At 49.8% G+C, this 140,493-nt stretch overlaps 6 protein-coding genes, 2 long non-coding RNA genes and 2 pseudogenes across 14 annotated transcripts; 5 read left to right on the top strand and 5 right to left on the bottom strand.

Moving 5' to 3' along the window:
• Positions 1 to 3,464: 3,464 nt before the first annotated feature.
• On the bottom strand, positions 3,465 to 4,295 carry LOC106973615 (centrosomal protein of 19 kDa-like; annotated as a pseudogene).
• Positions 4,296 to 7,661: 3,366 nt separating this feature from the next.
• Positions 7,662 to 9,355, bottom strand: LOC106973629 (vomeronasal type-1 receptor 1). The gene has a single exon (XM_015070704.3). The coding sequence runs from the start codon at positions 8,568 to 8,570 to the stop codon at positions 7,662 to 7,664; it is 909 nt and encodes a 302-aa protein (XP_014926190.1). The 5' UTR covers positions 8,571 to 9,355.
• A 22,404-nt stretch (positions 9,356 to 31,759) lies between these two features.
• LOC106973616 (elongation factor 1-alpha 1-like) lies at positions 31,760 to 33,251 on the top strand (annotated as a pseudogene).
• Positions 33,252 to 35,776: 2,525 nt separating this feature from the next.
• On the top strand, positions 35,777 to 45,056 carry LYPD5 (LY6/PLAUR domain containing 5). The gene is made up of 6 exons (XM_053210097.1): positions 35,777 to 35,787; positions 40,722 to 40,963; positions 42,739 to 42,867; positions 43,350 to 43,526; positions 43,731 to 43,877; positions 44,220 to 45,056. Exons 1-6 carry the CDS (start codon positions 35,777 to 35,779, stop codon positions 44,480 to 44,482), a joined length of 969 nt encoding a protein of 322 aa, XP_053066072.1. The 3' UTR covers positions 44,483 to 45,056.
• Positions 45,057 to 56,230: 11,174 nt separating this feature from the next.
• On the top strand, positions 56,231 to 71,132 carry KCNN4 (potassium calcium-activated channel subfamily N member 4). The gene is made up of 9 exons (XM_027037715.2): positions 56,231 to 59,628; positions 62,656 to 62,751; positions 63,971 to 64,398; positions 66,175 to 66,310; positions 68,487 to 68,597; positions 68,773 to 68,891; positions 69,230 to 69,299; positions 70,413 to 70,580; positions 70,992 to 71,132. The coding sequence occupies exons 1-8, from the start codon at positions 59,179 to 59,181 to the stop codon at positions 70,575 to 70,577; spliced, it is 1,575 nt and encodes a 524-aa protein (XP_026893516.2). The 5' UTR covers positions 56,231 to 59,178; the 3' UTR covers positions 70,578 to 70,580; positions 70,992 to 71,132.
• A 556-nt stretch (positions 71,133 to 71,688) lies between these two features.
• LOC113593402 (uncharacterized) lies at positions 71,689 to 79,173 on the bottom strand. The gene is made up of 3 exons (XR_003413557.2): positions 79,033 to 79,173; positions 77,197 to 77,342; positions 71,689 to 73,393 (listed from the first exon to the last, which is right to left on the bottom strand). It is a non-coding gene; the product is annotated as an uncharacterized LOC113593402 (long non-coding RNA).
• On the top strand, positions 79,123 to 99,247 carry SMG9 (SMG9 nonsense mediated mRNA decay factor). 6 transcript variants are annotated; one of them, XM_027037716.2, is made up of 14 exons: positions 79,123 to 79,261; positions 82,092 to 82,247; positions 84,537 to 84,611; positions 84,701 to 84,965; positions 85,070 to 85,167; positions 87,016 to 87,128; positions 90,460 to 90,571; positions 92,503 to 92,598; positions 93,036 to 93,121; positions 95,945 to 96,051; positions 96,800 to 96,907; positions 97,076 to 97,204; positions 97,520 to 97,664; positions 98,728 to 99,247. In XM_027037716.2, exons 2-14 carry the CDS (start codon positions 82,098 to 82,100, stop codon positions 98,804 to 98,806), a joined length of 1,563 nt encoding a protein of 520 aa, XP_026893517.1. In that variant the 5' UTR covers positions 79,123 to 79,261; positions 82,092 to 82,097; the 3' UTR covers positions 98,807 to 99,247. The 6 variants fall into 6 exon arrangements, with proteins under 6 accessions (XP_026893517.1, XP_026893518.1, XP_053067404.1 ...); XM_053211429.1 differs by lacking the exon at positions 79,123 to 79,261 and adding an exon at positions 79,297 to 79,378; XM_053211426.1 differs by lacking the exon at positions 79,123 to 79,261 and adding an exon at positions 79,424 to 79,627.
• Positions 99,239 to 104,572, bottom strand: LOC106973672 (interferon-inducible GTPase 5). The gene is made up of 3 exons (XM_027037720.2): positions 104,536 to 104,572; positions 101,936 to 102,575; positions 99,239 to 101,328 (listed from the first exon to the last, which is right to left on the bottom strand). The coding sequence occupies exons 2-3, from the start codon at positions 102,537 to 102,539 to the stop codon at positions 100,685 to 100,687; spliced, it is 1,248 nt and encodes a 415-aa protein (XP_026893521.2). The 5' UTR covers positions 102,540 to 102,575; positions 104,536 to 104,572; the 3' UTR covers positions 99,239 to 100,684.
• A 505-nt stretch (positions 104,573 to 105,077) lies between these two features.
• Positions 105,078 to 108,267, bottom strand: IRGC (immunity related GTPase cinema). 2 transcript variants are annotated; one of them, XM_027037718.2, is made up of 2 exons: positions 108,124 to 108,267; positions 105,078 to 106,646 (listed from the first exon to the last, which is right to left on the bottom strand). In XM_027037718.2, the coding sequence occupies exon 2, from the start codon at positions 106,539 to 106,541 to the stop codon at positions 105,147 to 105,149; it is 1,395 nt and encodes a 464-aa protein (XP_026893519.1). In that variant the 5' UTR covers positions 106,542 to 106,646; positions 108,124 to 108,267; the 3' UTR covers positions 105,078 to 105,146. The 2 variants fall into 2 exon arrangements, with proteins under 2 accessions (XP_026893519.1, XP_026893520.1); XM_027037719.2 differs by having other exon boundaries at positions 105,078 to 106,608; positions 108,124 to 108,227.
• A 26-nt stretch (positions 108,268 to 108,293) lies between these two features.
• LOC128313337 (uncharacterized) lies at positions 108,294 to 112,663 on the top strand. The gene is made up of 3 exons (XR_008293921.1): positions 108,294 to 109,472; positions 111,196 to 111,322; positions 112,256 to 112,663. It is a non-coding gene; the product is annotated as an uncharacterized LOC128313337 (long non-coding RNA).
• Positions 112,664 to 140,493: the final 27,830 nt, after the last annotated feature.

Here is a 140,493-nt window from a genome sequence, read left to right as displayed (position 1 = left end):
TGAACAGACATTTCTCCAAAGCAGACATACAGATGGTCAAAAGAAACATGAAAAGATGCTCAACATCACTAATCATCAGAGAATGCAAATCAAAACCACAAGGAGATATCACCTCACACCTGTCAGAATAGCTAAAATAAAAAATACAAGAAACAAGTGCTGGTGAGGATGTAGAGAAAAAGGAACTTTTGTGCAATGTTGGTGGGAATGCAAACTGGTGCAACCACTGTGGAAACCAGTATGGAGATTCCTCAAAAAATTAAAAATAGAAATGTCATACAATCCAGTATTCCACTACTGGGTATTTATCCAAAGATATTGCGGCCCCTGGGTGGCTCAGTCAGTGAAGCGTCCAACTTCGGTTCAGGTCGTGTTCTCTCAGTTCGTAAGTTTGAGCCCCGCGTTGGGCTCTGTGCTGACAACGCAAAGCCTGGAGCCTGCTTTGTGTTCTGTGTCTCCCTCACTCCCTGGCCTCCCCTGCTCACTTTCTCTCTCTCTCTCTCTTTCAAATGAATAAACATTTAAAAAGGAATATTAAAACACCATTTCAACAAGACATTTGCACCACTATGTTTATTAATTATTTACAATAGCCAAATTACAGAAGCAGCCCAAGTTTCCATGGATAGATAAATGGATAAAGAAGAGGTGGTATCTATATACATTGAAATATTACTTAGCCATAAAAACCGTGGAACCTTGCCATTTCCAATGACATGGATGGATGTCAAGTGAAATAAGTCAGTCAGAGAAAGACGGATACCATATGATCTCACTCGCCTGGGAAATTTAAGAAACAACACAAAGAAAAAAAGCAAACCAAAAAACAGACTCAGCTATAGAAAACAAACTGATGGTTGCCAGAGGGGAGGGGGGTGGGAGGCTGGGTGAAATAAATGAGAGAGATTAAGAGTACACTTACTATAATGAACACTGAGTTGTATGGATTTATTGAATCACTATATTGTACACATGAGACTAATATACCATTGTACGTTTAACTATACTGGAATTAGACTCTAGAGAGAGTCTAAAAAAAGACTCTAGAGAGAGTAACATCTGAATTTTTACTTTCAGAATTGATACGGTGAATTATATTAACAGACTTTGTAATGTTCATGCTTTGGTTTCTAGATTAATCTTTTCTCGATTATGTTGATGGATGTGGTAAATTGACCCTCAGGATCAATCCACTGTGTTCTCAGTGTGCCTTCCTGAACCGAGGAAGCTGTAATGCTAAAAAATATAAATTCACCAGTTCCTTTTTGGCTAGGTTAGTGGGAGTGGACTAGGTTTTAAAAATTGTCTTAAATTTTTCTTTAAATCCAAATAAAATTTAAGTTCTCTTAACACTTGGCTGATGTTTGGAAGATAGAAGTGAGGCATGCTATTTTCCTGCTGATTGCTCTGTCAGGCAAGGTTGTGGAGATAATGATCTTATTTACAGAAGGTTATATCCCCAATTATTAGCTATTAAAATGTTAAAAGTCCGATGAGGTGTCAGTGGCAAAGGTTTCTAAATGCCCAGATTTAGCTATGGTGTTGGGTCTTGAACATGACAGTTCCGGTGGTACCCTCACGACATCCCCCCCTCCTGTCTGTGACAGAAATCTACTGCAGAAATAAAATTTCCAGTTTGGCCATCTTTTACTTCCTGAAAGTCCTATCTAGATCTCTTTTCTCTAGTACATTCGATGATTTTGTAAGCCTGTGTTTATTTTCTTAAATTTAATTGGTAGGGTAAATACAGATTCCAGTATTTGAATTTTGCATCAGCTTCCAGAAAGCATTGTAGATAATGGATGACAAAAATGGGCACGCAGGATGGGAAATCAGAGATGGCTGAGTTTGACGGAAGTCAGGATCGCGTTATCAGTACAAAATACTCAGTTCCCATAGCCCAGCTGTATAACAGTTAACAGAATGAAGTAACTATTCAAAAAAAGGCTTTCACACAACGAAAGCCAAATGACAAACTCTGAAGCATGGCCTGTATAGCTTATAATCTCCTTCATGATCTGCCCCCGTCACTTTTCTGATCCCATCTTTTACCATTCTCCATATTACCTAGTTTATTTCTTTTTAAAAAAATGTTTAAACATTTTTTTAATGAGTATGAATTTCCTTGCAGAAAACAGAATTTCTGCCAATTACAAAGTATTCTAATATGACAAAAGATGTATTTGTACACATAAACCTTGTTCAACAAAGATGTTCTCTTTGTAGGTCCAAACTCAAGAACAGGCCTAAACTGGCCTTTATTATGTTCATTTATTATGGGTAGATTTCCCATTTTACAAGCAAACCTCTATGTATCGGAAGAGCTTCAGGGTTTCAGAAAGTCTTTAGCATATATGTCCTGATCCCAGGGGCACAGATTTCCCCTGTTGTCCATCAAATGACACCCACTTGCAACTGCAGGGCATTCTTCTACTCCAGAGTTAAATACATAACAAATAGATGAGGAACCTACATAACAAACAGAGCTAAATACATATAAAGACATAATGCATACAGAATAATCCCCTGGTAACCATATATGCCCTCCAACCTTATCAAACCGTAATTTGCTTACTGTTCCTCAAATAAAATATCCTAATCCCTATCTCTTTACCACTACCTTCCTCCCCCAGCCTTTTTTATCCCTCCCAGTTTCCTTCACCTGGAATTCTATATAAACTTCTATCCAAATACTACCATTTCAAGCATCAGGCAAAGTCCGATCTCACCACTAAAGGACAAAGTCTTCCCTGACTGTCCTATCCTATGGTAATCTGACCCTCTTTAATCTTTTTTTTTTTTTAAGGACCACTGGTTTCTTTTATTCTGAATTGCTTAACACATCCTCAACAAACAAATGCAAAATGTAACAACAACACAACTAAAAAACCCAGATCAAACATGAGATAAGAGGAAAAATGCAGTATCTATGGGTAACACACAAGTAGGAGACAGAGAATGCCCCAATTACAACGTTATCTACAACCAGGTAAGGAAACACTAATCTTTGAATGGACTCTGGAGTCCACATCTGATTGGTGAGTCAGGAAGTTTGTGATTTAGATTTAAGTGCTAATGTTATTCCATTGCTACTTCATGACTTCCTTACAATCTAGGTCATTCTCTGACATTATATCTTTGAATATTGTGACCCTCTTTAATCTTTAAAGAGCATGTGGCTGTAATATTTTTTCTGCCTAATACTGTTAATTAGCTTTTCACAAGTTTTTTTTTTACTTATCTTGCAATTAGATTGTAAGCTCCTTTTTTTATTAAATATAATTTATTGTCAAATTGGTTTCCATACAACACCTAGTGCTCATCCCAAGATTGTAAGCTCCTTAAATGCAGATTCCTATATTTTGTTTTCCTTATTTTCCTCATGCATCTAAGGAGTAGATACTCTACATGTCCCAGTTTTGAAAAGTAACATGGTCAATCCAAACATGACCCAACACGTTCATTTAGTGTTCTTTAATGGATTTTGCTAGAACCGCGTTCATACACTTTTTGTATAAACATAGATTTTCTGCCAGCCCAATATATTTTTTTGAGGTTTTTATATAGCAGAATTCATCAGCTTACTCTGTGTCCCAGCCACAAGACTGCAGTTGTTCATCCTGTGGGAACTCAACTTCAATGTCATAAACAAAATTTGAATCATCCTTCTTCTAGTTTTTCTCAGAAAGCTCATATATGATGCTCTTTCTTTCCTTGTTTGTTTTCACATGTTTAGTTATTTTTGAGAGAGAGAGAGAGACAGAACACGAGCAGGGGAGGGGCAGAGAGAGAGGGAGACACAGAATCTGAAGCAGGCTCCAGGCTCTGGGCTGTCAGCACAGATGTGGGGCTCAAACTCATGAACCACGAGATAATGACCTGAGCCGAAGTCGGATATTTAACCAACTGAGCCACCCAGGTGCCCCATGATTCTCTTTCTTTGGCAAGTCTCTTGCCATCTACTTTGTTCAAGTCTTCCTCAGGATCAAGGGTTGTTTCCCATTGAATTTGTTCCACTTTTTTTTTTTTTTTTTTTTTTGCCAGACTTTGCCCCCACAAGTGACCTTGAAAAAACGGAATAACTTCTCTAGCTGCCCCAGGGACACTTGTTCCAGGTAACTCTTGTGTCATGGATTATCCTATAATTGTTCAGCAGTTCTGTTGCAATCTGAACACTTTGAAAAGTTTCAGACTAGCATGACACGTTGGCAACTTTCCCCCTTTATCTCATTCTCATAGAGGAAGATAATAGCTGGAGTCTGGAACCTAATTCCACATCTCTTGGCAATGCACATCCTTCTCACATACACTTCAGGGTAAATCAGAGGAAATCTGATGAAAAGGTGTTAGTCCTTAGTGACTTCCCGCTGGAAGTGGAGAGGGAGACAGGGAGCTCCCCGATCCCGCTCACAGGACTGCCCCTGGGAGTCGGGCATACCCAATATATTTCCATAATATTTGCCAGTGTATCATTTAGAGATTCATTTGACGGAAAAGCAAACAAACCCTCCACACTAGCTTAAATACATCTATTTTGATCAAATAAATCATCAGTGTTTATACATTACGACTATTAACCGCTGAGCCATGTGAGGTTTCATGTTCAATTTGTATTCTCACACCAATCTTAACTTCCCCAAATTAGAATTCATGTGTTTTAATATACTTGGCTTCTCCGTGTACAAACTCTTTATTCATTCCCAAATTTTCAGTAGAACCCATCAGGAATTCTATCAGTTTAATTTTCTTCTTTAGTACATTCCTCTGCCACCAACTGGACTATGTAATCTCTAGACTGGCTATACAGCTGTCAACCTAGGCTTTCCTTTCTCTACCACTGAACAGATCTCATTACCTCATATTGTTGAAGCTCCAGTTTCTAGGGATCCATATTTTCTTCTTTTTCCCTTACTTTCTTTTCTTTTTTTTTTTTTAATTTTTTTGGTTAACGTTTTTATTTATTTTTGGGACAGAGAGAGACAGAGCATGAACTGGGGAGGGGCAGAGAGAGAGGGAGACACAGAATCGGGAGCAGGCTCCAGGCTCTGAGCCATCAGCCCAGAGCCTGACGCGGGGCTCGAACTCACGGACTGCGAGATTGTGACCTGAGCTGAAGTCGGATGCTTAACTGACTGAGCCACCCAGGCGCCCCTCTTTTCTTTTTTTTAATTGTTTAATGTTTATTTCTTTTTGAGAGACAGAGACACAGAGCATGAGTGGGGGAGGGACAGAGAGAGAGAGGGAGACACAGAATCTGAAGCAGGCTCCAGGCTCTGAGTTGTCAGCACAGAGCCCTATGAGAGGCTTGAACCCACACACCACGAGATCATGACCTGAGCCGAGGTCAGACGCTTAACCCACTGAGCCACCCAGGCGCCCCCTTTTTCACTTACTTTCTTTACAGAGTTTGGCCTTCAGTAATTCCTGGGAAAGCATTAATAGAATATTTTGAGACCTTGCCTTCCTGAAAATACCTTTATTTTTTTTGGAAATTAAAAAAAAATTCTAACATTTATTTATTTTTGAGACCAAGAGAGACAGAGCATGAACAGGGAAGGGTCAGAGAGAGAGAGGGAGACACAGAATCTGACCAGGCTCTGAGCTGTCAGTACAGAGCCCAACATGGGGCTCGAACTCACGGACCATGAGATCATGACCTAAGCCAAAGTCGGACGCTTAACCGACTGAGCCACCCAGGCGCCCCTGAAAACACCTTTATTTTAAATCATCCCTGAGTTTAGTTTGACAGGCATCCAGGGCGCTTGGGTGGCTCAGTCGGCTGAGTGTAGGACTTCAACCCAGATCATAATCTCTCGGTTTGTGGGTTGCAGCCCCATGTCAGGCTCTGTGCTGACAGCTCAGAGCCTGGAGCCTGGTTCGAATTCTGTCTCCCTCTCTCTCTGCCCTTCCCTTGCTTGTGCTCTCTCTCTCTAAAAAATAAACATTAAAAAAACTTAGTTTGAGGGGCACCTGGGTGGCTCAGTTGGTTAAGCGTCCTACTTCAGCTCAGGCCATGGTCTGGCGGTTTGTGAGTCCGAGCCCCGTATTTGGTTCTGTGCTGACAGCTCAGAGCCTGGAGCCTGCTTTGGATTCTGTGTCTCCCCCTCTTTCTGCCCCTCCCACACTCATGCTCTGTCTCTCTCTGTCTCTCAATAATAAATAAACGTTAAAAAATTTTTTTTAATTTAGTTTGACAGGTATCCATTTTGAGTTTGTAAATCATTATCTCAGAAGTTTGACAGCAGTGTTCCATCACATCCCAGTTTTCAATGTTGCTCTTTAGAAACCTGAGGCCATTTTGATTTTCCTCCCTTTGGATATGACCAGTTGTTTGCTCTCCAGAATCTTTAGGAAGTTGTTATTTCTCTCCAATACTTTTTTCTCATCCAAGTTTTTATTCAAATTCCAGTGAGTTCACATACAGCGCAATGTTAGTTTGAGGTGTAGAAGCTAGTGATTCATCACTCATATATAATACCCAGTGTTCATCACAAGTGCCCTCCTTAATACCCATCCCCCATTTAACCCATCCCCAGCCCACTGCCCCCCCAAGCAAACCATCAATTTGTTCTCTATAGTTACAAGTCTGTTTCTTGCTTTGCCTCTCTTTATTTCCCCCCAATATTCATTTGTTTCTTGAATTCCACATAAGTGAAATACATACAATGGAATATTACTCAGCCATAAAAAAGAATGAAATCTTGCCACTTGCAATGCCATGGATGGAACTATAGAATATTAGTCTCTCCAATATTTTAAAATTTAGATATGGGCTTATTTTGATCCATTTCCCATTAAACAGATAGGCCTCATTAGTCTGTTAATGGATGTGACAAACCATCTTGTAGAATTTCTTTGATGTTATTCTCCTCTCCACATTTACACTTCTTTCTCCAAGCGCTATCTATTATTCATCCAGTAAATTTTTGCCGCTTTCCTAATGTTTCCAGTGTTCTTTCCCCTTCTTCCAATTTCCTAGATGTTGCTTCATATTACCTTCCAACCCCTCTGCCTGAGTACTTTCTTCTGTCATGGTCCTGATTCCCAAAAGTTCATTTTAGTCTTCTGTCATTCATTTTAATAGCATCCTATCCTTGCCTCATGCATGCAGTGGAATTTCACATCTCATCAATGATATTACTTACAAATTGCAGGACTTTATTCTACTTCCTTAATATGCTTTGTTTTTTCCATGTTACTTCCCCCCCACCCCACCCCACCCCCATCCCTGTGTTTTTCTATCAAGGTAGAATGTTTCTTCAAATGGCTGCTGGCCTTTGGCTGATTCATATTAAAAGATGAGGCCTTTAAAAGCGAATTCAGATCATGTGTGGTAGGGCACAAAGAGTATCCAGTGGGTCTCCTATTAAGGTTATTATATAGGTCCTGCCATGTCATTAGGGTAAAGCCAAGTGTCAATATAAGTGAGCCCATTTTTCTTGGGTTATGCAGTTTCTGCAGAGAATAGAACATATTTTGCTACATTGGAGGGCAATATTCAACAAGAAACTAAATGCATTTAGAAAATTAAATCACGAGACAAATCTCACATTGAAACATAACCAGGATATATTTTAAATGAGTCCACAGTTAGACTCACAGTTGCGAATATTTTGTATTCAAAAAAATTGTGGAATGAAGGGTAGCTGTTTGTAAACGGACTATTTGGAGATTTTTGTTTTACAACTGACAAAGACTTTAATTTCATGGCTGATGAGCACATAGGGGCTGGAAGCTGGAAAACAAGCAGAAAGGAACGTACCGATGTTCACCAGCTGCAGGCTTGGGTTGACAAAGCAAGTCATATAGAGTGATAAGATAGAGGACAGAAAGTAAAAGGAAACAAACAAGCTCACTAGAAGCAGGACAGTAAAAGTGGCAGTGGTCTCTCGGGAGGCTCTGGGAGAGAGACTGGTGTGGTGAAGGTATTGGACTCTCTGCTTATGTCTTTGCAGGAAGAGCACTATGGAGACACTGGCCCAACCCATGGGTCCCAAACACAAAATATCAAGGAAGGTAAACAGGAATGCACAGAGTGAGCTTATGAATGAATTGGACCCTTTGACAGAACACAGTCCAAAATCCCTTTTTGTAATGTTTCTAGTACTCCCTGGGTGAGTCACTTTCACTGGCACGACAATATTTATCAGGAGATGAAGAATCCAACAGAGGCAACAGGAGGGTTGAACAAACTTAGGAGCTCTCAGTTTGAGTTCTGCCCACCTGGCATTGTTAAGACTAATAGTAATAGCCTGGAAGCCACTCAAAAGGCAGGTGGTGCAGAGAGAAACCCCTCGGGCCACCCTGTGAGTATAAAAGACAATCTTACACATAGCCTCTCCCAGGAAATTGTCCAAACAAAAAGCAGCCAGTGTCTGAGGGATTCCCCTAGAGAAAAGGATCAGAAAGTTGGCTAAGGCCAAATGGTTGAGAATTAGGTCTGTAGGTCTCTTAGTGTGTTTAGTGAACAAAGTCAACAAATAGAAATAAAGGAGGAAGGAATTCCCTAGGAGCCCAGTTCCAGTCTGGAAGAGAAAGAGAATCCCCACTACAAACTCACAAGAAGCCATAATGTCAATGCCCAGAAGGAGCTTGTTTTATTCAAAGCCAGATGATCTAGAGAGAAATAATATGTGCATTATTTTCTTTAGCATGGCAAATTCATTATTAACAAATTTCACCTTTACTCCTCTTTGCAAAATCCTACTTCATATCATTGGATATACAAATATTGAGTCGAACTACTCTGAAAGAGGAATCTAGTTCTCTTCCAAGAGTATATGATTTGCTAGCATTTCATTTAGGGTATGTGGATGCACATTTATGAATGACAGTTTTCTAAACATAGGCTACACAAGGCTAGGAAATGGTAAGTTTATGGTCCCAATATTTCACTTCCTTTTCCCACTCTGTAGTTTAAATATTTTAGATTCTCTGCCAACTTTTACATGATCTGAAAGTTTTTGTTTCTTTTTAAAAATTAGAAAATGCTGGGGCGCCTGGGTGCTCAGTCGGTTAAGCATCCGACTTTGGCTCAGGTCATGATCTCGCGGTCCATGAGTTCGAGCCCTGCGTCGGCTCTGTGTTGACAGCTCAGAGCCTGGAGCCTGCTTCAGATTCTGTGTCTCCCTCTCTCTGAGCCTCCCCCGTTCATGCTCTGTCTCTCTCTGTCTCAAAAATAAATAAACATGAAAAAAAAATTTTAATTAGAAAATTCTATGGTGTGACCACTGTTCTCCCATAATAAATGGTTGATGGAGCCAGGTAATGTCGACTCCATTGACTAGGGCAGGCACCCCCTAATTCATAACAGCCTTCGTGAAACCAGGTTTATCCGCTCATGTTAATGGCTCAACCCTGTAAGAGTTGAACTGACAGTTGTCTCTTTATACATAAAAAGCTTTGGGAAATATAAGGACACAAGATGGATTTTAACAGATTTCTCTGTGAGAATGCCACTCAGTTCACAAAAATAGGTAAAATATACAGGATATGAATAACGTCGTCAGGCTGCCTGATTTACCAGATTTTATGGAATAATTTTAAACTGAAAAAAAAACATTTTAAAATTAAACTATGCATTCTCCTAATTTTACTGAAGACAGTAGAAGGAAGACAGCACTAAAGATAATATAATAAACAGAAATAAAAATAACTATAATTGACAAAAATATAAAAGATATATAAATGAGTCTAACATTGGTAAATATGGTCAAGACAAAAGGGAAAAAACTAACAACTTTATAATGGTAAAAGAATATTACAGTAGACATAGATAGGCTTTAAGCATCATAAGAGAATATTACATGCACAAGCTTTAGAAACGTTTTTGTTGATGGATGCAGAAGAAGGAAATAATTTTGGAGAGCTTTGATATTCTGCACTTGCTTCTCCCTTATATCATAGTTAGAGGATATTTCTTGATCCCTATCCGTAGCACTAGATAGCCATATCTCAGGTGGCATGACATTGGAGGGGGTTATCCAGGAAGATTAAAAGTCTTGCTGAATTGAGAAAATGATGACATCAGATGTAGGATAATCAGCTCTCCCCAGACGCTCTCTTCTTTCTCCACCAAAACCCAGAAAGGCAGATTATGGAAGAAATCTCCCCCAAAAAGTTCTGCTCCCTTGTTAGTGTTTAAAGTGGAGCCAGAGAAGTTTTCTAGAGGAGTTGTAAACAGCACTCCAGCTGGTCTTAAGGGTTAACTGCCTTCAAGTTAACATACTGCTTATTTGCTGACCTAAGTCCTTTGATCCATAGCAGACAGATAACTGGCCTTGAGGAGAGAAGGACCAGAATTTTCCTGTGCTACAGAGGTCAGCAAATCTGTTTGAAGCCACCTCAATTTATAATTAGCCTAGCAATTTTTTTTTCTTTTAGTAAAATGCTCTTCTTTTTTTTAGGTCACACAAATGATTTTCCTGACTTCCCTTTGTGTATCTGTGGATCTTGCCCTCCTTTGCAGAAAGAACAGAGTCCTGTACATCACAGAACAGAAACTGGAGCCCCTCATACAACCCATGAGCACTGAGGTGATATTTGTCGCTGGCACCATTGACTCCACATGTAATCAAGAAATGTTACAGGGGTGCCTGGCTGGCACAGTCAGTGGAGTATGTGACTCTTAATCTCAGGGTTGTGAGTTTTGAGCCCCATGTTGGATGTAGAGGTTACTTTAAAATAAAATAGAAAGAAAGAAAGAAAGAAAGAAAGAAAGAAAGAAAGAAAGAAAGAAAGAAAAGTTACAGACTATTTCACTGCCTTTACTCATCCCTAAACCTCTTTAAAATACACTGGGCCAGGGGCGCCTGGGTGGCTCAGTTGGTTGAGCATTGACTTCAACTCAGGTCATGATCTCACGTTTGAAGAGTTCGAGCCCTGCATTGGGCTGTGTGCTGACAGCTCAGAGCCTGGAGCCTGCTTTGGATTCTGTGTCTCCCTCTCTCTCTTCCCCTCCCCCACTCATGTTCTGTCTCTCTCTGTCTCAAAAATAAAATAAACATTTAAAAAATTTAAAAAAACAAAACAAAACAAAGCCCTGGGCCAAGCAGAAATCTTAGACTAGTGCTCAGCTTCTCCCCAGATGTATGGCCTCCTGAATAAAGCTGAGATTCCTTTCTGATCTAAACTGTCTCTTGAGTATTGGCCTTTCAAGCGACTGGGCAACCGAACTTAGGGTTCAGTGCAGGGTTTTAAAAAAATTTTTTAATGTTTATTTATTTTTGAGAGAGAGAGAAAGACAGAGTGTGAGCAGGGGGAGGGGGAGAGAGAGCGAGAGAGGAAGACACAGAATCAGAAGCAGGCTCCAGGCTCCAAGCTGTCAGCACAGAGCCCGATTCGGGGCTCTAACCCTTGAACTGCGAGATTGTGACCTGAGCTGAAGTTGGAGGCTCAACTGACTGAGCCACCCAGGCGCCCCTGGGGTTCAGTGCAGGATTAGTGGTTCCGTGGAACCTGGGGCTTTCTGACCTACAGCTCTTCCCCTTTCCTCTCCTTATACTGAGCAAGGGCACCAAGAGCCTTGTGACTTTTCCACAAGAGAGAGATTACCAGGCAAGGATGGAAAATGCATGCTCCCAGACTCAAAAGAGAGTTAAGAGAGGGAAGGACATTTCTCTGATAATAAGATTTTATATATTTTTGAGTTTTCAGACCATGTTAATGTTCTACATTTTCCAAAAATAAAATATGAAACCACCAAGGACAGGTGCCTGGGTGGCTCAGTCAGTTAAACGTCCGACTTCAGCTCAGGTCATGATCTCGCAGTCCATGAGGTCAAGCCCTGCGACCGGCTCTGTGCTGACAGCTCAGAGCCTGGAGCCTGCTTCAGGTTCTATGTCTCCCTCTCTCTCTGCCCCTCACCTGCTTGCTCTCTCTCTCTCTCTCTGTCTCTCTCTCTCTCAATAACAAATAAACATTAAAAAAAACACCCAGAAAAGAAAAAAGAACACGGACATCCAAATATTTAGGATCCAGGCTTCCTTTGTCAAAAAAGAGTACTATATATAAGGGCAACAAAGGACTGCAAGATATTTTCCCTTTAATGAGTCAGTCATTAAAGGGAAAATAGCAGGAAGTCACATACTCAGACAGAAAAGGCAGACCTAAAGCCCTTCTTTAGGCAGTGGCCTCTAGCCAGGTGGGGAGAAGCCAGGTGGTGGCCTTCACATGGCTCCTGCAGGTACCAACAACTAATGTTAAAAATAACCCTATATTCAATGGGCTCTTTGCTGGGCCCCGCCCTTGGATGGCACATTTTCCTGATGTTATGTTTCATTTCCTGTCACACCAAGGGCAGGGTAGGGTCAGACCTAGGCATGATTCCCTGAATTAGAGCCCCAAACTCAGGATTTCCTGTCTTAATGCCATGGCCCATTTATGACACTGGCTCAGCACTGGTGATGTGGTCAATGAGTGGCTTTATGTTCATTATTGATTCTGGGAAATAAATTCAGGAATATCTCTCTCCTTAAGAGAGTTAGAGTCAACAATTACATTTCTCTCCTTTGGTCTAAGAAGAACCTGAGAAGAATATGATTTATGCCTTTTCCTCACACTGCCCAAAGGGATGGCTTTCTTCTGAAGCCAGTTTTGACCACTGAGAAAACAAGAAAAAAAATGTCATGCTTAAAGCCAGACACGTATATTATTTATTCATCATAATATTCCTACAGTGGAGAGTCTGTGGTCCCCAACTTTGAAGAGAGGGTTTAAAAGTTTGGAAGAGAAAGGAGGAGATTTCTGGCAAGTCTGATAGTGAGACAGGATGGACAGGAGGTTTCAGGAAGCCAAGAACAAAAAGGAAATCAAGGGAAAGAGGATAACTCTAAATAAAGTATAAACATGAGATATATTAGTGCCCTCCTGAAGGTAATGTATTTCTCTCTAATCCTCAGATTTAATATCGCACGCATCGCTTCCCAGGTAAGAAGCATATTAGGATTCTAAGATAAAGCTCTAACACTGAAATTGACTTTTTCTGATATTTTCTAAAAGGAGGAAAAAGAAAAAAAAAAACTCACCAAGCAGATCTCTGCTACCTGGATAGTGAGTCTGGCACTGCCGAGGTTTATGCCTGAGAGTGTGAGAAAACACCTGACTCCAAGTTATAGATAAGGGACACCATGATCTCATTTCCCACCAGTGCAGCAATTATAATGTCACCAGTAGCAATGACAGTGTCTACAAGGGGAATTGATAATATCCTGGAGAAACTGTTGGCCCAAGATAAATAAATAACATGAGCAACACTTAGTGGGAAAAACCCAGAGAGACCAACATAACTTGTAGAGAAACTTTTCTGTGATATGTGGAAACAGACATGTCTTGAGAGTGGTACAGAGGGGACTTGTGCGGATGAGTGCAAACTCCCATGTCCCCACGGTGACATTTTCATCTACCAGTGCCTCCTTGTCTGACTCCACAAACTTGACCTTTCAGCAGCCAACGATTCCTTTTGCCTGTTAGCTCTAGGGGGGCCTCTTGTCATCCCACTGCTGAACAAGTGATTGCTTTTATTCATTTTTTTTAAAGCCTGTTTATTTATCTGGGGAGAAAGAGAGAGGGAGCAGGGGAGCAGCAGAGAGAGAGGGAGAAAAAACCCAAGCAGGTTCCATACTGTCAGCGCAGAGCCTGACTCGGGGCTCGATCCCACAAACCATGAGTTCATGACCTGAGCTGAAATCAAGAGTCAGAGGCTTAACCGACTGAGCCAACCAGGTGTCCCCAAATAAATTAATAAACTTTGAAAAAAGCAAAAGTCAGCTCTTGAGGTAAATGCCTGACGTCTAAGTGACACACTGAATTTGGACCAATAGATTCCGTGATCTGCCAAGCATTTGTCTCTCTACTGAGTACAGTGTTGCCACACTTCTCCTGGAAAGGGCCAGATGGTAAGAATTTTAGACGGGGTCTCTGTTGCAACTACTCAACTCTGCCATAGCAGTGGGACAGCAGCCATGGACAATATGTAAGCAATCCAGTGTAGCCGTGTTCCAATAAACCTTTATTTATGGGCGGTAAAATCTGAACCTTATAACTTTCAACTGTCCATAAATATCGTCCATCTTTCTTTTTCCAACCGCTTAAAAATGGAATAACCATGATTCTTAGCTCACTAGCTGTGCAAAACAGGTGGCAGGTCAGATTTGGCCTGGGGTCATAGTTTTTTTGATGCCCGCTATTGATGAATAGTCAAAGAGTCAAAATTCTTGCCCTAATGGACATTTTATTTGACTAGATGACAGAGAAATAGAATAGTTGGAACATCATAAACATAAAATTACCCATGTAACAAGTAGTGACAAGAACAAAAAGAGGAGGGTTTTTTGAGAACCAGTGATCATGACGTGACTTGGGGTAGAAGAAGGCCAGTAAGAGAAATCAGTAATTAAGCTGCAGCTCAAAAGAGGATGCGTGTCTCAGGCAAAGACAGGGAGAAGAGAATTCCTGCTGTTACAAAAGCCTCAAGAGGGGAAAGTGCTCGGAGGCTTTGAAAGGAACTGAAAGGGCAGAGCAGGAGTATCACTGCCTGGTGTTCACCTCCTCCCCCCTTCACTGAAAGCTTAGTTCTGATTTAAATGTTATTTGGCTGAATGCCCTCTCCTTAGAGTTCCCTTAGACAGTGTAGATGGTTGGCATGACTGCTGAGTTCCTCCAGGTCTGAGACGTCTTTCTCTGTTCCTCGGATGTGAAGATTTTTCCCAGTGTGGCTGTCACTGGTGGTGTCCCACCCAACAGCCATCTTCTTTGATGAAAGAATCACAGTTATCTTTTTTTTTAATTTCTATTTAATTCCAGCCAGTTAACATACAGTGTTATATTAGTTTCAGGTATACAATATAATAATTCAAAATTTTCCATACCACACTCGGTACCCATCACAAGTGTGCTCCCTAATCCCTATCACCTATTGAACCCATCCCTCCACCCCTCCTCTCTGGCAACCATCAGTTTGTACTCTGTTGTTAAGACTCTGACGTAGAGGAATCTTCTTCTACTCGTTCCTTCTCTACAGAACTGACCAAAATTAACATTTTTAGATCTTCTATCAGACTTTTCTGTACGCTGAATATATGTATAAAGATCATCTATTTTATATGGAAATGGGATCATGCTGTTCTCTTTGCCCTCTTTGCTTGAACACAACTCCTCTCTTTTAGGTCAGTATTATAGAGATCTAACTCATTCTTTTTATTGCTGAATTATTGTCTAAGCCAGCTCTGCCCAATATAACTCTCTGTGACTTTGGGAATGTTTTATTTATATCTATATTGTCCAATGCGGTCGCCACTGGTTACATTCGCTAAGGAGCTTTTCAGGTGTAACTAGAGTGACGAAGGAACTGAATATTAAATTTCATTTGATTTTAACAACTTTAAATTTAAATAGCCACAAATAACTACCATATTGGTCAGCATAGACTAACAATTCCTCAAGAAGTGAACATTGAGATTGATTTGAGCTCTTCAGTATTACAAACATGGCTTTAGTAAGCATTACTGTGGCCACATCTTTTCCTTTCAAGTCAGAAGTTTTGTGGGGTATGTTCCTATATATAAAAACACTGGCTGTTAGGGGGTTGCCTTCAGACATTGGGATAGCTACTACTCAATTTAATTTTAGAAAGGCTGTAGTCATTCCCAACAGCGACCTGCAAGAGTTCTCATTTCCCCACATTCTGAAAAATATTGTATGCTATCTAGATTTGTTTTTGAAATTTGATAATTGAAAACGTGGTATGACATTTGTTTCTGTTATCATTTTATCGCTTCAGCTCCGAATGCACGCTTCAATATACGCTCTGGAATAAACAAAGGGATTATCCTAAGTATTTCTCCTTCAAAGTGAGCGCAATAGCACGCTCTACCGGAAGAGGGCGCCGGAAGGACACTTAGGAGCAAGAGATCAGACTTTGGAGAGCTCCCCCATCCCCAAACAATCAACAAAAACAATGAATCAAGCCTAATTTGTAGTGACTGTCAATTCCCATAGTGTAAACAGTCCCATCATGGCCAATTTCTAGCCACCAAAGTGGTATACCGAAGGTGGAGCTGGGAAGGGATACGCAGTAGTACATCGTGATAAAGTATTTTCACCATACAGACACTAAAGACATAATCTCAAGAGCACAGATAATAAAATAATTAGAAAGTGATGCGTTTGACTATTTGTTAGCGTAGTTTCTAGTGTATTTATTATACGTTTACATAATCTTAAAATAATGGTAGTGTTTAAAACAAGTGTCAAGTGTTCTGAGAATCTGCCAGTAAGAACTGGCTCCCACACACCGCTGCATCCGTCTACCGCCACTCAATCCTCTGACGCACCAGGCACACATACGTGTACACACACACACGCCACCTGACATGTTCCGAGCGCTGCTCCAAGGGCTGGAACCCTTCACTGGCCACCATACACAACACTCCGCCTTACCGACCGCAGAACTCAGGGGCCCACTAGCCCTGGACGTGCGCCAAACTACCCCACGCTGACAGTTTTCACTGTGCAAGGCTGGCTCGAGCCTACACCTGCGCACTGAGAGACTGACTACAACTACCAGAAACCCCCGAGGCGGGGCGGTCCAATGGCCCTTGGCTTTCCTAGTGTCCTGCTTTTCCTGCACTGGATTACATTTCCCATAGGCCACCGGGCCCGAATGATGGAGGGTCTCCGAGGTCCCCTAGAGCATCCGCGGGCTCTAGGGTTCCGCGTGTGAGCAAGTCTTTGAAAAGGAGAAATCAACACAGGTAGAGAGTACATAACACAGAGTACGTAAAGCCCTCTGACCCCAGCCGACGGTGGGGTTAGGAGGTGGAAGGCGTGAGCAGCTGAGGGAGGTGATGGTGTGACAGACTTGAGGGAGAAGGTGGGCAAAATAGGGTCAGGTGTCTCCCTGGCTCACGTGATGTAGGGACAGGCATGGGACAGAGCCCGAGTGTGTTTTCATGATGGTGAGGCACACACATGATGGAGGGTTTGTATGTGAACATTGGGCGCGTGATAGAGTCAAGAGTGTGTCACACTGTGGGAAAGGTGATGTTGTATTTGCATGACTGGGCACACGAGAGGGCAGGGATGTCCTATGACAGATGGAATGTGGTGTGTGTGTGTGTGTGTGTGTGTGTGTGTGTGTGTGTTCAAATCATTTAGCTTGTTAAAAATAGCCTGCAGGGGGGAAACAGTAATGAAAATAACCCACAGAAAAACAACCACAAGTTATTTGCCTCTATCTATCCATACCTTTGCTTACTGCCCTTCCACACAGATTCTCTGCTAGCCTTGTGACTTGCTCTGGCCAATGAGACAAGTTAGCAAACATAACTTGAGGAGAGGCATAAAAAGTACTTGTTGATTGGAAGTACTTGTTGATTGCCCTTTCTTGCTGCCCTTTAGAACCTTGCCACTCCTATACGAAAAAAGTCCAGTCTAGCCTGTTGGAGGATGAGAGGCCATGTGGAGGAGAAGTGAGGCCTGGATGACAGCCAGCCAACTATCAGTCTTGTGAATGGGATCATCTTAGATCGTGCAGCCACCATCCAATCCACCAGCTGACCATTGACACATGATAGGTCCTAACAGTGATGGGTCAAGTCAATCCTTACCAGAAGATAAAATGCTTGTTATTTTAAGCCAGTAGGTTTTATTTGCAATTTCTTACGCATTAGAAGATAACTCGTGCAGAAATACAGATAGAATAAACAAGTATGACAGCTGTTAATAATTTTGATCTAGATTGTAGGAATTTAAATGATCACTGAACCAATATTTCAACACCTTTGCACCTTTAAATTTTTCCACAATACAATTTAAGAAAATGGCCTTTATTTTCATGATATCATGATTCTCTACCATTCCATATTATCCTTCGTTTCAAAGCTAATCTATGAAGCATTGCTTGTACTATGTTAATTCAAAATATTCACTTCTTGATTTTATTTACAGCTTTGTTAAGCAAAAAGGAGAATATTCAATAAATCTTATTACCATATTTTAGACCAGTGTCAGAACTATACAAATGCTGCCAAAGAAAGGGGTTTGATCATGCCTTCGGGTCTAATAGCCTTTTATGTGTTTGTTGTGACTTTTCCTGTTAAAATACTGGTATCTTTCTTCTTGGACCAGTTTCTAGGTCCACAGTCTTATCCTGTATTTGTCCACTAAGGGTCTGGGAATCTGGGAATTGTATTTAAGATTTCCTCCATGCCACTAAGATTATTCCTAATTAATGAAAAATCCATTATTTGCAATTTCCAAAGCACCCTCGTATTTTTTTCCTCAGATCATCAAATGCAAAAAGGAAAAAGGAGAAACCACCAAACTTTGTTTTAATTACCAGCTATCTTGAAAGTGCTAAAACTCAATAAGACTCCCTATTCAGGTGCCTGGGTGGCTCATTTGGGTGAGGATCTGACTCTTGATGTCAGCTCGGGTCATGATCTCACAGTTTGTGGGATCAAGCCCCCTGTCTGACTCCATTTTGAGCATGGAGCTTGCTTGGGATTCTCTCTCTCGCCCTCTCTCTGCCTCTCCACTGCTCGCTCTCTCTCTCTCTCTCTCTCTCTCTCTCTCAAAATAAATAAATAAAATACAAAAGACTCATTCTACCCCCATGGCTATCCCACTATTTTTTCATGTGTTTATCCAACAAATTGGTTCTTTTCCCTCCTATTGTCTAACATGTTAACACAACCAGAAGAACTCTAAGTAGTCATGTACAACTTTACCCAATATCAAACTTAATGATTTAAAAGATATCATCAAGAACAAGATACTGATGAAGCATTTCTAGAGTAGACTCCCAGACAGATGTGCAAGGAAACTGACTCTGGTCAGAGGATTTGAGAGGTATCTCATGGCTTCTTGACCTCCTTGTCTCTCCCCCATACACCCAGGCCCCCAGGATGTGGAGTTAACCCTGATGAGCAGTTAGGCCCTGAGAAATTCAGTTAGATCCCTGCCTAGATGCTGGCCTTGAATCCTGGAGGCTACATGGTTGGACAGAGGGCCCACTGCCCATGACCTTGATGTTTTGCTGTTGTGAAGGTGATAAATTGAAGGGTTTAGGGGGATGATATAGACTCTGAGAAGTGTGAACAGAGGTGATATTCAAACTATACAGCAACATCAGGAACAGACAAGAATGCGTACGCTATTCAATCTCATGCTGTGCAGTAATACAAGAAAAAGAAAAAGCACAAAGATTGGAAAAGAAATAAAGCTGTATTTACAGATGACACAACTGTACATAGAAAAGCCAAAGGAATCTACAATTAGAACTAATAAGTAAATTTAGAAATGTTGGGAGATATGAGGTCAATGTTTACACATCAATTACATTTCTATAAACTAGAAAACAATTATAAAATGAAATTTTAAAGTAATACCATTTAAAATAGCATTAAAAAGGAATGGGTTTGGAGCACCTGGCTGGCTCAGCGAGTAGAACATGAAACTTTTGATCTAGGGGTTGTGAGTTCAAACCCCCATTAGATGTAGATATTACTTAAAAAAAATTTTTTTTTAATTTAACAAAAAGGTGGGGCGAGGGGGGGAGGTTCAAGATGGTGGCATAGGGAGACCTGAACCCACCTCCTCTCCTGGACACAGCAAATTTACTGATTCATATGGAATAATTTTCCTCTGAAAAGAACCTGAGAAATAGGTAAATAGTGCTTCCACAACAAAAGATAAAGAGACTTTCAAGAAAGGTAAGAGAGGCAGAGACACAGCCTAACCCAGGACTCTACCCAAGACACAGTGACCCCACAAGCAGGAGGGATCCCAAAAATATGGAACATTCCCTCAAGGAGTGAAGGAGGGAATGTTCTACACCAGGAACCTTAACCCTGGGAACGAGTACCAGAAAAACAATCCCAGTACCAGGAAAACATCTGGCTTTGAATACCAGTGGGGATTAAGACCAAGAGAATCATTGAACTATAGGGAATAGAGATCTTGCTCTTAAAGGCCTTGCACGCAAACCTACTCGCCATGAGATCCAGCACAAAAGCAACACATTGAAAAGTGCCTAGATTTGGGTGGGGGGTGGGCTACATAGGTGATAGATATTAAGGAGGGCACTTATTATGATGAGCACTGGGTATTGTGTGTAGTTGATGAATCACTGAATTTTACTTCTGAAGCCACTATTACTACTTCTTAAGTACATTAACTAACTAGAATTTAAATAAAAATTTGGAAGAACAAATAATAAAAAAAAATTTTTTTTAATTTTAAAAAACCTGAAAAGTGCCCAGATCATAAATGAGGGAAACCCATTTACTAACTTCCAAGTGGTGACTGGAGAGGCAGGAACCTGCAGGGACTTTACTGGGGGCAGAAGCACTGGAAGACACTGTTTTTGCAATCTCATCCTAATTTGCTGGTGACAAAACCAACAGGCAAGATTTTTGGTGCCCTCCCTCCAGCCAGCTAGCACTGGAGGAGGGATTGGACCACCCTTTTTACTGATTTCCCTACAGTAAGAAGAGCTAGTTGTCAACTTATTTATTCCTGTCTTTCTCAACTGTGATTTTTGTTTTTTCCACCCCACAGTAACTTGGCTGGATGAGCACCCCATAGTCTACACCTCCTACATAGCATATAAGCCACAGATGGGCCAAGTTCCATGCATCTGTCCTCCCTTTGCAGAGACCAAGCCATAACCAGGACAGGCAAGTGGCTCAAGTCCCACATTCCCTGCCCAGGAGCCAAGCTGCAACCAGGCCAACTAGTTCCCCAAGGCCCACCCTCCCCATGCAGGAGCTGCAACCCTATCATGGCCAGGAAATACACAGCCCACATGAGAGATGGCTAGAGTGCCTGGCTCCAATGACCAGGGGAGACTGTGCTTGGGGGCCACACAAAACAGCCCCTACACAAGACTATTCCTCTAAGAATAAGGGAGGTAACTCCTTCACTCATACATATGGACAAACACAGAGAGACAGGCAAAACGAGAAGGCAGAGTGATATGTCCCAGACCAAATAAAAAGGGAAATCCCCAGAAAAAGAACTTAATGCAATGGAGATTGTTGCAGACTATGATTCTGAGGTTCTGTATTGTCCAACAAGAGAGCAAACACAGAACTGAATATGAGAGAGGCTAGTGTTTGGGAGGAGACAAGAGCCCCAAACAGGGCTTTCGTCTCCGTATTTATTGAGCTCTCAAGATCTTACAAATATGGTGAATGTGAAGAAAACAATCAGATAGTAATCATTAACTCACGTGAGTAAGAAGCAAAGGGTTTGGGGGCAAGTGGTGTTTGTGATCAGGTACATTGGCAACAAATGGAGAGTAATTTCTGGCAGGTGATATAACAAGTTACTTGTGATCCTATTACACTATCTCGCTAGCTAACCTTGGGTGCTGTTGCCCCATGGTGGCAGCTTTCCTCCCTAAGCTTTTTTCTAACCCATTTATGTAGATAGAACCTATTTCCCCACAGGAGATAACCTACCTACCTGATAAAGAGTTCAAAGTAATGGTCATAAATATGCTTACTTATCTTGGGAAAGGAATGGATGAATACAGCAAGAACCTCAACAAAGAGAGTCTCCGTCTCTCTCTCAAAAGTGAATAAACACATTTTTTTAATTTAAAAAAACTATAAGAAAGTGCCAAACAGAAGTTATAACTGAACTGAAAAATACACAGGGGGTTTCAACAGCAGAACAGATGAAATAGAAACGCAAATCAGCAATCTGGAAGACAAAGCAATTGAAAACACCCAACCAGAACAGCAAAGTAAAAAAAAAAAAAAAAAAGAACTAAAAGAAGTGAGAATACCTTAAGGACTTCAGGGATAATATCAAGCAGACGAACATTCACATTATAGGGGTCTCAGAAGCGCAGAAGGAGAAGAGAGAGAGAAAGAACGAGAAAACTTATTTGAAGAAATAATAGCTGAAAACTTCCCTAATTAGGGGGAGGACGTAGACATCCAGATCTAGGAAGTCCAGACAGTTCTGAATAAGATGAACCCAAAGAGAAACACATTGAGACACATTATAGTTAAAATGGTAAAAGTTAAGGATAAAGAATGAATCTTAAAAGCAGTAAAAGAAAAAGCAACATACCATGTATAAACTCCATAAGGCTATCAGCAGATTTTTCAGCCAATGCTTTGTAGGCCAGAAGAGAGTGGCATGACATATTCAAAGTGTTGAAAGAAAAAAATTGCCAACCAATAATTCTTTATTCAGCAAGGCTATATAACATTGAAAAAGAGATTAGAAGTCTTCCAGACAAACAAATCTAAAACAGTTCATTATTACTAAATTTGCCTTATGAAAAATGTTAAAGGGACGTCCCTAAACTAAAAAGAAAAGGCACAATTAATAATAAAACATACTAAAGTAAAAATCTCACTGGAACAGGTAAATAAGTAATAAAGGTAGTGTATAAAATTCTTACAAAGCAAGTATGAAAGGTGAAAGACAAAAGTGGCACAATTAAAGTACAATAATTAGTGAAGGAATACATAAAATAAAAAGATGCAGAATGTGTCATCAAAAACATAAAATGTTGAGAGTGTGAAGTAAAAATATAAAGCTTTGAACTGTATTCAAAATTATGTTACCATCAACTTAAAAGAGACTGCTCCATACATAAGATATTATATGTGGACCTCATGGTAACCACAAAGAAAAAACATAGTAAATACACAAAAGAAAAAGAGAAAGGAATCTAAATATAACACTAATGAAACCAGTCAAACCAAAAGAACATAGAGAGAAAGAAGAAAGGAACAGAGAGAAGCTACAAAAACAGAAAACAATTAACAAAATGGCAATAAGTATATATCTATTAATAATTATTTTAAATGTAAATGGATTAAATTCTCCAATCAAAACACACAGGGTGGCTGAATGGATTAAAAAACACACACACACCAAAAAACCAAGACATTTCTACATGCTACCTACAAGAGACTCACTTCAAACCTAAAGATACTGCAGACTGAAAGTGAAGGGATGGGAAAAACATACCATGAAAATGGAAATGAAAAGAAAGCTCAGGTGGCAGACAAAACAGACTCTACAACAAAGACTAACAAAAGACAAAGAGCATCACATAATGATAAAGGGGTCAATCCAACAAAAGGATATAACATTTATAACAATTATCCACCCAACACAGAAGTACCTAAATACATAAAACAAATGTTAACAGAAATAAATGCAGAAATAGATGGCAATACAATAATAGTAGGACATTTTAATAACCCCACTTACATCAATGGATAGATCATCCAGATAAAAAATCAACAAGGAAACATTAGCCTTAAACAATACATTAAACAGAGAGACTTAGTAAATATATACAGGACATTTCATCCCAAAACAGAAGAATACACATTGTTTTCAAGTCCACATGGAACATTCTCCAGAAAGATCACATGTTAGGCCACAAAAAAAGTCTCAATAAATTTAAGAAGATGGAAATCATACCAAGCACCTTTTCTAACCACAATGCTATGAAACTAGAAGTCAATTTCAAGAAGAAAACTGGAAAAAACTCAAACACATGGAGACTAAACAACGTGCTATTAGACAACCAAGGCATCAAGAAACCCAAGAGGAAATAAAAAAATAGTTTGTGACAAATGAAAATGGAAACAATGTTTCAAAATGTTTGTGATCCAACAAAAGCAGTTCTTAGAGGGAAGTTCATAACCTAAAGGAACTAGGTAAAGAAGAAAAAACAAAACTCAGAGTTAGTAGGAGTAAGAAAATAATAAAGATCAGAGTGGAAATAAGTGAAATAGGAATGAAAAAAGAAGAAAGAAAGAAAGAAAGAAAGAAAGAAAGAAAGAAAGAAAGAAAGAAAGAAAGAAAGAAAGAAAGAAGGAAAGAAAGATCAGTGAAACTAAGAGCTAGTTCTTTGAAAAGATAAACAAAATCAACAAAACTTTAGCAGATTCATCAAGAAAAAAAGAGGGCCCAAATAAATAAAATCAGAAATGAAAGAGGAGAAATTACAACCAATATCAAGGAAACATAAAGCATCACAAGAGAATGCTGTGAACAATTATATGCCAAAAAATTAGACAACCCAGAAAAAGTGTATAAATCCATAGTAACATACAATCTTCAAAGACTGAATCATGAAGAAATAGAAAATATGAATAGACAAATTACCAGTAGTGAAAATAACCAACAAACAAAAGTCCAGGTCCAGATGGCTTCACAGGTGAATTCTACCAAACATTTGAAAGAAAGTTAATACTGGGGCACCTGGGTGGCTCAGTTGGTTAAGCATCTGACTTCAGCTCAGGTCATGATCTTGTGAGTTCAAGCTCTGCGTTGGGCTCTGTGTTGTCAGCTCAGAGCCTGAAGCCTGCTTCAGATTCTATGTCTCCCTCTCTCTGCCCCTCTTCCACTCATGCCTCTGTCTCTCTGTCTCTCAAAAGTAAATAAACATTAAAAAAAGAGAGAGAGCTGCTATAAACATTGGGGTACAAGTGCCCCTTATGCATCAGCACTCCCGTATCCCTTGGATAAATTCCTAGAAGTGCTATTACTGGGTCATAGGGTAGATCTATTTTCAATTTTTTGAGGAACCTCCACACTGTTTTCCAGAGCAGCTGTACCAGTATGCATTCCCACCAACAGTGCAAGAAGGTTCCCGTTTCTCCACATCCTCTCCAGCATCTATAGTCTCCTGATTTGTTCATTTTAGCCACACTGACTGGCGTGAGGTGGTATCTGCGTGTGGTTTTCATTTGTATTTCCCTGATGAGGAGAGACGTTGAGCATCTTTTCATGGGCCTGTTGGCCATCCGGATGTCTTCTTTAGAGAAGTGTCTATTCATGTTTTCTGCCCATTTCTTCACTGGATTATTTGTTTTTCAGGTGTGGAGTTTGGTGAGTTCTTTATAGATTTTGGATACTAGCCCTTTGTCCAATATGTCATTTGCAAATATCTTTTCCCATTCCGTTGGTTGCCTTTTAATTGTCCATCAACTGATGAATGGATAAAGAAGTTGTGGTTTATATACACAATGGAATACTATGTGGCAATGAGAAAGAATGAAATATGGCCTTTTGTAGCAACGTGGATGGAACTGGAGAGTGTTATGCTAAGTGAAATAAGTCATACAGAGAAAGACAGATACCATATGTTTTCACTCTTATGTGGATCCTGAGAAACTTAACAGAAACCCATGGAGGAGGGGAAGGGAAAAAAAAGTTAGAGAGGGAGGGAGCCAAACCATAAGAGACTCTTAAAAACTGAGAACAATCTGAGGGTTGATGGGGGGTGGGAGGGAGGGGAGGCTGGGTGATGGGTACTGAAGAGGGCACCTGTTGGGATGAGCACTGGGTGTTGTATGGAAACCAATTTAACAATAAATTTCCTTTAAGGAAGGAAAAGGAAAGAAGAAAGAAAGAAAGAAAGAAAGAAAGAAAGAAAGAAAGAAAGAAAGAAAGAAAGAAAGAAAGAAAGAAAGAAAAATTAATACCCATTCTTCTCAAATTATTCCAAAAAAAGTTGAATAAGATGAAATACTTCCAAACTCATTTTACAAAGCCAGCATTATCTTGATACCAAAGCCAAAAAAAAAAAAAAAAAAAAAAAAAATTAAAAGCCAATATCCCTGATGAACGTAGATGTAAAAATATTCAGCAAAATATTAGCAACCTGAATTCAACAATACATTAAAAGGATCATACACCATGACCAGGTGGGATTTATTCCAGGGATGCAAGAATGTTTAATATCCACAAATCAATTGATATGATACACCACGTTAACAAAATGAAAGAAAAAAATCATATGAACATCTCCATAGATACAGAAAAACCATGTGACAAAATTCAACATCCATTTATACTAAAAATTCTCAAAAAAAAGTGGGTTTAGAATAAACATACCTCACCATAATAAAGGCCATAGATGACAAACCCACAACTAACATTATACTCAGTGGCGAAGAGCTGAAAGTTTTTTCTCTAAGAAAAACAAGATAAGGATGACCCTCTCACCACTTTAATTCAACGCAGTATTGGAAGTCCTAGCCACAATTAGGCAAGAAAAAGACATAAAAGGCATCCGGATTGGAAAGGAAGTAAAATTATCACTATTTGCAGATGACATGATACTATATATAGAAAACCCAAAAGACTCCACAAAATAAAACCCTATTACAAATAATAAATGAAGGGGTGTCTGAGTGGCTTAACCATCCAACTCTTGATTTCAGCTCAGGTCGTGATCTCATTGTTCATGAGATCAAACCCACTTCAGGCTCTGCACTGTCAGCTTGAGATTCTCTCTCTCTCTCTCTCTCTCTCTCTCTGCCCCTCCTTCTCTCATGCTCTCTCTCCCTCTCTCTCTCAAAATAAATAACTAAACTTTTAAAAAAAGAAAAATCACAAATGAATTCAGTAAAGTTGCAGGATAAAAAAATTAATATACAGAAATATGCTTCATTTCTGTATACTAATAATGAACTATCAAAATGGCATATATACAATGCCATTTACAATTGTATCCAAAAAAAATAAAATGCCTAGGAATAAATTTAACCAAGGAGGTGGAAGACCTGTACCTTGAAAATATAAGACATTGATGAAAGAAATTGAAAACAACACAAATAAATGAGAAGATATACCATGTTCATAGATGAGAAGAATTGATATTGTTAAAATGTCCATACTATTCAAAGCAACCTACAGATTCAATGCAATTTCTATCAAAATACCAATGGCATTTTTCACAGAACTAGAACAAATAATCCTAAAATCTGTATGGAACCACAAAAGACCCTGAACGGCCAAAGCGATCTTGAGAAAGAACAAAGATGGAGATATCCCATGTCCTGATTTCAAACTATACTACAAAGCTATAGTAATTCAAACAGTGTGGTGCTGGCAAAAAACAGACACATAGATCAATGGATCAGAATAGAGAGCCCAACAATAAATCCACACTTATCTGGTCAATTAATCTATGACAAATTGAGCAAGAACATACAGTGTGGGGGGTACAGGGGAATGGTCTCCTCAATAAATGGTGTTGGGGAAACCTGGACCACTACATCCAAAAAGAATGAAACCAGACCGCTGTCTAATACTATATACCAAAATAAATTGAAAATGGATTAAACACTTAAATTTAAGACCTGAAACCATAAAACTCGTAGAAGAAAGCATACACAGTAAGCTCTTTAACATCAGTCTAAGCAATATTTTTTTGGATATGTTTCCTCATGGAAGCACAACAAAAGCAAAAATAAACAAATGGGACTGCATCAAACCAAAACGCTTTTGCATATGAAGGAAACCATCGACAAAATGAAAAAGCAACCTACGAAACGGGAGAAGATACAGGCAAATGATATACCCAATAAGGAGCTGATACTCAAAATATGTAAATAATTTATATAATTCAATAACAAAAACCAAACAACCTGGTTAAAAATGGGTGAAGGACCTGAATAGACATTGTTCCAGAGAAGACATACAGATGGCCAACAGATACATCCAAAGATGCTCAACATCACTCACCATCAGGGAAATGCAAATCAAAACCACAATAAGATACGACCTCACCCCTGTCAGGATGGCTATTATCAAAAAGACAAGAAGTAGCAAGTGGTGGCAAGGATGTGGAAAAAAGGGAACCCTCGTGCACTATTGGTAGGGATAGTAAATTAATGTAAATTGGTGCAGCCACTATGGAAAACAGTATGAAGCTTCCTCAAAAAATTAAAAATAGAATTACCATACATACAATCAAAAAAAAAAAAAAAGAATTGCCACATAATCCAGCGATTCCATTTCTGGGCATTTATCTGAAGAAAACAAAGACACTAAATTGCAACCCTAAGTCAACTGCAGCACTATTTACAGTAGTGAAGATATGGAAGCATTTAAGTGGCCATTTATAGATGAACAGATGAAGAAGATGTGGTGTATATATACAATAGAATATTACTCAACTGTAAAAAAAAAAATGAATGAAATCTTGCCATTTGCGACAACATGGATGGAACTAAAGAGTAGTAGGGTAAGTGAAATAAGTAAGACAGAGAAAGACAAATACCGTATGATTTCACTTACATGTGGAATCTAAAAACGAAACAAACAAAACAGAAACAGACTCATAGATACAGAGAACAAATTGGTGGTTGCCAGAGGGCGGGGGAACAAGGGAAATACATAAAAGAGATGAAGAGGTAAAAACTCCCAGTTATAGGGACACCTGGGTGGCTCAATCAGTGGAGCATCTGACTTTGGCTCAGGTCTGTGAGTTCGAGCCCCGTAGTGGGCTCTGTGCTGGCAGCTCAGAGCCTGGAGCCTGCTTCGGATTCTGTGTCTCCTTCCCTCTCTCTCTCTCTGCCCCTCCCCTGCTCATGCTCTGTCTCTCTCTCTCTCTCTCTCTCAAAAACAAACATTAAAAATTTTTTTTTAAACTTCCAGTTACAAAATAAATAAGGGGAATGTAATATATGGCACAGAAAATACAGTTGATAATAATAAATTTGGTGACAGAGGGTAAGTAGAAATAGTGTGGTAATCATTTCAGAATATATAAAGCTATGGAAACGCTGACTTGGACACCTGAAACTAATATAATATTGTATGTCAATTATAATTCAATTGAAAAACATTAAAACTAAATTATCTAGAAATAAATATAAAGGGAGATAGGCAAGGCCTACAGTAAATGCTATAAAATGCTGGCTTTGAAAAATTGAAGACATATACATAGAGAGATATATCATACTCATGGACTGGAGACTCTGCACTGTTAGCCCGTCAACGCTCTCCAAAGGAATCTATAGATTCAACACAATTCCAATAAAAATCCCAGCTAGCTTTTAAAAATATAAGTTGATAATTCTAAAATATATATGGAAAGTCTCAGAATAACTCTGACAGTCTTTTTTTTTTTTTAGTGTTTATTTATTTTTGAGAGAGAGAGAGAGAGAGAGGCACAGAGTGTGAGCAGGGGAGGGGGAGAGAGAGAGGGAGACACAGACTCCAAAGCAGGCTCCAGGCTCTGAGTTGTCAGCACAGAGACTGACGAGGGGCTCGGACACATGAACCGTGAGATCGTGACCTGGGCTGAAGTGGAACTCTCAACCAACTGTTGAGGCACCCCAGCCCTGACAGTCTTGAAGAAACTTATACTGCTTTATTTCAAGACTTATTCTAAAGCTACGCTAATTAAGTCAGTATGGTAAAGACCTAACGATAAACAAATGTATCAGTGGAATAAACCACATAACAATGAATATGCCCTAGTACAACCAAACAGAACCAATACCGGCCACAGAGCTGTGCAATGTCCCCTGCATTGTCTGGTGATGACCCTTTCGTTGCTGGGTTGTGAGGACGCCCAGAGTGGCTGGTGAGGAGCTAGTAAGCTGGATGGAGTTGGGGGGTTTGGGGAGGAGCACTGGGCTGCCTGCTGAGAGCTGCAGGGTCTTCAAGGAGACCAGTCTGGGTGGCGTGAACATGGCCATGGAAGTTGGGGAGAGAGAGACAAGAGTAGATTTGTGAGATAGAGCAAATAAAAATACAGGACACCTAATAAAATTTGAGTTTCAGATAAATAGTATAAGTATGCACCGTAAAATATTTGGGACATACTTATACTATAAATTATCTGCTGTTGACCAGAAACTCAGATTTAAATTAGCATCCTATATTTCATCTAGCAACCTCAGGTGGGGGCAGTGGAATGGACCCGGGAAAGAAGGGCCAGGAAATGACAGGCAGGGGAAGAGGGGGGCTGGAAGGTCAGCTTGGAGAGAGTGGGAAGCTTGGGAAAAGCAAAAAGAAAGAGGTGGAAAAAAAGGGGTGGGAGTGGAAGCAAGGCTGGGGAAATAGTTCTAGAGCTGAGACAGAGGTAGGGGGAAGAAAGCTGTGGTAGGGGGAAGGGGCACAAGGGGAGTAAGGGAATCTATGATGGGGGAGAGGTGGAAGGGCCAAGAAAGAGTAAGCAGTGGAGATCCTTGGAAAAGGCAGAGAAGTTTGGAATATAGAGGGAGCTTGGCATATCCAGAAGGTTATGGATACAAACGGAGGAATCCAGGGGTAAGGGAGACTCTTCTGAGGGTTCTTCCTAGCATTCACCTGAGATCCTCTGGTCCCTCCACACACCAGTGCAGACTGGGGGTGGGTGTATACACTGGTGTGGCCAGAACATGGCCAAGTCCCCCCTAAAGTTCAGCCATCTCTGCTCCTACAAGGAGAACCTGTGACTCCACCCCTCATCCTGACCCATTCCTGGAGATCCTGGAAGGTCAAAGAGGGCAGGGCTCCTAGAATGCAGCAACTCCTGCCCTCTCCCACATCCAAAGGGAGAGAAAGAACTCAGGGAAGAGGAAGGATTCTCTTAAGGACACAGTAAATGCAGAGTAGAGCCTGCATCTCTTGTCACACACCTGATCACCTTCCAATAATTCCTTCCACTTTGATTGCCTACCCCTAACCCCAAACACACCTTTAGATGGTCCTAAAATTCACTCTTACCTAATTTCCGAGTCCTGCTACTCCTGGCTATGGATCTCTTCCTAGAAGCCTTCTGACTGTCTTCCACTTTGTTATCAGTCGATTCTCCCCCAACACCTGTCCCACTTGTGTGTGGCTTTCCACAGTCACCATGTACAGTTGTTCATGTTGGACACTGTACAAGAGCCTTATACTTCAAGAGGTGCCATTCACATCACAGACATCTTAATTATCTTGAAACCATTTTTTGGTAAATATTTGTGTATTTTGTTATTCTTTTGCTGACTGCAAAGTAAATTATAATTTATTGCAATCATACTCCAGCAGATGGCAGCAAAGTGTCTTGGTCCAACATGGTTGGTAGCTACCACTTAGGACAAATCAACTTGAAAATGGAAGGACCTTGGAGCACCTGGGTGGCTCAGGTCATGATCTCAGGGTCATGAAATCAAGCCCTGTGTCAGGCTCCACGATGGGCATGGAGCCTGCTTAAGATTCTCTCTTCCTCTCTCTCCGCCCCTTTCGCCAATTCCTTCTCTCTCTCTGTCTCTCTCTCAAAAAAAAAAAAAAAAAAAAAAAAGGAAATGCCTTGTATGGTGACACATGTAAACTGGATTTCTGGTGATCATTTTGCAATACATACAAATATTTTTTAAGTTTATTCATTTATTTTGAGAGAGACCGCAGGGGAGGGGCAAAGAAAGAGGGAGAGAGAGAATCCCAAGCAGGCTCCAAGTTGTCAGTGCGGAGCCTGATGTGGGGCTTGAACTCAAGAACCATGAGATCGTGACCTGAGCCGAAGTCAAGAGTCAGATGCTTAACCATACAACCCACCCAGGTGCCCCGCAATATATAAAAATATTGAATCATTATGTTTTACACCTGCAACTAATATAGTGTATGTCAATTACACCTCAACAAAAAGGAATAAAAATAAATTAATGAAAACAAAAGTTTTTAAGTACTCACAAAAAAAGAAAGAAAATGGAAAGACATTGTTGATCTCATATAATCTAAAATTGCCTGTGCTTCTGAACAAGGATTTGCTTTTCACCTGACGTGCAGAGCATTTTTTTTTAATCCCCTTTTTTCCATAATGGTTTTGCCACCAGAACGCAGGTATGAAAACCACCACTAAACCTAAACCGAAACAGGAAAGGAAGAGGCTCATATCATGTCATTGGGCGCGTAGATTTGGGCAAGCCTACCACTACTGGGCATCCGATCTACAGATGCGATGGGACTGACAAAAGAACTATGGAAAATTTTGGGAAGGAGGCTGCTGAGATGGGGAAGGTTCCTTGACGTATGCCTGGGTCTTGGATAAACGGGAAGCTGAACACGAACGTAGTTATCACCACTGATCGTTCCCTGTGGAAATTTGAGACCAGCAAGTATCATGTGATCATCACTGATGCCCCAGGACACAGAGACCTTATCCAAAACGTAATTACAGGCACTTCTAGGGCTGGCTGTGCTGTCCCGATTGCTGCTGCTGGTGGCGAATTTGAAGCAGGCATCTCCAAGAATGGGCAGACCCGTCCGTGAGCATGCCCTTCTTCTGGCTTACACACTGGGCGTGAAACAACTAATTGTTGGTGTTGACAACATGGGTTCCACTGAGCCAGCCTACAGCCAGAAGCGATGCGAGGAAATTGTTGAGGAAGTCAGCACCTATATTAAGAAAATTGGCTACAACCCCAGCACAGTTGCATGTTTGCCAGTTCGGGGTTGGAATGGTGACAACGAGCTGGAGCCCGGTCGCTCACAGGCCTTGGTTCAAGAGATGGAAAGTCACCCGCAAAGATGGCAATGCCAGGGGAACCACACTGCTTGAGGCTCTGGATTGCATTCTGCCACCTACTCGTCCAACTGACAAGCCCTGGCGTCTGCCCCTCCAGGATGTCCACATAACTGATGGTATCGGTACTGTCCCTGTGGGCCGAGCGGAGACCGGTGCTCTTAAACCCAGCATGGTGGTCACCTTTGCTCCAGTCAAGGTTACAACCGAAGTAAAGTCTGTTGAAATGCACCATGAAGCTTTGAGCGAGGCTCTTCCTGAGGACAGCGTGGGCTTCAGGGTCAAGAACAAATCTGTTAAAGATGTTCGTCACGGCAGTGTGGCTGGTGACAGCAGAAGTGACCCACCGACGGCAGCAGCTGGCTTCACAGCTCAGGTGATTATCCTGAACCATCCGGGCCACATCAGTGCCGGATATGCACCTGTGCTGAACGGTCACACGGCCCACGTTGCTCACAAGTTTGCTGAGCTGAAAGAGAAGATTGATCGTCATTCTGGAAAAAAGTTGGAAGATGGCCCCGAGTTCTTGAAATCTGGTGATGCTGCCTTCATTGATACGGCTCCTGGCAAGCCTGTGTGTGTTGAGAGCGTCTCTGACTATCCTCCCGGCGGGCGGTTTTTGCTGTTAGTGACGTGAGACAGATGGTTGCTGTGGATGTCATCAAAGCAGTGGACAAGAAGGCAGCTGGGGCTGGCAAGGTCACCGAGCCTGGCCAGAAGGCTCAGAAGGCTAAATGCATGGAATCCCCAATAACTGCCGCCCCAGTCTTAATCAGTGGTGGAAAAACGGTCTCAAAACTGTGTCAGTTCGTCTTTTAAGCTTGATAGTAAGACGTTGGTTAATGAGGGGCACCTGGGTGGCTCAGGTGGGTAAGCGTCCAACTCTTGGTTTCGGCTCAGGTCATGATCTCAGTTTCTGAGTTCGAGCCCCGAATCAGGCCCTGTGCTGGCAGTGCAGAGCCTGTTTGGGACTCTCTCTCTCTCTCTCTCTCAAAATAAGTAAAGAAACTTAGGGAAAAAAGACTGGTTAATGATAACAATGAATCGTAAAACCTTCAGAAGGAAAGGAGAATGTTTTGTGGGTCATTTATGCGTGCGTGGGTTTGTGTGTGTGTGTGGCAGTTTTAAGTTATTAGGTTTTTTAAATTTTTTTTAACGTTTATTTATTTTTGAGAGACAGAGAGTGAACGGGGGAGGGGCAGAGAGACAGGGAGACACAGAATCCGAAGGAGGCTCCAGGCTCCAAGCTGTCAGCACAGAGCCCGATGCAGATCTCGAACCCATGAACTGTGAGATCATGACCTGAGCTGAAGTCAGATGCTTAACCCAACTGAGCCACCCAGTCTCCCCAAGTTATTTGTTTTTAAAATCAGTACTTTTTAGTGGAAGCAATTGAACCAAAAATCTGTCACAGAATTTTGAGAGCCATTAAAACAAAAGTTTAATGAGAAAAAAAAAAAAATCCCGCTTGGTGGCTGAGCTTTGACCGCATTCAGCATTTCATACTGCAGTTCATGTTTTCTAATTATTTGCCATACCAGACTAGAATTATTGAGTTCCAAACTTAAGTCCACACATCCTTTCACTTGGCATGAATCACTATATAATAATTAATACCCAATTTTCCCTTAGTAATCCACAAAGAATGTTTGTGGGTGGAAATTGAAGAGTATTGCTCAACAGTCTGTTAATTATATTATTATAGCAGTTGTTTATTATTGCTTTAACAATTTCATCAGTATAGAAATTAACTATTATTAAGTTTACTGACTTGTCATCTACATATTATTTTAAGATGTTAAGATTCTATGGTAAAATATCAACCCTATTTGACATCTATCAAGAAGGAAAAAATAATCACGACTTGAAAATGGAAAGCTATCATAAAACTAATTGGATCACAGAATACATTTTTGCAAAAAAAAAATAAGGTGGCAGGGAGAAAAAAATTTTCCACAGCAGCTATTTCAGCAAAATGTAGCTAAATGCAAAGTTATTAATGATTGACATGAATTTATCTCCTACCCTTATACAAACAGTGAAGGAAAAATTTCAAGAAATGAGTGGAAGGGGGAAAATGAAAAATCCTTTCATTAGTATGCTTTTTGCCAATCCAACCATCTAATTCAGATATTAGACTCCTAAGTTTAAGTTCTTAAAATGTCAATTTTAATATTGGTCTTAAAATATTAAATAAAATTTAATAATTTTAATATGTTTGAATATTAAACACTTAAGCTCTTAAAAATTATTCACCTTAAGGGGTGCCTGGGTGGCTCAGTCGGTTCAGCATCTGATTCTTGATCTCGGCTCAAGCTATGATCTCACGGTTTGTGAGTTTGAGCCCCGCATGGAGCTCTGCACTGACAGGGCAGAGCCTGCTTGGGACTTTCTCTTTCCCTCTCTCCACCTCTCCCTCTCTCTCTCTCTTAAAATAAATAAATAAGCATAAAAACATTAAAAAATTTAAATTATTCACTTTAAAAAATTTTAACTTTTGAAGGACATAGTGGTAGACAGAAACATGATTTCTAAGACCTGTTCAGGAATGAAGGCCTTGCCTCTCTCAGTGGCTGTTCCCACGGGGATTACCTCAGCTACTGAGAGCTCCCCTGGGGTGGACCTAGACTTTGTTGAGAATGAATTACAGCTCAACTTCTCCCTCTGTCCAGTCCTGCTCCTTCACCTCCCTTCCACGATTGTTGGTCCCAAGGTCCTGAGCACTGACCTCTGTCTCGGTGTCTTGTCTGCCAAACAGCCATGCAAAGACTGGCAACATTGATCACATATTTGAAACTACGAAAGTGAGGGCACGATAGTGCGCATTACTCAAAGCTATGATCTGATTTATTATATATCCAACGGAGTTCAAAGCAGGGTCCCCAACAGACGTTTGTACGCCCATGTTCGCGGCAGCATTATGCACAATGATAGCCAAGAGGCTGAAACAATCTGTGTGCACACGGACAGATGCATGCATGAACAGAACGTGGTATATACATACAATGGAATGTTATTCGGGGAGCCTGGGTGGCTGAGTCAGTGAAACATCCAACTTCAGCTGAGGTCATGATCTCATGGTTTATGGGTTTGAGCCCCAGGTCGGGCTCTGTGCTGACAGCTCAGAGCCTGGAGCCTGTTTCAGATTCTGGGTCTCCCTCTCTCTCTCTGCCCCTCCCCCACTCACACCTGCATCTCTCTTTCAAAAATAAATCAACATTTAAATAAATAAATAAATAAACATTAAAAAAGCAATGGAATGTTATTCAACCTTAAAAAGGAAGGAAATTCTGATACGTGCTACAACGTGGATGAACCCTGAAAACAGGCTAAATGAAATAAGCCAGTCACAAAAAGACAAATATTAATGATTCCACTTAGATGAGGTATTGAATTTCCATTCAAATTAATTCATAGGAACAAAGTAGAATGGCGGTTGCCAGGGGCTGAGGGGAGGGGGCTGGGGGAGATGCTATTCAACAGGTATAGTTTAATCTCATCCCGATGGAAGACGAGTAAGTTCTAGAAATCTGCTGTAGGACATTGTGACAATACTGTATTGTACACTTAATGTGGCAATCCTCAGGCAACCCCTCCCCCCAATCTAGGGACATACTAATATGGCACATACTCATCAGGACCAAAGTGGCTCCAAAGACAAGGTCTAGAGTTTCAGTTTTGCAAGATACAAAAGCCCAGGAGATCGGTTGCACAACCACATGAATAACTACACTTAACACTGCTGAGCTGTAAAAAACAAAAAAAAATAAATAAGATCGGATATGAAGAAACTATACACGGATGCTGCAGGCAGCATCTCTGTGAAAATAGAAGAAAATATAGGCACACAATGTACATGAGTCCATTTTTGGCGAAGCAGCGACGTGGGCTCCAGGGCAAAGCTCCACAATTCTGACAATTTATGGAAAAAACGTTTATGCGGAACATAAAGATTGGTCACATGTGGTATTGCACATTATCTAGGCGATGACATTTAAAAAAACATTATAATCATAGCATGTTTGACCAATGAAATCATTTTGAATAAGATAAGGAATACTGTTGCTCAATTATTTTGCTGACAAAGCCTGCTTGTAGTTAACAGATCAGTTAGTAATGGTTGCTAGATGAGCAGATTTCCAGACTGCACCAATTCCTAGATGTAGGAAAATTGGGGAATTTTGTCCACTTTGGGGAGATAGTTGATGGCACATTTACTAACCTGCTTAAGGAAACCAACTTTGGTGGAGGTGTGTCAGGGGGATCATTTGAGAGGCCAGATATTTGCATATGTGCACGGAAATGGAAAGGTGCATGCAAGTTTACGGAATACAACAGAAGATCCTGGAAAACATTCTAAGACATTCAACAGGAACTGCGGACACGTAAACACCAGGTAGTTGAGGACATCCAGACAGTGCTCTAGTAGGCATCTAGAGGTGGGGCTGAGACTCGGGAACACCTCCTGACTTGCCTCCTTTCTCTCTCCTTAGAGGAATAAATCCAACTGGACAATAAATAATGCAGCAAAAATTTCTTTTTTAAAAACATTTTTTGAATGTTTATTTTTGAGAGAGAAAGAGAGAGCACAAACAGAGGAGGGGCAGAGAGGGAGGGAGGCACAGAATCTGAAGCAGGCTCCAGGCTCTGAGCTGTCAGCACAGAGCCTGGCGCAGGGCTTGAACTCACCAACCGAGAGATCATGACCTGAGCCGAAGTCAGACGCTCAACCGACTGAGCCACCCAGACACCCCAAAAATGTCTTCTATATTACGGAATTTTTAAAAGATTTCATTTATTTGTTTAAGCTTATTTATTTATCTTTTGAGAGAGAGAGTGTGAGCAGAGGAGGAGTGGGGGGTGGGGGAGAGAGAATCCCAAGCAGGCTTGGCGCTGAGCCCACAGAGCCCAACGCGGGGCTCGATCTCGTGAACCGTGAGATCATAACCTGAGTCGAAATCAAGAGTAGACACTCAACCAACTGAGGCACCTAGGTGCCCCTAAGGTTTCATCTTTTAAGTAATCTCTACACCCAACATGGGGCTCAGAGTTACAACCCCAAGATCAAAATCGTGTGCTCTACCAACGGAGCCAGGCAGATGCCCCACTACTACTGAATTTTTAAATATCATTCAAGCACTCTACGACCACTTTTCAGCTTCTAATAAATGTGGGAATATACTGAAAATATGTGTATTGAAAATAAATTTGAAACTGTTCAGCATGCAAAGAGAAAGTTGATTTGGTGGCGTCATAGCATTAGGAATTCAATTCTCAGTAGCAAGCAACAGCCTTTTAGAAATTGTTCATAACATTCGTGAAGACCTGCAACCTGGAACATAAGCCAAAGGTACACTTTGAAAATCATCTACTCTTGGGGCACCTGGGTGGCTCAGTAGGCTGGGTGGCCGACTTTGGCTCAGGTCATGATCCTGCAGTTCGCGGGTTCAAGCCCCACGTCGGGCTCTATGCTGACAGCTTGGAGCCTGGAGCCTGTTTTGGATTCTGTGTCTTCCTCTCTCTTTGCCCCTCCCCTGCTTGTGCTCTGTCTCTCTCTCTCTCTCTCTCTCTCTCAAAATTAAATAAACATTAAAAAAAAGAAAATCATCTATTCTTAACTGGTGTTTTAAGTGAAATTAATATTTTGAGCAAAATAATGCAGGAATCCAACTCAATGCCTTAACCAGCACCAAAGGAAGAAAGGGTAACACAAGACCAGTGATATGTTAAAAATTGTTGAGGCTTGGGGGTGAGCATGGTATTCTCTGGAGGGTTGTGTGTGTTTAAAAATTTCTAACAGTAAAAAGTTTTTTAAATAACACCTTCATGGCTACCACCAAACATCCTCAGTTTTCCCCCAATCTCTTAAATAATTAATTATTTGGTTACTAAAGTTTAATTACTTGGGGGAAAAAAGGATCTCTGAGTTCACAGGGAGCTCAGAGTTCATGATGGATAGCCCCCTGTGGACATAAGAGCCTTGCCCAAATCCCTAGACGTAGGTCACCAGTCTCCACTTGACTACCTCCCACAACGGAGAGGTATTTCCCACCTAATATCTCACAGCCTCCAAAGGTACCTAAATGTTACCAGAATCAAAATCACATATGCACCATCGCACACTCACAGTCACTTACACACCCTCTCTCTCTCTCTCTCAATCTCTCACTCATACACACACACACACACACACACACACACACACACTCATACACACACACCACATACATATACTCACACACACGACATGGCCTGGTCTGATGATTCTTTAAGCCTCAAATCTCTGAAACTGTGAACCATGGTGAACACTTCCAAAGCCTCTGCCTTCCAAGGGGCTTCAGAAAACCCAGCCTCCGTCCTTGGCCAGCCTCTACACTGCGGGGGCCCTTAGCTCCACCTGTTCCTGTGTGGCCAGCACCCAACAGAGAGCCTGGGGCAGGAACTGGAGCAGCAGGAAGAACAATTTGGATGCAGAACAGGTTTGGGGAAGTGATGCCAATGGGAGAGGCAGTGGTTTGGCAAGAGGAGGGCAAGGATGACCCACCTGTGGGAGTCCAGGATCTGGAGAGTGTCCGAGTGCCTGGGTGTCAGCTGACTGTCACAGAAAAATTGCACCAAAGTTAAACAGGCACAGGAGACTTCACTCAAGACTATGGCCATAGAAGAGAGAGACTGAACTTGACTCCACCAAAACAAAATGTGGGAAGGTTTTTAAGCACTGGGTGGGCTGGTGGGACAGGGCTGGAGGATGATGGGAGAGGGGCCTGTCCATGGGACGTGCCCGGCACACCAAGTGTTTCCGAGTCTACAAGTGTTTTTCTCTGTGTAAGGCCATCTGTATTTGCTAACTGTCGCTTATTCAAGTTTAGCTCCTACCCTCCCTCCCACAGAGTCTGGGAGACGGAGTGGTGTGTGTGTGTGTGTGTGTGTGTGTGTGTGTGTGTATTTGCATGTGTGTGTGCACTATCTTCCTTGATGATGACTTTTAAAAAAATTTTTTTAACGTTTATTTATTTTTGAGACAGAGAGAGACAGAGCATGAACGGAGGAGGGTCAGAGAGAGGGAGACACGGAATCTGAAACAGGCTCCAGGCTCTGAGCTGTCAGCACAGAGCCCGACGCGGGGCTGGAACTCACGAGCTGTGAGATCATGACCTGAGTCGAAGTCGGACACTTAACCGACTGAACCAGGTGCCCCGAAGATGACTTTCAAAAGCGATGGCTCCCCGGTCCCTGAGAAAGACATTCTGGGATCATAAAACTGCTAAGAGGCTGGGGGAAGATTTACCTACATTTCAAGGAGACGGAGGAAGAATTTGCAGTGCCAGCTTTTCTCACGTAAGTATCTTAAGAAAAGGGAAGTCAGGGGCCTGTAGTCAGGAAGAAAGCTGTGTAAAATTTAATCAAGCTCAGGAAACTACTAAGGCCATCCTGGTCACTGCCATTATGTCAACTCTGTCCCATACATCTGTGGGTCTATGACTCTTGGTCTCTCTCTGCACCTGCCTGGTGTCTACCCTACATGGAACAGTGAGGGGTGTGATCTCAGCAGGCAGCTCCATCAAGGGGGAGAAGCAGGCCAGGCCAGGAGATGCTGGCCTGGGGTCACTGCCTCAGCCCCACTGCCTGCAGGGGCATCTGTCTGGATGTCCCCATCTGCCCCATGTCTGACTGTCCACACGGGTCTCTCCGTGTTCTCAAGGGATAATGTGTCCCTCTGATTGTCTGCCTGTGTCTCTATCTCCTGCAATTTTTTTATTTATTCATTTAATAATGTAACACACGTTTATTAAAGTCACGTTCTGTTCATCAGGGCGCCCCTCTTCATGTCTGGGTTTGTCTGGATGTCTACATTTATATCCGTCCGCCCTCGGTATGACTGTCTTCCTGCATCCCATGTGTAACTGCCTGTCTGTCTGCCTCTCTGTTTGTACATTCATTGATTGATTCATTCATTCATACAACAATGCAAACATCCCTGAGGCTTCTGAGGAGTTCTCAGCCAGATAGGGGAGGCGACAGCAGTCCAACCCAGGATGATGATGGCTGGGAGACAAGGAGGTGCCTGAGACTGAGGGTGAGTGGATGAGTGGGGAAGATCAGGGTCAGAAGAGGCTTCTAGGAGGAGGTGATGTTTGTGTCTCTGCATCTGGAGACATGGGCCCCAGCATTGGAGATTGTGTGTGTGTGTGTGTGTGTGTGTGTGTGTGTGTGTGTGAGTTTACAGGTAACGTGTGTTCTGGTAGAGAAAGAGAAGAGAAATCAAGAGACCATCTGTGCCAACCTCAGATTAGAACACAATGTGGGGAACAGGGTAGAAAAAGAGCCTGCAAAACGCAAATCCCCCAAAATAAGGGTTATAGGCCCCTGGCTCCCTCTTCCCTCAGACCCAGGAATCCAGACCCCAATCCCTCTCCTTCCTCAGCACCAAGGACTTATGATGGCCTAGTCATGATTACCTAGGTGGAGACCAGCCCAAGCCAGGAAGGGCGGGGGTGGAGGAATCCCAAGCACGAGCAGGGGTTGAAGAGCCGGGATGCTTGGGGCTAAGCAGGGAGAACCAGCCAGACAGAAATCAGAGCAGGAGGAGCTGTCCTCGGTGTCTCAGCTCAGCTAGACTCTGCAAGCTGGCAATGGGTGTCCCCAGAACCATCGTGCTCTTCCTCTTTGGGGCTGTGTTCTGCCTGACAGGTACCCAGACTTCTGAGCCCAGTGTTAGGAAGGTGTGGGGGCTGGGGGCAGGACACCTGGGTCTGAGGGAGGAGGGTCTAGGGGCCTGGACTTCTGGGTCTGAGGGAGGAGGGTCTAGGGGCCTGGACTCCTGGGTCTGAGGGAGGAGGGGACTGGGGGCCTGGACTCCTGGGTCTGAGGGAGGAGGGGACTGGGGGCCTGAACCCCTGGGTCTGAGGGGGGTTGGGCTGGGGGGACTGGATCCCTGGGTCTGAAAGGGAAGGGGCTGGGGGTTTGGACCCCTGGGTCTGAGGGAGATGCGGCCTGGAGACTGCGTCCTCCTCCTGTGTCTTCCTCTCCTCTGTTCTCCCTCCCATCAGCCATTCTCTCTGGCGGCTCTCTCTCTCTCCACTGCTGCAGCCTCCCATCCTCTCTGCCCATGTCCCCATTCAAGGGTACTTCTGGGGACCCCTGGGGGCTCTTTCTAGACCTGGCAGAGAACTTTGGCCTCATCCTCAGGCAACCCCTTCCCCCAGTTTGAGTAAGGACAGGGACATACTCCCATCAGGAGTGAAGTGGCTCCTAAGACGGGAGCTGAGCCAGGGAAGGAGGCTAAGCCTGCACCCCGGCCACTGTGTGTGTCTGCTCATCCACGGAACAGAGTGCCGTTTCTGTGTGTGCCCATGTGGGCGTGGCCAGTGGGTCTCCGGGCATGTGTGTGTGTGTGTCTGTACCAGATCTCACCTGTGAGCAAGTGCTTGAGCAAATGCTCTATGGATCTGTTTCCTCTGAGTTTCACTTTCTTTGCAAAGGAGGGGCGTGCATAATTTTGCACGTCTCTGCCACCCTGTGTTTGTGCGTCCCTGGGATTGGCAGACCCGCATATGTGTCTGTGCTCATATGTGCTCGGGTATCTTCACTCGCGCCCGTCTCTCTGTGTATCTACGCCTATGTCTCTCCTGTGTCCTGTACCTGTTTATGGCTTTAAACTGTATGTGTTCGTGGCCCTCTTTTTTGGATCTCTAACTTCGCGTAATTGTGGTCTCTCGTTTTATTTGTGTCTATGACGCTTGAGGCCGTTACTTGTCTCTCCCTCTGGGTATGACTTCCTCTGTCCCTGGGTCTCTCTGCGTGTTGTTCTTGGCTCCGCATCGTACATTTTCTGTCACGTGTCTTGGTTGGGGAAGTTTCCATTGGAGGGTCTGGGCCGTACTTGTCTTACGTGGGAACGTAGAACTCTGCACGGACGCTCAGGAGATTCTGGGTCTGTTTGTGAGCCGCGCACGAGCCTGTGCCAATTTCGTTATGTTGTGTTTATGTCAGTGTTTTAGTTTTGTGAGTGTATCCCCCGGGGCTGGCTGTGTGTGTATATTTGGAGTACAAGATGGCACGTCCCATTGCCTATGCTCAAGTCTATTTTCTATCCATGGCCTTTTAGTGCTAGCACATCCTGAGTTTAGCTGGGAGACGGACAGGCAGAGCAGGAGTGAATCATTTCCTCCTTTATTTAAATCTTAGAGGGCTTCCTGGAGGAGGGTGGAGATCCGGAACACCTGGGGGAGGGAACCAGGCCTGGCAGATGCACAGAGGCCAATACTGTGCCCGGAGGTAGACACAGTCGTGACCAACCACAGTGGCAGACCCTGATTCTCTGACCGCAACGAGGCCTGGCTCCCCCCAGAGCAGAGCAGCCTGGCTGGTGAGACTGTCACTCGCAGGGGGGAGTTCCTGGAACAGCCCCAAACCCAGCCTGCTCCTCTCACCAGCAACCCCCCCCTCCCTGCTTCTCTCGGCAGAGTCCCAAGCCCAGCAATGCTACAGCTTTCAACACATCTACTTCGGGCCCTTTGACCTCAGTGCCGTGAAATTCCGCAACATCTCCTGTCCCCACGGGTGCTCTGAGGCAGTCTTGTCCCTGGACACTGGTGAGGGATGGAGAAATGGCAGAAAAAGGAGAAGCACGAGCGGAAGGGAAAGGGGTGGGGCAGAGACCGAGATCAGAGATTGGGGATGGAGGGGGGCAGAGGGCGAGAGCCAAGGGGTTGGAGGGGCTGGGGAGAAGACGAGGGGACGGCTGTGGACAGAGAGCGGAGGTGGAGGCAGGGAGGAGGAGGGAGGGGTGGGAGAAAAACTGGGGATGAGGGGCGTGAGTGGGGTAGGAGGAGACAGCACGAGCGAGGAGGAGGGGGGAGGGGGCAGAAAGGGTTGCGGAAGGGAGGAGGCGTGGGGGAAATAGGAGTTTGAAGGGAGAGGAAGGAAAGGGAGAGGCGAGGTGAGTGCGAGAGAAGAGCGGAGGAGGAGGGAGAGATTGGAGGCTAGAGGGAGAGGTCGAGCCCGGAGAGGTGGGGGAGGAGGAAGCAGGCAGGGACGAGGCCGCGCTCCAGGCCCCGGTCCCCTCCGCCCCCAGGGTACCGCGCCACGGTGACCGTGGTACAGAAGGGCTGCTGGACAGGCCCGCCTACGGGCCAGATGCTGTCCGACGACCGTGCGCTGCCGCCCGACTACTCGGTGGTGCGCGGCTGCAAGACCGACTTGTGCAACGCCGACCTCATGACCCACGACACCATCCCCAATCTGAGCCCGGGTGAGCCGGAGGGCGGGGCTGGGGGCGGCTGGGAGGGGCCCCGGCCCAGGCAGGGAGGGGCGTGGTCCCCACTAGCCCCGCCCCCCCTCTTGCTAGGCTTCAGGCCTTCACTTCGGACTAGGCTGAAGCCACGATGCAGTGCGCAACCCGCACGACCGTATCTCGAAACCATTCCCTGAGTGTGCGTCTACGCTCTCTTGCCAGCGCCCAGCCCGCCGACTCTCAGCGGCATGGAGTGCTACGCCTGCCTAGGGATCCACCCGGAGGACTGCACCCCGGAGAAGTCCCGACGGGTCCAGTGTCACCAGGACCAAAGCGTCTGCTTCCAGGGCAATGGCCAAATGACCGTCGGTGAGGGGCTGGGAGTGGGGGCAGAGCCTGGGCAAAGGGTGTGGAGGCAGGGCAGGCCTGAGGGTAGAGGCACCAGACAGGCCTGACAGGGAGACATGGACCTGGTCTAAGGAAAGAGGCATGGGTCTGGTCTGACGGAGGAGGCAGAGCCCTGGTCTGGAAGGAGAAGGCATGGCCCAGTCTGTAGGAAGAAGCCATGTCCCTGGTCTGAGAGAGGACGCAGGGTCCTAGTCTGAGGAGAGATGGGAAGTCTGAGGACCCGTTTGTGGCCCTGGCCTCTGAGGTGAGTTCAGGTGCAGCTGCCTCCCTCAGTTCTCACCCCTCCTCACTACCCCCGTCCAGGCAATTTCTCAGTCCCAGTATACATCAGGACCTGCCACCGGCCGTCCTGCACCATCAAGGGCACCTCCAGTCCCTGGACAAACATTGACCTTCAGGGCTCCTGCTGTGAGGGGCAACTCTGCAACAGGGACTCCGTGACCCAGTCCTTCACCACCGCCTCGGCTGCTGCCACCCCTTCCCAGGCGCCCCACAGCATGGCCCTGCTCCTCATGGTCCCCCTGCTGGCTGGCACTCTTGGAGGCCCCCTCCTGCCCTCCTCCTAGAAGCCCCTCCAGCCTCTTCATGAGCAGGATGCTGGGGGCAGGCACGGACCCACTACTCCCAACTTCACACAACTTCAGCCTCTGTAACGTGGCTCACTGGGAAATGATGTCAAACAACAGTGGCCCTCTTGTCTGTCTGTCTCTCTCCCTCCCTTCCCTACCCCTACCCTGCAGGCCTGATCTGCTTATCAGGTCTGGAAGAAATTGGGAAAGGTCCCCATCATCCCATGGTGGGGAGAAACAGCCACATCCTGGTCCACATGAAGAGCAATCCTAATAATAGCTATGACTGAGCACCAGTCAGGCCCCGGCGCCCCACCACCTGGTTTCCTGTCCTGTCCCTCCAGAGCCAGCTTGGAGCTACGACAATGTCTTTGTTAGTATCGCCGTGAGAGGTTCAAGAGGCAGCATATCCTAGAAGCTAGGAGCCCAAACTCTGGAGCCAGCCTGCATGGGTTTGAGTCCCAGCTCTACCCTTTAGCCTGTGGGTGACCTTGGGCTAGTTACTTGACCTCTCTGCACCTTTCTCACCTATAAGGCAGAGGTGAAAATAAAACCTCCAATAATGACAAGATCTACTTTGCAGTGGTTGTGGTCAAAATCTAAGGGGATGCCCATGGAATAATCGGGACATGACAGCCGCCCAACGTGAATGGGCCGTTGTCACGATCCCCATGAGCAAATGAGGGGTGAGGGCACCTGCTCAAGCTTGTGTGTCTCGTGAATGGAGAGCCCGGAGAGTGACTCCCAGCCCCATCAACCATGAGGCCATTCTACCTCCCAAACACACAGGTGTTGATGAATTTAACAGAAAAAAACACTCAAGGCAAAGCTGAACCAGGAAGAATTCTCCAAGCTGTGGAGATTGGGGAAGACTTCCTGGAAGAAGTGAATCTTAAGCAAACCCCTAAAGGAATAAAGAGGTCTTGGCCAAGAGAAACAGGAGGAAGGGCATTTTAGGCAGAGAAGACAGGTTGGACACAGATGTAGAGGTAGGAAGGACCACGGGGTGTGCAGGAAACTTATGTCAACACGTGAACTTCACACACACGGAATCCTACAGCATGTCCTCTTGTGCACGTGCTTTACAATGTCTTTTTTTTTTTAAATTTTTTTTTAACGTTTATTTTTGAGACAGAGAGAGACAAAGCATGAACAGGGGAGGGTCAGAGAGAGGGAGACACAGAATCTGAAACAGGCTCCAGGCTCTGAGCTGTCAGCACAGAGCCCGACGCGGGGCTCGAACTCACGGACCGCGAGATCATGACCTGAGCCGAAGTCGGCCGCTTAACCGACTGAGCCACCCAGGTGCCCCTACAATGTCTTTCCACAACCTTTGCACCCAATCCTCCCAATGACCCCGAGAGGCACACAAGAAAGGGAGTTGCATCCCTATTTGGCAGACAAGTTGCCCAAGGCATGGTGAGAGATAGTGATTCTCAGAGTAAGTGTCAGAGCAAGGATGGATCCCCACATCTTCTAACTTCCTTAACAGGCAGCCTTATGAAGAGGAAAGCATCTCAGAGATGCCTCTACCTTCTGAAGAGGTCCAGGGGAGAAGGGTTCTAGATGTCTACACATTGTGACATCAAAGGGGAAGCTGGATGTCAATATCCATTCATTCATCATATTTATTGAGCACCTGCCATGTGCCAGACGCTGTTCAAATTTCTGAGCATACGACAATGAATGAAACAGGCAAGAAAGTCCCTGCCTAAGGCGCCTGGGTGGCTCAGTCAGTTGAGCGTCTGATCTTGGCTCATGTCACGATCTCCCGGTTCGTGAGACTGAGCCCCGCATCGGGCTCTGTGCAGACAACTCGGAGCCTGGAGCCTGCTTCAGATCTTCTGTCCCCCTCTCTCTCTGCTCCTCCCCCGTTCATTCTCTCTCTCTCAAAAATGAAAAAAAAAAATTTTTTTTTAAAGTGTCCCTACCTTCAAGAAACTGACCTTTCTAGTGCAGGAAGTAGACTTCGGGTTTTATTGCAAATGTGGTTCGAAGATGGGATGGTCAGGCTGACGTGTCCACTTGGCTAGGCTGCAGTCTCCATTATTCATTCAAACACTAGTCTCAGTGTCATTGCGAAGGTGTTTTGTAGATGTGATTATAGTCCATGGTCAGTGGACTGTGAGTAAGGGAGATTATGCAAGATCATCTGGGTGGGCTTGATTCAGCCAGCTGAAAACTCCTTGAAAGCAGAGCTGAGGCTTGCCTGAAAAAGAAATCTGCCTGTAGACAGCATCTTCAGCCCATGCCCAAGAGTTCCAGCCTACCTCTCCTGACAGCCTACTTTATGGATTTTGAACTCGCCTGGCCAGCGTGCACAATCACATGAGCCAATTCCTTGCCATAAGTCTCTTAATACATATCTTCGGCTGGTTCTGTTTTTCTGGCTGATTCCATACTGACACAGAATCCTTTTGGAGAATTTACATCAGGGGGCTTCCATGTTTTACATCAATATATATTATGTAATATTACAGGTAGAGTATATTATTATATCTTGCATAACGTGTACATAATGTTATGTATTATAGTATGCATATATAATTTTAAGCATGTACAATTCAATTTCATTGAAACATGAAATACATAAAGTAAAATGCATAAAGCCATTTTTCCAGATGTATACCCCTGAGTGACCCCCACTAGATCAAGATACAGAACACTTCCGGTCCCTGTCCACAAATCCTCCCACATAGCCCTTCACAGACACTTCCTACCCTGGAGGTAGCCATTACTCTGACTTCTAGCATACATCAATTTTGCCTAATATTGAACGCCATATAAATGGAGTCAAAGAGCATGTCCTCTTGTGTACATGCTTTCCATTTAAAAAAGATCCCTGTGGCAAGGATGGAAACCAGGGCCTGTGAGGTGGCTACTGCACCAGTCCAGGCGAGTAATGATTGGGATAGCCACAGAGGTAGTGTAAGGGATTAGATGAGAGATGGGTTTTGTTGGTAGAGCTGACAAGACTTGATACATTGGCTGATGAGTATGAAGGGGGGAAAAAAAGACTCAAGATGATTCCAAGGTTTTGACCTGAAGAATAGGGGAAATGGTGGTGCCATTTACCAAAGACAGGGACAGATGGATGGGAGTGAGAATCAACAGTTGGATGATTGGACATGTTGAGTTAGATTCTGCTTAAACTAAAAACATTTCTGTTTGCACAGAGCCCTTCCTCGGGACACAGAACATGTGAGTATACCTGGGTATATTTCCCCAACGGACATTAGTTTATATATTTCCTCCAAAAGATATGTCCTAGAATGTTCCTAGCTGAAGAGTTCATAATAACCACAAACTAGAAACAACCAAAATAACTATAAACAGCAGATAAATTGTGCCCTCATCACATAGTGGAGTGCTATACAGCAATGAGAATGAACAGTCTGCTCCTACATGCAACACCATGGATGAGTCTCGCAAATGATGTCAAGCAAAAGGATAAGACACACAAGAGACCATTCTGTACGATTCCATTTATAACAAGTTCCAAACTGGGCAACACTAAGGTATACAATTAGAAGTCAAGATTCTCAGTGGCTGAAAGAGGGGACAAGAGGATTTCTGGGGTCTGGCCTTCGTGTTTCTTGATCCAAGAATTCACTCAGCTATTTGCTGATGATTTGTGTTCTTTCTATATGTATATTATTTTCCATAAAATGTTTTAAATTTTTATAATAGTTTTTAATTTTTTTATTTTAGGGAGAGAGAGAGAGCGCGCGAGTGGGGGAGAGGGGCAATGGGAGAGAGAGAGAGAAAGAGAGAGAGACACTTCCAAGCAGGCTCCACACTCAGTGCAGGGCCTGATGCAGGGCTCAATCCCACAGCTCTGAGATCAAGACCTGAGCAGAAACAAAAGTCGACACTCAACAGACTGAGCCACCCAGGTGCCCCTAAAATTTTTTTAAAAGCACTTTCTTGGTGCAGAAATGACAAAATGGGTGGAGTGGAGAAAACTAACACATACCCTTGTCTTAAAGTTATTTATTTGGTTACAACCAAAGAGCAAAGGGATAAAGAAGACTTCAGTTAACCATCTCAAGACATGAACCCCTTGCATGTTAGGTAACGTGTTAAATGTAAAGGAGTGACTGAGTGAATAGATCCAGGAAACATGGTCTCTATTGTGTTGACTGGCTGTGAACTATCCAAATGATGCTTAGTATCATTACTATCTGCGTTCTGACCTAAACGGACTTAAACTTGCGCGTCATTCGTTTTGCCTATCTCTTCACACATGTCTCTTTCTCATCTTGATCTGTGGTCATTAACCCTTTTTTATTACTCACCCAACAACTAACCATTGCTATTTCCTAACTGCAGTGCATGAGAAATATTTGGTCTTGATGACAAGGAAAAGGCAGTGGAGAGGTAGGGTGGGTGCTATCGACAACATGTTCATTTACGAACATCGGGACTACCACCACTATGGATATAAAATAATGAAGGGACATAAGAGGCAAGATTAAAAGCAAGATTGATAGGTAGATGAAAAGATAAAAAGGAAGAAAAAAGAGGAGGGGGAAAACAAGAGAAGAAGAAAATATGCGTACCTATTATAGTTCACATTTCTGCAATTGGTCACAAAGCCATAGTTGATATGAAATGTATGATTTCCTCCTTCCATTACTCATTCCAAGTTTCCCTTGCCCTCAGCTAGAGAGTGTCCTTTAACAAGTGGGGTGACCCAAACACTCATTCCTAAAAGGTCTAAATCCTTAGTGGTCTGGTTTTTTGTTTTGTTTGTTTGTTTGTTTGTTTGTTTTACCATTGGACATGGAGCCTCTGAGAAGTGCTCCAGGGAATGTCTTCGGTTCCAGACATGCCTGTTGGCTCAGTGGCATGAGGAGCCCCAAATGCCCAGGTGGCAGTCTCACCTTCAATTCACTGGAAACACTGCTGTGCCCTCTAGTGGAAGCATTCTTTCCTTGGGAACCAAGACCTCCAAACAAGCAAAGCTCAAGGTCGTGGGAACAGGAAGCAAAAATTCTGCAAGAGGGTTGTAGGTGAGAGGACTCCCTGCCACCCCCTGATACCCAGACCCATGTATTCAGGCTGTGGGGGAGACAGCACTGTATAATGGTCATCACCTCAAAGCTTATGCTGCACCCTGTAAAACAGAGCCCCATCCTTTCAGGGTGTTGACTCTCAGTGGGCAACAGTAACTCAGTCCTCCCATTGTTTTATCGGGTGAGCTTCTTTTAGGTGAAGGGGTATGAGGTAAGACCAGTGAAACCCATGAGCATGAGCCCTCTGCCCCCACTTCATTCACTGTATAGAGAGGTCCCTGGTCAGAAGGAACACTGTGTGGAACACTCAGTGGAGGAGAAGACATTCTGCAGCCCTGAGAGGGGATTTATGTAAGGTGGGAGAAGAAAGGAGAGCCCTTAATCCTCTAAGTGTCCATTTGCACACAGACTACTGCTTCAGACACAGATCTTGGAAATGAAGCTAAAAGATGGTAAGGGAACAGCATTCAATTTACCAAACTTAGATTTATACACACTGGTATCCATCATTCATTGTGATCCTCTGTTCCTGGCCATGCTCTGGGCACTGGGGCTACAGAGGTGACTCCCTGGCCCAGAGGATCTCTTAGTCTGATGCAAGGGAGGCAGACCCACACTCAGACAGCCACAAGTTATGATGGAGGGACATGCACATACAAAAGAAGACACAGTTGGAGAGGGTGCCAGAGGAAGGAGAACCTGGTGACAGGTCTTAAAGCATGCCATATGGACAGAGAAAGGAACAGCACTCCAGGCAGAGGGATTAGCCAATGAAAAGATAGAGGACACAGAAGGAGAAGTAATCTCAGGAAAGGGTCCACAAACATTTGTAATTCGCTCTTCTGTTCTGGGTGATCCTGGTAAATCCTACACTTGAGAAGTTCTTGGTCTGATGGGGAACACAGGCTAGAGCCCAGGTGACCATAATCCCAGACAGATCAGAGCAGTATATATAGGGGAGTGGTTGGGCTGGAAGGGCGAGCAGATAAAGAAGAAACCTCTGATTGAGGGTTGAAGCTATGGAGCATCAGAGCGGCTTTATAAAGGACAGAAGGCGTGCTGGGTCCTGAAGGTGAGTAGAAGGTCATCGTATGGACAGAGTAGGGAACATTCCAGGCAGAGACCAGCCCATGCCAAGCCCTCAGGAAATATTTGTTAAATTGCAAGAAGACAGCAGGACAAACGCAGGAGCAAGTAAGACACAGAGGCAGCTGCAGGGAGGGAGAGTCAGCAAACATTTATAATCTATGCCGTGCTGGGTGATGCCAGGGACCCAGCAATGAGTCAGACCCAACCCTGCCCTCCTGGTCTGGAAGGAGACAGTGAAAAACCTGGAGGCTCACGATTGGTAAAGCATGAGGTGTGAGGGTGTAAGGGAGCTCCAAAGGGGAAGACCAGGGAAGGCTGATAGGAATTAGTCTCCTAGAAGACATCTAAATAACTAGCAGGGATTGGCAAAGCAGCAGGAGGAAAGGCATTCCAGGTAAGGACTGTATTCATAAAGGGTTGGTCCGTGTATACAGTGTGAGGAAGGGAGGTGAGGATGAAGAGGGCGGCAGGGTCCCTAGAGGGCCTAAAATAGCAGGTGAGGATAAAGTTTCTGAACTTTTCCCTACAACCAGTGGGGATCCGTGGAAGGGCACAGATCAGGGGAATGGCATGGTGGAAGCCAGATGATGGGGAGCTCTCCCTGTGACCATGCAGGGGGCAGACCAGGAGGGATGGGAGATGAGGAGGGAGGCTGGTCTCTGGTTCTTGGTCTCTAGGGCCAGGGTCCACTTAGTGTTGAAGGGCTGGAGGGAGAAGGAGAGACTAAGAAAGCACAGTGTGTGAGGGCTGTGGGTTAGGAGGAGCAAAGTTCCTTATAAGTGGGGAGGGTGGTTTCCTCTGGAAGCTGGGAAGAGAATGTTGTCATAAAGGAATGCACAGAAAGATTCTGGGGAGTAGCAATATTCTCCCTGAGAGTCCATGGTGATTTCATGGGGGTTCACAATATAATTATTTGTCCAAAATATACCTCTGAATGTTATGTACTTTCTGCACATATGGTATTTTCATACAAAAAAAAATTAATGCCAACAGCAAAGTTAAGGCTAGAGCCCAGGTGTTTGGACTTCCACATTGTGGCTTTTCGATGTTTGGTGGTGGAGGTCAGAATAGGGGCTATCCCCGGTGTATCAGTTGGGACGGAGTACACAAGAACCCAGTGTGGCAATGGAGGTGCCCTATGGCTTGACCAAGGTGGTGGTCACACATGTCTATACACAGGTAGAGCTGCATCAATCTGTACACTTAAGATTTGCAAACCTTACCTGAATGAAAAGAAACAAAATTTAAAATACGACATATAATTAAATGATATCATGTCTGGGATTTGCATTAAAATAATAGAGGAAGTGAGGAAGTGGGCGGAGGCATAGGTGAAATGCAATTAGCCATGAGCTGGTAGTTAAGTGGGTGCACTGCAGTTTACTGTACCCTTCTTTTCACTTCTGTATGTTTGAAGTTTTCTAAAATAAAAAGTATATATATGAACGTATGTATACATGAATAGATAAGCAGATAAATAGTTAGGACAAATACCTAGTGAACTCGCAGTGACCCAGGCACTCCCTCCTTTGGGAACTCAGATGTCTGCCTTCTCTCAGTGATCCAGATGTCCCGGTGCCTAGATCCACCACACACACACATTCCTTTCCCAAGATTCCCCTGACCTCTCCCGCTTAATGGAAGGGAGAGCCCTAATCAGCACCAAGGACAGATCCAGAAGATTGCGTCTCAGAACCACAGACAGCAACTCAACTAAATGGGGCAGGGGGAGGGACAGGGAAATGAAGAAATGACGTCCTTCCCATCTCCAAGATGGTGTGGCACAGGGTAAGAGGGTAGAGTATAAGGAGAACCAATCAGTACCATTGAATAAGAGCATTCCTTCACAAATATCCATTAAGCATCTCCTATTGCCAGACACTGTTCTGAAACTGAGGATGGCAAGATCCCTGTCCTAAACAATTAGACAAATAAGAAAACAGGATTATTTAGATAGTCCTAAGTGCCATGAAGACATAGAAATTAAATAGGATACGGTATTCTTTATGGAGCAGGAGGGGACCATTTTTGAAGAGATGGTCAAGAAAGATGCTATATTTGAGCAAAGAACTGAATGAAGTGAAAGAATGATTCATGAGGAGATTGGAGGGCAAAACATGCAGGCAGAGGGATAAGCAAGTGTCAAGATCCTGAAGCAGGAAAGAGCTTGGCAGGTTTGAGGATCAGCAGGAAGGCCAATGTAGTAGAGCAAAGTAAATGGAGAGAAGGTGACAGGAAGAGTATTGGCAAGATAGGAATAGACATACAGAGAGAAAGAGAGAGGAAAAAAGTATTATAGATAGAGATTGAAAGAGTCAAGGAAGACCCAGAGGTGAAAAGAGAAGCAAAATGATACTATCTGCAATTTATAAAGTGCAATTTCCATTATCTACTCCATTACACACACACGCACACACACACACACACACACACACACACACAGAGTTGATCCTTAAATAACATGGGTTTGAACTGTGCAGACTTGCTTATACACAGATATTTTTTCAACAAATACAGTACAGTACTATAAATGTATCTTCTCTTCCTCATGATTTTCTTAACATTTTCTTTTCTCTAGCTTACCTTATTGTAAGAATACAGTACATACAACATATGCGTTAATCAGCTGCTTATGTTATCAGTAAGGCTTCCAGTCAACAATAGGCTATTAGTAGTCAAGTTTGGGGGGAGTCAAAAGTTATACGTTTTTTTGGGGGGGCAGCTGGGTGGCTCAGTCCGTTAAGCGTCCGACTCTTGGTTTCAGCTCAGGTCATGATTGCGCACTTTCTTGAATTCAAGCCCCGTGGTGGGTTCTGCGCTGAAAGTGCAGAGACCGTTTGGGATTCTCTCTCTCTCCCTCTCTCCCTGCCCACCCCTCACTTGAGCTGTATAAATAAATAAACTTAAAAAAAGTTTACATGTGGATTCTTCAGCTGTTTGAGGGGTCTGCACCTCTAACCCCTCATTCTTCAAGGGTCAACTATATACATATTGATATGTATACATATATTTTTTTTATCATGGGAAACTTCAAACCTGAAACTGAACAAAAGAGTATGATATTTATTGTTATTATTGGGTAACAAATCACTACAAAATTTAGTGTTTTAAAACAAAAAGTATATTATTTCTTCCTACCCTGAGGGTTCACTGCATTTCTGCTTGTCCCTCCAGAGGTCACTCATGCAGCTGCATTCACTTGGGGCTAGTCTGGGGCTTTTGGCCAGGCTGCCTTGATTCTCTCCTGCATGGCCTCTCCAGGGGCTTCCTCACAGCATGTTAGTCTTAGAGTTCGAAGAGAACAAAAGCAGAAGCTTCTTGTTCTCTAAACAACTGGACCTCAAGCTGGCCCACCATCATTTCTGCAACAAACAAGTCACAAGCCAGCCAGCTTGAGGCCACATGGCAGCACAGACGGGAGGAAACACTGGCAGCCAGTTTAGAGACAATGTACCCCAGGTGCTTAACATATACCAGGTCCTGTGTTGAGGACTCTAGATATTCACCTAATTCTCAAGCAAGCCTGTGACATGGGTATCATCCCCCACTTTGCAGGGCATAACAGCTAAGGATAGCAGAGCTAGACAGACGTGAACGCAGGTCTGTTGCTAACCCAGGCTATATGTGTGTTATATTCCACACAAAAATAGGGGCCACGGCAAGGTTTGAACCAAGGTCTGTGAACTCCCAGATGGTGAGATATAATTATTTAATTATATAATATTTATAATTTGATATATATACATATAAATATACATATAATTTAACATAGCTTTTAATTGGTCTGGAACAGAGATATATAAGGGATAAAATAAACAAAAAAAGAGAAAGAAAAAGGAGAAAAGAAGAAGGCATGCACTTGGAGACAAAGACCAGGAGATAGAAACTAAAAAGCAAGGCCAGTGAGATACAGAGAGAGAAGCAAAGAGTCAGAGACACAGTGAGACACAGTGAGATTAACGCAGCCACAAAACTTCCTTAATCTGGAAGCAACATGAGGGCAGGAATTGTGTCTGTTTTTCTTAACTGACTGAGCCACCCAGTGGGGGGGGGGGAGGGGCAGAGAGAGAAGAAGAAGAGAGAGAATCCCGAGCAGATTTCCCCAAGTCACCTCAGAGCCCGAGGCAAGGAAGAGGGACTCGAACTCACAAACCGTGAGATCATGACTTGAACCAATATCAAGAGCAGGACGCTTAACCAACTGAGCCACCCAGGCACCCCTTGTCTGCTTTGTTTTTACTTCACCCTCAACACTTAGAGGCACTCAGTAGGTGTTCAATAGATGTTGACTGGAAACTAGTCTGAACAAGCAGATGCCTGCAGTTCCCAAAGACACCACTAGGTGGCGGTATCTCATGCCCTGAAGCCTGCAAACGCCTAGTTCAAAAAGAACAGCAGGGGAGGATTTGCCTCCGCAAGCCTCTGACTTTCTTGAAGGATGTCTTCCTCCCGGCCCGGCCCCGCCTTTCCCTGCACAAGCCTGGGGCGACGAGTGACCTTTCCGCCTGAGACACCCTCTTCTTCACTCCCCTCCACCACCCTGCCCAGTTAAACAACCCTTTGTCCTTAGCCCCTTCCGGCTGGGCCCCAAGGCACCTGGGTCCTTTCCAGGCCCGGAGATGGGGCTGGGACGAAGGTGGGGCAGCTGGGACAAGGCCAAGGAAAAGTCCCAGGGACTTTGGAATCAGTTCTTCTAGCCTTCCTGGACCAGGAGTATATGATCCAACCCCTTCCTCCCTCACACCCCAGTCTAGGCCCCCAGCCCCTCCCCCCTCAGACGCAGAAGTCCAGCCCCCAGCCCCTCCTCCCTCAGACCCAGGAGTCCAGGCCCCCAGCCCCTCCTCCCTCAGACCCAGAGGTCCAGGCCCCCAGCCCTTTCTCCCTCAGACCCAGGAGTCCAGGCCCCCAGCCCCTCTTCCCTCAGACCCAGAGGTCCAGGCCCCCAGCCCTTTCTCCCTCAGACCCAGGAGTCCAGGCCCCCAGCCCCTCTTCCCTCAGACCCAGGAGTCCAGGCCCCCAGCCCCTCCTCCCTCAGACCCAGCCTCCAGCCCTGCACCCGCTCCTCCCTCAGACCCAGGAGTCCAGACCCCCAGACCCCGCCTCCTTCAGACCCAGTCTCCAGCCCTGCACCTCCTCCTCCCTTAGACCCAGGGTTCCAGTCCCCAGCCCCTCCTCCCTCAGACCCAGGAGTCCAGACCCCCAGTCCCCGCCTCCTTCAGACCCAGGAGTCCAGGCCTCTAGTCCCCGCCTCCCTCAGACCCAGGAGTCCAGGCCCCCAGCCCCTCCTCCCTCAGACCCAGGAGTCCAGGCCCCCAGACCTCTCCTCCCCTCAAAGTCCCAATCAGCAGCCCCACCCCCTCCTCTGAGGTGGGCAACCTAGGCAGGGAGGTCCTCTGGTATTCCTCCTCCCTCTCTTTTACAGAGACCCCTCTCCCTCTCCACTCCCCCCTTCAAGGGTTGGGACCAAGGGCTGAGTCACAGGAAGCTCTGGGGCCCTGAGTCACCCCCACCCCCCGGCTCAGCCCCTCCCTGGGCTGGAGGGAGCTGGCTCTGGAGCCGTGTGTCCTACCGACTGACCCCCACATCCCAGAACTTCCGTTCGGAGGCAAGTGCCTTTCCCACTGTGACCTCATTGTTGCCCACCCTGGCCTCTCCCGAGGCCAGCCTTTGCTCCGTTTTTCTGTCTGAGTTGGTCTCTTTGGAGACAAAACTTCTGTCTGCTCTAACTTCCACGTCTTGATCCCAGCTTCTGCTTTCCCCTCACCGCCACATCTCCTCTCTCCATCTCTTTGATTTTTTTTTCAAATTCTGCCCTCTCCATCTGTCTCCCTCTCTTGGATTGTTCCCCCTACCCCATTAGTTTTCACTAAGGTCTGCACTGAGGCACGGCTGTGCAGGGGCCGGGGCTGGAGGTCTCGTTTCCATGGCCTCTGACCCGGGCAGCCGCGGCCTCTGCCTCTGGCCTCTTGGCCCTGAGTGGGCCTGGGTGGAAGTAGAAAGGGCAAGGCTGTCCCCCAGCTGTGCTGGTGGATAGAGGAGACCAACCAAGGCAGAGACAAGCATGGAGAGGCCCAGAGAGAGAGGCAGAGCCAGAGACAGAGGGACAGAGAGAAAGCCAAAGGGAGGTCTGGAGGCAGGGAGACAGTGAGACAGAGAAACTGAGTCACAGACAGAGACAGAGAGACCTAGGGTCGGCAAGAGACAGGGACATGGAGAGAGAGCACAGACAGAGATGGAGACAGAGAGACAGTGACAGGAGACAGAATGAAAGAAACACCCGAGGGGCACGAAGAGGCCGAGAGACAGAGCCAGAGAGAGAGAAATGGAAACAGACAAATGAACAGAGAGTCAGAGATACTTAGACTTGAGACAGAGCCACAAGACGAAGGCATAGAGGAGAGAACAACAGAGACAGGGAAAGGAAGAGACCAAGGCAAGGCAGGACCTGGAGGCTCCCAGAGCAGGAGAGGCTGAGGGAGGGGCCCGAGGTGAGGCCTAGGAACCAGAGAGGGAGGACAAGAGGCACAGAGAGACCCGGGCCAGGCCACAAGGGTGGCGGCTAGCGGGGGAGGGGGGGCGCCCAGGCTGCAGCCTCAGGAGTGCCCAGGGGCAGTGTTTTTTCCCCGCAGGCATGCGCGTGGTGTGTGGGTGTGCCCGGGGGTGTCCCCATCACTCTCCCGCCGCCCGCCGTGTTGCACCCCGAGGGGGGAATCACAAGTGTGCCCTGGAGCAGGCATGGCATCTGCACGAGCTGTGCTGTTGCCACCCGGTGTGTCCGTGTGTGCCGTTTGGCGTTGCTGGGTGTGTCGCCGGACGTGTTTGTGTATGAGTGTCTCGATTCCCTGTGGCTGGTGGGGCCGTGTCTCTTCGTGACATATGACATGGGAGGGAGAGGGGTTCCGTCTGCGAGATCCCTGCAGGTGCGGGCTGTGTCCCAGAGGTCAGCGTGTGCAAGGTGTGTGTCTCATGGCAGCGTGCCAGTGTCTCCTCGCGTGTGGCCGGAGGACGGTCCCGTCTGTGTCCAGATGCACACATCCAGGTCCGTGTGCTCCGTGCTGCTGCGTGTGGTGGCGTTCTGCATTGTGGGTCACGCTAGGAGTCACCGTGCGTCACCCTGCACGCATGGGCCGTTCTGTAACGTTGCTGTGAGTTGCGTCTCGTCATGGGGCTTGCGTGTGTCGTGGTGAGCTGTCATTCAGAGATGCGACCCTGTGTGTCATGTCTAGGCGTGTCCATCGCGGGGGCCTCTCCTTTCCGCACCATGAACACAGCCTGGGTGCTCGCACACAGAGCGTGCTGTTTGTGTGGCTGTGTATTCTGTTGCACTGGAGGGCGTCGCCCCGGTGTCGTGCGTGCTGTCGTTGCGGGCCCGGGTGTCGGCCGGGCCAGTGGATCACATCTGCTGTTTTATTGCGATGCACAGTGTTTTGTGAAAGATGGTGCTGGGAAATACCGTGTCGGTGTGCTTTGTGTCATTCTGTGTCCGTGTAGGACTCTGTGTATGTTGTGTTTGTGTGTTGGTGTGGCCATGCGTGTTGGAGTGCATCATGCACCGGGCCGTGTGGGGTGTAGTTCGGATGTGGCTTGTCAGTCAGAGGAGATACTGCGTGCCCTACTCTGTGCGTGTTGCATTTAGGCGTCGTGGTCCGGGTAGACTGTGCCCCAGCTGCATGGGGCTCCCTCCCCCGTAGGGCACCGCTCTGGGTTCTGTCCTCCGTGATGCGCCAAAATAGAGCAGGATGTCTTACTCTGGGCACGTGCTGTTTGAGGCTTTTTCTATGTGTCGCTGTGCAGTGTAGGTCTCTCCGTGGGTCCACTTATGTTGTTCTAACTACGCATCTGGATGGCATTGTGCCCCGGGGTATACTGTGTGGCACAGTCAGCCTGTCTGTGCTGCAAGTCATTCTGAGCCTGTGCGCCCGGGGCGCCAGGTGCTGTGATGTGGATCGGTGTGCATTTCTCTCTGTGCTGGCGCTGGGGGACGGCCACAGGTGTGTCCCTAAACGTGGTGTGTCTGCACACGTCGGGTGTCATTCCGTGGGTGTAGAATGTTTGGGACCCTTACTAGCGCATTGTTTCCATAGATGTGTTGAGTGTGGCATCTGGCTGTCACTGAGTCAGTACATATTGTGTGTCTGTGGCAAAACTGGTATGTGTTATGCTAATGTAGCTGTGGCCGTGCACCGTGTGCAGGGGTCTGGGTGTGGCTATTTGTGTCGGAGAATGTTGTGTCCGTTTTGATTGTCATGTTTGTGCCTGTGTGTGGACAATATTTGGGTGGTCACGTGCGACCCGGGGCAGTGCCTGCCTCGCTGAGTGCCAGCGTGGGTCACACCGCATGTGTGGTGTCTGGGTGTGGCTGTGGGTTTCAGAGCTCATCGGGAGTTGTGAGTCACTCGGTGTAGGTTGTGTTGTGTGCCCGTGTGTGTTAGGTTCCGTCTCCGGCCATGCCGTGTGTGAAGGTTCATCACCCCGCGTCTTGTGGTGTCTGGGTGTGGCTGAGTGAAGGTGTGCATTACAGGGCGCAGACCGTTGTGTGTGACAAAACCTATTGTGTCCCAGAAGCATGTGTCTTTATCCACGTGGATGCACGCCTCTTCCTTGCTCTGCCCTGAGACACACCCCAGTCCCTCCTTAGACCGAGAAGGGAGGTTGGGGAGCCTCCCCTCTGCCCAAGGGCCACGCCAGCCCCTCCCCGCCCTGCCCAACCGTCACCACCCCCAGAGGGCACAGACTCCTCCGTGCCTCAAAGCAAGAGCCCCAGAGCGAGGAGCAGAGCAGGCTGAGGACCTGCAAGCCACAGTGGCTGCCCTTTGTGTGCTGCGAGGTGGGGGACCCTGGGCAGGAAGCTGGCTGAGCCCCAAGACCTCAGGGGCCATGGGCGGGGAGCTGGTGCCAGGCCTGGGGGCCCTACAGCGGCGAAAGCGGCTGCTGGAGCAGGAGAAGTGGCTGGCTGGCTGGGCGCTGGCACTGGCGGGAACTGGCATCGGACTCATGGTGCTGCACGCGGAGATGCTATGGTTTGGAGGGTGCCCGGTGAGTGGAACTCTTATCCTGGGTCCTGGGAGGCTGGGGGCTGAGGGAGGAGGGGCTGGGGGGAGAGAGTCCTGGGCCTGAAGGAGGAGGGGCTAGGAGACCTGGACCCCTGGGTCTGAGAGAGGAGCCGCTGAGGGTCTGGAGCCCGAAGTCTGAGGGAGGAGGGGTGAGGGGGTCTGTGCTTCTGGGTCTGAGGAGGAGGCGGAAGTCCCAGACTCCTGGGTGTGAGGGAGGAGGGGGCTGGGGGGCCGGACTCCTAGGGCCCAGGGGAGGTAAATGCTCAGGGCTCTCTCTGCAAAAGGAAGGAAGAGGGGCCACAGTGTCTCAGTATTTGAAGGTTTGCAATTGGACAGCTGGAGGTCCAGGACCCCTGGAGGCCAGGGGGTGGCTGATCAGATCCTCCAGTCTCCCAAGAGCCCATTAGAGGAGAGACAGCCTCAGGGTCAGTGAAGGGAGGGTGGGGAGAAAAACGAACTTCTTCCAGTAGGCGGTGGCTCCTTGGTCCTTATCTAAAGTCTAACCTTTACCTAGTGCCTTGGCTGCAAAGGGCTGAGAGCCCAAGAAACTGGCTGGGGTGGGGGTGGGAAACCGAAAACCACCCCGGCCCCTCCGCATGTCCGTCATTCCCAACCTCCCCACAGTCTACCTGCTATTTAGTCTGAGACATAGTGGAGAAGTAGGTGTGCAGAAGCCTGGACTCGTAGGTCCCAGGGGAGGAGGCTGGGAGCCCAAGCCTCTGGGTCTGAAGAACGAGGCTTAGAGCGCCTTTGTGGGAAGGGGGCCCGACTGAGGACAGTGTGAGTAGGAAGGAAAAGGACAGGTGGGGCCAGGACAGGTCTGAGCAGGCTCTGGGCGCATTCCAGCCCGGGTCTGGGCAGTGATGGGGCAGATGGAGGACAGGGGTCAGGATCCGTGGGTTGAGGACAGAACAGAATTGCTTGGCCGGAAAGGAGGGGTTGGAGAACTGTCTGGGGTAAGGGATGTGGAACTGGGCTGGCTGGGGGAACTGACCTGAGGACCGGGTTGGGGATTCCTGGAGGAGGGAGGCTCAGGCTTGGATTTGGGGGCAGGGGAGGAGGGCAGTTCCGAAGGGATCGGGAGCCACATGCAGGGTCAGAGCAGGCTGGCTTCCTCTGGCCGGGCAGCTGAGGCCAGGGCAGCGGGGACAGAGGGGGTGGGGCCACCGAAGCCCATGCCAACAGGAAGCATGGCCAGAGCCTACCCGCCGCTCCCACGCTTCAGCACCCCGCCCAGCAGGGGAGGTGAGCTCCACAGACGGGAAAGGACAGGGGGGGTCTTTCCTACCCCACTCCCTCCCTCCACCTTCTCACCTCTCATTTCTTCCTTCCCTCTGCTGCCTGCCAGGCTGCTGCCTGTGGCAGCTGGACTCTGGAGAAGGTGCTGTGGCTTTCTGAGCCTCAGTCTCCCCATCTGTAAACTGGGGGTGAGGGTTCAGATACGTGGCCCTAAGGGTCCTCCTCAGCCCCCTTTCCTCCACTTGTGCCTTGACAACATCCATCCCTGCTCCCCACCTCCATCTCAATCTTACGGGCTCATTTTGCAGGGCCCCGACACCTGCTGGGGGGGGAGGGGCTGGAGGAGAACAGGTGCAGGGAACAAGATGGAGATATGAGCAGGGGGAGGGGCGGAGAGAGGCACAGAGAGGCTGCCACTGAGCGACAGAGACACAGAGAGACTGAGATACACAGAGAGACAAAGGCGGTAGGAGACAGAGATGCAGTGAGAGACTGAAGTACAGTCACACAGAGAGACAGCGAGAGCTCCCCAAGTGAGCTACACACAGGGAGATGGAAAGCCTGGCAGAAACAGAGGCCCTCAAACACAAATAGAGATAGAAGCAGAAGCATCCCCAGAGACTGAGTCAGGGATTTGGGGGAAGAGAAACCGGCAAAGTAGAGAGGGCCACCAGAGAAGTGGGGTGCTGTGTGGGCAGGGGGTGTGTCTAGTGGAGTCTGAGACACACTGAAGAAAGAGACAAGGGAATTAGGGAGACTTAGCAGGATGAAGGGGTAGGGGAGGGCTAGGAACAACAGCACCATTGTTCTGGGAGGGGTGGGGGGGGCAGGCCCCCTGGGGCGGGAAACTGGCCCTCTTCCCCTGCACAGAAGGTGGGGCCCTGGCCCCAGGGGAGCCAGCAGCCATCTGAGAGGGGAAGTAGGTGCTAAGCTCAGCGTGGGAGCCCGGGTGGTCCCCTCCCCACTAACAACACTCCTCAGGTGGGGACCCCTCCCCACTCCTGCTATGGTATCCAGCAATCCCAGTCCCGCCTAAATCCCTCCTTCAAGAATTCTAGATCTCTCCAAGGTATTGCCACACAAAGAGAGGGGGGGGGAAAATCTCTCCGTGGTTTCTGGAGGCCATGTGCTTCCGGCCAGATCTGCCCTGGGCTTAGAGCCAGGAGAGAGAGCAATGGGAAGGAGACTCAGGGGACAGGACTCAGTGGCCTTCCTCAGAGCTGGGGCTGGGGTCTCAGGGACCCAGTGCCCTGGATGGAGGGGGGTGCCATTTACCCCTTGGGTATTGAGAGAGAATCTCCAGGCTCCTTGGGGGAACCGAGAAGACGGTAGAACCTTCTAGGGCAGGTTGCTTTCTAGGGCAGGACCAGCTGTGGAACTTCCTAAAGGCCAGGTGTGTGTTTCTAGACCCCCCCCACCCCACACTTGAGGAACAGTGTTTTGATGGGGAAGGGGTTGGGGGAATTTAAAAGGGATTGCAAGGTCTCCCCTCAGGTGTGGGTCCTAGGAGAGTGGCTGAAGAGGAGGCTGTCGGGCTGGGAAGGAAAAGGACACTCTCCCTGGGGACCCTATGATGGTTTTGAGAGTTCCCCCAAACTGAGATATCAGGTAGAACCAGGTTTTGGTGGGGGGAGGGGGGAACAGGGAGGGGGGAGACAGGCAGGGGGATGGGCGGAGGAGGCCAGGAAATTGGGAACTGAGAAGGGATGGCATTGGGGAGGAAGGTAGAGGGGGCCTGGAATCTTACCCCATTTTCTATCCCTCCCAACAGTGGGCGCTCTACCTGTTCCTGGTTAAATGCATGATCAGCATTTCCACCTTCTTGCTTCTTTGTCTTATCGTGGTATTTCACGCCAAAGAGGTCCAGGTAGGGCGGGCCCCACCCCGGGGGCCCCTTCCTTGCTCCCCCCCAGCCCCCACCACACCCTGTCGGCTCACACTTTCCACACTCCTCCTCCTGGTCTGAGTAATGAGGTTTCTCCACCCTAAGATTTGTCCACAGCCTCACCCACCGAGATGAGAATAACCACAGACAGACAGACAGAGCCTCCTGGAGCAACCCAGTCCCGTGCTCCATTTGCAGCCCTGGGGTGCTGAGCACTCTCACCCCCAGGCACCCCCACTCCAGGCCCAGCCCCCCCCCCCAGATCTCTGTCCTCCATCCTTGAGGCCCCACCATTCCAGGCTTTGTGCCTGAAGGTCCCTCCCTACTCCTGAGCTCCCCACCTCTCTGACAATTACCCTCTAGACCTGGTGGGGGGTGGGTGGGGTATCTTTCCACCCTTCGCCCCCCTCCCATCTCATATCTCATCCAGACACTCAACTCTCCACCCCTCTCCCCTCATCCCACCCCCTACATCCCAGGATCCTGTTGCCTCTATTCCTTCCCCCTTTACCCTATAAAATGGGGGTTATTGGCCATATGTAATAATTCCCCCTGTGATGCCCACTCAGTAAAAAGTACGTATTATCATTAACAGCAGTCATTCAAAAGGTGAAATGGCCTCGATTTATAGCTCAGTGTGCTGGGCCTCAGTTTCTGCATCTGTAAAATGGGCCTCATAATGCTTTCAATCTCACTGTGTTGTCAGCATTCCCTGAGTCATAACATGGAAAGAGAGTAGTGCCTGGCACGTCCAAAGTGCCCTGTAAAATGTCACCTATAGCCATTGCTAATGGTGTGCGGTTTACAGTTAGTTACTACCCGTGTCCCCAGAAGCAGGAGGTGGAGAGGGCTCCGTGGATGTGAACTGTAAGCTCCAGGGAGGCAGGGGTTTCTGTTTTCCTCACCTGTATCTTCCATACATAGAACAATGTGGGGCACACAGAAAGTTCTGGAAGTGGGCTGAAACTGGGGGTGGGGGTGGGAAAAGGTGCAGAGACGCCCTCCTCAGATCCTGTCCCACTCCTTCCCCACCCTCCCCAGTCCCACCTGCCCGACCTGTGCTGCCTCCCTCCCCCCCTCCCCCGCACCCAGGGCCCCGGCCCCGGTGGGCGCGTCCCCCTTATCTTCGGACGCAGACAGGCAGGCGGCCTCTTGACCTTCGTGTGACCCCCTGCCTCCCCACTCTGTCCCCTCCCCGCAGTTGTTCATGACCGACAACGGGCTCCGGGACTGGCGCGTGGCGCTGACCGGGCGGCAGGCGGCGCAGATCGTGCTGGAGCTGGCCGTGTGCGCTCTGCACCCAGCGCCGGTGCGGGGGCCGCGGTGCGCTCAGGGTTTAGGGTCCCGGTCCGCGGCGACGCAGTCCTGGCCGGGCTTCCTGGATGAGGGGGAGGCGCTGCTGTCGCTGGCCATGCTGCTGCGCCTCTACCTGGTGCCCCGCGCCGTCCTCCTGCGCAGTGGCGTCTTGCTCAACGCGTCCTACCGCAGCATCGGCGCCCTCAACCAGGTCCGCTTCCGCCACTGGTTCGTGGCCAAGCTGTACATGAACACGCACCCCGGTCGCCTGCTGCTCTGCCTCACGCTTGGCCTCTGGCTCACCACCGCCTGGGTGCTGTCGGTGGCCGAGAGGTGAGGGTACTGGGGGCGGAGGGTCGGGGTACCTGGAGCATCCGAGGGAGCCGCTTACAGCCACAGCTTCCCTGGATGGCGGTACAGCTTGGGCCCCTTGGGGGCAAAGCGGAGGAGAAAGCTGTTTGTCCACACTCATCCACTGGGGTGAGAGGAACCAACTGACCACCTCCAGTCTCCCCAGACACACACAGGCCCTAGCAAGCCCTTCCCTTCCCACTCCCACACCTGCCCTGTCTCAGGTTTCCAGGCATCTATTCAGTCTCTGGCGCCTGGCCAAGGGTTGCGACTGCCCGGTTGGAGGTCAGTGACACCTTTTCCGAATTATCACAGAGATGCTCTGTGGGCACTCCCTGTGATCCTGGGACAGGGGGTGATTTGGGGCTGCTCTGGAAGGAAATTCCCTGCCGGGAATGGATACAGGATTCCAGGCTGCCTGCTGGACAGACTGGATGCTGGGCCTGTAGCCTTTCAGGGCCTCAGTTTCTCTCTCTTACAGATAAAGAAAGCGAAGGTAATCTTAGTCGGTGTTTCTTCAAGTGTGGTTCCCGGCAGCAGCATCACCTGGGAACTTGCTGCAAATCCAAATTCTCAAGCCCTACCCAGACCTACCAAATTAAAAGTCTGGTGGGTGGGGCCAAGCAATCTGTTTTAACAGGTGATTCTGATCCCTGCTCAAGTTTGGGAACCTCTGGTTCAGTACCTCTGGCAAAGGATTCTTGAAAAGAGGCAGGGAATGACAAGCACTGGCTTTAGATCCTTCCTCTCTGGCCCTCTGTTCCTTCATCTGTCAAGTCTCCCCAGCAATTCTAATCTTTCATGATTTTCAACTCCTTCATCTTGCAGAATCTGTTTTCCTCCCACCATGTTTCTCATTTGAAAAATGGGAGGGTGGGAGGGGGTCAGATTTCTAAATCCCAAGACAGAAGTCCTCAAACCTGAATGTCCTTCTGGATGAAGGGAGTGGGAATCAACAGTGTAGATTCAGTCCCTGCCTCCAGAGAGTAGTGGCTGTGATGGGTCTAGGGGCATCATGAGTGAAGCTTTCCCTGCTGACCCCGATGCAAGTGGTCTGTGGGCTTGAGTTAGACAAACCAGGATCTTCAATCCCTTCCATGGCTGGAACTAAATGTCTCCTTCCGTGAAGTGAGGGGAAGGGAGGACAGGGTCCTGCCTTTTTAGTCTTGATGGGGCACCCATAGGCCATACAACATCTTTGTAGACATTAGAAAAAGGGGCCCCTGGGGTGCCTGGCTGGCTCTATAGGTGGAGCATGAGACTCTTGATCTTGGGGTTGTGAGTTTGAGCCCCACATTGGTGTAGATTACCATAGATAGATAGATAGATAGATAGATAGATAGATAGATAGATAGATATAGATATGATTTTTTGTGTTTTTTTTTTTAAGAAAAAGGCTCCCTTTCCTCTGGGTAGATGGGATCACTGTCAGGGTGGACAAGTGGACTTTGGGCTGGGTTTCTGCCCCCTCTCAACCCTCCAACAACACACTCTGAAAGCAGCAGTCCTGGTAACCTAGCTAAAACCAAACAGGCTTTGGAATTGGTTGGATCCAGGTTCAAATTCCATAGCCCAGAGTGGCTGAGCCTCTCTTGCCCAGCTCACACAGCAGAGAGAAAGCCGGGCAGGCTCTCCAAAGCCCAGAACTTACTGACTTTTTCTGTTTCTGGGGACTGTAGGTGTGTTAGGAAGGAGAGTATCAGACATCATGGAAACCCCTGGGGTGACGTTTCAGAACTAACTCCTCTTTCCCCACAGGCAGGCTGTTAATGCCACCGGACACCTTTCGGACACACTGTGGCTGATCCCCATCACATTCCTGACCATTGGCTATGGGGACGTGGTGCCGGGCACCATGTGGGGCAAGATTGTCTGCCTCTGCACTGGAGTCATGGTGAGTACAGCCTCCTCAGGGACCCTACCCCTGTCCCAAATTGCTCATCCTCTGGGCCCCAGGAAATCATGGAGCCAACAAAGGCATTCAAGGACACTCCCAAGAAACTTGGGTGTCTGGACACCCACTGCCCCATTTCCTTACAAAACCCAGGAATCCATCCCATAAGTCCTTGCTCTCTTTGGAACCTAGGACCCTAGGCTTCACCGTCCTCAAGAAAACAGTCCCCTGACTTCCCAGCCCTATTTCCTTCTGGAATCCAGGAATCCAGCCCTGAGCCTCATGAAGGCTCAGACACCCTGCCCCTCACACCCCTACCCTCTCAACTAACTGTCTAGGACACAGACACCTGATTTCCCAGTGCTAGGCTCCTCCAGGATTCAGGAACCCAGTCTCCAGCCTCCATTAAGGCTATAGATTCATCAAAAGCATGCCTGTAGGGTCAGGCTGACTGGATTCAAATCCTGTTTCTGCCACCTCAAAGCAGGGATCAAGCCTTATAATCTCCTGGTTTCTTCATCTATAAAATGAACATGCTGATATTAGCATATTCCTCATGGGGTTCCTGAGACTAAATTAATTAAACCACATAAAGGGTGTCAGACAGCACCGAGCACATAGGAAACGTTCAGTATATGGGTTAGGGGGTGGGGGTGAGAGGGCTGTTATTTGTTAACTAGTCCTAAGCATCCAGCTGTCCCCACCCTAGCTCCTCTGTTCTCAAGGATGAGGCAAAGGGTCCCCAGAGCTAGCCTCCTCCTGAATCCTGACATCTACCAGCTTTCTTTCATAGACCCAGGGATCTAGTTCCCCCCACCTGGTCCCTAGCCCCATCCAGGACCCAACACTCAAGGCCTTGGCCTTCACCTCCTCATGAGATATGGCTCCTCCCACACTCAGGGACTCGGGCTGCCAGCCCCCAGCCCTGATGTTGTCCCAGAAAGGACATGCTGCATCTCCAAGCCCTGGGCCCACTGGTGATGGATGGGGTGATAGTTAAGTGTGATCCCCTCCCCAGGGGTGAGTCTTTGGGACCAGCAAAGAGGGGCAGAAGTTCAACCAAGGAAACACTCCCAAAAGGTCAGAAACCCTCAGGGCTGCCTGGGACCTCCTCCCTCATTTGACACAAGGAGAAACCTTGGTCAAGGAGAGACCTAGAAAGATCAGGCAATTTGCACTAGAGCTCACAGCCCAACTCCTGGCTGAGAGGTTCCCCAGCATAATGGAATAATCATAGCCAACTTTACTGAGCACATACTCTGTGCCAGTCTCTGCTCTGAACACTTTCCAGGTGTTAACTTAAGGAATCCACAGGGTCACACTGTGAGGGCGTGCCTATTTCACAGGAAGAAAGTGAGACACTGAGAGATCAAGGAACATGCTCAGAGCTGGGCTTTGAACACAAGCAGTCGGGGAACCGATGTTTGCAACAAGTAAATTGTTCAGAGGTTTTGTGAGCTGAGATACAGCTTGGGGAAGAGGAAGGCTCCAGAAGAAAATTTATTGTAAGGAAGCACAGCAGGTGCCACTGAGCAGCTGATGGGTCAGAGGCCTTGGGAGAAGGGAGAAGCTTACGGACCAAAGCGCTCAGGCAGCTGAGGCACAATGAGGCCAGGCTGAGTTGTCTGGAGGCAAAGCCTAGAACTTGGAAGGCTCTGAAAGCCAGGCTAAGAAGTTTGGGGCAGGGGGAGCCTAGATTAGGGTAAGGGGGCAGGGTCATAATTGTTAGATCTCCCTGAGGCCAAGGTCAGGAGAGGGGAGGCTGGAGATGGTCCAGGAGGGAAGGAACGTGGCCAGGAGTGGGCAGGAGCCACAGGGGTGGGAGGAGGTTGAGGGATAACCTCAGTGATCTGATTGCCAACTGGGTGAGAGCAATGGGGAGGCAGTGGTGGGGACTGCCCCTCGCCCAGAATCTCTCCTTCTCCAATCACGCCCTTAACGAAAGAGGATGTTCTGGTGGTATGAATGCTACACTTGAGTGGGACTCAGACATGTGACTTGTGATCCTAGCTCTACCCCTCACAGCTGTGGGACTGTGGTTCTCCCTGGGCCTGCTCGTCTGTCAACTAGGGGTGGTCTTGCCTGCCTTCTGTGGCTGTTGTGAGGGTTCAAGGAGAGAGTTTGGTGGCACAGGAGCCCCAGAGGCCTCCTGTCATCGCGTCTGCTGTGCCCACAGGGGGTCTGCTGCACAGCCCTGCTGGTGGCCGTGGTGGCCCGGAAGCTGGAGTTTAATAAAGCAGAGAAGCACGTGCACAACTTCATGATGGACATCCAATATGCCAAAGAGGTGAGGATGGGCACATGGCACCCACAGCACACGCCTCCCTCAGACCCAGGAGTCCCCACCCATCCCCTCCTGCCCCAGCCTCCAACCCTCCCTTCCCTCAGACCAGGGAGTCCAGGCCCCGGCCCCTTTCCCAGAGCCCTAGGGGTGTCTCCGCTGACACCGTGCCCACCCTCAGATGAAGGAATCAGCTGCCCGAGTGCTGCAAGAGGCCTGGATGTTCTATAAACACACACGGAGGAAGGAGCGTGGAGCTGCCCGAAGGCACCAGCGCAGGCTGCTGGCTGCCATCAACAGGTGAGGGCCTCTCTGTGCACATCTCCTCCATTCTGCATAGTGTGTGTGAGCGAGCGTGAGTGCGTGCCCGGGTCAGGACACCCATGTGCGGTCTCACCGAACAGATGTCCACCTAGACCTCACAGTGACTCTGATGATTCATCTTGCACGTCTCAGTGTCTGTGGGTCCGTGCCACTCCACATGTGGGTCAGGATACCTGGGTCTCTACCTGGAAGATGGGCTCACGGGTGCAGCTCTCTGGAAACCCTTCCCCACTGCTCCGTGTCTCTGTGAGTCTCTTCTCCCCTTATCCATCCCTGAGCAAGGGTCACTTCTAACCTCGCACCTCTTCCCACAGGTTCCGCCAGGTGCGGCTGAAACACAGAAAGCTCCGGGAGCAAGTGAACTCCATGGTGGACATTTCCAAGGTACCGGGGCCCGGTGGGACGGGTCTGGAAGAAAAGGGAGTTCGGGGCCATGGCACTGGTAGGGAAATCTGGTCCCGGCATACAGAACACTGGCAGAGGTCTGGCACACACACGCACTTGACCAAGGTTTGTGGTTGAATGAATGATTCAGTAGTTTCTTAAACTCATGTAGGGGACAGATCCCTTTTAAACTTAAATCGTGTAAGAACTCCAGCATTTAGTTTTAAATCATTTTTATTGTCGTGTTACATGTGGGCAGATAACATTCCTTCTAACTCTCTTAGACAACATGAAACCAAAGCAAACATACGAGCCAAATTCAAACATAAATGGCAAAACCAATAAAATGCAAATTAACACGGACACAGACCGATGCCATCATTCCAAGGAAGTCAGTCTCTGCTGTGATTGTAAAGAGGGGCCCAGGGCCACGGGTGCTTCTGCCCTGGGCACACTGGCCTGGCCAAGGCAGACTCCACTTGCCATTCTTCTGCTGGGGCCACTTGATTCGGCCAGTGATTGGGGTGGTGACGTCACATCCCTTGGCTTGGCTCACAGCGCCTTTTGCTTATCCGGTGGCCTTTGCTTTTTCTCATTAGCCCGAGACAATTCAAACAGTGACCCTTGGTGCCAATGCCATGGTAAACACAGTCACAGATGCAGGCCCCTAAACTGCATGGCAGGTCTCAGTGAGGAGGTGGTGGCCTAGATCTGCCAGAATTGGCAGGTCATAATTTCTGAAGACTATCCGCCCAAAAAACATAGAATTCAAGAATTCTCATAGAAAGCTCACACACCCTCAAGGATGAAGCTGTGAATCCTCATCTGAGAAGGTAATGAAAGGGCTACGTGCATTCTGAAGCCATTCATCAATTCCACACATGTTTAGTGAGCACCTACCTTCTACGTACTAAGCCTTATTCTAGGTGCTGCCTTGGGCATGTCATTTTAACTGCTCTAGGCCTGTTTACATAGCTGTAAAAATGGGAACAGAATTCGCACTCCTCGCGCTTTTAAGGAGTTTTAAACCATGTAGGGAAAGCACTGAGCCAAGTAGCTGGGATAAGGGGAAGTCTACCTCACCCACTGATACCTCTGACCTGCTCTGCCCAGATGCACATGATCCTGTGTGACCTGCAGCTGGGTCTGAGCAGCTCCCATCAGGCCCTGGAGAAGCGGATGGATGCACTGGCCCGGAAGCTGGACACCCTGACCGAGCTGCTTAGCAATGCCCTGGGGCCGCAGCAGCTTCCAGAACCAAGCCAGGAGGCCACGTAGCTGGTGAGAGGGCTGGACTCAGGCAGAACATCCTGGAGAAATGGTGCCTGTGGATAGCACCCCATGGGGCTAAGGGGCAGGGGATGGTCTTGGGGACAAGGCTACCCTTTCTCTTCTGCTGTTTGGAAGACAGGACTCAAGTTTGGGGCTGGACTAGCAGGAAAGGAAGGAGATAGTCCTTCTCTTTGCTGACCCTCAATATCTTCTCCCTCTTTCTTTGCTTGGTCTGCCTGCCTGTCTCTGGGCATGCTCTCAGTCTCTGTGCAAATGCCCAGTCTCTTGGTGGCAGGTACACCCACCCTCTTCCTTCCTCTTCTGTCCACTGGTGTCTGTCTCCACCTCAGTGTCCCTGCTGTTGCTCTCCCTCTGGCTTCTGGCCTGCCTGTCTAGCCATGTCTCTATTTGTCTCCCCAGGACCCATGGAGGAAGAACCAAGCTACTTTCCCCAGGATTGAGGTCGAGGACATTGTCCCTGCTACTCCTGACCCAGCCCTACGAATAAAGCGCCTCGAGTGCAAGGACCGAAGGGGGCTCCACCTTTGGATGGGCTCACTCACAGATGGCTGCTGGAGGAGACACTGGCTCAAGGAGAAGGGCCGTGGCCACACACACACACACGCCCACTCCCTGCCCCCAACGGGAAAATGGTCACTACTACCCTACATACCCTCGACAAAACATCCTCACTCTGCTGCTACGGATGACCTCCAGCTTTCAGTTAGAAGGGGAGGTGCCTGGGGGGGGTGAGACTTCTGGGTCCCAGAGGAGGAGGGGACCAGGGGTGGGGGGGCCCAGAGTCCAGGATCCTGGGATGCCTCAGTTACCGCTGGATAAGGGAGCTGAAGGAACCAGGCCTGAGGCTGAGAAGAAGCAGCGCCCTCTGGCGGGAGAGCAAGGAGAACACAGTTTTCCAGAGCTGCAGAGTATCTGGTGGGGAGAAGGCGGGTGGGGGGCACAACTCACCAGTCTCTGCTCTTAACTTTGTAATAAATGTTAAACAAAGCCAGACGAAGTTGCTGTTTCTTTCTGAACGTATGTACACTCCCAACAGGCAGATCATCCAGTGGAAGGCCCCTGTCTGGCCTGAACCTTAGTTTCCCTGTCTACAAAACAGACCCCTCCTCTAAGTGCCCTCCCAGGTCTGTGGGTCCTCAATAACCCCCACCCCCACAGATCTGAGGCTAAGAGCAAAGGCTTCAATTCCAGGATTTGGTTCAGGGTCCAAAGCCTAGCTCTGCCATCCACTACCTGTGTGACTTTGGGCAAGTGGCTTCACCTCTCTGAACATTTTACCTCACTTCTAGAATGGGTCCACCTTCCCATGGAACTGCTGTGAAGATGAAAACAGGGACCGGCACAGACGGGCAGGCATTTAGTAAGAACCAGATACACGAGAGACAGTTCATCATTTTTATTTTCGCTATTGATTTTCAGATGTGGTGCATGGCTGCTCTTTTTCTTTTTCCTGCCGCCCTCCCTCCCCTACTCATCTCGCCAGGACCTAGAGGACGACCCACCGGTCAGGAGACTAACAAGAACCCCAAACTATCCCAACATACTCATTTCATTATCTGTTTAAGACTCAGACAGGAAAGGGGGAGGGGCTAGCAGTTCTGGAGGCCCTACTGTGTGCTTCCCTCCTGTAAATCACCTCGACCAAACCCCTCCCACCCCGTTGTAGAGATACAGAAACTGAGGTTGCAGGAAGGGCCATGTCTAGAGGCTGGAGGTCTGGCCGCAGGGCCCAGATTCACACCCAGTTTGCCCTGCCCTGTGGCTGAGCCCTCCCTCTGCCCTGCCTGAGGTGAGTCAGAGGCCGAGTGGCCTTGGACCTCTTGGAGGTTTCACTTCCCATCACTTCCCTCAACGGCTCCATTCCACTTTGAGAGGCTGATTCACCCTTGCTTCCTTCGCTCTGCGGGGAAGCCCGGCTGGGAGTCATCCTTCTCTGCTGAGCTATCTTCGGATTTCCCTGCAAAGCCACAGTTAGCCTCATCCCTCGGCTCCGGGAGCTAAACTGGGGCTTGCACCACCCACTGCCACGAATTGCCCTTCCTCTGGACGCCAGCCCACTTGGCAGTATAGGAGACAGGAACTGGATGAAGACATCTCCAACACCCTCCCCCTGCAGGAAGCCCTCCTTGCAGTGTTACAGCCAGATCCCCTGCCAAACGACCGCACAAAATCTCTAAAAAGGAGGCAAAGTGGGTACTGTGTGGTCCTGTTTTACATAAAAAGTAACTGAGGCAGAGAGAGATTTAAGAAACCTGCCCAAAGCCACAGTAGAGAAGGGGGAGCTGGGCTCTGACCCAGGGAGCCTGGCTCCAGAGCCCCAGCACTTAGCCAACGGGCCCATTGAGAAGCTCAGGGATGATTAATACCGTATTTTCATTTCTGTTCTCTACTGTGTCTTCAATGTCAAGGGCTGGCACATGCAGGGCCTCAGTGAATATCACTGAATGAAAACCCTGAACGCCTGGGGGGCCCAAATTCCTCACCTCCAGCCAAGGTGGTTTTCACTGTGACAAGGCAGGAACTGGTTAGAAGTGGCTTTTCACTAAGAAACTAAGAGGACACGTGAGTGATCCCGTTCTCAAGTATCTTGGATTTGCCCCGCTACTTTCACCTATTTCCCAATGTGGGGCATGGGTCCTGAGACCCCCCTTCCGGCAGCTTCTGCACTCCCCCTCACAAAATCTGTACTTCTATCAGGGGCTAGTAGGGCCGCAGGCACGAATCAGATGTCTGTCCCCAGGGAGCTCAGTCTCACATGCTCTGGACTTCTCTCCTGTTTTACCTCCACTCCCATGAGAGGGCTGGTTGGGGAAAAGAGGGCCCAGAGAGGGGTGGCAGTTAGAAAGCCAGGCAGGAGCTGAGGCTGAGGCAGATTCTGGCCTCTCTCCTTCCATGCATCTGCATCCCGGGACCCTGAGGACTCTCCCAACATTCACACGTCCCTGGACCTAGCCCTGGTTCAAACTTCTGTGGCTCCCACCTGCCCTTCTGTCAAAGTCTAGCTTTTTGGCTCGGCTCATTTCTTCTTTTATGGAGATCCATTTTACGTAAATCACACATATTTTATTTTATTTTTTTAAAACACACACATTTTAAATGCAGTCTCACTGAATTTTTACCAATTTATTCACCGGAGCAGCCACCACTCAGATCAAGCTAGCAGTTTCCAGCCCTCTAAAGGTTCTCATATTCCTCCCAGCCAATACCCAACTCCATCCCCAGTAACCACTGTCCTGACCTCTTTTGCCCAACTTTGAAAGCAGCCCTGCTCTACATGCTAGTGTGGACCGATTTCTTAGAGTCTGCACGGTGGCTATGAGATCCACCCATGCAGCTCACTCTTTTTCATTGCAGAATAGTGTTCCACTGTGTTAATACACCCACAGGCCTCACCTTGGGGGCTCTTCAGGCTCCACAACCCCCTTCAGCCTCCTCCCACCCCACCCTGGCTGCTAATGACCCCACACCCAATTCCAGTCTGTGGGTCCCCCCCCACACCCCCACCAAGCAATTCTCAGACACCGGCTGGATGTCCTATACTTCAACTCAATTCTGACACTGTCTTCCTGGAGACAGCATCAGATTCCAGAGATTAAGAGCTCAGTCCTACAAGACCGCACCCCCCACCCCCACACAACCTTCAGAAGCCAGTGGCAAGTCCAGGTTATCATCTGTGCTTCTGGACCAATCAGCTACAGAGCACAGGTTCCAACAAACACCCCCTTGAGTTCGAGTCATCTGCTATAGCAGCTCACAGAACTCCAAGAAAAACATTTTACTTACTGGATTCCCGGTTTTTGTAAATCAGTAATTATTATAAACCAGAATAAAACTCAGGAACAGGAAGATGGATGAGACACACTGGCAAGGTATGGGGAAGGGTGGGAGCTACCATGCCTTCTCCAGGAGCCCCACTCTCCCCAAATCTTCACATGCCCTAAAACCTGGAAGTTCTTTCAACCCTGTTCTTTTGGGTTTTGGTTTTTGGGTTTTTTTGGTCCTTTTGGGTTTTGATGGAGGCTTCATTACAAAGTCAGTACTGATTAAATCATTGGCCACTGGCGATTGATTCAAGCTCCAACCACCCTTTCTCCCTTTCCAGAAGGCCAAGGGTCAGACCGGCTATTTCAACCTCTACAAGGTTGGGGCCCTGGCAATAAGCCCCCAGCTTTAGGTTACCTAGGTGTTTTCCAAAAGCCACCTCGTTAACATAACAAAAGACACCTCTGCTCTCACCGCACAAAATTCCAAGGGTTTTAGGTGCTATGAGCCAGAAAAGGGGCAAAGACCACATAGATTATTATAAATCGCAGTGTCACAGCAGCTCCTGCCAGGGGGCTCCCCATCCTTCCCCAGCATCCCTTGCTGTAACTGCCCACCACCGTCCTCTCCCTCTGGCCCCAGCCACTTAGAACAAACATCACGACCATCTGTCCAGTTCTTCATTATGGTTCGTAAAGGAAGCCCTACCATTTACATCAATACCAGACTGCAGTCCAAAGACCTTGCTTAAGCTTTTATGCTGTGCACAGTAACTGCCAACACAGAAGGAACAAGAGCGGTTTTCACAATCCAGAGGGAATGTCAGATGTTATGACTTTCTTTTACCAGGAAGAGCTGGCCCCTCTTTGATTCAAGGCCAATCCGTCTCTCCCCTGTACACTGTCAGCACCACCGCCATTACCTGCTTGAGGACAGGTTCCTAAGTCTCCATGTCCATTTTCCCTCTAGCACTCCTGATGGCAAACAAACCTGCCATAGTTTCTCCCACCTTAAAAACGCCCGAGGGGCACCTGGGTGACTCAGGCAGTTAAGCGTTTGACTTCCGCTCAGGTCAGATCTCGTGGTTCATGAGTTTGAGCCCCACAGAGTCAGGCTCTGTGCTGACAGCTTGGAGCCTCCTCCAGTTTCTGTGTCTCCCTCTCTCTCTGCCCACTCCCCCCACTCACTCTCTCTCTCTCTCAAATAATAAAACATTTTAAAAAATTGAAAATAAATAAAATAAAATTTCACAATGAAAAGTCAGGAAAAAATTTTCAGTCTACAACCCTGGCTTCTCTCCTAACTGCCGCCCCTTACTCGATGTCCAGCGAGCATCTCAGAGTCAGCAGGTTCAAAGCTTGTCGATTTCCCACGAAGAGGACTCCTCCACATCTTCGTGAAAAAGCATCACCCTTCATCCAGTTGGTCAAGCCCAAAACCTTTAGGATAACTTTTTTTTTATAAATTTTTTTTTTTTAACGTTTATTTATTTTTGAGACGGAGAGAGACAGAGCATGAACGGGGGAGGGTCAGAGAGAGGGAGACACAGAATCTGAAACAGGCTCCAGGATCCAAGCTGTAAGCACAGAGCCCGACGCGGGGCTTGAACTCACGGACCGCGAGATCATGACCTGAGCCGAAGTCGGCCGCTTAACCGACTGAGCCACCCAGGCGCCCCTAGGATAACTTTTAAGTCATCCCTGATTCATGGTTCCTCTCACACAACCCTCTTTCTGAGTCACCATCATCTCCCATCCAGGCAGGGACATGGGCTTCCTCATCACCTGTGTCCACGCCTGCCCAGCTGCAGGCTATTCTCTTCCCAGCAACTGGCGCCGCTTTAATACTTTAACTTTTCTGTGCACAGACAACAGTCACATTGCTCAAAAAAGCAGAAGTCTTCAACACTCGTCCTCACAGCTCTGTTCCGTATCTGTCTAGAACCTTCACCCCCACAAGCAACCACAGTCATTAATTCAGGGTGTTCACCATAGAGATGTTTATAAAACACACATCTCAACATGCCGGGCCTTGCTCACAGCTCTCCAACGGCTTCCTGTTACACCCGGCAAGTAACTTCCAAAGCCCTTCCCGTGGCCTACAAGACCCTATGTAACCTGGCCCGTCTCGATAGCTTCATTCCTAAATAATGCTTTCTCTCTTCCCCTCGCTCTGCTCCAGCCACTCTGGTCACCTTGACAATCTTCGAACACCAGCTCCACTCCGCTTCTTCCTCAGGTCTTTCCACGGCTTTTCAGCATCTTCATACACTTCAGTTCCTTAACTTTGTTCAGGCCTCTGCTCAAATGTCATCTCCTCAGAGAGCCTTCCCTGACCACCTCTGACCTCCGTCACTCAAAATTTCCTTATCCTGACTTATCCTTCCACTCATCTTTTACCTGACATCATCTGCTTCACTGGAATATCTGCTCCTAGAGGGCAAGTGCTCTGGCCTATTTCCCTGTAGGATCTCCAGTCTACAGCCATACCTGGCAGCTGAGTAGAGTTCCAGAATTCAGTCAACATATGAATGAATACAATGAACACCGAAGTCAACGGAGAAATGAATACATCAAGTGGCCATGGCTCTCAACATCCCCAAGCGTGGACCCTTTGACCCTGCAATTCCACTTCAAACAAGATATTACTGATAATCCTATCACACACATGCAATCAGATGTACAAGGTTAGTAACCGCAGCAAATGCTTGTAAGAGCCAAAGTTCAGTAACAGCCTAAATGTTTATCAATACGGAAATGGTTAGGGCATGGCACATCCACACAATCATGCCACTAAGGAGAAAAGGCAGGTTTCTGGGTGCTTGTCTGCACCACTGACTCACCACCAGGCAGGCTGCCCGCCGCCAGGGGAAAAAAATGTGGGCTTGTTCTAGGGTGAGACAGGCTTGCGTTTCATTCCAGGCCCTGCTGCTTCCTGGCTAGGGGACTTCAGTAAGGACGTCCTCTTTCAGACTGTTATTTTCTGCATCTGTTAAATGGAGAAGGGGAAAAGGTATGGTGACATATATAAAACAGCCTGGTACACAGTGGGCCCAGTGTCAGTGCCAGGCCCCTTCTTTCCCCTTTTAAAGTCATTTCCACCTGATGGTTGCTCAGAGTTGTAAAACTGGCATGGAGGGTGACCTGGGATTGAAAATTTTAGTTGAGAAAAATGGGTATGACCGGAGATGAAGCCGCTAAACAGGAACACGGACAGACACAATACAAAGAGGCATGGTCTATCATGCATGTCTCTGCTTAACACTCACAGCCTTTGGAGAATCCATCAACAGGACTCTCAACTTAGTCTGTGGACCGGTGTTTTCACTGCGCCTGTGGCAGTCTGTTGAAACAGTTCCACCTGGCACGGGTACTGAGGAAATGGCAGCAGGGATGAGGCTTGGGGGGGGGGGTGAGCGCAGCACAAAATAATGACAACACATAGTGCTACTACGCACCAAGCACTATTCTGGGTACGTTCATCCATTTAACTCTGCCAGGAACATTATAAGGTGCCGCCAATCTCCATTTTAGAAACGGGGGTAGAGAGGGTTGAGGAACGTGGCCAAGGTCAGCTGCCATTTATGTGAACCCAGGCTCAAGCTCTTATCTTCAGTGCTTTGCTTAAACAGTCATTCCAGAAGGAAACTGGGAGCCGGTGCTTCAGGAATGGAATATGAGAACCAGAGTAGACTTTGTGTACCCTAGTGGCTGCCTGAATTTTGTCAGAAAGTACATGTATCCCCTGTTCAGTTATAAATTACAAAAAAAATTTTTTAGTAATATTGCACATGAAAAATGGTAAATTCCCCCATTGACCGATATACATATGAATGTACGTTTGTACACACGCCCCTTCTCCCTCCTCCCCGGAGTTATTTCCCTCCCAGTGGTAACCGCGGGCTCTAGCTAAACCGCTGCGCGCATGCGCTCTCCTTGGGCCGGGCATTCCCCCCCCCCCCCCCCCCAACTCTGGTGCGCACAAGGCTGCGCCACTGGCTTCTTGAATTTTCGACCCCTATCCCTGGGTTCCTCCCCTACCGCGGCGGGCGACAGACTGAACAATCCTATCCCACCAGTCTCCGTCTCCCAGGCCTTCAGGATCTGACCAGCCCGTCTCTGCGGCCTCACCTCCCACCCAGAGGGAATTCTGAGTCCAAAACAGTCTGGACCTTTCCCTCCACCTGGAGTACCCTTTCCCGCCCTTCAAGGTCAAACCGGACCTGGGCCCTCTCCTTCAGTGATTTCCTCTAGTTGTCTCCCTCCACAGAGCGTTATGTCTTACAGCGCACACACTAGGTCTAATTCATTCCCGTGTTCTCAGCACTTACTCGGCCCAGGACCCTGAAATTCCTCCCTGCCGCGCCGCCCCACCCCACCCCACCGAATCCCGCCAACGCCACTGAAGAGGCGGGACTCGAACCTGCCATCTCCGGAGCCGCCCTCTCTCCCTCCTCGCTACACTCCCACATGGGCCTCAAAGCAGCGCGCGCACACTAAGGCGGAACCTTAGCGTCCGCCCTCCTCCCCTCCGTCATCCGCATGCGTGCTAAAGCCAACCACCTCCATCAACGCATGCTCAGCCCGGCTCTGACGCTCCGTTCTGGCGCGCCCAGCCCTCGGCGCATGCGCAAGGCCAGCACCCCACGGGTCCTGATCTCCGCTCCGCCCCGTGCTACCTTCTCCTCTTCCTCTTTCGGGCCGGCGTTCTTTGGGTGCCGCTTCCGGGGTGCCTAGACCTGTTCCGGAGTGACCGGTGCCTGCTTTCTCTCTCTCTCTCCCCAACGCTCCTCGTCCCCTAGACGCCATTTACAGGCCCGTGGCTTGTAGTGGAACCTCCCCCACCAGCCCCGTCACGGAAAGCGCGCGTAGCGCTGCGCCCCAAGAGCCAATCAGCAGCCGCCTTAGGTAAGGGGCCCGCAAGCCCGCGCGAGGCTCGTGCACCGGCAGGGGGCGGGGCGCTGGGCGCGTTTCGGGGCCCCGCCCCCTTCTCTACCGTTAAACGGTTGCTCGGACGTCCGGCAGGTGTGCGTAACAGACTAGGCGTTCAAGGGCGACCCTTAAAATACCGGGTTGGCGGGCGCGGGCTGGGGAGGAGATAAATAAGGTGTAGATAGGAACTTCAGTTCTGGGAGGGCCTAATAGGGCCTTTAGAACTGGCCGTCAAGTATTGCAAACGTCCTAACGACAGCGTGTAAAGAGGAGTCTTGGGAACACGCTCGCAGAGGGTCTACAGACAGACCTTGTATACCCGGGAGGTCCTCCGAATCCTATGTAAATAGAAACCTAAATCGTAGGGTTCCCCATAGGAGGCTTGTAAGCAGGTGTCTAATTATTGGGGATGTTACCTGAGTAATAGAGACTCATTGGTTTTAGGGGATGCCCCATATACAAACTTGTAAATGTATATTTACAAGTGTTAGAGAGTCCTTAAAAAAATAGTGTAAATAGACTCTGAAGTTCTTGGGGGTGGTGGTGTGTAAATACAGAGTTGGGAATTAGAGAAGTCTTCCCTCAGAGTTTGCAAATAGACACTTAGGTTCTGGAAGAGTCCCCAAAGGGGGCATATGAAGAGGTGCTTAAGCACTGAGGAAACTCCCCCAAAGCATGCCTAGTTAGATTCTTAACATCTGGCAGGTCACTGTAAGAGCCCTGTAAATAAACACAAATAGACTGGCTTTATACATTTTGGGAGACTCCCCAGAGGAGCCTGGAAACATGGGGGGGGGTCCCCAACCTGTATGTAGGTGGACTCATTCTGGGGAGCTCCCCCATAGAGCTGTTCAATAGACCCAAATACTGTGGAAGTTTCCAGAAAAAAAAAAAACATGCAAACGGACACTTGCTGCATGAGAAGGGGCTTCTCTTGGTGTGTAAACAGACTGGAGTGCTGGGGCAGAGTCCCTGTGGAGGAATGAAAAGAGACACTGAAGCACTGGGGGGTGGGGCTGTCTCGAGACTAATGTGCAAAGTGACCCTTAACTGCAAGGAAGGGAGGATTCCCAGTTTCTGAGGGGAATCTCTGCCAGAGACTGTAAACAGTCACTTAAGTGCTGAGTGGATCATTTTCCATGAGCATGTGTAAACAGGCCCTGCCCTCCTGTCTCAGAAGGCAGTCTTCAGCTGGGTTTGTGACGGGGTGGGGGGGTGGGGGGAGAAGAGGTCACTTGTAGCAATGGGAGAGGCGCTGGACAAGCCCCTACTCCGACATCCTGTTAACAGATACTGCTGTTCTGGAGAGCGAATCTCTCACAGGGATCTGTGACTGTGTACTTGGGTAGGAGGTGGGGGATTCATAGAACCATTTCACAGGTGGGGGCACCTGGCTGTCTCCGTTGGTGGAGAGTGCCACTCTCGATCTTGGGGTTGTGAGTTCGAGCCCCATATTGGGCACAGAGCTTACCTAAAAATTTTTTAAAAATAAAAATGGTTTCATAGGCACTTAAGAGCTAAGCAAGGATCAGCAAACTTTTTCTGTAAAGGGACAGAGAGGAATTGTTTGAGATCCTGCAGGTCGTACTGTCTCTGTCTCAACCACTCAGCTCTGCCACTGGATCAAGAAGGCAGCCATAGACAACTTTTAAGTTGATGGAGGTGGCTGTATTCCTATAAAACTTCATTTACAAACACAGAAGGCAGCCCTGATTTGGTCCGTAGCCTACAGTTTGCCAACTTGACCTCTGAGCTATAAAGGAAATGGCCTCTCCTGCAAACAGACTGTTAAGTATTCAGAGATTTCTCTGGAATGAAGTGTAAACAGCTGGGGAAAGTCCCTAGAGGGACCTATAAAGCGAGTTCAATGGTAGGGAGTAGACCATATAGGTGGCAGTTCATTTTATAACATCTTAGATTAACCACGGGGGAGACTTGGGAGTGTGAGGGATGGCGGGCCATCAGAAACCTAAGGTAGACAGACTGAGATGTAGAGGGACACCAGATAAGATAGGGCCTTGAGTGCAGGAGCCCCACCCCCACACATGCCAGTATTAGGTAATCAAAGCAGTAGTTGTCACACTGAGGATCATGTTACTGGTTTGTAAGGAAATGCTTTGCCACAGTTTGGGAAAGAATAGGTCCCATTTTTATGTGATCCCCTCCCCCTATGAGATACAGGTTGAGGCCAAGTGACTAATAGTTGGGAGTAATTTTGGCTACAAGTAAGAGAAGTGTAGCTGTTTCCCACTGCATCTAGAAGGAAATAACGCCGGGTGAACAGGAGACCGCCGATTTTTTTTCTGCCACACCAGCCTTCCCTCGTTCATTCCTTCCAGTCCAGGGTGGCTGCTTGAGCTCCAGCCTGCACACCATATTCCTCCCAGCCAGGAGGAGGAAAGGGCAAAAGGCATGTGCCAGCATCTGTGAAGGAAAGTTTCTGAAAGCTGCTAGAACACACTTCTGGTGTCATACCATTGGCCAGAAAGAACTTAGTCCCATGGCCACCTAACTGCAAATGGTGCTGAGAGGTGTGTTCTGGACAGCCATGTGCCCAGCTCAGGACTAAGGGTTTTATTTTATTTTTTTTGGAAGAAGAGAACAGATCTTGAGAGCCAGCTAGCAGTCACTGCCACAGCCACAGAGCTCTCTTGAAAGGAAATGCCTTCTTACAGTCCAGAGTGAACCAAATAGATTGAAAAGAGTCTGTCCTCACTCTGAAATGCACCTCTCTCTCCCCCTCTCTCTGTCTCTCTCTGTCTCTCTCTGTCTCTCTCTCTGAGTCTCTCTCTCTCTCTCTCTGTAGGCAACCATGTCTGAGTCTGGCCATAGTCAGCCTGGTCTCTATGGGATAGAGAGGCGGCGACGCTGGAAAGAGCCTGGCCCCGGTGGCCCCCAGAACCTCTCCGGGCCTGGTGGTCGGGAGAGGGACTACATTGCCCCATGGGAGAGAGAGAGACGGGTGAGTGAGTGGGCCCAAGGGCAGCATCCACATATCCACTCGTTCCACAAATGTTATTAAGCACCTGCCATGTGCCAGGCACTAATCTAGATGCTGGGGATCAATCTGTGAACAAAAGCCTTATGAAGTAAGAGTAGAGAGTGGCAAAGGGGTCTGTCCTAGATGAAGTGGACAGAGAGGGCCTCCCTGAAGGGGTGGGTTTGGAGCAGAGACCTGAAGGAGGTGAGGGAATACACCATGACAAAATCTGAGTGAAGAGCATTCTAGACAGATCAGCAAATGGGAAGGCCCTGAGCCCTATATCTGGTGTATTCAAGGAGTAGCCAGGAAGCCAGTGTGGCTGCAGTGGCCAGAGAAGAAGGGAAGGTAATAGAAGATGATGTCGGAGAGGTAACTCAGGCCAGATCACGTAGGACCTGATAGGCCTGAGAAAGGACTTTGGATTTTGTTGAATGAAATTGGCACTGGAGGGTTTGAGCTGAGAGGCGCCATAAACTCATGTTTCAAAGAGTCCTATAATAACCGCAGCTGTTCCTAGGTGTTGAGCAGCGTGCACGTGCAAGGTGCTTTAACGTCTTTCGGGTCTTCCTGCACTCTTCTAGCTACCCCATGAAGTAGAACCTAGGACAGATCTGATTTTCACTAATGAAGAGAGTGAGTCTCAGGGGAGAAAGGACTTAACCCAGAGTCACAAAATCAGTGAGCTTTGGGGCCAGAACCCAAACCCAAATCCAGCTGAGCCCAAGCACAGCACTGGTCTGCCGGCCGTAGTGTCCTGGACTGGAAACCAGGAGCCTCGGCGTGGGCCCCGGTCCTGCCTTGTCTTCTCTCCTGTGCTGAGGTGACTCGCTGTCAGAACCTGCCCCCTGCTCGTGTCCTTTCTCTAGGGCCCTACCCACCTCTGAGAGAGCTCTGGGGGGAAGAAGAAAGTAACAGTTGGAACTGTTTTCTGAGCCATAAAATGGTAGACATGAATAATAATTGATTTCACAGTGAGCTCGGCTCTTATTCCTTTCCTTGGGTTACAGCATAAGTGAGAACACAGGGTCTCTTTCTTCCTGCCACACGTACCCGGGACAATGTCGCCATCATCGTGCACTTTCAGCTTTAGTCCTGGATCAGCCTCTCCGAAGCCTCTTGTCTTTGCCTCTGACTTTGCCGCTGATCCCTGGCAGCCTCCTAAGTGGCCAGTGGACTCCTCACGTCCTCCATGTCCCCTGCCGACCTTGGCATCTTCCTCCCATTTTCCCTAGTATCCATGACAGCCCACTGGGCCTCATCCTGGACACCCCCTTCCCCACGTCAGTCACCCTGTACGTTGTGCTTCCTGAATACATCTCCTGTCCTCTGTCTGTCCTCACAGCCTCGTCCCAGGTATCATCCTCTCCTCCCCGGACCTTCTCCCCATCTCCCTCCCTGGCCTTCTGAAAGCCCGCAGCCTCTCCTGTGGTTCTGTCACAGCTCTTCTTCCCAAATACTTTCATGCCCTTTGTTTGTTCTTCACCATAGGCCAGTGAAGTGAGCAGAATTGAAGTAAGTATCCCCAGTGTATGGTGAAGAAATAGACCCACTGAAGGGTCATGGCTCTCCTGAGGTTCCTCGGGGAACAAGGCTCAAAAGAACAAGGCTCAAAAGCCGATCTCTCCCCTTTCTTGAGCAGATTGGGGGTGAGTCAAAATAAACATGAAGGCAAGGTGTGGGATCAGCCCCCTGGCTACTGGCAAGTGTGAGTGGAGCTGAGGAGTGATGAGGAACGATCAGGGTAGCAGGGCTCTCGGGATAGCAGCTGTCAGATAGTGAGCGCCTGCCATGCGTCAAACGCCACATGGACAGTTTTCAAGTTCCAGCTACGCTCAGCCTGTAGTAGTCCTGTGAAGAAACTCCTATCCCTGCCGGCCAGATGAGGAAACAGGCTGAAGCGAGGCCTTAGCCAAGTTCACACAGCCAGCAAAAGGCAGGGCCGAGTTTGAACCCAGGGCTAGCTCCAGAGCCCTAGCTCCTTCCACCTGGGCTTGTCTTCTGGCAGAGGCAGCCGAATGCAGTTGTGGAGCCAGGCTGCCAGGGTTCAAAGCCTGGCTCCATTCTTTGTTGGCCACGTGACCTTGGGCAAGCCAGTTAACCTCAGTATCTTCATTTGTAAAATGGGGATGATAGTGTCTATCTCACGGGGTTGCTGGTGGAATTAATATGTGAAGGCATTTAGAATTGTACCTGGCACCCAAAGGCCCTGGGGAGTGTCTCTGAGAGGCGAGGGAGCCATGCCCGAGTAACTGCCCTCCCTCACCACAGGATGGCAGCGAAGAGACCAGCACGGCGGTCATGCAGAAAACCCCCATCATCCTCTCGAAACCTCCAGCAGAGCGGGTGAGCAGGGAAGAATCTTCTGAAGGGGAGGCTGGGAGCAGTTAGGGCAAAGATCTCTCCTGCTGACCGGAACCTTCTCACTCCCATAGTCTAAGCAGCCACCACCCCCAACAGCCCCGGCTGCCCCACCTGCCCCAGCCCCTCTCGAGAAGCCTATCGTCCTCATGAAACCACGGGAAGAGGGGAAAGGGCCAGCGGCTGCGACAACCACCTCCACCCCCGAGGGCGCTGCCCCAGCACCCCCTGCAGCCCCCGCACCGCCCAAGGGAGAGAAGGAGGGACAGAGACCCACGCAGCCTGTGTACCAGATCCAGAACCGAGGCATGGGCACTGCCGCACCCGCAGCCATGGACCGTGAGTTCGGGCCTGGGCGGGAGCCTGTTGAGGACGGTTAGGAGCTGGACCGCCCTCACACAGACCCTCACCACATCCCATCTCCTGCTTTCTCCTGTCTCCAGCTGTCGTGGGCCAGGCCAAACTACTGCCCCCAGAACGCATGAAGCACAGCATCAAGTTGGTAGATGACCAGATGAATTGGTGTGACAGCGCCATTGAGGTACTGAGTGGGGAGCATGGGTCTCCCTGCTTGAGCTTCCCCAGGTCCCACGTCTCACTGCCTCCACCCCACCTCCCCACCGCCACCCTCTTGGCAGGTGATACTGGACTAGACAGCTTTCAGGCAATTGCAGCAATGAGAGAGAAGGAATCTGAAAGTTCTCACCTAGTCAGGGCTGAGTTGCAGTGGCTTGCAGTACATGGGCTGTGCTGGTTGTTAAAATACTGAATAACCGTGATACCAGTTGGCAAAGAGGGACTCCCACTACCACCCAGATGCCCTGGGACCTCCTTTACCATCTCCTGCCCCCTCAGGTCAGCCTCCTAGACCCTGCTCCAGTTCCCCTTCTGATTGATCGAAACAACCCATGCAGTACCAGTGTTAACTGGTTTGAATGTCACTCCCAGAGGCTCCCTTTTCCATCTCAGCGGCCCCTGCTGTAGTTCAGACCTCACATCCCTGGACTGGCATGCCTACCTCCAGACTCTCGGGCTTCATTTCTCCTCTCCTGCTGCTTTTTCCCCCTAGACCCGTCACATCACGTTGCTGCCCAGATTCTCCCAGATGTGTCCCTTCTCCTTCTCCAACAGCTTGGACTTACTAGGACAGCATGCCGGGTCTGTATTTTACCCGGCCTCCTTCCTTTCTATGTCCGCTGTCCTACTGATATCAACTGGAGGGCCTTAAAACAAAACAAAAGCCAGTGTCCACGCCTACCCTTCACTGTCAGATTAGAACGCCCTGCAGTGGTGACAGTGTTCTGTATTTACACTATCTAGTATGGTAGCTACTATCCTTATAAGTGGCTATTGAGTACTTATCCACATATCCCCATATGTGGCTAACATAACTGAGGAACTGAAGTTTTAGTTTTGTTTCATTTTAATGAACTTAAAAAATTTTGCTTTAATGTTTATTTTTGAGAGAGACAAAGCACGAGAATGGGGAAGGGCAGAGAGAGGGAGACACAGAATGTAAAGCAGGCTCCAGGTTCTGAGCTGTCAGCACAGAGCCCGACATGGGGCTCGAGCTCAACGGACCACAAGATCATAACCTGAGGCAGAGTTGGACACTTAACCAACTGAGCCACCCAGGCGCCCCTAATTTTAATGAACTTAAATTTAAATGGCCACATGTGGTCAGTATCCAGCTTATTGAACAGGGCTAGCGCTAGGTGTTCTTTCTGCTTTAATGTGTCTAGGGTTAGAGCCAAGATTGGCTTCCTTTTTTAAAAAAAAAGGATTGATTTTTTAAGGAGCCTGTTGAGGACGGCTCTCTTTTTTTTTAAAGCGTGTCTCTCGCACCCCCTAGTGGTGAAAGGCATCAGAGCTCGTGGCCCAGAGGTGAAGGTCTCAGGACTCTTAAATCCCAGACAGGATCCAGGACAGACTGACCTCCCCTTCCTCACTCTTGTCCCTTTTTCATGCTGCTGCGTGTTTTCCTGACTTGCCAGAAGCCGAAAGTCCTCCAGGAGTCTGCCGCAGTAGCCCTCAGATACCACATCCTGTCCTTCCACCTGTTCTTCATTCCTGTGTGTTTCTTCTACTCTTCCCCAAAGTCAGGTTTCCCTTTTTGCCCGCTGTGTTCCAGTGGCACTGACTTTCCATTAGCTTCTTGACCATGCCAGGCTCTTCTCCACTTGGGAGCCCTCACAAATGTTCTTCTCTGTGCCACCGCATACGTACAGGGGCCCTTTGCCCAACTGAGGGGATCGGAGGCGTCAAAGTTTTGCTTCCACATCCGACAAGGCAGGCGGGCCAGTCTCTGCCCCCCCACCCCACCCCAGTCTCACTCCCACTCCAGCCGCTGACAGATTTACGAGGCTCACATTCCTTCATCTTCCCACAGTACCTGTTGGATCAGACCGATGTGTTGGTGGTTGGTGTCCTGGGCCTTCAGGGGACAGGCAAGTCCATGGTCATGTCATTGTTGTCAGCGAACACTCCTGAGGAGGACCAGAGGTAAGGGGTGTGGAAGACCAGGAGGGAGGTGGACACCTACCTGGAGGACAGGGAAGGGTGGGCCTGGGTATTGCAAGTGGTATTACCAAAGGACTTTGGGAAAATGTTTCACCTCCCTTGGCCTCAATGTCTTTGTCAGATTAGGGTGATTAGGGCCTGGACTAAATCTTTGTGTGGCTCCAAGATAATCAGTGCTGTTTCTCCCTCCCTTCCTGCCTCGCCCCAGGGAATGGTACAGAGCCCGGCTTTGGATTTAGGTTGACTTCAGTCTCAGCCCTGCCATTCACCAGCTAGTTGACCTTGGGAATGTCACTTCATTTCCCAGTATCTCACCTCGTCATGTGTAAAGTGGGTTTTTGGAGGATAAGATCAGGAAGGCAAAGTTAACAAGAACCTGACACAGAGCAAATGCTCATAGGATACTGGTTGCTAAGACCTGGTAAATAGAACAGGGAAAGAGACTCGAATGTAGGGCATGGGTTCTAGACCAGCCTCGGTCCTGCATTCTTGAGTAAGGATGGGGATGATTGTGAAAATAAAAGTATGAAGTCACAGGAGAGGATCTGGGGAAAGAGAGAGCTTAGGAACTAGGGACCAGAACTGAGGGCAGGGAAGGAAATGGAGAAAGGCAGGGACTAGGGAGGAGAGACATAACCGGTCTGATTAAGGAAGACTCAAACTGGAGAACGAGAAAGGGATTGTCTAGAAAATGTAGGGGGTTGGTTTTGGTTTTTTTTTTCCATAAAGCAGGTGATACTATCTTGCATTGTGTGGATGGATATCAGGGGGTCCATGAACCTCCTCCTGACAGTATATGAGGGATTTTACATCTATCTGCAGTTAGGCTTTCCTTCTAGGAAATGGGTCTGTAGTTTCCCCCAGATCTTAGAGGGTCCGATGGAGACCCAGAGCAGGTTAAGAACCACTATCGTGAGACTGTACATCCACTAGAAGCAGAGCTGTGGGGCTGCCCTTCCTCCCAGGTCCGTCTCCTCTCTGGTCAACTTGTAACTTAAGCTCACCTTGGCTCCACTTGGGAACAGCTCCAGCTCTCTCAGCATTCTTTCCGTCTCAGCTTCCACCCCCAACTAGCAAATTTCTCCTCCCCTACCCCCGGCTTTGAGTTCAGGTTCCTGAGCTAGAGAGAATTCTGCTGGCCTGGCATATCTTTTGTGTTTTTTTTATTGTTTAGTTTATTTTGAGAGATAATGTGAGTGGGGGAGGGGCAGAGAGAGAAGGAGACAGAGAATCCAAAGCAGGCTCCACACTGTTAGCACAGAGCCAAACATGGGGCTCGAACTCCCAAACCATGAGATCACGACCTAAACTGAAGTCAGACACTTAACTGCCTGAACCACCGAGGTGCCCTCTGCTTATTTTTTTGAGCCACGTCAGCCCGTGGTGTGGCGGACTTTGGTGCCAACTCTTGCCATCAGGCCCTCTTTATGTTAAGAATTCATCTGCTTCTCCCTTCCTTCATTCCTGTCTCCTGGCCCAAGCCTCCGACATCTCCCCTACTGAATGTCAAGAATCTCCTCACTGATCTCCCTGCTTTAGTTCAATTCAGCTAACATCTATTGAGTGCTTACAGTGTGCCAGGCACTGTTCCGGGCACTGGGGATACAACAGTCAACAGAACTGGCAAGAACCTTTGTCCTGGTGAGCCTTCATTCTAATCAGGGTGAAGGCAAACAAACTACGTTATTTGACATGTGAGAAGGTGATACCCAAACGGGAAGGGATTATAGGGAAGCTGTGGTTGGTGCTGGATTACAGTCCTAAACAGAATGGTCAGGGAAGGCCTCGCAAAGAGGGACACTGAGCACAAGCAGACTGGGAGGAGGGAGAGCTTTCTAATCAGATGGAATGACAGGAGCCTATGTCTGAGGCAACAGAGCTTGCCTGGTGTGTGTGCAGAATGGCATGAAGGCCCTGGAGCTGGCGCGGAGTGAGCAAGAAGGGAAGGCCTAGGCGGTCAAGGTCAGAGAGGATAAGGGAGGCTACGGCTCACCACACAGCACAAGGGGAGCCTTTCAAAACCCACCTCCAGTCCTGTCACTTCCCTACTTAAATGTCTTCAGGGCTACTCCAGGCTCGTGGGCCAAAGCCCCAGCTCCTTACCAGGCCCCACAGAGGCCTGTGCTCCCTCTTGTTGCTCCCAGTCCCCCTGTTCTCCGCTTTCCCCTCTCCCCACACTGGTCTTTTGATTCCCCACACACGCCACCTGCCATCCACCTGGGACAGTCTTTGCTTCCATCCTCCACCCCCTGTGCCTCCCCTTTAACTTAATTAAAGTTGCTCAATAAACTCTTCTCTCTCTCACTCTCAGTGTGGTCATCTGTCTCTTGTACGGCAGCCCTTCCCAGCCCTCCCAACTGAGCTATCCCCATCCTGAGCGCCACATACCCCTTCTTCCTACCGCTCACAGTTACTGATCTCTGTTGATCTGTAAAGCTAGAGCAGGAGCTGCTTGGAAGCAGAGACGGTCCTTGTTCCCTGTCGCATCCCGGTATCTGGTACATCAGAGGCCTTCAGTACGGTGTTGTTAAGTGGGTGTCGGACAGCGTAACACGCCTCTCAGGGAGGTGGGGATTACCTTTTGAGACAGAAATACCATTACCCTGATTTTACAGATTGAAAGAGAAAATCACTTTGTCCAGGTCGCAGAATGTGACCCAGTTGAGCTCCATGGTCTAGGGCAAGGCTCAGCTGTGCCTGCTTTGGCGTCATCTCCCGGTCCGACGCAGATAGAACCGAGGGAGACTCTCCTCCCAGGGGAAGAACTGGGAACAGAGTTCTACAACCACCCAGCCTCTCACTGTGAGGGTGGAGAGCATTCAGTGCTATATCTCCGGAGCCCGGCCCGTGGCAAGTGCACTGGGTAATTCACAGCTAACGATTACGTATCGCTGCCTAGCGGGCATTTTCCTAAGGGCTTTACGGCAGTTAGCCTCATAGCAGCCCTAAGAGTTTTGAGACTGCTGTTATCCCCATTTACGGATAAGGAGGCCAAGGAGAAAGAAATTAAGGACTTGCCCAAAGCCACAGAGCCAGAACTGGGCTTTGAATCCCAGCGGTCCTACAAAGTCCTGACTCTTAAACACCTCACTCTACTGACTTCATTGGATGGGTTAATAGATCTCCTTATGGGTAAAGGTGAAGTCATGTGGAATAAAATGTGGTTCTCTAGACAACAGGGGCCACAGGTGGAAGGCTTTGTAGGAGGCTTTGAGAGTGTAGGGAACCACGCTCATTTTACATGGTTACACTCTGGAGGCATCAGAGGCTGAGAAGCGCACCTCTAATGCACCCCACCCGCTTCTCTCCACAGGGCGTACGTTTTCCGGGCCCAGAGTGCCGAGATGAAGGAACGAGGGGGCAACCAGACCAGTGGCATTGACTTCTTTATTACCCAAGAGCGGATTGTTTTCCTGGACACACAGGTGCTGACCTCCACATGCCCGCCCTCCTTCATGCCACCTTCACATCCATCCCTGAATGTTGTTAAGCCAGAGCCCCGCTTAGATTCCATGTGGTCCCAGCCCAGCCACAGGCACACTAGGTGCTTATGGACAAGTTGTGTCTTTTCTTGGCCTTTAGCGCGTTTTCAGATTTTGCCTCCCTCCCCTCCCATCCATCGTATACACAGTAGCCTAGAGAATCTTCTAGCGTAGTGGCTAAATGTGTGGGCCCTCGAGGCCGGTCTCTGTGTGTCCAGGTTCTGCCTTTAATTCTTACCATTTGGGTGACGTGAAGCAAGTGTTTACCCCCCCTCAAACTTCAGTTTCTTCGTCTATAAGTGGGGACGATAATCATACTCAGCCTCACAGGTTCATTGCAAGGCTTCAGTGGAACGGTCCAGGCAGAGCGGTTGGCACAGGACCTGGCATGTAGTTAGCGTTCAGGCCCATCACTATCATTAGAACTGACCTGTGTGTTTCTGGCGGCTTTCCTCATCCTCTCTCTTGCCCCCAGACAGAGTCCCCGTTCTTCAGCGTGGTGTTCAGGGCTCGTGGGGCTCACCTCCTTCAGACTCCAGCCTCCCCTCTCTGGTGTAGTCTCTAGCTCCACCAGACGCACCACAGGGCCTCGCCTTGATCCCCCTCCCACCCTGGGCCGTCCACATCCTGTTCCCTTTATCCGAAACTACCCTTTATCTGAAACTGCCTGTTCCTCAGTTTTCTTAAGTGGGAAAAACATCATTGCCTACCTTGTAGGGTTGTTGCGAGGCTTTGGTGAGTTAATACAAGTAGAGCCCTAATGGCAGCGCCTGCCATGAAGTAGGTACTTCATACTTTGCTGTCAGTATCATGAGCATGAGAACACTCTCTCTCCCCTTGCCATTTTGCCTGGCTAATGCCTTCTCCTCCGAGAAGACTCTGCCGGGGCATCGCCTCCTCCCAGAAGCCTTCCCCTGCTCTGAGCCCCCACTGGTGCCGTGTGCACCTTCCATCGTGGCACTGACGTATCACAGCCTCTTCCCACAGTGTACTGCTCCCACTCCCCACCTGCCTGGAGCGCTTTAGGGAGGAGCTCTGTTGGTCAGGGCCTGGCCCCTACGTGGTTCTCCCTGAATGTTGATGGAGCGGAGTTCTAGTCACCATAGGTGTGGATGGCACGGACAGTGAAAGCCCACAGATGTGATCTGTGAGTCAGGCCCTGTGCAGGGGCCACTAGGGGACCTGGAGACAAGCTGAACTGCCATGAGCTGGGTCCAAGGCCCATGTGGAGCAGAACGGAAGTTAAAACAGGACAGAATAGAGCATGCAGCTCTATTGGGAGTTTTAGAAAGCAAGCAATTGGGAAACTGTCTTCTTTAAAGAATTCCACTCACTGCAGCAAGAAGTCAGTAAGACCACCAAACTGATTGCGCTCTTGTGGCTTTTAAATGGAATGTTCCTTTAAGAAAAGGTGATGAACTCACCATGGATTCTTTTACACCCACTGATGCAGTTTTCAAATCCTCACCAATTTTCACACTAAACATCGTTTTTTGACCAAAGTAATTATCTTAGCAAAGTTTTGAAAGCATTTGAAACAACTAAGAAAAGGAAAGTGTCTTGAAGGGACATGACTCATGCAAGCCAATATTACATTTATTAGCACTAGGAGAGTTCTCTTTGAGCACGAGGCACTTGAGAGGGGTGATAATTCATAAAGGAGCTGGGGGAAGTGTATCTGCTTTGAAACATTCTTCTTTCACCCCCTCTTGCTGACTAGCTCTTACTCATCAGAAACCGCCTGTGTTTCTGACCTTATTTTGCCCCGAGAGAGGCAAGGTATTGGCCTTCAACTTGAGGAACTTGGGTGGCTGTGACACTTAGGGTCCCGGCCTCCAGCCCCCGTTCCCAACACCCTCTCTTCCTTGCCGCAGCCCATCCTGAGCCCCTCCATCTTGGACCACCTTATCAACAATGACCGCAAGCTGCCTCCAGAGTACAACCTGCCCCACACCTACGTTGAGATGCAGGTGAGGGGACCAAGCCGGACCTAGGGGCGAGGTCTCCCCCTTCCCCCTCGAGATTCGCGATGGGGAGTTGGATATGGGTTGACCTTGTTTCTGCTTCATAAAGAGCCCTGGGTGCCCCAAGAGCTGTAGGAAAGAATAGCATTGAGAGTCCTGTCAGGCTCACCTCCTGGCTGTGCTCCTCAGCAAAGTCATTTCCTGCCCCCTCCCCCTTCAGGCCTCGTTATCTGCCTGTGTGAGATGGGAGTGATCATTCCCATCTTGCCCAATTTAGGGATGGCCTGTGAAGGAAGTGCCAGCGGAGTCTGGGCACACAGTAGGTGCTTAACGGCTCTGAGGCTCTCACCCTGCTCCCCCTTCAGCTAAGTCCTGGGAGCAGGGACCCCAGTCTGGGTAGGGGGGGACCTCCAGCTCGGTCACCCCTTCCTGCCCTCTCTCAGTCTCTCCAGATCGCGGCCTTCCTCTTCACGGTTTGCCACGTGGTGATCGTTGTCCAAGACTGGTTCACAGACCTCAGTTTATACAGGTGAGCAGGTGGCGGGGAGGGTTGGGGGGGTGGGGGCAGGGAGCGAAGGCAAGAGATGGGGATCAGAGACTCGGCCACTGGCCTGGGTCTCATACGTTCCACACAGTATCCATAGGGACCCCTTTAAAGTCTGAGTTGGGGACGCATGGGTGGCTCGGTCAGTTAAGTGTCCGACTCTTGATATGGGGTCAGGTCACGATCTTGCAGTTGGCGAGATGGAGCCTCGAGTAGGGCTCTGTGCTGACAGTGTGGATCCTGCTTGGGATTTTTTCACTCTTGTTCTTGCTCTCTCTCTTTCTCTCTCTCTGCCTCTCTGCCACTCCCCCAGTCGTGCATGCTCACACGTGCATGCATGTTCTCTCTCTCAAAAATAAACTTAAAATAAAACGTGAGTTGGAGTGGGTCACCACCACCTAGCAGACATACACATGCTTACGACTCCCCACTGGCTTTATACATCACTCAGAACAAAATCCAAAGTCCTTCTCATGGCCTACAAGGTCCTCCACGGGACAGTCCTAGTCTCCTCATTGACCTTCTCTCCCACCACTTTCCCTCGCTCCCCGATTAAAGCCCTAGTGGCCCCATGGCTACTCCTCGTGCAGCTTAGGACCTCTGTGCTGCATCCCTCAGCCAGAACACTCTTCCTACAGACCTCAGACTCCCTCCCTCACGTCGTCCCACCTCAGGCCTTCCCCGATCTTATAACATAGAACCACCCCCCACCACCACCCCACTCTTACGCTACTGTGTTTTCCTTCATTGCATTTATCACTCCCTAACAGGACATTGCAGGTCTCTTTAGGGTCTGTCTCTCCCAGTCTGAGTCCCTGGTGCCTCACACAGTGCCTGGCACAAGGTGGTTAATACACGTTTGTAGAATGAATAGCATAATCAGGAGCGGGCTTGTCCCTCTTGTCCATCTCCAGGCACATGTACTGTACCCAGGCAGGCAGGAAGGGGGAAGGAGTCAGGATCTGGCCGGAGTCCTGCCTGAAGCAGCTGGAGCTTTTAGAAATGCCCCCTGGACAGAACTGGCTCAGAACCTAAGGCGTAAGGGTTCCTCTTGGCCTCAGGCCCCAGGGGATAGCTGTGCGGAGGCCAGCCGCCTTGGGCACAGAGCCCAGCCAGAAGGAAGGAACAGGAGCTCATGGGGAGGGGAGAGCTGAGCCAAGGGAAGCAGATGTCTCCAAAGTAAGGCAGCCCAGGATTTGAACCCCAGCTCTTAGTAGGTGAGTGGCCTCTTTTTCCTTAGCTCCTCATAGGCAAATTGTTTTATGCGGATTAAATGAGTTTAAAGAACTTAGAGCATTCGGTGGTAAATGGGAATGTAATGTTTATGTTAGTAACCCTGGGGGTTGGGGTGAACTGTGGGTCTGGTCTGGCCAACAGTAAAAATGACTTTCTGGGAAAACCAGCCCTTGTGACCAGATCTAAATGTTTTTGTTTTTTTGTTTTTTAATGTATTTTTGAGAGTGAGAGTGAGGGAGGGGCAGAGAGACAGAGGATCTGAAGTGGGCTCTGCGCTGACAGCCCGATGTGGGGCTTGAACTCACCAACTCACCAACTCTGATGACCTGAGCCCAAGCCGGACATTTCATCAGCTGAGCCGCTCAGGCGCCCCTAAGTGTCTTATTTCTGAAACACCCGCACTGTTACCATCACCATAGTCTGTTTGAATTTGTTCACGTGAGAGGAGTGTATTGACCATTTATGGATGCCATTCCCCGTTCGGGGCACTGGGTACACAGGTGTGAATTTACCAGACTGCCCTGTGGAGTTTGCATTCTGATTGGGGCATGGACTCGGCCCGGCACGTGGCAGAACCTTGCTTTTAATCCAGAGCCTGAGGTGGGCTTCTCAGCAGGGAAACCCCACAAAACTGTGGACAACACGTTTGTATGTGTGTTCGTGTGAGGAGAATGTCCGTGCTTTTTATTGGATTCCCATGAGCCCTTCCTTCAGATAGCAAGCAGGTTTATTTTATTTACATGTCTGGAAATTTTATTTTAAAGTGGCATAAACTGAAACTTAGGTCCATGCAGAAACTTGCACATGGATGTTTATAATGCAGTTTTATTCGTAATTGCCAAAACGAGGAAGTGATCAAGGTATATTTCAGTAGGTAAATTGATAAACTGTGGTACATGCGCACAAGGGAATGTTACTGGAAATGCGTTATCACGCCATGAAAAGGAGGAAGGTACACACTCTTGAGTGCGTATTACTAAGTGAGAGAAGCCGGTTTGAAACGGCTAGTGTATGATCCCAACTCCATGACGTTCTGGAAAAGGCAAAGCTGCGGGGACAAGTAAAAAGATGAGGGGCGGATAGGTAGAGCATGGAGGGTTGTTAGGGCAGTGACGCCGCTCGCTGTGATGCTGTGTGGCGGGCACATGTCCTTTTTGTCAAAACGCGCAGAGTAGACAACACCGGCAGGGAAGCCTAGTGTGTAGCATAGCCTTTGGGTGATGATAATGTGTCACAGGCTCATCGGAATGTTGACAGTGGGGGAGGCTATGTGTGGGAGTGGGGCGGGACATTCATGGGAATCCCTGTACTTTCCACTCGGTTTTGTGGTGATCTTACCAATGCTTTAAAAAATGAAGTATTTTTTTAACAGCATAGACTCATTTAAAAATGCATGCAGTTGACACGGGTCCATGGATTGGTGTCTGAGAGAGTTGTCTCTGAATTCCCTAAAATCCCCTAAAATCGGTGTAGCTGTAGCTTTTATCAGATCCGCAAAGGGGGCCCCCTCCCCAGGCTGTGGGACAGGGGGGTGCCCATGCCAGAGCACCAACCTCTCGCCCTGAACCCCAGGTTCCTCCAGACAGCAGAGATGGTGAAGCCCTCTACCCCATCCCCCAGCCACGAGTCCAGCACTTCCTCAGGCTCTGACGAAGGCACTGAGTACTACCCCCACCTGGGTGAGGGACTTGACTGGGGCGGGGCGGGGGGGGGGGGGGGGGATGGGTGAGGGAGAAATCGGGGAGGGGGGGAGGCAGGGGGACGAGGGAGGGGCGAAAACCAGGAGCGCTGGGGAAGTGGGGAGCTGGGAGGAAGCAAGTCAGCAGATTAGCTGCTTCTTCCTCCAAGGTTCCCACCTGGCCACCAAGGGCACGACCCTGAGTCTGGGTCCAGCTCCTTGATCAGAAGGGGAGCCTTTTATATACAGGATCCACATCAGCCCATTTCTCTGTCCCGTGCACCTCCAGCACAGACTGGGGGCAAAGAGAGTGCTGAAGTAACCCGAGTGGCCCCAGGTGCCCTGCTTGCCCTGCGGCCTCACACCATCTCGCTCTGCTCTACTGTCACACTGCCCTTCTGCAAACCTCTCATTCGTTTATGACACCCCAGGCAGGGTCTTCCCTACGTCCTCTGCCTCACCAAGTCCCTGGTGCCTTTCTGTCTTACTCCTGATTGTGTGGCTATTTTCCTTTTCGGTCTTTTCCATCAGACTGGGGGGTCCTTGGGGACAGAAACCAGATCTCACGTCTGGGTCCCCTGCATCACCCAGCACAGGGTCTGGTGCTAAAGCAAAGTAACATGTAACATAAATATTTACAAGAGCTCTGAGCCCAGGGGTAACGGCAGATCTTTGGCACGAGTGGGGAAGGCCACACAGCCAAGCCCCAGCTGCCTCACGCGACTACATCTCTCTTCCCACCCCTCCAGTCTTCCTGCAGAACAAAGCTCGCCGAGAGGACTTCTGTCCTCGAAAGCTGCGCCAGATGCACCTGATGATTGACCAGCTCATGGCTCACTCCCACTTGCGTTACAAGGGTAAGGGTCCCTGAGTCACCCCCCAGGCTGACCGGTGGCTCTTGACTCCTGCTCTGGCCCATGGTCCAGACGTCCAGACTGGCCTCCTGATTCTAGCTTGACCATCATATGTGTACCTCCCCTGCCCCTCACCATAGTATCTGTAGGCTGATAGGTTCTCTCCTGCAGGTACTCTGTCCATGTTACAGTGCAACATCTTCCCTGGGCTCCCACCTGACTTCCTGGACTCTGAGGTCAATTTGTTCCTGGTGCCCTTCATGGACAGCGAAGCAGAGAGTGAAAACCCACCTCGGGCAGGTATGGTTGAGTCTGGTCCACAGGGATACCAGTTCTTCCCTGGTCTGGTGGGAGATACAGGTTGCCCTGGCCTGGGGTGATAGGGACCCACACTGGTCTGAGGGGAGACTCGTGGCTTGTCCTTAAGGTGCTTGGACCCTTTCTTAGGAGTGTGTTTCCAAGATGTTGGAGTACGGGAAGAGCTGGGCCGGGTCTGGACGTGGAGGTACTCCTGGTATTCCAGCCCAGGATACTGGGTGCCTGGGAAAAAGGAAAGGCCCTCTGAGGAAAGGTGTCCCCCCCCCCCCCCTTATCCTCCCCACCTCAACTCTCCAGGACCCGGTTCCAGCCCGCTCTTCTCCCTGCTCCCTGGGTACCGTGGCCACCCCAGTTTCCAGTCCCTGGTGAGCAAGCTCCGGAGCCAAGTGATGTCCATGGCCCGGCCACAGCTGTCACACACCATCCTCACGGAGAAGAACTGGTAAGAGCTCCGGGCAGGGTGGTCAGTGTGGGGGCCCCCACCCTGGTGCAGACTAGAGGAGGTTCTCAGTGATCTCTCCACATCTCAGTTCCCTTTTCTGGGATGCTGATGACTGCTTCCACGCTGGACAGCATGCTGTCTCTTAAGTCCTCCTGAGTAGCCAGTAGGGTGTAGGTCTTGTTACCAGTTTTACTAGTGGGGAAATTGAGGCTCAGAGAAAGGAATTGTCACATAGTGATGTTACATACCGGTAGCTAGGTGCCATTTGATGGCGAGGAGTAGGACCAGTGAGCCCAGTCAAGCTCAAGCGTTTATTCTGAGGCCCTGAGTGCGGAAAGCATGGCCTCACAGGAGGGGACGCTGAAATGTCCCCACAGGAGCTGCATTCTCCAGCTCTCACTGGATGGCACTGTCTCCCTGTGCCCCCCCACCTTCCCTCCTCCTGTGCCACCTGGCTCTCCCCACTCTGCTTTCACAGAGCCCCGACCTCCCCCAGCCCCAGCCCCACATGACCCTCTGTGTCTCGAGCCCGCAGCAGGTCTGCAACATCGAATTTCCAGGAGACACAGAAGTTGGAGAGAAAGAGCTTGGCTGGGTGCAGCCTCTAGCACGGCTCCCCCGGGGTCTGTGGCTGGCCGTGGCCGGAAGGGGCAGGGAGCGCACACAGCAGCAAAGCCAGTGAGCCATGCGGGCGAGGGGGCTCGGGGCTCTACTCTCCCACGGTCTGTAGCAGGGCCCAGCTGGGTAGAGGGTCATGCAGCTGTCAGACGTTTCTGATCGCCACAAGACTCTGGAGGGAGATAGAGGTAGAATCCTGACCCTCAAGTTGGGGCTTGAGGCCTTCATTCCAGACCAGGCGCCTTCTGCTTTGCTCACCCCAGGGGAGGCGTCAGAACCTGGGCCACTCCCATCAGCACTGTCATCTTCCCCACATCCCGGTCCAGGAGCCTCCGGGGTCAGGTCATGCAGGTCGTACGCAGGACCTGTTTTTGCACCTGGCCCGGGTCAGCGCAAGGCTGGCGGGCCACAGCCAGGGCTGCTGACCACTCACCTCCTCCCCCAGGTTCCACTACGCTGCCCGGATCTGGGATGGTGTAAAGAAGTCCTCTGCCCTGGCGGAGTACAGCCGCCTGCTGGCCTGAGGCCGAGGGAGGAACGTCATGCAGAGAACCCCCCTCTGGGTCCTCACGGATGGTGAGGGAGCACACGCGTCCTACCCCCCTGGTTGGGTGGAAAGTGGCGGCAGGTCTGATGGACGAGGGACCACGACATTCTTGCCCAGAGACGTGAGGCGTCCAGGGCCAGGCCTCCCATCCTCAACGGAGTGTTGTCAGGGGCAACTCTGAGATCCCACCCCCAACCTGGGCCAGGGCGGCCCATCTCAGTCCCCTGCAGGGACAGGCAGTGGGAGTAGTCTGGTCACGGAGAATCCCAGGTTCCATCTTGACCTCCCTCAGCAGGGACAGGAGCAACAGGGTCCCTCCTCCCTGACTCTGAGCCCTTTCCTATAAGGTGCGGCAGGGTCTGGGGAGCTCTTCGTTGGGGCAGGTCTGGTGGTTCGGATAAAGAGTCATGCAAGCCTGTTCTGGTGCTTCTCTTCTTCCCGTCTCCCCAGCATGCTGTCCTGGGGAGCAGGGCAGATTTGGGTCCTGGCCTTTAGGGGGCAGATTACCTGCAGCCACCATTGGAGCCTGAGTGAACTTGCCATGGGGACACTTTCACTGCAGGTCATAGAATTGTGAGGAGATGAGGAAGACCAGTCTCTGCTAAGGAGGAAGCCCCTAGAAAAAGGGGTATTCTGTTTCCTGCGGTGACATCAAGTCCCATCTCTGTGCCATGGATAGGAAAAGACAGTGCCCTCCTTTGGCTAAATGCAGTGACTACCTCCGTGTCGCCTGCTGTCAGTTGAAGACAGTGCCTGCCTTTGGTGAAATGCCTCGTTAAATGCAATGCCTGATTCAGTATATGGTTAAAAAATAGTGTCTTAGTTAAATACAGTGAAATACAGGGCTTACCCTGAGCTGAAACAAGTTCTACCCTTATCCAAATGCTTGTACGTTACTCTTAACACACAGCGCCCACAGTTGGTGAAGTATGGTGGCTTCCTTTGCCTACAGAGCTCATCTACTCTTGCTTAAAAGTAGTCTCTGCCTTGTAAGTCCAGAACCTACCCTCAGTTAAGTACAGCATTCACTTCAATATGGTACCTACCTCACCTACCCGGTTTAAATTCACTACCTCCTAGCTTAGTGTTTCCCTAAGTGCGTCTCCAAGTGGGTCTGGCCACCGCACCCATCCCAAATTAGTCCCGACCTTCGAATCACGCCACCTCACCCTTCCCTAACGCGGTTGGTTCCGTCACCAGCCAAGTCTGGCTGCCCACTACCCCATGCCCCTTTGGCCTCCTTGCCTTCCTCCTGCCCTTGGACGTACCCATACAGTCCTGGCGTCCTTGTTGTGGGAATCCTGGGGGCGGGGCGGGGGGGTGGTGAAGAAAACACCCAAGAGGCCAGGAGTGGGGTCCCTGTAGATCTCTAAAGAGCGAGGGGCTGAGGACTGGGAGGCATGACACCCAGGTCTTGCTGACCGAGAAGACCTCAGGCAAGAAACTCCCTAACGATCTTCAAGGCCGTTCAGAGCGGAGACATTCACTTGCCCTCTCTGAACCCCTCGCCCCACTGCCCTGACTACACAAACACCTTCCTAAGTGCCCTCTCAGCTAGGCAACTGAGATCCTCCCCACCTTGTCAGACCTTATCTGTCCCGTGTCCCGCCCCCTCCCTCTGATTCCCAGGGGGACTGCTGGTTGATTTGAGCGTCCAGGTCAGGGAAGGTGGGGGCAATGGCCAGAGAGGGCATAAGATCCGGGGCTCAAAAGTACAAGACCGCACACAGTGCCAGAGGGTTGGAGCTTGAGTTTCTTTCCATTCCTCAACACCATCCAGCCTGGGGACAGATGGAACCTGTGTCCTCCCACTCTTACACTGCCACCTCCAGCTGGCCTAAGCTTGGGGCTGGGATTATTGATTGCATTTATCTGGGAGCTCATGGTCAGAGTCGTCGAGGAAGGCCTGGGTCAGCACTCTCTGGGCATCCTTGACCACCTCGTCCAGAGCTGTGCGGAGCATCTGGTAGACGGTGGCGAAGCTGATGCCGCAGGTGGCCAGGGCGCCTAGGATGGGCACGCCGAGGAGCTCCTGGGTGAAAGCAGAGGCGTCCCTGGAGGCCTGGCCCAGTAGTTCCACCACTAGTGCCTCAGTGACCTTGGTCTTCCAGCCCTGTACCGCCTCCAGGATCTTGTGCAGGGGCTGGCCTGTCTGCTCAGCCAGCCTGACGAGGGAGTCCTCGTCGAGGCCGAGGCTGCGGTGGTAGCCCTCCAGGGAGCTGATGAGCACACACAGGTCACATGCCACATCCCGTACGCCTGGCACGGGGCTCGGGTTGACGCCACAGGCCACCGTGGCCACCAGCCAGATATGCTGCTGCAGCGAGGCTGCCTTCTTCTCTAGGATGGGCTTCGAGACGTTGGGCACGGCCAGCAGAAACGCGTGCTGCTTGTGACTCTCCAGTTCCTTCACCATCAGCTCCTCCAGCAGGTGGAAGTTGTACTTGCCCAACTCAAACATGGAGAGCAGGAAGACCTTGGGGTCCTTCAGGCCCTCCGCTGCAGAAGACAAGAGCACCGCTCTGTTCCTGCGCTGGAGCAGGCCATGGCGTGCTGACTGCCGCGGAGGCACAAGCACTTGCTGTGAGTGCACAGCACGTGGCTCGGGAGAGTTGGCCCTGGAGCCAGCCTGCCTGAGTTCGGACCCCAGCCTTGCTACCCACCACCCGTGTGGCCTTGGGCAAGTTACCAAACCAAACAAGGGGATAACTGTACCTGCCTCATAGGGATGTTGTGAAGGGAGCGCATGAAAACGGTGCCTGGCCTGCGATAAGCCCTCAACAAATGTCAGCTGCCCTCGGCCACAGGTGCCAGCATCCCGCGGGCGCAGAGCTTTTGCACCGCTCTAACTTGGCAAACACACACGCCAGAACGTGCCCTGTTTCCTTAATGCAGGTGATTGGTCTCTGTCACCTGTGACCGGGAAGAGCCAACTCTCAGGAAGTGAATGGCAGCTGTAAGCATTATTTCACCGCGGGGCCCGGATCAGTCACGCAGCGCGACATTGGATGACCCCTTCTCCCACTGTGGGCCTCAGCTGGGAGAGGAAGGGGAGGGGGCCGGCAAACCCTCCAAAATCCACCCACCTCCAGAGCCTGAACCTCACCCCTCAGCCGCCGCCCACAGTCTTCCCGGATCTGGCGGAGCACTCTCTCCTCGGAGAAGGTGCTGGGGCGCCGGCTCCGCGAGGCGGCAATGTCCACGTCCACCTTGGAGCGGACGAGGTAGAAGCGTTTGCCCCGCTGCAGGATCTCGCAGGCCAGCTGGGCATGGTGGGCAGTGAAGCTGTCTGAGGTGATGATGATGAAGAAGTCGTAATGTTCCAGCAGCACCCGCTGGAGGTATCTACCAGTCCGGAAGCAGGACGTGCCTATGCCCGGCAGGTCCCAGATGATGATGTTGGGGTACTTAGGGTGTGGGTATGGCGTGGGGTCCACCGTCATTTCCACCACGCCCGTGCAGGCTGAGTTGGGGTCCTCGTCTCCCAGCCCCCTGATGGCATTGACAAAGGTCGACTTGCCTGAGCCTGTGCCCCCAGTGATGCCAATGTCCAGCCTGGCATTCTCCAGCGAATGAAGTGTGGCCTGCAGCCTGGCGGCCACTGTGGGCAGACCCCCCGCCTCAAAGGCTCCCATCAGAGCACTGGTGTCCCTCCATAGCTCCAGTATCTTGGACTGGCTGAGGCTTGACTGGAAGTGTCTGCCCGCCATGGGCTACCTGACGTCCAGGCCTTCAGGATCGATGACCTTTGGCAGGGCAGGGAAGGGAATATTTTCACTCGGGGCCGCCCTCTCTTCTCTACACCCACCAGCACGCCCAAAGTATCCGAGGCCTTGCCAGCAATCGTACTGCGAGTGCAACCATATGTCAGGCCCCGTGCTAAGTGCTTTATTTCAGTTAACACGTATTCATCACTGCCAGGTTCTCCTCCTGGAGCATCTCATAAAATCCTCATAACAGCCGGAAAAGGAGATTCCCTTACTATCCACATTTGGCACCCAGTGGAGAAATCGTTTGCCCAAGGCCTCCGGCTAGTGCATGGAGTGTTGGGAATAGGAATCGGTCCCTCTGATCCTAGAATTTAAATTCTTTTTTTTTCTTCAAGATCATTATTTTGTTAAGATTTTAGTTTCAAGTAATCTCTACACCCAACGTGGGGCTCGAACTCACAACCCTAAGATCAAGAGTCACACGCTCCACCGACCTAGCCAGCCAGGTGCTCCTAGAATTCAAATTCTTAAATTACTTCTTGTGGCATTTACCATGCACCGGGCACTACAACCAACCATATAGGGCAGTAATTAAGCGCTGGAACCCTCATGGTCGCTGGTAGCAGTTAGTGTTCATTTAACGTTTACCCAGGGCCAGCCACTGTCCTAACCACATGCGTAATTTCACTAAGTCCCCATTTTACAGAGAGGGAAACCGAGGCTCAGGGAGGGAAAAGTCACTAGATTGTCCAGCCTGCACCAGAGCCAGGACATGGACCGGCTCCCTCTGATCCTTCTGCCATACAGCCTCCCCACCCTATGCTCACACCGCCAGGGAGTCCCGTGTTCAGGATGGTGTGTGAGGGTGCACAGGTACCGGGATGTGGGCTGTGTTTTTGAGAATAGGTTTGGAATGGACCATCTATCCTTGTATCTGAGAGTCTGGGATTTCCCTACCATAACCACTCACACCCTCTTTGGCGCAGAAAAGTCCATGTGAACCCAAAAGTAGTCCCGGCACAGCCAATGGGAAGGCGTCCCAGGAAGAGAAGAAGCCTTTGGTTAACCCTCCAGGGGAAAGCCGCCCGTCTTAGTCCGGAATGGTTTTCTAGGTTTAAGGTAATTTGAGGCCCCAAATGAGGCTAGAATCACCACCACCAGATCTGGGAATACCCACAGGCAGTATTTGTGAGCACCTAGGGGTGAGGCCACCTCCCCGCAGGACAGTCCCCGCTTCGCCGCCGGCCTTATACACAGCCTCCGGGGTCTTCTTGTGAATTCCTGGAAACTCGCCTTTCTCTGCACCTAAATCCGACCCCATCCGTGACCCTTGTTCAAGCCCACAGAAAGCCTAGGGGCAGCCCTTGTCCTGTCCAAAGCCCCTAACCAGGTAGCATGCGAATCTTGTAAACACATGTGACCCTTGACTCGGCATGTGAGGTTAGGCTTGTGCGAGGGTGTCAGATTCACTTTTGCATTCCTACCGAAGAGCCAACAGGGAGTAAGGGAGTGCCCGGGGGTTTGGTTTCACAGGGTCCCCTGGGCAGATACAGATGCCCTCACCCCATCCACGTGTTGCACATGCCCTGTGTCACCCGCAGCCCATGCAGCTCTCAGGAATCCTACCGCCATCGCCCCCTCTCAGTTCCATGGCCTTTCAGGACAACCCCAGCATCCGTGCACCCACACACCCACGCGGAGACAGCAGGTAACCCCAGTCAGCAGGCTGTTCACAACCTCGGACCCACAGTGTCACACCCCCGGAGACTTACCAAGGCCCCTCCCAATCACACACACACACACCAGAAAGCTCGTCACCACACACATTCCCACAAGCCTCCGAAACGACTCATTCTCGGTGGCGGGATTCGCCCTCTGCCCCCCTCCCTGCTTTGGCGGGCAGCGAAAGAGCCCACCAGCCTTACCACCCCAGGCTCCACGCGGAGGCCAGCCCGAGGCCGTGGGACCTCCCCTCCCCCCCGCCACCAACACCCACCATCACTCACTGGCAGCAGGGCTGGCTGGGGATGCTCTGAGCCCCCCCACCCTGTTTAGCTGGGTTGCTAGGCACCATTGTACCCAACCTGGGCACTGATTGGCTGCCCCATCCCCCACCCCCCCAGAGGCGGCCTTTGGGACACTGGGCTTCTCTGAAAGGGACAGGAATGGCAACAAAAATAAGTACCATAGCCAGTCCCAGTCCCCACTAAGTCACCCGCACAGGCTGACAGTTGACACCGGTCTTGGGTCCAGGCCGGGACGTCCTGTTGCCCCACAGATCTCCCTTGGCTACCAGGGGACCAGGGAGAGAGATCCCAGCAAGGGGCCCTTGACCCGCCATCCGGATCTTGAAGCTCTCCCTACCCAGCTCCATTCCCCCCCTTCCAGGTCAGCGTATCCCTCTGGGCCTTGGGCGCCCAGGCCTCCTCGGGCCCCTCCAAACCTCCCCTCCCCTGCCCTCCCAAGATGGCAAGCTCTGGCCCCCTCCACGCCCGCCCCTCAGCGACCGCAGCGCTCAATTTCACTACAGCGGCTTCGGTCGGTTGGTTGGTCGGTTTTTGTCAAGGCTTGGTTTGTGGGTGAGGCGAGGGGACAGGGGCTGCGCGGTCACTTGTCTTCCAACAAGTCACGCTTCTTCCAGCTGTCGAGGATATACTTGAGGAGCAGGCCGAGCTTCCGGCGGGTGGAGAGCGGGGCCTCCTCGCAGGTTCCCTCCCCGGACACCCGCTTTTCCACGCCGTTGTCACCCGCCGCCTCTAGGCTGACCGAAGGCCGGGGCTCGTCCTCCTCCAGGGCCTTGATGCGGACCCGCTGGGCGTCCTCGGCCATCTCATTGAGGCAACCCTGGAGCATGGTGTAGACGGCGCCGAAGCCGATGCCCCCGGCCACCAGCGTCCCGAACACGGGGATGCCCCTCTCGAAGGCACGGGCCACCCGCATGGCGCCGTCGGATGACTGTGAGTAGAGCCGCAGGACAGTTTCCGGCGAGACCTCGTTGGCCAGCGGGGACCGGATGACGGAGCGGAGGTCGCCCGCCTGCTTGCCCACCTGCTCGGCCAGCTTGGCCAGCGAGTCGTCATCCAGGCCGAAGCTGCGGTGGTAGCCGCGCAGCGAGCGGAGAAGCAGAGCGTCGTCGTAGGCGGCCGCCAGCCCCGGCACGGGCAGGGCCTGGATGACGCCCGACACCAGGGCCGTCTTGAGCACCTGCTCCTGGAGCATGTCTTTCTTCTTCTGCAGCGCCTCCAGTGAGATGTCCGGCAGCGACAGCAGGCCGGCGTGGCGCCGGTGGGCTGGCAAGTCGTGCTCCCAGGTGGACACGAGCAGCGGGAAGTCGTAGCGGGCCGGCGAGAGGTTGGACACGAGGAAGATGCGGGGGTCGGCAACGCCGGCCGCCCGCAGCCGCTCGGCACAGTGGTCGCGGATCTCCTGCAGGACGGTCGCCTCGCTGAAGCCCGAGGGCCGCTGGGTGCGCGTGGCCGCCAGGTCCTCGTCCACCTTGGTGCGCACGAAGTAGAACTTCTTGCCCTGGCGCAGGATCTCGGAGGCCAGGCGGGTCTCCACGGCCCCGCAGCGGCGGGCGGAGACCAGCAGGAAGAAGTCATAGCGGCAGAAGTCCACCTGCTTCAGGTACCTGTCAGCCGGGCAGCCCGGAGAGCCGGCCCCCGGCAGGTCCCACAGGGTCACGTCGGGCAACTGTGGGTGCGGGTAGGGAGAAGGCTGCACGGTGGTCTCCACGACGCCAGTGAGGGCCGCGCCGGGGTCCTCGGCCCCCAGGCCACGGAGGGCGTTGATGAGGGACGACTTGCCGGCGCCCGACTCGCCCGTGACGCCCACCTCCAGGCGAGTGCTATCGGAGGACGCCAGCAGCTCCCGGAGGCGAGAGGCCGCCTGGGGGATGTCGCCCGACTCGAAGGCGGTGCGCAGGGCCTCCAGCTCTTCCTTGGCCATGAGGATGGTGGTCTCCTCCTCCCCGGGCACCGCGGGCAACCTCGAAGTCGCCATGGTGACCAGCGGCTCAGAGGGCGCGGGGATGGGGGGAGAGTCACGGGGGGCGCGTGGTCCTCGGTGTCTGCGGGGGTAGAAGGGAGCACTTGGCTTCTCCTGGGCCTTGGCACAGGGCAGGGAGAGAGAGAGACACGAAGGTATAAGGGAAGTCCCTCTGGCACCTCACAGCCCTCCCCTTCTCAAAAACCTGGGGTACGATTTTGACACGAGGCAGGGCGGTCTGGAGTCTCACGGGCCCAGGCTCACATCCCATCCCTGCCACTAACTTGCTGTGTGACCTGGGGCAGGATAAGGTGGCTCTCTGAGCCTGCTTCTCCGCGTAAAGGGCACAGTGACTGACCTACCTCCTGAGGTGCTCAGGACCCTTCAAGGATAACCTAAGAGCAGGAACAGTGTGACAGCAGCTCGGGACCCACGCGGCCACATGGGGCCCCAGGCTTAGAAGGCCCAGCTCTTGGCTTAATACTCTGCTGACACTGACCGAGATTAATGATATTTGAACCAGGAGCCCTGTGTTTTCATTTTGCACCGGGCCCCGCAAATTTTGCGGGGCTGAAGCCCAGCACCCGGGCCCGGGCAGGGAGCACTGTTGGGAGCAGCCGGAAGGGGTGGTGAAGGGGATCCAGACCCTGGAGCCAGACCCGGAGTCAAATCCTGGCTCCCCACATACGTGCTGAGTGACGTGGGGCAAGTGACTTGAAACTGCCTGCCTTACTCCCCTCATCCGTAAGAGGAGGCTGTAACTATGATAATAGCAAACCACCTCCTTGGGTTGTTGAGAATTAAGCGAGTTGATACATATAAAGCCCTTGAAATACTGTCTGGCACAGAGCAGACAGTCTGTTATCAGCAGCAACTCCATGATTATCATGATTAATATTCCTAGCTGTGTGACGTTGAGCAATACCCTGCCCTCTCTGAGCCTCAGGGGGCAGCAACCGCACCATGGAAGATAACCTTGCCACCTCATGGGGCTGCTGTGACGATCGATCGATCGTGAGCCCATGTATCTAGCCCTGGGCCAGCGTTCTTGGGTTCAGCTGGTGGGAGAAGCCTGCCGTGGGCGAATGCCCAGACGCTGGGAGTCCTTGTCGAACACCCCGCCCCGCCCTGGTTGCTAAGCTAAGTTCACGCTAGGGATCGCCGTCCCCATCAGACAGAGAGGGACCGAGGCTCGGACTACACAAGTGATGTCCCCAGCCGGGACTCAAACCCAGGTCCCTGGGCTCCCTCATGCCTCCGAAGGGCCCCTCTGTCTTCAGCCACACGTCTTTGCCTCCCTGCCTGTCTTCTGGGCTGTCCCTGCCCACCCCCCACACTGTTCCCACCAGGTCCTACCCAGCCCCCTGCCACCCGGTGTAGGCATTTCCCCCACGCTATGCCTGCTGCCCCTGCACCCTGTCCCCCTCAGTAAGGGACAGGAGAGCAAATGTTGGGGCAGGGCCCAGTGGCCAGGACCAGACAGGAGGGTGGCCCCTGGGGTGGGACTAGGGCTGACAGAGCTGGTGTTGGGCCTGGAAACCCCTTCCTCCCTTCCCCCACAGAGTCCAGCCAGAGAGCCCTGCCCTCGGGGACTCACCTGCCCTGCAGGCTCTCCCTGTCCCCTCACACTCTCCCTGCTGGTGGGGTCTCCTCCCCTGTTAGCCCAAGGTCAGACCTATTGCTAGGACCCATTATAATAGCAAGCAGCAGCTCATTGGCCAGCCAACCCTAGTGCAATAATGCGGCGACAGTGATGTCAGAGGGCGGGGTCCCCATCCCCTGGCTGCTGCTGGGGCCCCCTTCTCCGTCACACTGGGCCCTCAGTCCCCCACAAGGGACCCAGAGAGCTCTCTCTAACACCAACAGGTTCACAGCCCATCCGCTGTCTCCATCACCCTCAGCCCAAGGTCCCAGCTCCGCAGCCTGAGCCTGTTCACTGCCCGCCCTCTGTTTCTTCTCCTTTCAGGGGGCTGTTTCCCAAACATGTCATTCATCACTTGTGTGCCCTTCTCGGCACCATCTCGTCACCTGCCACCCTGAGATGTGTCGCACACGCTCTGAGGGTGCTGGTTTAGCTTCGCCAGCGCTGGCTGCGGGGAGAGGCCGGGTCTGAAACCACCCACACGGCCACGGCCATGGCCACGGCATGCCTCTGCCTGGCCCTGGCTGGGTCTGGCGCCCACAAGCTGCGGTGCAGTGCCACACCCCCATTCGGTATCCGGTATTCAGGCCCCTGGGCTCGGCCCCTACCTCCCCAGAACTTCACTGTCCTCTCCTGTGCCCAGCACAGCCCATCCTTCAAATCCCAGCTCAGTGCCAACTCCGTGTGAGGCCGTGGTCCTGTCTGCCCTCTCCCTCCCCTGCTTCCTCACGACCACCCACCGCCCAAGATGGCAGCAGTGTGACAAACCAGGGGGCCAAAGTGGGGGGTGATGTGAATGAGAAGAGAGGCTGAGGCAAAGGCCCCCGAGACGGGGAGAGTCGGGGTGTGGAAGGAGACCCCCCAGGAAAAAATCGGAGGGAAAGTCCGGCAAGAAGACAGAAGGGAGGAGACACCACGTCAGAGAGAACCAAGGAAAGACAGGTTACAGAGAGGAGGAAACACACAGACACAGGGAAGGGGCTGAAGGTCTAGAGACCAAGATGCCCTGAACCCCAGCCACCGGGGGACACCCCGCTCCCCCAAACTGCAGCCTCCATCTCCGCAGCATCCAAGTGTGTGCGCACACACTCACACACACATACACCCAGCTCTCAAGTCCTTTTAGGACCATGTCCACCCCATCCACCCCCCAAGCCTCTTCTCTGCCCAGGCCTAGTTCCACGGGCCCTCCCCTCCCCCATTTCCTGGGTGTCCCCAGAGGCCCCTCCTACCCAAGGATGGATCTGAAGGTCGGTTCTGGAAAGGAACCTGGGGAAACAACTTCAGGAGGAGATGGATGTCCGGTAACGGACTAGACCAGCTCAAGGCCACACCAAGAGTCAAGGAAAGAATGGTCTGGAGCACCTGGGGGGCTCAGTCAGTTAAGCTTCCAACTTTAGCTCAGGTCATGATCTCACGGTTCATGAGTTCGAGCCCCGCATCAGGCTCTCTGCTGACAGCTCAGCGCCTGGAGTCTACTTCGGATTCTGTGTCTCCCTCTCTCTCTGCCCCTCCCCCACCCATGCTCTGTCTCTGTCTCTCTCTCTCTCTCTCAAAAATAAGTAAACATTTAAAAAATTATTTAGAAAAAAGGAAAGAATGGTTTGCCAACCACACAGTCCAGAATTCTTCAGCCACAGAAAGAAAGAGAAACGCAGACCACTGGCTGATGGACTCACTCACACCCTCGGTGACTGACAGAAGTACCCAGAAACCCGGAGATTAAAAAGTGTCTTCAGACAAGGGAGCCTGGGTGGCTCAGTCAGTTAAGCATCTGACTCTTGACCTCGGCTCAGGTCATGATCTCATAGTTCGTGAGTTCGAGCCCTGCATCCGGCTCTGCGTTGACAGTGCAGATCCTGCTTGGGATTCTCTCTCTCCTTCTTCCCCCCCACCCCCCGCCCTCCAGATAAATGAGCAAACTTCAAAAAATATATCTTTTCAGACATTCCCAGACACCAGACACGCAGACCTGGACCCCTCCCCTAGAATCACAGACCTGCACCCCCGGCCTAAGAAGGAAAGCAGAGACACAGACTCTCAAATTACAGAAAAGCTAAACTCCGGCAAATGCAAGGTTCAGCCGATTCACGTTCAGGCACACACAGACCCACAGACCGGGAGAGACTCAACTGCACGCAGACCACGCGCACAGGTCGCGTCCCCGAAGCCCGCCTCACCATCCATGACCCTCATTCATGCGGCCCCTGCTCCTGATCCGGGGAGCCCAGCCAGAAGTGTGGCAGACCCAGGCTCTGCCCTCAGGGGCTCACAGGCCCATGCGGGAGTCACATCCACCCACAGACAGTGAGGACCCAGGCCCAGGATGGGGGACCCTGGAGGGCCGTGGGAACACAAAGGGGATACCTGACCCAGCCTGGGAGTCAGGGAGGGCTTCCTGGAAGAGAGGGCACCTGAGCTGAGAGGTGGGAGCCTGATAGCCTGCTAGGAAGTTGCATCCCAGGCCACAGGACCGGCCCTGTCCAAGGACCCTGAATTGACAGAGGGCTCTCATTCACCCAGGAATTCATGCAGTCTGTTACTTGGTCATTCCGCGACCGTTTGCTTAGACCTGACCCTCGGCCAGTCCCGGGACTGGTCCACAGGTGTGAAGGACACTTCACAGGCTGTTGGAGGAGGCTGACGTGATCACACACAAGGCAGAGGGTTCCCTTAGTGTTTACAAAGTGCCAGGCGCTGTGTGAAACCCGTTGGATGAAGCAGCTCATTTAACTGGGACCAGTATTCTGTTCCCCACCCCCCCCCCCCCAAGGCCACATCCTCTGACAGACATAAACCCCAGGAGCTGAGGTTGGAGGAAAGAGGAAGACAGACACAAACGAGATGAACACATTCATGCATTCGCTCTTTCCACGGGTCCCCTAGATGATCAGACCTAAGGTGCCCCTGGTTGTCACAGGCACCATTTTCTGTCCCACCGACGAGGGGAAAATTTGCTGCCTATACAAGCATCACACGGCATTTCCGTAGGTCTTAAAATTTTTATTCCACGCTTACTCTTTGTAGGCATACTTAGAGAATACAGATTTTTGTACCGTGTGTCCCTCGCGTGCATCGCTCGTGCGTGAGAAGCAGAGTGGCTAAGCTGTCCTCCTAACCGCAGAGTCTGACCCCGGGATGGCTGACAGTGACGGTAAGGTGCCATCCGCGACTCTCCCGGGTGTCAACATTGCTAAAACGTGGGGGCGGGGGGAGTACCTCTGAGAATCAGTGAAGGGGGTTCCTGAGTGTCCATTCTGTGCCTGCCAGGCTGGGAACACAGCAATGACAGACACAGTCCTTTCCTACGGGGAGGCATATGCCTACTGTGTGCCAAGGACCCAGTAGGTTTGATGTTCAGAACCCAGCAGTGACCAAAGACAGCTCCGGCCTTGTGCCCATGGGACTCAGAATCCATGAGGGACACAGACCCCTCTCCTGACGGTGACGACCCGCAGCGGGTAGAGTAGGGATGGAGTTGCCCAGACAAGTGTGAGAGCCAAGAGGGTGACTGACCCAGCTCGAGGTGGGGAGGTGTCAGGGAAGGCTTGCTGGGGAAAGTTCACTCACTATGCACACACACTTCCTGAACACCTGAAGCACTTCCCGAGGGATGTCTACACATGTGGCCTTCACCTTCTCTCCATTCGCCACGAACCCAAGGAAACCTAAAGTTAGTCCCTAGGGAATTCATTCATTCATTCATTCAAATACACACTGGCTAGATACCGCGGCAGGAACCGACACACAGATGGCCCTTGCCCTCATGGAGCTTATATTTTGTGAGAGATGAAAGATAATAAACGAAAATAAGATCGTGTCAAATAGTATGAAGGAAAAAAAATAAAAACAAGAAAGCGAGTTGTAAGGTTGGTGCATTGCCTGTCGCGGTGGCCACCAACAATTTCTCCCGTCCCTGGAGGCACATGCCCCTCTTCCCGCCAAAAGCGGGAGTCTCTGTCCTCTCCCCTTGAACCTGGGCTGGCCTCATGACTTGCCCTGATCAATGGTATGTAGCACAAGGGACATTCTAGAACTTCCAAGCTCAGGCCTTAAGAGGGGGCAACTTCTGCTTTCTCCTTCTCAGAGCCCGAGCTACCATGGTGAGGTCCTGCTGGAGAGACCCCCGTGGAGATGAGCCTGAAGCCACCTTAGGACCTCAAGCCCTAACTGACCTCCAGCTGACTGCAGCCACGACAGCGACCCCAGCTACATGGGAGCAGAAGAAACAGCTGAGCTCAGCCAACGCACGGACCTGTGGGAAATAATAAAGCATTGTGTTTTTTTTTTAATATTTTGAGAGACAGACGGACGGAGAGCAAGCAGGGGAGGGGCAGAGAGAAGGGGGGAGACGCAGAACCCGAAGCTGAGCAGTCAGCACAGAGCCCGGGGCAGGGCTCGAACTCACAAGCCATGAGATCCTGACCGGAGCCGAAGTCGGACGCTTAACCAACTGAGCCACCCAGGCGCCCCAATTAAAGCTTATTTAACATCATCATTTGGTCAAGAGAAACTGTCAAGCATGAAAATTCTCTCCGTTGAAAAGGCGATAGGCCGAGACGCAGGTTTTGAAAATATTGTTGATGGGTTCCTTTCCGTCAAAGCCAGGGGGGCCCGTCAAAGCCAGGGGGGGCCCGTTTTCCCTTTTGCTTCAGGCACCCACATGGCTCAGCACAGGTGCTGGTCTTTATTTAAAATTTTGGCATCTTGTTCATCGAAATATCATGGATTTTTTGCTATTTTTGGAAAAAAAGTATTACATTACAATATCATTTATCTCGCTGATTGAGTTTTTTGACACTCCCTTAAATTTTGCACCCAAGGCCAGTGTCTCACTTGTGGGCTGTAGTCCTGGCCCTAGTTCTGACCCAACTGTGTCACTGAGTGCAGAAGGATGCCTGCCTCATCCCTGGCCTCCTGTCATGACCCTCCCCAGAAGGCCTTTGACGCCCTCCCGGGTAATGGGTGTGTACATCCTCACTGTGGTCTATCATGAGATCTGGGGCCTGACTGCCTCACAGACCTCATCTCCTAGAACTCTCCCCTTGCTCACTCTGCTCCAGCCACACCAGCCACCGTGATTCTCCCTCAGACACATTAGACTCAGTTCTGCCTCAGGACCTTTGCACTTCCATGCCCTCTTCCCCGTGATGTCTCCGTGGTTTGTTTCCTTACTTCACTCAGACCTCTGCTCAAATACGATGTCACTTTCTCAGACAGGCCTTACCAGACCACTCTATCAAAAATAGCACACTCCCTCCGCCAAATCACTTGGCCATTTAAGTGGCCTGAAACATGGCTTTATGGGGCACCTGGGTGACTCAGTCGGTTAAGCGTCCGACTTCGGCTCAGGTCAGGATCTTGCCGTCTGTGAGTTCAAGCCCTGCATCAGGCTCTGGGCTGACAGCTCAGAGCCTGGAGCCTGCTCCAGATTCTGAGTCTCCCTCTCTCTCTCTCTCTTTCCCTCCCCCACTTGCGCTCTGTCTCTCTGTGTCTCTCAAAAATAAATAAATGTTAAAAAAATTTTTTTTAGGGTCGCCTGGGTGGCGCAGTCGGTTAAGCGTCCGACTTCAGCCAGGTCACGATCTCGCGGTCCGTGAGTTCGAGCCCCGTGAGTTCGGGCTCTGGGCTGATGGCTCAGAGCCTGGAGCCTGTTTCCGATTCTGTGTCTCCCTCTCTCTCTGCCCCTCCCCCGTTCATGCTCTGTCTCTCTTTGTCCCAAAAATAAATAAACGTTGAAAAAAAAAATTTTTTTTTAATTTTTTTAATAAATAAGTTTTAATTGACTTACAGTGAAATAAAATTATGTTAAATTCTGTCTTGGTAGAAATACATTAACTAAAAATATCATGAGTTTTAATATACTCCGTTTATATTTTTTCAATATTTTTTCAACTACTTTAGTGTTCTGGAAAAATAATGACCATTAAAAAAGAACCCAAAGCAAGTATACAGGGCCTTTTTCATCAGGCTCCGATATGGCTCAGCACAGCATTGGTCGGAAGCCAAGAGATAGGGCAGGGCTGTTTCTTGAAGGTGGTAGGCAAAGGGGGAGGGCTGGGAAGTCAAGGTCTGGTTGCAGGAGAGAATCAGGTGGCCCTCATGAGGTCAGGCTATAGAAGAAACACTTGAGGCCAGGCTGGCAACACCCATTAATGAATTAAATACATTTGTTCCCTCCGGCCCACATCCCTTCTCCTGAAAATCTATCTCCTAGACGTTTGAGGGCTGAAGTGATTTAACTGACTGCTTCTTGGAGTCTGTCGGGGAGAAGGGATGTCCAGGAGACTTCACCTGGGTAAATGTGACACCAAGAAAGGCAGGGGAAGATGCTCCTTGAATTCCCACCCCTCCCCTATTCACTGTGTCTTTTCATTTTTAACTTTCTATTCCATTTCATTATAGATTTTAGAATTGTCTTTCAATGCATTGAAGGGATAGATCATCCAAACTTTTAAAATGCATCTGACATTTTTTAGGGGCACCTGGGTGGCTCAATCTGTTAAGTGTCCACCTCTTGGTTTCAGCTGAGGTCATGATCTCATGGTTCATGAGTTCCAGCCCCACATCAGTCTCTCTGCTGTCAGCACAGAACCCGCTTCAGATCCTCTGTCCTCCTCTCTCTCTCTGCCTGCCCCCCACCCCCCGGCCACTCTCTTTCTTTTGTGGAGAGGAAGGGCAGAGACAGAAAATCCCAAGCGGACTCTACACTGCCTGCCAGAACAGAGCCCAACCCAGGGCTTGAACCCACAAACCATGAGATCATGACCTGAGCCAAAACCAAGAGTGAGACTCAACCAACTGAGCTACCCAGGCGCCCCAGATAATAGCCTTTAACTATTATCACTGGGGAGGGGGAGCGCCCTTTGGGTCACACAGCGCGGATGTGTGTTTGGCCCCAAAAGCTCCTTTCTTCCTGCTACCCAGTACGGCCTCCTGTCTAGAGGATGTCTGCTCTAAGGTGCAGATGCAGAGAAACGTGGGGTGGAGGCGGAGGGGGGGAGGCGAGGAAGGAAGACGATGTTTCTGTGAGATTGGAGACCCAGGGGATGGGGCCAGGATATGACCCACCTCGGCTGAACTGGGAGCCTGCAGAGGTGCTCAGGAAATGCTTATCTGATGACCATGAGCCTGGAGTCGGTGGGGAGGGTGGGTGGGGGTGGGGGAGGGGTGGCTAGCCAGGCCGAGAGTTTAATTCCATTGTACATTCCTGATTTCCTCTAAATCCTGAGTATATTATTCAAGTTTTTTTAATGTGTTACAAATTACTTAGAACATACAAAAACAAATAGAGTATAAGTAGCATCTCAGCGCTCAGTGGACAAAAAGCATCAAAACAGCTACAGTCCCCAGCGGCCCCTTCCCTGACCACACGCCTTTCACTCCTCTTTCCTCTCCTGAGACAAGCGCTACCTTGAACACGGTACTTGCTTTTTCCTTAAAAAAAAAAAAAAAATTTTTTTTAATGTTTATTTATTTTTGAGAGAGACAGAGCATGAGTGGCGGAGGGCAGAGAGAGAGAGGGAGACACAGACTCCGAAGCGGGCTCCAGGCTCTGTGCCGACAGCTCAGCCCCCGACGCGGGGCTCGAACTCACAAACTGAACTCCCAAACCATGAGATCATGACCTGAGCCGAAGTTAGACACTTAACCGACTGCGCCACCCAGGCGCCCCTTAAAGGCTATTATTTACTTGTATTGAACTCTGACTTCTGTGCACTTATGGTCGTCACCCAAGGTCACAAAACTAGTAGCCGGCAAAGCCGGTGTTTGAACCCGGACAGACTGGTACCAGAGTCCACACTCTTGACCGCCTTCTCTCTCTTTGCTGTGACTCTCGTCTGCACGTGGAAGGAGGCACTTCTGATATGATTTTTCTGTGAGGACTTGAGAAGAATACCACAGCCCCGCGGGGGCGAGGGGGGATCTCCCCTGGAGGCCGAGGACATTCCAGGGTCCTTTGCTAATGGATGGAGGCAGGTCAGGGAAGCTCTCGGCTGCTCTATTCTAGTCCATTCTCTCTCCCAGGAAGGACACGTAATGCAGAGGTTATGCGTGCAGGCTCTGAGGCCCGCTGAAGTATTTCTGGGTGAAATGTGATGTCTGGGACTTGTTTTAGAACTACTCAGCACAAAGCAGAAGGAAGGGAGGAGGGGGGAGGAGGAAGGAAGGGGGGGAGGAAGAGAAGACAGATGGAGGCAAGAGGAGGAAAGGAAGATATGGAGGAGAGGAGGGAGGGAGGGAAGGAGGAAGAGGAAGGGAAAGAAGAGATAATTGGCAGAATGTGGATAATTTTTGACGCAGGGGCTGTGGAGGCAGGGGGGTAGATACTTGAAGGTTCATTATACTATTTCCTCTACTTTTGCGTGTGTGTTGACATTTCCTCAGTGTTTAACGGGGGAAAAGTTCATCCTCTAGAGTCAGGCAGATGTGGGTTCAAATCCCACAGCTGCCACTTACTAGCCGTCCTTCCTTTCTCCTGCGAGCCTCAATTTCCTCTTTTACACAACGTGGGTAAATAATAGGACAGCTGTCATGATGATTAACACCCTAGGAGACGACTGCTTCCAGCTTTTGAAAGTTTAGGACATGCCAAGCCTTATGCTTTGCACACCTTATGACAATGGGAGGTCAAACTATTTCTTTTAAGTTTATGCATTTTGATTTTTTGTGTGTTTATTGATTTTTGAGAGAGAGAGAGAGAGACAGGGCACAAGTGGGGGAGGGGCAGAGAGAGAGAAAGACATAGAATCTGAAGCAGGCTCCAGGCTCTGAGCTGTTGGCACAGAGACCGATGTGGGGCTTGAACACACAAACTGTGAGATCATGACCTGAGCCGAAGTGGGAAGCTTAACCAACTGAGTCACCCAGTTGCACCTATTTATTCATTTTGAGAGAGAGAGAGAGAGAGAGAATGAATGGGGGAGAGGCAGAGAGAGAGAGACAGAGAATCCCAAGCAGGCTGGGAGCCCCACGTGGGGCTTGAACCCACGATTCATGAGATCATGACCTAAGCCGAAGCCAAGAGTCAGAAGCTTGAGTGACTTAGCCATCCAGGCACCCCGGGAGGTCAACCTACTAATATCTCCCTATGCCAAATGGGAACATGAAGCTCAGAGACGTTACGAGACTTTTCCAAGGACGCACCACAGAGAACTTGCAAAGTCACCCTACGAACCCGGGTCTGAGTCCAGAGATCTTAACCACTACCCCCTCTAGGGCAGCGGTTTGGGTTCCCTAGACGTGGGAACTCTGGCCCCACGTGGGGCCTTCAGTTCCCTTTGTGATCTCTATACTAATCAGAATGGGCCAGATGATGCCACAGCAACAAACAGCCCGACCTCTTGGTGGCTTGCGACAGCACCACAGTTTACTTCCCGTTCTCGCGGCATGTCACCTGCGCGTAGGGCTGATGGATCCTGTCTGGCACCTTGCAGACATCATGGCGGACAGAACAGGCTCTTACTCAAGCTTCCGCCCAGAACCGACTCATGATGCTGCTTCTGCCCTCACCTTCAGAGTCCCTACAAGGACGTCCCCATCCTGCAACACTGGGCCTGGTGACACTTCAGTCCACGGGAATCATGAGTCAGTAGCCACAGATGAGTCCAGCTTCTTGATGCGTGACCTGGAGGTTGGAGACTCAGAGGTCTCTGTCCCTCATCTGCAGAATGACCGTCTATAATACCTACATCATAGGGTATTAAATAAGATAAATGATATGAAACACCCAACATGGTCTCACTACAAACAGTACTTCCTTTTTCCTCCCAACACTGTTAGCCACTGAATGTTTGTGTCCCCGCCCCTCCGCCACCCGAATTCATATGGTGACGCCCTAGCCCCACAACGTGATGGTATTTGGAAGTGGAGCCTCGGAGATCATTAGTGTCCTTGCAGGAAAGGAGGAAAGACCAGAACGGGCTCCCTGTCTCTGCCATGCGAGGACAAAGTGAGAAAAGGGTCGGTCTGGAAACCAGGAGGAGGGGGCCTCACCGAAGCCCAACCACACTGACCCTCTGCCCTCCAGAATTGTGAGCAGATGTGTGTTGTGTAAGCCGCCGAGTCTGTGGTGTTTGGTTACGGCAGCCTAAGCTAAGCTAAGCAGCATTTTAACAACTCCCATTCGCCGAACGCTTATCACCTGCTAAGTACTATCTATAGACATTCCCTTTCCAGGAGCATTGACTACTCCCATTTTACAGATGAGGAAACCGGGGCTGAGACAGCGGAAGGGACCTGCCCAACGTCATTGTTATTTGCCTGTGGCCCCTTAGCGTCCCTCAGTGTCCACCCCTCTCTGCCCTGTAATGCTGAGGCTGGGAGTTTGAAAACTACATCTCCCAGGCTCCTTTGCCACCTGACTTCTGCAAACGGGAAGCACTCCAGGTCAGGGGGTAAAACGGGCCTTCCCCCACCCCTGCTTCTGGCAGCATCCGTGGATCTGGCTGTGATGCCTCCTGTGTGGCCCCAGCCCTGGCCACACAGCACCCCCCCCCCCCCATCTGTGGTTCCGGGACAAGCCGCCCGCAGTACAGCAGCAAGGGGGCTCCTCACTTGTGCTAAGACCACCTGCTCCCTTTGGCTTCCCCAGCCCTGGACGTGGGAGCTGCTTCCTGCATTTGCTAGTCTCTGGGGCACTTCCTATGGAAATTGCATTCTCAAAAAAAAAAAAAAAAAAAAAAAAAAAAGACCACGCCAGTATCTATATGCTCTTTCAGAACCTTGTGACTGTCACTTGCCGTGGAACCTTGTGACTGTCACTCGCCATCAAGAGTGGACGCTGTCTCCTCTTCCCTTGAACCTGGATGAATACAGCATAGCAGAAGGGGTGCTTTTCGACCTCGGAGCCTAGGTCATAGTGGGCAGCACGGTTTCTCTCTCTTGGGATGCTCACCCAGGGGCATCTATGGCTGAGTAACAAATCACCCCAGATTGATCCACTTAAAATAGTGCCCATTAAGAATCTCACAGTTCTGGAGGTCAAAAGTAGGGGTGGGCTCAGCTGGGTTCTCTGCTTAGGACCTCGCAAGGCTGAAAGCAAGGTCTTGACTGGGCTGGGCTCTTATCTGGGGCTTGGGATCCTCTTTCGGGCTCACTCGGTTCTTGGCGGAATCCAGTTCCTTGCGTTCGTAGGACCAAGGTCCCCATGTTCTTGCTGGCTCTCGGCTGGGGGTCACTCTTGGCCCCTGGGGGCTGCTCCTGGGTCCTTTCCACATAACCCCCTCCAGCTTTAAACCAGCAATGCCACATCATCCTTTTCATGCTTCAAATCTGACTTCTGCTACCAGCCAGCGAAAACTCTCTGCTTTTCAAGGGCTTATGTGAGTAGATGAAGCACCACCCCCCCATCACCTCTTTGATGATCTCAAAATCAACTCATCTGCAAATCTAATTACATCTGCAAATCCCTTTTGGCATATCACATATTGTCACACGTGTTGAATCTCATCACCTTCACGGTCCCAGGGATTAGGGTGGAAATTGGTGGGGGCGGGGGGGGCGCTTAGAATTCTACCTCCCACAAGCCAAGACCGCATGTTGTGAGCAAGTCCAAGCCATGCAGTGAAGCCCCCTGGAGGTGTCCAGCTATATATAGCCCCCCAAAGGTCTCAGCCAGCAGCCCGCATCAACCGTCAAAGTTGTGAGTGGATGCGCCTCCAGATGGCCTCAAACCACCCCAGCCAATGCACATCATGCAGCAGACACAGGCCATCCCCAAACTCCTACTCCTGAGTTGTTTTATGCCGGTTGGTGTTGGAGTGATTTGTGCCTGGAATATCTTCCTTTCTTCCTCACTGCTCTCCAGCTCCCCTTCCTTCCCTCTTTTGCTCTCCTGGTCCTTCCAGCATTATGTCCTCAACTCCCCTTATTGAGCCCCTGTTGAAACACCTAGGTTGCTTTTCTTTTCCTCGCTGACCCCTGTTCATCTATCCCCCGATTCTTCTTTGCTAACAGAACCCTAGTTTGTGCAGAATCTGGGGGCAGCCATGTACCTAATGAGGGGGCTGGGGGCTCTGTCAACCTCAGAGACTGAATCTTGATTAGACAAAGGCAACTGGGATTGCCATCACCTTGACAGGGATTGGCTGGCTCCGTTCTGGACAACGGACACGGGGAAAGTCTGCCAGGGGACGGGGTTTCTGGGAAGACAAGAACGGAGGCCACCTCTTCCAGCTTTGGATATGGTTGCACGAGGGCATGATGCTGCAGCTACAGCCATCATCGTGCAGACACCCACACACTGAGGGCGGCAGGGCAGCAAGATGGGTCTTCAGTGGCTCCTCTGACCTGTGGAATGAATGACCCCTGGGTACCCCTACCTCCATTCTCTCTGTTCAGTTGTGTATTAGGTATTCCTTAGTGCTCCTTCCTTGGGGCCTCCGCCCTTACAGCTCCCTCTGCCTGGGGTGCCCCCATCCACACCCCACACATCCGCATGGCCCTCTGCTCAGATGTCGCCTTCCTGAGACCTCTCAAAAAACAAACAAACAAAACCACACCCCTTCTACAGCCCTCCCATTTCTCTTCCCTGCACTGTTTATTAGCTGTCTCTGCCACTGAAACATAAACCCTCCTGAGAGCAGAGAGCTTTCTTTACTATGCACCCTCAGTGTCTAGAACTGGGCTTGATGTGTATCGCCTGTGATCAATAAATATTTGTCCAATTCATGCCATGCGAATGCTTTGAGTTCTTTTTGTTGGACTTTGTATTACGTTCAGCCAAAAGCAAATGGTTCCTGCCCGCCCCTCCCCCCCATCTTCACCTCACAGTTAAATCCTTTGGGTCCAATGCTTGCTCTAAAATGACACTCACGGGGCACCTGGGGAGGCTCAGTCAGTTAAGCCTCCCACTTCTGCTCAGGTCATGACCTTGCAGTTCACAAGTTCAAGCCCCGAGTTGGACTCTGGGCTGACAGCCCAGAGCCTGGAGCCTGCTTCAGATTCTGTGTCTCCTTCTCTCTCTGCTCCTCCTCTACTCACACTCTCTCTCTCAAAAAGAAAGAAACATTAAAAAAGAAAGAAATGCAGATTCTCAGGTCCTACTCCAGATTACATTTAGATAAGATGTAAAATAAAAAATAAAATAAAATAAAATAAAATAAAATAAAATAAAATAAAATCACTCACTCCAGACTGAGCATTTGCTCTCACGCCCACCTTGGCTGCTAGACACGGTCATCTGCAGGTCCCCTCAGATCCCAGAATCCCCAAAGGAGAGAGAGTAGACCACATCAAGGCCCTGTTTGAGGCTTCGGAAGTCAGAAGAAGGAAACCCAAGCCACTTGGTATTGTGGGATGCGGTTCATTCAGATTTGGTTACAGAGGGGAGGCTGAACCCAGATAGAAGAGGGCCCCTGGTGGGGATAGAATGGGCTGCTCTACAAGCCTGGGAAGGGGGTGTATTTGCTCCTTAAGCCCCATCTTGGCTGCCCAGGACTTTGCTAAATCCTAAAGAGGAAGACAGAAGGGGCTGTTTCCCAATGTTCAGGAAAACAGACACAGCCCTAGTCTAAGGGAATGGCCAGGTGTTGGAGACCCCCTAGTTTGAGGAAAGAGGCTTAGTCTTTGCACCCACCCCCCCCCCCCATATGAAGATTGTGTGTCTGCAGAGGCCTCTCTAGTCTGAGGTCTGAGAAGTACAGCCTAGTAGGAGGGAGGAGCTACATCCTTTGGGACCCTGGTGTTAAGAAAGAGGACTTGCCTTGGGGAAGCCCTTAGTCTGAGGGAGGAGGCTCAGTCCTTCTGACTTTTCTCACCAGAAGCTTCCAGGCCTAGAAACGTGGAAGGGGAGGGGAACCAGGGCGCCCTCTAGCGAGGTGGGAAGGAAGCGGGGTTGAGTGGCTGCGGGGCGAGGGTGGTGGAGGGTTAGGGTGGAGGCGGGACTGCTCAGGAGAGGGCCAGGAAGCCCAGGGCCACCAGCAGCACGGACCGGGCGAGGCGGAGGCCAGGCGGCGTGCCAGAGGCGCACTCGTATTCCAGGATGGCACGCCGGGTGGTGCTGCAGTGGGGCTGGTGGGCCAGCCGGTGGCCGGGGAACGTCAGCAGCGCCTTGGCGGTGGCGGCGGAGACCCCGCACAGGTTTTGGGAGCCGCAGCCGCGCAGGGTCACGTTCTGGCTGCCTGCGGGGACGCGGGTGAGGACGCAGTTGAGGATGAGCGGGCAGGTGTCCTCCGTGCCCACGTGCGCCTGCCACCGCGAGCCACCCCGGCCACCCCCCTCCTGTCCCCGCGCCCGGCCTTCCGGGCTCCCAGAATAAGCCCACTTCCCGGCAACTCCCTCCAGCCCCGTGGGATCTGCCTGCGTCGCCAGGGTTTCCTACAAGACCAGACTGTCACATCCGACAGGACACATGGCAGCGGGCCAGCCCTGAGGGATGACAGACCCTCGGATCCATGTCTTTGGGGAAAACTCACCGGAAATGTTGGGATCCTCAACCTGGGGTCTGGTCACGGCTGTGCCTTTCATTGTTATTCTTTTTTTTTTTTTTTCTTTTTTAAAAATTATTTTAAGTTTATTTATTTATTTTGAGAGAGAAAGAGAGAGAGCGAGTGGGCATGCAGGCAGAGAGAGAGAGAGGAAGAGAGAGAGCCCCAAGCAGGCTCTGCACTGTCAGCACAGAGCCAGATGCGGGGCTGGAACCCACAAACTGTGAGATCATGACCTGAGCGGAAATCAAGAGTCGGCCGCTCAACTGCCTGAGCCCCCCAGGGGCCCCATAAAGTCTTTCTCTTTTAAAGAAATGTCTGGAGGGGCGCCTGGGTGGCTCGGTGGGTTGAGCATGGGACTTCGGCTCAGGTCATGAGCTCACGGTTCAGTGCGTGAGTGACACGTTAGCCTCCCAGCACAGTCTGTATTTTGTCTCAGGGTGCCCTGAACTGGAGTATATTTCCTCACAGAGAGCCACGATGGTCTTAGATTCACTGAAATGCCGTATATAGCGCTATCTCGAATTTTCAATCCAGTAGCCACTAGCCCCATATGGCTGTTGAGCGCTAGACATGTGGCCGGTTTGAACCGAAACGTGCTGTGAATATAAAATCCACACCAGATTCCAAAGGCTTAGTAGCCAAAAAAAAAAAAGAATGTAACCTGTCTCATTTATAATTTCTTACATCGATCGCATCGCGTGTTGCAATGACAGCTGTTGAATACGGTGGGGTGCACAAAAAATATTACCAAATTAATGTCATCTCCAACTCGTTGCTTTTTAATGTGGCTACTCGGAAAATTTAAATGCTGCACGTGGCTTACCCCGTATTCCTTTTGGACAGCACTCATCCAGAAGTCTCATGGATTATCTTATTTAATTCCCACAACAGTCTTCTTTAAAAGTTTATTTATTTTTGAGAGAGAGAGCTCGTACGTGCGGCCTGGAGGATCCCAAGCAGGCTCCAGCTGACAGCAGCGAGCCCGAGGCGGGGCTCCCACTCACGAGCTGAGCCGTGAGAGCATGAGCCGAGCCACCCAGGCGCCCCTAATTCCCACAGCAGTTCTATAAGTTAGAGACCCCAAACCCAAGCAATGCCCGAATCCAAAACCTGTGCACTCAGGCTTACTCACGGGCACACGCATGCACGTACACACGTGTATATTACCTTCTATAGACAGCAGGTCCAGCTGGACACACTCAGTCTCCCCGACGGGACACTGCACGTAGAAGGAGGAATTGCAGGGCCCTGGGTGGCCATTAGGACACGTAGGACACAGGAACCCGCTCAGGGGGTGTGAGGCTGGCACCCCTTCTGTAAAGGGGAGGCTGACAGTCAGGACCTCTCAGGACCTCCAGGACCCTCTGTGCACGTAGGCTCTCCCGCAGGGGAATGACCTTATTGACATTTGCCCAATTAGCTGGGGTCAGGGTGACTTCAGGCAGCCCGGCTGCGGAACTGGGCGGGTGGGGCAGGGGCTCCCGCCTGCCTGCCTTCCTCAACTCAGGACAAACTCTCCTCCAGAGCACCCCACCACTTCCATGGCCACCCCCTGACTGCTTTCTGGTGGCGGCGGCATACCGGGAGGAGTGAGTGCTTGGCAGTTGCCTTGGCAACAGGTGGAGTTGATCTGGAAGCCAAAGTCCACGCTGGAGGTGAAGGCAGAGACAGAGCTGCCAAATAGGCAGTCCCTGAGGGCCACACAGGAGCCGGTTCTCCAGACGACAGAGTCACCTTTCCCTAAGGCTGAGAGATGTGGGGGGCAGGCTTACGGGAAAGGCAACCATAAGCCACCCCCTCACTGGAAGCTCCCAAATCCCTCTGGGTGCCATTGTTGGCATTCACTTCGCCTGACGGTCTGCCCTAATACACTCAAAGCCTGTCACCGGTCATCAAGACACATGGCTCAAAAGCCTTCCTTCCTCTGCCTTGTCCAGTTAGGGCTCCAATGAACAGGACGTCTCTGTACCTGTGATGTCTCCCAACCTGTCTATGAGAACCTCGAGGGCTTAGCCAGAAAGTTCTCAAGGATCCTAGAACTGTTCACGTGGTACACTACCCTTACCAACCCCACTTACGTAGCTAAAAGACAGAGAAAAGCAGGTTTCCAGTTCAACGCCCCTTCCCAATGACCGAAGGGTCTAGTTTTTCCCTTTATGGGGCAGACGGACAGGGGCCTTAGCAGGCTCCTTGCCCAGAATGTTGACATAGAAACCAAGATGGCTGCAACGGTCTCTCCCACCCCACATGCATCTCTGTATCTTCACTTACCACTCCCACATCAAGAGGTGGAATCCATTTCCTCACCCCTTAACCTGGAGCTGGCCTTGTGACTTGCTCTGATCAATAGACCCGTGGCAGGAGCGACCCTGTGTCAGTTCTGGGCTCCTCTCTTACGAAGCCCCTGGCTTCTACCTCTTCCTTCTCGGAAGCCAGCCACCATATTGGAAAGAGGCTCAGCAAGGCTACTGACTGATGACAGACCACACGGACAGAGGCCCCGGAAAGCAGGAGGCCATACTGAACATTCCAGCCCCAGCCGGGTTCCCAGCGGAATGCAGCCACAGGGGGAACCTCACCCCTTGGAGGAGGAGACCTGCCCAGCTGGGCCTCGTCAACCCACAGAATAGTGAGAAGTAATAAATCATGGTTTTTTGTAGCCACAACGCGTTTTTTTTCATTGCGCCCTCCCCACCCCCCCAAAAAAACCCACATAATAAAAAACGTACCCTCCTAGGCCTTTGTAAGTGTACTCTGAGTGGTATTAACTATATTTACATTGTTAGGTAACAGGTCTCTAGAACGCTTTCATTTTGCAATCCTAAATTACTTAAAAATTTCTATTAATGTTTATGTATTTTTGAGACAGAGAGACAGGGACAGAGCATGAGCAGGGAAGAGACAGAGAGAGACAGAGACACAGAATCCAAAGCAGTCTCCAGGTTCTGAGCTGGAAGCACAGAGCCTGACACAGGGCTCGAACTCACGGAGCATGAGATCATGACCTGAGCTGCAGTCGGACGCTTGACCCACTGAGCCACCCAGGCCCCCCCTGTGTGACATCACATCTTCAATTCACATACTCTGCTGCAACCAGCCTCTGTCCTCCACCGCTGGGAAAAGGCCGCCATGGCCGGAGCCAGGGCGGCAAACACGGAGGGCAAGGAGAGATCTTGGTGAGCCTCGTTTCTGCCACCCCCACCCAATCCTGTCTCCGGGGACACTCACCTAGGATGCCTGCTGTCTGAAGGCAGTAGTTCCGATCTGCTGGGCAGAGGACAGTGTCACAACGATTGAGTCCTGAGCAGGTGACACAGACAGTGACCCTATCCGTGGTCAGAGACGTGTTTGCAGGGGGACCTAGGGAGAAAGGAAGATGAGCAGGCTAGAGAGCAACCTGTGCGTGTGTGTGTGTGTGTGTGTGTGCGTGTGTGTGTATTTCTGGGCACATCAGCGTATGTGCACCTCTACAATGATGTAGTTTGTGTGCCCAAGCCTGTTTCCCTGTGTACACATGGGGCTGTGTGTGCCTGTGTTGAACTCTGTTTGTTTTGGAACCGTCGGCAGAGGGTGGGGGCGTTTGTGTGTGGCATCCCTGTGTGAGAAGGTGTCTACATCTCTGCGTGAACAGAGCACATGTTTATGTGTATATACAAAAGGTTGACTTTGTGGGTCTGGATGTGTCTGTGTTCCCAGCAAGGTTTAGGGTGCTTGGATATATATCTGGAGTACAGATGTGAATGTCTGTGAATGTTAGAGTGTTTCGGCACGTCTGTGTATATTTTGTACTTTTGTATATTTGTGTGTTGGTGCCTGTCCACACACATGGATCTGACAACTGACGAGCCCCCCTGCATGGATCTGTTACACGTCCAGAGGGACTGTATATGCAAAAATTCCATGTCTTGTGTTCCAGTTGTTGGCTAGCCTACTTAGTCCTTTCTCCTTCCATATTTTTTTAAAGTTTATTTATTTTTGAGAGAGAGAGAGAGATAGAAACAGAGCACAAGCAAGGGAGGGGCAGAGAGAGAGGGGGACACAGAATCTGAAGCAGGCTCCAGGCTCTGAGCTGTCAGCACAGAGCCCAACGATGCGGGGCTTGAACTCAGGAACCGTGAGATCATGACCTGAGCTGAAGTCGGATGCTCAACCGACTGAGCCACCCAGGCACCCCTCTCCTTCCATATTGTAAATTTTGAGCTCCTGGGTCTTTTTCTTTTCTCTATCGTGATCATTCATTGAACCCACTGTTTAATTTTTTAAAGTAAAACTCCCCCAGGGGCTCCTGGGTGGCTCAGTCAGTTCAGTGTCCGACTCTCATTTCGGCTCAGGTCATGATCTCACGGTTGGTGGGAATGAGCCCTTCGTCGAGCTCCACACTGAGCGTGGAACCTGCTTAAGATTGAGGCTTCCACATCCCTGGAGCCGAGGGAAGGCCACTCTACCCACATTTGAAAATTGCCTCTCTCCCCTCTGAAACGTCTGTGATTCTGTTCTGTTGTCTCGCTCAAAAAAAGCTGTTGCCCTGGTCAGTGCTATCTCAATTAGCATCTCTCTTTTCTGGAAGACAAAACTTATTGTCCTTGTTCTTTGTTAGGCCAGAAGAAGACTTTTGGCAAACCTGTCTTCTTACACAAGCAAGGAAGTGAAGGAAAGAAAGAAAGAGACTTCTTATTTCAACAGAGTTTGTATCTCTAGTCTCATTTACATGACAGGATGCTTGTGTTTAGAAATGTGTGCTCCTCTGTATGTGTGTTTGGGGTGCTGGGATACAGATGGGGATGATTGTGGATGTGTGGGTGTGTGCCAGTTGGATTTTCTGCTTCTAGGAGTGTTAACTGATGTGTGGGTGTGCACGTGCGCGTGTGCACACACGCGCGTCTGTGAGCTTATAAGGGTAACTGCATTCCCTGAGAGCATATTGGGAGGGGGAGGGGATACCCTGGAAACACATAGGATTGGGAAGGGCATGTGGGATCTAGGAAGGGCAGAGAAAGTAGAATCTCAGGAAGTCAGAGTTCCAAGTACCTGGCAGGGTGGGTGTAACCACATAGTTGCATTCAGGCTGGCTGACGAGACGAAATCCAGACGCTTCTGGGCCCAGGGTGGTGTTCACTTGCAGGTGGCAGACATTTGGGGTAGCACAGCCCTTCAGGATTTGGGGACCCCCTGCAGAAACAGGGGGAAGCGGCAGGGGGAGACTCAAAGCCAGAGCCTTCCCACCTTGCTGACTTTGTCTAGGTCTGAAAGTTCCCTTCTCTGTTGACAGTTGTATACGATTCATTGTCAAATCTGCCTGGTCATTTCATACAACCTTTTGATGCCTGCTCATTTTTGTGATTCTAATTTTATTCTTTCAGATATACCACATATGGTTACGTTCTGTAGCTGATCATTACAATAACTCCTCGTGAGTCGAATCTCGTCTTTGTTGCTTTTGCTCTCACTCATGGTAGCTTGTTCCCTTGTGCATTTTGTGAGCTCTGATTGTGAGCTCATATTTGGTTGATGTTGATCTTGGGGGGGGGGGGCGGGGTATCCTGAGGGCTTTTCAGGTGGAGAGGATTTGCCTTTGCCTGTACTGAAAACTAGGAGGTACTGCCAACCTGGGATCATTTCAGTCTCCTTCCGAGGTTTCCCGCTTATGTGGAGCTCTAAGAGTCAGCTCCCCAGCCATGCCACGGACCCAAGACCTAGTCACCCACAGCAGGGTGTCATCAGCATTTGCTCTCAGGGCCACTCTGCCTTTTATGTTTGCTTACTGCTCTTGTTCTGAATTCCGCTCACATTTTTATTTTGTTTGGGGATCCTTGGAAATTTCCCTAACTTCCTATAAGCCTCCCAAAGCATGGAGAAATAATTTTGTACATCTAGTTCGTCTGTAAATAATGGCATACCAAGAGGGATGATAATGGGAACAGGCTATAAGGGGTGTATTGTTCATAGAATATTTATTTATTTATTTATTTATTTATTTATTTATAATTATTTATTTTTGAGAAGGAGAGAGAGAGTGCAAGCATGAGAGGGGCAGAGAGAGAGAGGGAGACACAGAATCCAAAGCAGGCTCCAGGCTCTGAGCTGTCAGCACAGAGCCCGACGCCGGGCTCGAACCCACGAACCGCGAGATCATGACCTGAGCTGAAGTTGGATGCTGGGTTGGATGCAGGAGCCCCTCTGTAGAGCACTTAAAAACAATAATAAAACTGACTAGGGGAGCCTGGCCGGCTCAGTCTGTAGAGCATGGGACTCTTGATATTGGGGAGCTGAATTTAACCTCCACGGTAGGCATAGAGCTTACTTAAAAAAAAAATGGGGCACCTGGGTGGCTCAGTTGGTTAAGCCTCCGACTCGTGATTTCAACTCAGGTCCTGATCTCACAGTTTGTGCGATCAAGCCTTGTGTTGGGCTCTGCACTGACAGTGCAGAGCCTGCTTGGAATTCTCTCTCCCTCTCTTTCTGCCTCTCCCTCGCTCAAGCTCTCTCTCTCTCAAAATAAATAAATAAGCATTTAAAATAATAATAATAATAATAATTATTATTATTATTATTATTATAAAACTGACTAAACATCAATCTGTTTCTTTTTATCACCCTATTCCAACATTTCCAAACAATGGCAGTGATAAAGTACCCCTCCCCCCAGAGCGGACCACTCCCACCACTCACGTCCCCCCTCCCTTACCTCACACCTTCCCAGTATGCCACTGTTTGTAGCAGGAAGACCTTTCAGAGGTCCAGTCTACCAGGAGCAGAAGCCCGGACCGTTCCTTCCTGTCGCTTGGTTTGCCTAATAGTTAGACTATGTTCTATTCTAAGCCTTTTGCTCAAAAAGCCTCTGCTCCAACCGTTTGCAAACGCATATGGGGTGATTTTAAAATACACCTGCAAATTCTTTGACACATCAAGAAGTGAGGGTACTAGGCTTCCTCCTCTTGAAACTGATGAGGGAAACAAAGGCAAGAGAAATGTAGCTTAAATTAAATCTCCTCACAGCTTGTAGCCCACTGATAGACACCTGAAACATGCAATGTGACTTTTCTCAAGGAACTCATGGCTGCCTTAGTGCCTTCATGTTTACATTTTATTAAAAGTAACCTTATCTTGGGGCGCCTGGGTTGCTCAGTCGGTTGAGCACTGACTTTGGCTCAGGTCATGATCTCACAGTTCATGAGTTCAAGCCTGGCATCGGGCTGTGTGCTGACAGCTCGGAGCCTGGAGCCTGCCTCGGATTCTGTATCTCCCTCTCTCTCTGCTCCTCCCCTGCTCGTGCTCTGTCTCTCTGTCTCTCTCTGTCTCAAAAATAAATAATAATAAACATTAAAAAAAAAAAAGTAACTTAATAGCAGCTAGCCCCTCAAGGTCCTGGAAGCCATGCTTCCAAATTCCTTAGAGACTTACTTTGCTTCTATACCCCTCCCTTCACAAACATAAAAATATAAAATCAGTCACCCCAGTGCAGCTCTTCCTGCCCACGGGTCCTGTCCCCGTGCTTTAATATAATCACCTTTTTGCACCAAAGACGTCTTAAGGATTCTTTCTTAGCCGTTTGCTCAAGGACCACATCAAAACCAGATGGACTTTTGTGATCGTTTGAACCAACAAAGCATGGTAAAATGACATCATGTGACCTCCAAGGCTAGCTCATGTAAAAGTGGGCAGCTGCCATTTTGTTTGCTGGAATACTCGCCCTTAAAGTCTTCAGTCACCATGCAAAGGTGGTGGCAGCCATGATGTGGGGAAGCCCAATCTAACCAACGTGGAGCAACAACATAGAGAGGCCCTAAGATTACGTGAAGAGAGAGAGAGAGAGAGAGAGAGATGCCTAACTAGCCCCGGCCCCTGCCCTGTTTGCTGAGCTAGTCAGTACTGAGATCTTCAGCCAGCATATAATGAGCCCTGAGGCGGCCATGCTGTGAGGAAGCCGAGTCTAACCAATGTGGAAAACCCACCCTGGAGAGGCCCAGAGTCTACGTGTGTGAGATGCTCAGCAAACCCCCAGTTGCCCGGTTCCAGCTCCGGCCACACTCTGACTGTGATCCCGTGAGAGACTCAGAACCATCCGGGTGGGCCTTCCACAGTTCCCAACCCACAGAAACTGTAAGAGTTAACAAAATGGGGCACCTGGGTGGCTCAGTGGGTTAAGCATCTGGCTTTGGCTCAGGTCATGATGATCTCATGGCTCGTGAGTTCAAGCCCCATGTCGGGCTCTATGCTGTCAAAGTTGAGCCTGCTTCAAATCCTCTGTCCCCCCCCCCCCGCCCCTCCCCTGCTCTCTCTGTCTCTCTCAAACATAAATAAACATTAAAAAAAAGAGTTAATAAAATGATGGCTATTATTTTAAGCTGCTACATTTGTGAGCGATTTGCTAATAGCAACAGGTGACCAGAACACCATGCAAATGAACCTCAACACTTGTTTGTGCGTGTCGGAGGCAGGCCCACCACACAAGTGCCTCCAGAAGGGAAGGAACCCTTACCTCCATTCCACGTCCCGTTGAGGGTGAGACACATAGTCTGGTCCCCTGTGCAGTTCATGACCGAAAGGGAGTCACAGGAGGCTGACTTGTCCCCAGAACAGTAGGGACATTGCACTCCGTTGAGCTGGGCTTCGGATCCTGCCTCTGGGAGGAGTGGGTGTGGTTGGTGTGGGGTGAAGGCTGAGAAACACGCCCCCCCCACCCTCCTTCCCCCACCAGCCCTCTGTTCCCACCACCACCCCCCAACCACAATCCAGAGCATTTCCTCCAAAGTGGGACCAGCCTGGTCTCAGCCACCTCCTTCCAAACCGTGAAGATATACTCTGAAGAGCAGCAGACAGAGCCGAAGGTGGGGCCACCCCACACCGGTGCTTCGTCTTAAAACCTTCGGGCTAGATCCTGTGGGTTCCTTTACTCATTCCACAAACATTTCTTGAGCACCCACTGTGCCAGGCCACGTTCTGGAGACCCAGTCCTGACCGCACAGAGAAAAGCCCTCCCTTGAACCCACTTAATTCCAAAAGTGATTAAAAAGTAACCCTGAGGGGCGCCTGGGTGGCTCAGTCGGTTAGCTGTCTGACTCTGGCCCAGGTCATGATCTCACAGTTTGTGAGTTCAAGCCCCGCATGGGGTTCTGTGCTGACAGCTCAGAGCTGGGAGCCTGTTTCAGATCCTGTGTCTCCCTCTCTCTCTCTTCCCCTCCCCCACTCATTCTCTCTCCCTCTCTCTCTCTCTCTCAAAATTAAAATAAACTTAAAAAAAACTAATCCTGAAAAAAAGATTAATCCTGTTTTTTAGGTTTTAAAATACTGTGGTGTTCTAGCCTCCGGGCTCTTTACCACTTGATCAATTTCAGAGCTTTCTTAGAGGTCTGAAACATTTAAGAGGAAGCTGCTTAAGCAGATTTTTTTCCTGAGTCAAAGCTAAGCCATGACTCGTTCTAAATGTGATTTATGTTGCACTATTGGCAAATACTGAAAAGTAGACCAAAGAAAACATGACCACAGAACTGTGTTGGCTAATACGTGGCCCCTGTGCACCTGTAGCTGTTGAGCTCTTGAAATGTGGCCAGTTCCCCTCGTGCGCTGTTGGTGGGAACACAAACTGGGGCAGCCACTGTGGAAAACAGTATGGAGGTTCCTCAAAAAATTAAAAGTAGAAATACCATGTGATCCAGAGATTTGACTACTGGGTATTTACCCAAAGAAAACAAAAACGCTAATTTGAAAAGATAGTGGTACCCCTATGTTTATTGCAGCATTATTTACAAAGGTCAAGATACGGAGACAAGCCAAGTATCCATCCATAGATGAATGGATAAAGAGGGTGTGGCATATATATATGGTTAACAAAGGGGAAATGGGGGTGCCTGGGTGGCTCAGTCAGTTGGGCAACCGACTCTTGATCTTGGCTCAGGTCATGATCACAGGGTCATGGGATCAAGGCCCACATTGGGCTGTGTGCTAAGCCCGGAGCCTGCTTGGGATTCTCTCTCTCTCTCTCTCTCTCTCTCTCTCTCTCTCTCCATCTTCCCCTCTCCCCAGCTTGTGCTCTCTCTCTCCCTCTCTAAAACAAAAAATATATAAATAAATAATAAATAAATTTTTAAAAGGGGGGGTGGGTGGAGGGTGGGTAAAATGGGTGAAGAGGAGTGGGAGATTAAAAAAAAAGAAACGGGGGCACCTGCGTGGCTCAGTTGGTTAAGCGTCCAACTTTGGCTCAGGTCATGATATCAGAGTTTGTGAGTTCAAACCCGGCGTCGGGCTCTGTGCTCACAGCTCAGAGCCTGGAGCCTGCTTCAGATTCTGTGTCTCCCTCTCTCGGCCCCTCCCCTACTCACACTCTGTCTCTCTCTCTCAAAAATAAATAAACGTTAAAAAAAAATGTGGTAGGTTCCCTTTGAGATGTGCTGTGAGTATAAAATAACCCTAGATTTCAGAAGCTTAGTTTGAAAAAATAAAATACCTCATCAATAATTTTATATTGATTATGTAAAATCAATACGCTTTTTAAATTTTTATTTATTTTTGAGAGAGAGAGCAAGTCGGGAAGAGAGAGAGAGAGAGAGAGAGACAGAATCCGAAGCCAGCTCCAGGCTCCGAGCTGTCCGCACAGAGCCCGACACAAGGCTTGAACTCATGAACCATGAGATCATGACCTGAGCCAAAGTCAGATGCTTAACTGACTGAGCCACCCAGGCCCCCCGTGATTTTTAAAATTCAAAAATCGTTACATGTCGAAATAATATTTTAGACATGTTACCTTAAATGAGATACATTATTAGAATTAATTTCGCCTGGTTTCTTGCACTTTTTCACGTGGCTACTAGCAAAGCTTTCATTCCATCTGTGGTTCCCATTACATTTCTCCTGGGGCTGCTATAGATTGCCCACCAGCAGACAATTACTCCAAGTATTTCAAGACAGTCCCTTTGATCTTTCTCTACACACAGGAATGTTTGTTTAACACAGTTATAATCATAATTGGCATTTACAGGCTGAATGGCGTGCCCACCTCTCAGCTTGGGACGGGCTGTTTTATTTGGGGAGAAGTAACAATTTTTAGGAGGAGTCAAACCCCAGTTGTTTGAAAGTCTGGCTCGTAGCCCCCGAGGTGGAGCTGTCCGGGGTCTCCCCGTGGCTACACCTGCCAAATACAAATTCCTTCTTTGGAAAAATAACCAAGCAACAAAGTGATCTTTATCACTGCTCAGAGCCAGGTCTGGAGGAAGGCCAGCGAGGAGGCGCTCACTCTCAAGGGCGCACAAGTGCAGAGTCAGCGCCCGGAAGTAAATGCCTCCTTAAAATTCGCACCCTGGGGCCTCGCTGGCCTCACCCTAGAACCGGGCCCATCGCTACCTGTACATTTCTTGCTCTGCTTGGCTAACCCTCAAGGGGAGCTTCTTTCCTAAGGAGAAATAAAATTCTGGGGCTCCTCTCCAGCCGCCCGATAACTCAGTGAGTACAACTACAATTTCCGTAGTGCCTGCTACCTGCCAGCCTTGTGCTCCAAAGCACCCCCTGCAAAGCCTCTTTCACACCCATTTGGTCAGCCAGGCAGAGCTGGCAAGCAAGGCCAAGTCCCCACAACACCCCACCTGGCGGCCCGACCCCCAAGTGCTGCCAACAAACCTTGTCCGGCGGCCCTGCCGCAGCCGTTTACACAGCAGTCTGTGCTGACCCAGAGGCTCGAGTGGGGGCCGTAGGTCAGGGTGTAGACACCTTCCCGGCATTCCGAGACTACACACGACCCGTTCCTGATGAGGGTCCCATTTTCTAGGGATAGACGTTGAAGAGGGGGAGATTAGGGACTCTCACCGCCCTCCCCGGACCTCTGTCCCCTCTGTAGCAATCCCCAGAGGTCAGTCTGGGACCTCAGCTGGGATTGAAGCCACCGCAGCCCCCCTTCCCCAGCAGCACCGAGCTGAGCGAGTCAAAACTTTGCGACCTTCAGTCCCAGGGTGGTTCTTCCACGCCCCTCTCCCCCACCCCGTGCCCACCCGCTTTGTTGGGCCTCCGCCCAGCCCCCGTCTGGTCCCCCACCCAGCTGCATCTGGCCAGACACGCAGGCTTCCTTGGTGGGAGGACAGGTCATCTCGGTGCAGTTTCCCAGCAAAGAGCAGACTGGACACGTCTTGGAGGTCCCTGCGGGGAGAGAGGAGTGATCAGACCCTGTAATTTGAGGAGAGAACACAGGCGTGTGCACACACACAGGGTTCACGAATAGAATCAAGGGGGGGGGGGGGCGCCTGGATAGTTCAGCAGGCTAAGCGTCCGACTCTGGACTTCAGCTCAGGTCGTGACCTCACGGCTCATGGGTTCGAGCCCCATCCTGGACTCCGTGCTGACCGTGCAAAGCCTGCTTGCGATTCTCTCTCCCCTCTCTCTCTGCCGCTTGCTCACTCTCTCTCTCTCTCTCTTAAAACTAAATTAACTTTCGGGGCACCTGGGTGGCTCAGTCGGTTAGGCGGCCGACTTGGGCTCAGGTCACGATCTCGCGGTCCGTGAGTTCGAGCCCCGCGTCGGGCTCCGTGCTGACGGCTCGGAGCCTGGAGCCTGTTTCCGATTCTGTGTCTCCCTCTCTCTCTCCGCCCCTCCCCCATTCATGCTCTGTCTCTGTCTGTCTCAAAAATAAATAAACGTTAAAAAAAAATTTATTAAAAAAAAAACAACTAAATAAACTTTCAAAAAATTGGATTAAGGGCTGGGGGGCAGGGCGCAGGGAACGGCTGTTGGGAGATCAAGGAACATTTTCCCGGAGGGTGTGTAACTGGCATTCAGGGCGGCAAAACGGCAAAAGGTTTGGAGGCAGAAATCAGCATCTCCAAGCTGAAGATGCTATTGATCCCCATCTGATCTACCGGTTCTCGCCAGCCAACTCTCCCCAAACACCTCCATCGGGAGCCCACAGTTGAACGTATAAAAGTAGAATGTCCCATAGGGCGCCTGGGTGGCTCCGCCGGTTAAGCATCCAACTGGTTTCGGCTCAGGTCGTGCTCTCACGGTTCGTGAGTTCAAGCCTCGAATCAGGCTCCACACTGATAGTGTGGACTTGGGATTCTCTCTCTCCCTCTCTCTCTCTCTGCCCTTCCCCACTCATTCTCTCTCTCTCTCTCTCACTCTCAAAATGAATAAATAAACTTTAAAGAAAAAAAAATTTTTTTAATGGAATGTCCCTTCTTAGTGTAGGCTGGGGAAAATTGTATCCGTCCAGGAAGCTGTCGTCTTCTTCTTCTTCTTCTTCTTCTTCTTCTTCTTTTTTAATGTTTATTTATTCTTGAAAGAGAGAGAGACTGAGCACGAGCAGGGGAGGGGCACAGAGAAGGAGACACAGAATCTGAAGCAGGTTCCAGACTCCGAGCTGTCAGCACACAGCCCGACTTGGGGCTCAGACTCAGGAGCTTCAAGATCATGACCTGAGCCGAAGTCGGACACTTAACCGACTGAGCCACCCAGGCGCCCCATGGCAGCCTTCTTCTTCACCTGCAGAGAGGCACCTGGGGCTCTTCTGAGAATCCACAGGCTTGAAGTAGCCCGGTCTGAAGACTGCAAACCGTGCCTCATACCTGCCTCTTATACATGAATAGGAGAGGAGACAGAACACAGATGGGTTTAGAGACTCACTCGGGGTCACACAGTGCGATCCTGGCTAAGTGCTGGGCCACTTAATCCCCAACCTGGGCCCAAGGTGCAGGTTTAGAACCAAAGAGGAGACAGGCAGGCAAGATAAAGGAATAATAATAACTGCTCCTGGGGCACCTGGGCAGCTCAGGAGGTTGAGTATTTGACTCTTGGTTTCCACCCAGGTCATGATCTCACAGTTTGTGGTTTCGAGTCCCACGTCAGGCTCTGCGCTGACAGTGTGGAGCCTGCTTGGGATTCTCTCCCTCTCTCTCTGCCCCTCCCCATTCTCACAATAAATAAAAAAAAAAAAGAAAGAAAAAAGAGAATTAAGGTCACAAAGCTAAGAACGGGCAGAGCCAAGATGTGAACCCTGGCAGGCTGGGTCCAGAACTATGTTCTCAAACACAGTTCAGCTGCCTCTGCTAGACAGAAAGCTGAGGGAGATAGGGAGCCGGACCCCAGAGTCTGAAGCTGGATTCCCACCCCGCATGTGAACACGGACTGTCTCTCTCGCTCTTTCTCTCGTTCCTGCTCTCAGGGACCACACGTAAAGTGCCTACCGGCTGGGGTGGCCAGCGCTCCCAAGAGCGCCAGACTGGTGAGGAGCTGGAGCATGATCCAGGCTGGAGGGGAGGAAGCAGGACACAGGTGACCTGGCCTTTTATGCAAGGGCTAGACTGGCAGACCTAGAAGAGAGAGAGCAAACAGGTGAGGGAGATAGCGGCCCCACCCTCCATCCTGGCCACTGGGACACCTGGCAGTGGGGGGGGGGGGGGCAGGCAGGGGCGTTAGGGAGGAGCATGGAGATGGGGAAACTGAGGCCTGAGAGGCAAGAGGGAGAAAGAGTCATGAGGCCAAAGAAAGAAGGGCATGCTGGCATTACCATTGCTATTATGAACGCGTTCCTGATCATTCCATAGAGACGTTAGCTCACTGAATCCCTACCATAGTCTACAAGCCATTACCCTTAATCCTAGGAGGGATACAGTATTCCGATATTTGACCATCTATCGGTACAGGTCAACCTCTGTGACAGTAACCACGAGGCCTGCTGGCCTCCACAGACCTGGTGTTGCTAGAACATGGGGATGCCCGGGAGGACCCGGGCATGCCACAGGGGCGCTCGGGGTCTCGGGACAGCTAGCAGATTTCTACCAACCAAATCTGGAAGTATTTCCATAGTTTGACGGCTGGTACAGTTTAAATGAGCCCCGAATTTCCCGCATTTTATAGGGAAAGAAACTAAGTCTCAGAGCCATTAAGGCCCTTCTCCAGAGACACCAAGCGAGGACATTGGCATAACCAGGATCTGAACACAGGCCTCTCTGACCTGACTGCTGAGCCTCACGGAGAGGGAAGAGGGAAGACAGCCCCCCACCCTCACCTAGAAAATGGCCTGCCTCAGCCGGATGAGGCCTGCATTTCTCTTCTGCCCCTGCCTCTGACTGGGCAGCCTTGATTTGCACATCTGTTTAATGGGAATAAGGTCGATCTCAAGGACCCCACAAGAGGCCCGCAGCCCCAATGCTTGGTCTCCGTCAGAGTCACCTCTTCATTGCCTCGCCTCCCCACCTGCCTCTCCTTTGACTTATATCTCTGGGGATATCCCGTCCTTGGTGTCAGTCCTCAGTGCGTCCGTCCACTAAATTGGCACACTCCACCCTCTCCTGCTGACGCTGGGCACATGGTGGCCGTGTTCCCATTGGGAGGATTCTGCTCACGATGTTCCGGCTCTAAGGAAAGCACACACGCTTCCAGAAGAGCATGAGCACTTTGGATCCAGATGGCCTGGGTTCAAGTTCCCGTCCTGCCGCTTCAAGCTCAGTGGCCTCGGGCAAGTCACGTCACCTGCCAGGGCCTCAGTTCCTCTTTTCTCAGATGAGGACAGGAGAGGGGCACTTGGGTGGCTCAGTCCGTTGGGCACCTGACTCTTGATCTCGGCTCAGGTCATGATCTCATTGTTTGTGGGATCGAGCCCCAGGTCAAGCTCTGCGCTGACAGCTCGGAGCCTGTTTGGGATTCTCTCTCTCTCTCTCTCTCTCCCTCTCTCTCTGCTCCTCCCCTGCTCACACTCCCTCTCTCTTTCAAAATAAATAAAGAAATATTAAAAAAAAAAAAAAGGAGAGGAGGGGGACCTATGTCAAGGCCTGCCATGAAGGATTAAATGAGTCAATGTATGTAGAACACTGAGGACAGTAAGCACTGTGTAGTGTCATCATCATTTAGCAGTGTGCCCTACAAGGCTGGGGCTGGCCTCTCCCCTTGGCTCAGAGGAGAGATCCCAAACAAGAAAAAGAGCCAGTCCAAGGTCAGCCGCAGGCCTGTTGGGCTCCCCAGAGTCCAGGTGGGGCCCTCAGTCAGCAGGTATAATCAAGGAGCTTGAGGGGCGCCTGGGTGGCTCAGTCGGTTCAGTGTCTGACTTTGGCTCAGGTCATGAAGTCACGGTTCATGAGTCTGAGCCCCAAGTCGGGCTGTGTGCCGACAGCTCGGAGCCTGGAGCCTGCTTCGGATTCTGTGACTCCCTCTCTCTCTCTGCCCCTCTCCCACTCGCACTCTGCCTCTCCCTCAAAGATAAATAAACATTAAAAAATTAAAAAAAAAGAAAGCAGCTTGGGCCTAAGGGAGGAGGGAGCCTGACGGGGTGCTGTGGCAGGGAGAAGCTTCTGGAGGAGGTCTACCGCCTTCTCAGTGGACCCAGAACCCTTTGGTCCAGGAGGAGTGGGAAGAAGGGAGAAAAGGTGCCCCAGTCTGGAGTCTGGAGTCCGGGAGGAGGGACTTTTGTCCCTCTGGTGCTTTGTGACTACAAACCTATCTCCTATCTCCTCAAAGGTTAGCTGATAAGTCAGGCTCCGCAAACGAGCCTGGAGTTGCACAAACACGAGGTAAAGTGTGTGAAGGACAGGCAGGCAGGCAAAGGACATGTTCTTGCCCTTACTTTGAAACCTGGAGGTGAGAGGCACCTGGGGGGCTCAGTCAGTTGAGCACCCGACTCTTGATTTTGGCTCAGGCCATGATCTCACGGTTCGTGGGGTGGACCCCCACATCGGGCTCTGCGTTGGCAATGCGGAGCCTGCTTAGGATTCTCTCTCTCTCCTCCTCTCTCTCTGCCCCTCCCCCACTCACACACGCACTCTCTCTCTCTCAATATAAATAAATAAACTTTAAAAATATATATATATATTCAAAAAAAATGAAACCCAGAGGCGAGGGGACATAGGAGGAATTATGTAATGTCCACACAAGCCTGTGGACCCACGCACACCCCCCTTTAATGCTCAAACCACAGAGTAAACTGAAGCACCGTCCCATCCCTAAAATTCTCCACCTGAAAATAATGTAACCAGGGTTACAGCTTCTTCTTTCCTTCTTTTCTTCCATTCAATAAGTGGACCTTCGTACAGTTCTGTATTTTCCCTCAGTTTGGGATTACAAACTCTGTTGCAGCAAAGAACTTTGCACCACGATCATTTCACACACACGCCAAGTTCCCCCAAGCGGTAAGTGGTTTGTGTCAAAAGGTTTGTCTCCGTTTGTCATTCTGAGAACAATTGCAAAATCACCCTTCCTGGGATTGTACCAATTTATGCTCACACCAGCTGCGTCAGGGAGTGTCGGCTTCCGCACAGATTCACCGACTCTGTGTATCATCACTCAGTTTTATTTTTGCCAGCGTGTAGGGGAAAGGGCCGTGGCAGGAGGGAAATGGCCATGAACTCTGAGTCTACCTGGGCGGCTCCGTCGGTTAAGCGTCCGACGTCGGCTCAGGTCACGATCTCGCAGTTTGTGAGTTCGAGCCCTACGTCGGGCTCTGTGGTGACAGTTCAGAGCCCAGAGCCTGCTTCGGAGTCTGTGTCTCCCTCTTCGTCTCTCTCTCAAAAATAAATAAACATTAAAAAAGAGAGAGAGAGAGAGATGGAGTCTACCGTATGCTAATGGGAATTTAAATAAAAACTTGAAAAAAAAAAGAGAGAGAGAGATGGAGTCTATCTCCCTCTCGTCCACTCTGAGCCAATCTCAGAACTTGCTTTGACCATAGAAGGTGGCAGAAGCCATGTTGCATGAGTTGAGTCTTGGCCTCGGGAGAGTTTGCAGCTTCTGTTGTCACCGTCTTGCTGCTGTGACCCCTTTGCCACCATACCAAAGAGCTCCCCTCCTGCAAGGGCGGAGACCACTCAGAGGAAGGCTCCGGGCCTCCCAGCCTGCCCAGCGAGGACCTACGAGTGAGGCCATCCAAGACCAGTCAGGTCCGGCCGAGCCAGCCCGGACCAGCTGGGCCCGGCCAACCCGCAGA

Source organism: Acinonyx jubatus, chromosome E2 (assembly GCF_027475565.1).
Source record: "Acinonyx jubatus isolate Ajub_Pintada_27869175 chromosome E2, VMU_Ajub_asm_v1.0, whole genome shotgun sequence".
Lineage (NCBI taxonomy): Eukaryota > Metazoa > Chordata > Mammalia > Carnivora > Felidae > Acinonyx > Acinonyx jubatus.
This window is presented reverse-complemented; position numbering and strand designations above follow the sequence as displayed.

Coding starts and splice junctions, on each gene's coding strand:
- LYPD5 (XM_053210097.1), top strand. Junction 40,964..42,738: donor GGCTGTGTTCTGCCTGACAG/GTACCCAGACTT, acceptor TTCTCTCGGCAG/AGTCCCAAGCCCAGCAATGC. Junction 42,868..43,349: donor AGTCTTGTCCCTGGACACTG/GTGAGGGATGGA, acceptor CTCCGCCCCCAG/GGTACCGCGCCACGGTGACC.
- SMG9 (XM_027037716.2), top strand. CDS start 82,098: ATGTCTGAGTCTGGCCATAGTCAGCCTGGTCTCTATGGGATAGAGAGG. Junction 82,248..84,536: donor CATGGGAGAGAGAGAGACGG/GTGAGTGAGTGG, acceptor CCCTCACCACAG/GATGGCAGCGAAGAGACCAG. Junction 84,612..84,700: donor CGAAACCTCCAGCAGAGCGG/GTGAGCAGGGAA, acceptor TCACTCCCATAG/TCTAAGCAGCCACCACCCCC.
- KCNN4 (XM_027037715.2), top strand. CDS start 59,179: ATGCACGCCTCTTCCTTGCTCTGCCCTGAGACACACCCCAGTCCCTCC. Junction 59,629..62,655: donor TATGGTTTGGAGGGTGCCCG/GTGAGTGGAACT, acceptor CCCTCCCAACAG/TGGGCGCTCTACCTGTTCCT. Junction 69,300..70,412: donor CCATGGTGGACATTTCCAAG/GTACCGGGGCCC, acceptor TGCTCTGCCCAG/ATGCACATGATCCTGTGTGA.
- LOC106973672 (XM_027037720.2), bottom strand. CDS start 102,539: ATGGCGGGCAGACACTTCCAGTCAAGCCTCAGCCAGTCCAAGATACTG. Junction 101,329..101,935: donor CTGTGGGCGGCGGCTGAGGG/GTGAGGTTCAGG, acceptor TGTCTTCTGCAG/CGGAGGGCCTGAAGGACCCC.
- IRGC (XM_027037718.2), bottom strand. CDS start 106,541: ATGGCGACTTCGAGGTTGCCCGCGGTGCCCGGGGAGGAGGAGACCACC.
- LOC106973629 (XM_015070704.3), bottom strand. CDS start 8,570: ATGGCTTCTTGTGAGTTTGTAGTGGGGATTCTCTTTCTCTTCCAGACT.